The 144,179-nt window shown below is 42.2% G+C and overlaps 6 pseudogenes and 3 gene segments (V, D, J or C); 6 read left to right on the top strand and 3 right to left on the bottom strand.

Annotated features, from left to right (window-relative positions):
• Nucleotides 1-8,577: 8,577 nt before the first annotated feature.
• On the top strand, nt 8,578-10,872 carry LOC145879947 (Ig kappa-b4 chain C region pseudogene; annotated as a pseudogene). Its single transcript, XR_014392825.1, has 3 exons — nt 8,578-8,590; nt 9,332-9,391; nt 10,290-10,872. The product of XR_014392825.1 is annotated as an Ig kappa-b4 chain C region pseudogene (transcript).
• A 5,843-nt stretch (nt 10,873-16,715) lies between these two features.
• LOC145879948 (Ig kappa chain V region 3547-like) lies at nt 16,716-34,462 on the bottom strand (annotated as a pseudogene).
• A 5,287-nt stretch (nt 34,463-39,749) lies between these two features.
• On the top strand, nt 39,750-42,040 carry LOC145879949 (Ig kappa-b4 chain C region pseudogene; annotated as a pseudogene). The gene is made up of 3 exons (XR_014392826.1): nt 39,750-39,759; nt 39,929-40,045; nt 41,458-42,040. The product of XR_014392826.1 is annotated as an Ig kappa-b4 chain C region pseudogene (transcript).
• An 8,840-nt stretch (nt 42,041-50,880) lies between these two features.
• Nucleotides 50,881-70,200, bottom strand: LOC145879950 (Ig kappa chain V region K-25-like; annotated as a pseudogene).
• Nucleotides 70,201-76,160: 5,960 nt separating this feature from the next.
• LOC145880051 (Ig kappa-b4 chain C region-like) lies at nt 76,161-77,494 on the top strand. The segment is given in 2 exon segments: nt 76,161-76,185; nt 76,906-77,494. Coding segments are annotated over 2 exon segments (327 nt in total).
• A 30,322-nt stretch (nt 77,495-107,816) lies between these two features.
• On the top strand, nt 107,817-109,271 carry LOC145880052 (Ig kappa-b4 chain C region-like). The segment is given in 2 exon segments: nt 107,817-107,964; nt 108,683-109,271. Coding segments are annotated over 2 exon segments (327 nt in total).
• A 3,938-nt stretch (nt 109,272-113,209) lies between these two features.
• On the top strand, nt 113,210-116,556 carry LOC145879951 (Ig kappa-b4 chain C region pseudogene; annotated as a pseudogene). The gene is made up of 3 exons (XR_014392827.1): nt 113,210-113,219; nt 113,388-113,504; nt 115,958-116,556. The product of XR_014392827.1 is annotated as an Ig kappa-b4 chain C region pseudogene (transcript).
• An 8,138-nt stretch (nt 116,557-124,694) lies between these two features.
• LOC123743786 (Ig kappa chain V region K29-213-like) lies at nt 124,695-127,211 on the bottom strand. The segment is given in 2 exon segments: nt 124,695-125,824; nt 127,085-127,211. Coding segments are annotated over 2 exon segments (396 nt in total).
• Nucleotides 127,212-133,172: 5,961 nt separating this feature from the next.
• Nucleotides 133,173-142,015, top strand: LOC145879952 (Ig kappa-b4 chain C region pseudogene; annotated as a pseudogene). Its single transcript, XR_014392828.1, has 3 exons — nt 133,173-133,233; nt 140,046-140,162; nt 141,429-142,015. The product of XR_014392828.1 is annotated as an Ig kappa-b4 chain C region pseudogene (transcript).
• The last annotated feature ends 2,164 nt before the right edge of the window (nt 142,016-144,179 follow it).

Genomic DNA, 144,179 nt, shown 5'->3' on the forward strand with positions numbered 1-144,179 from the left:
GCCGCTCTGGCAGATCCGGGCAGACGGGCCGCTCTGGCAGATCCGGGCAGACGGGCCGCTCTGGCAGATCCGGGCAGACGGGCGGCTCTGGCGGCTCCTGACTCGCGGGCGGCTCTGGCGGCTCCTGACTGGCGGGCGGCTCTGGCGGCTCCTGACTGGCGGGCGGCTCTGGCGACTCCTGACTGGCGGGCGGCTCTGGCGACTCCTGACTGGCGGGCAGCTCTGGCGACTCCTGACTGGCGAGCGGCTGACGCACTAGATGCCTGATGCGTGGTGCTGGTACTGTAGGTATCAGCCTGGGAACACGCACCTCAGGGCTAGTGCGGGGAGCGGGAACAGGATGAGTCGGACTGGGCTGACGCACTGGAAGCCTGGTGCGTGGTGCTGGTACTGGACGTGCCAGACTGGGAACACGCACCTCAGGGCTAGTGCGGGGAGCGGGAACAGGACGAGTCGGACTGGGCTGACGCACTGGAAGCCTGATGCATGGTGCTGGTACTGGAGGTATCAGCCTGGGAACACGCACCTCCAAGCTAGTGCGGGGAGCGGGAACAGGACGAGTCGGACTGGGCTGACGCACTGGAAACCTGGTGCGTGGTGCTGGTCCTGGACGTGCCAGACTGGGGTTTCGCACTTCCGGGTCCGCATGAGAGACAGGAACTGGAAACACCGGGCCATGGAGGCGCACAGGCGGTCTTGATCTCACCTCCTGCACAACCCGTCCTGGCTGGATGGAACTAGTAGCCCTGTACGAGCGGGGTGCTAGTACAGGGCGAACTGGGCTGTGCAGGGGCCTGATGGTTGCCGTGCGTAGAGCGGGCGTAGGGTAGCCTGGTCCTAGGAGGCTCACCGGTGACCAGACGCGCTGCGCAGGCATCCTCCTACCAGGCTGGATGCCCACTCTAGCACGGCATCTGCGAGGGGCTGGAATAACTCGCACTGGACTGTGCGTGCATATGGGCGAGATTGTGCGCACTTCAGCAAAACACGGCGCCCTCCACTCCATACGGTCCTCCATATAAACACGGGGAGCTGGCTTAGGGCTCACCCTTGGCCCAGCCAAACTACCCGTGTGCCCCCCCCCCAAAAAAATGTATTGGGGGTGCCTCTCGTGCTTCAACACCAGTCGTGTTCCTCGGTAGAGTTCCCGGTCCTTACCAGCCTTTCACCATTCCTCCCTCTCTCTTTCCACCTGTCCCCATGGAAGGCGATCCTTTCCCGCCTGGATCTCCTCCCAAGTGTAGGAGCCTTTTCCCCCCCAAGATCTCCTCCCAGGTCCATTTCTCACCATAGTCCAACTCAAATTCCCTTTGCTCCTCAAAGTCCACCTGTTGCTCCTTCCTCCGCTGCTTGGTCCGTTTGTGGTGGGATATTCTGTCACGGTTGTCGTCTGGAATGGAGGACCAAAACGCAGCAGGAATGTGGATGCTCATCTTGTATATTTATTTAAATAACAAGAACACCAAAAACAACAAAACAAAACGAACTCACGAACAAGAAAACAGTCTGGTCAGGCTCACACTCAGCAAAACAAGAAACAATCTCCCACAAACACTAAACCAAACACATACCCATATATAGGACTCTCAATCAGAGGCAACGAGAAAGCACCTGCCTCCAATTGAGAGTCCAACCCCCCATTAACCTAAACATAGCAATACAACTAACTAGACTAAACATAGAAATACGTTAACAAGGAACAGTGCCCAAAAACCCCGGAATACATAAATCAAATACCCTTCTACAAAAACACCACCCCGAACCACATAAAACAAATACCCTCTGCCACGTCCTGACCAAACTACAATAACAAATAACCCTTATACTGGTCAGGACGTGACAGTACCCCCCCCCCCCCCCCCCCAAAGGTGCAGACCCCGGATGCACCTCATAAATAAACAAAACCCTAAACAACAACAACAAAATAAAATCCCCCCTAAACTCTAGGGAGGGAAGGGAGGGTGGCTGCCGTCACCCACGGCACTTGTGCTACACCCCCCCTCCCCAACCCACCTATACAGGTGGTGGTTCAGGCTCCGGCCTACTGTCCTCCAGAATGCAGACAGACTTAATCCGTTTCGGGCCGTAGGCAGACTCCCCTCGTTCCGGATCGTAGGCAGACCTCTTCCATTCCACACTGTCGGCAGACTAATTTGAAACACAGTTACTTCTATTTAGTTCTGGATCATTAATAGACTTACTCAGTTCCGGGTTGCTGCTAGACTCCTTTGGTTCTGGGTCATAGGCAGACTCACCCGGTTCCGGATCACAGGCAGACCCCTTCGGTTCCGGGTCACAGGCAGACCCCTTCGGTTCCGGGTCACAGGCAGACCCCCTCGGTTCCGGGTCACAGGCAGAACCCCTCGGTTCCGGGTCACAGGCAGAACCCCTCGGTTCCGGGTAGACGGGCCGCTCTGGCAGATCCGGAGCGGCGGGCCGCTCTGGCAGATCCGGCGCGGCGGGCCGCTCTGGCAGATCCGGCGGGGCGGGCAGCTCTGGCAGATCCGGCGTGATGGGCCGCTCTGGCAGATCCGGGCAGACGGGCCGCTCTGGCAGATCCGGGCAGACGGGCCGCTCTGGCTGATCCGGGCAGACGGGCGGTTCTGGCGGCTCCTGACTGGCGGGCGGCTCTGGCGGCTCCTGACTGGCGGGCGGCTCTGGCGGCTCCTGACTGGCGGGCGGCTCTGGCGGCTCCTGACTGGCGGGCGGCTCTTGCGGCTCCTGACTGGCGGGCGGCTCTGGCGACTCCTGACTGGCGGGCGGCTCTGGCGACTCCTGACTGGCGGGCAGCTCTGGCGACTCCTCACTGGCGGGCAGCTCTGGCGACTCCTGACTGGCGAGCGGCTGACGCACTAGATGCCTGATGCGTGGTGCTGGTACTGTAGGTATCAGCCTGGGAACACGCACCTCAGGGCTAGTGCGGGGAGCGGGAACAGGATGAGTCGGACTGGGCTGACGCACTGGAAGCCTGGTGCGTGGTGCTGGTACTGGACGTGCCAGACTGGGAACACGCACCTCAGGGCTAGTGCGGGGAGCGGGAACAGGACGAGTCGGACTGGGCTGACGCACTGGAAGCCTGATGCGTGGTGCTGGTACTGGAGGTATCAGCCTGGGAACACGCACCTCCGGGCTAGTGCGGGGAGCGGGAACAGGACGAGTCGGACTGGGCTGACGCACTGGAAACCTGGTGCGTGGTGCTGGTACTGGACGTGCCAGACTGGGGTTTCGCACTTCCGGGTCCGCATGAGAGACAGGAACTGGAAACACCGGGCCATGGAGGCGCACAGGCGGTCTTGATCTCACCTCCTGCACAACCCGTCCTGGCTGGATGGAACTAGTAGCCCTGTACGAGCGGGGTGCTAGTACAGGGCGAACTGGGCTGTGCAGGGGCCTGATGGTTGCCGTGCGTAGAGCGGGCGTAGGGTAGCCTGGTCCTAGGAGGCTCACCGGTGACCAGACGCGCTGCGCAGGCATCCTCCTACCAGGCTGGATGCCCACTCTAGCACGGCATCTGCGAGGGACTGGAATAACTCGCACTGGACTGTGCGTGCATATGGGCGAGATTGTGCGCACTTCAGCAAAACACGCCGCCCTCCACTCCATACGGTCCTCCATATAAACACGGGGAGCTGGCTTAGGGCTCACCCTTGGCCCAGCCAAACTACCCGTGTGCCCCCCCCCAAAAAAATGTATTGGGGGTGCCTCTCGTGCTTCAACACCAGTCGTGTTCCTCGGTAGAGTTCCCGGTCCTTACCAGCCTTTCACCATTCCTCCCTCTCTCTTTCCACCTGTCCCCATGGAAGGCGATCCTTTCCCGCCTGGATCTCCTCCCAAGTGTAGGAGCCTTTTCCCCCCCAAGATCTCCTCCCAGGTCCATTTCTCACCATAGTCCAACTCAAATTCCCTTTGCTCCTCAAAGTCCACCTGTTGCTCCTTCCTCCGCTGCTTGGTCCGTTTGTGGTGGGATATTCTGTCACGGTTGTCGTCTGGAATGGAGGACCAAAACGCAGCAGGAATGTGGATGCTCATCTTGTATATTTATTTAAATAACAAGAACACCAAAAACAACAAAACAAAACGAACTCACGAACAAGAAAACAGTCTGGTCAGGCTCACACTCAGCAAAACAAGAAACAATCTCCCACAAACACTAAACCAAACACATACCCATATATAGGACTCTCAATCAGAGGCAACGAGAAAGCACCTGCCTCCAATTGAGAGTCCAACCCCCCATTAACCTAAACATAGCAATACAACTAACTAGACTAAACATAGAAATACGTTAACAAGGAACAGTGCCCAAAAACCCCGGAATACATAAATCAAATACCCTTCTACAAAAACACCACCCCGAACCACATAAAACAAATACCCTCTGCCACGTCCTGACCAAACTACAATAACAAATAACCCTTATACTGGTCAGGACGTGACAGTACCCCCCCCCCCCCCCCCCCCCCCAAAGGTGCAGACCCCGGATGCACCTTATAAATAAACAAAACCCTAAACAACAACAACAAAATAAAATCCCCCCTAAACTCTAGGGAGGGAAGGGAGGGTGGCTGCCGTCACCCACGGCACTTGTGCTACACCCCCCCTCCCCAACCCACCTATACAGGTGGTGGTTCAGGCTCCGGCCTACTGTCCTCCAGAATGCAGACAGACTTAATCCGTTTCGGGCCGTAGGCAGACTCCCCTCGTTCCGGATCGTAGGCAGACCTCTTCCATTCCACACTGTCGGCAGACTAATTTGAAACACAGTTACTTCTATTTAGTTCTGGATCATTAATAGACTTACTCAGTTCCGGGTTGCTGCTAGACTCCTTTGGTTCTGGGTGATAGGCAGACTCACCCGGTTCCGGATCACAGGCAGACCCCTTCGGTTCCGGGTCACAGGCAGACCCCTTCGGTTCCGGGTCACAGGCAGACCCCCTCGGTTCCGGGTCACAGGCAGAACCCCTCGGTTCCGGGTAGACGGGCCGCTCTGGCAGATCCGGTGCGGCGGGCCGCTCTGGCAGATCCGGCGCGGCGGGCCGCTCTGGCAGATCCGGCGCGGCGGGCCGCTCTGGCAGATCCGGCGTGATGGGCCGCTCTGGCAGATCCGGGCAGACGGGCCGCTCTGGCAGATCCGGGCAGACGGGCCGCTCTGGCTGATCCGGGCAGACGGGCGGTTCTGGCGGCTCCTGACTGGCGGGCGGCTCTGGCGGCTCCTGACTGGCGGGCGGCTCTGGCGGCTCCTGACTGGCGGGCGGCTCTGGCGGCTCCTGACTGGCGGGCGGCTCTGGCGACTCCTGACTGGCGGGCGGCTCTGGCGACTCCTGACTGGCGGGCAGCTCTGGCGACTCCTCACTGGCGGGCAGCTCTGGCGACTCCTGACTGGCGAGCGGCTGACGCACTAGATGCCTGATGCGTGGTGCTGGTACTGTAGGTATCAGCCTGGGAACACGCACCTCAGGGCTAGTGCGGGGAGCGGGAACAGGATGAGTCGGACTGGGCTGACGCACTGGAAGCCTGGTGCGTGGTGCTGGTACTGGACGTGCCAGACTGGGAACACGCACCTCAGGGCTAGTGCGGGGAGCGGGAACAGGACGAGTCGGACTGGGCTGACGCACTGGAAGCCTGATGCGTGGTGCTGGTACTGGAGGTATCAGCCTGGGAACACGCACCTCCGGGCTAGTGCGGGGAGCGGGAACAGGACGAGTCGGACTGGGCTGACGCACTGGAAACCTGGTGCGTGGTGCTGGTACTGGACGTGCCAGACTGGGGTTTCGCACTTCCGGGTCCGCATGAGAGACAGGAACTGGAAACACCGGGCCATGGAGGCGCACAGGCGGTCTTGATCTCACCTCCTGCACAACCCGTCCTGGCTGGATGGAACTAGTAGCCCTGTACGAGCGGGGTGCTAGTACAGGGCGAACTGGGCTGTGCAGGGGCCTGATGGTTGCCGTGCGTAGAGCGGGCGTAGGGTAGCCTGGTCCTAGGAGGCTCACCGGTGACCAGACGTGCTGCGCAGGCATCCTTCTACCAGGCTGGATGCCCACTCTAGCACGGCATCTGCGAGGGGCTGGAATAACTCGCACTGGACTGTGCGTGCATATGGGCGAGATTGTGCGCACTTCAGCAAAACACGCCGCCCTCCACTCCATACGGTCCTCCATATAAACACGGGGAGCTGGCTTAGGGCTCACCCTTGGCCCAGCCAAACTACCCGTGTGCCCCCCCCAAAAAAATGTATTGGGGGTGCCTCTCGTGCTTCAACACCAGTCGTGTTCCTCGGTAGAGTTCCCGGTCCTTACCAGCCTTTCACCATTCCTCCCTCTCTCTTTCCACCTGTCCCCATGGAAGGCGATCCTTTCCCGCCTGGATCTCCTCCCAAGTGTAGGAGCCTTTTCCCCCCCAAGATCTCCTCCCAGGTCCATTTCTCACCATAGTCCAACTCAAATTCCCTTTGCTCCTCAAAGTCCACCTGTTGCTCCTTCCTCCGCTGCTTGGTCCGTTTGTGGTGGGATATTCTGTCACGGTTGTCGTCTGGAATGGAGGACCAAAACGCAGCAGGAATGTGGATGCTCATCTTGTATATTTATTTAAATAACAAGAACACCAAAAACAACAAAACAAAACGAACTCACGAACAAGAAAACAGTCTGGTCAGGCTCACACTCAGCAAAACAAGAAACAATCTCCCACAAACACTAAACCAAACACATACCCATATATAGGACTCTCAATCAGAGGCAACGAGAAAGCACCTGCCTCCAATTGAGAGTCCAACCCCCCATTAACCTAAACATAGCAATACAACTAACTAGACTAAACATAGAAATACGTTAACAAGGAACAGTGCCCAAAAACCCCGGAATACATAAATCAAATACCCTTCTACAAAAACACCACCCCGAACCACATAAAACAAATACCCTCTGCCATGTCCTGACCAAACTACAATAACAAATAACCCTTATACTGGTCAGGACGTGACACACAGTGGTGTGAGGGAGAATGTATGGGTAATGTTTGGGGGCTTTATTGTATGTGTTTGAATCATGTTGATTAAATTCTAGCTATTCAAAATACAGGTCATCTTTAGGGGTTTGGATCATTGCACATCATCTCTATCCAGATTGGTTGATGGTTTTCCTTGAGTTACTCACCAGAGTCAACATGTAGTTAATGGTCAGGAATAACATTTAGTGATCAGTTATGATCTAAGGTCTTCTAGAAATAGTTCTAGTTTGACTCTATTGTTGTTCAGCTCTACTACACACTGTCATTGTACTGGATCATCTCCTCCTCTCAGCACCTGCAGTAGGTCCCAGCTGTAGCAGTACAGTCACTGTGCAGTCTGACTGAGGGAGGTTTTTGTACGGCTCTGTATCACTGTGTGAACACACAGCTACTAGGGCAGTGTAAACTCTGACAGTAGTAATCTCCTGCATCTTCAGCCTGGACTCCACTGATGGTCAGAGTGAAATCACTCCTAGATCCACTGCCACTGAATCTAGATGGAGTCCCAGACTGAAGTGTTGTAGCAAGGTAAATAAGGAGTTTAGGAGCTCCTCCAGGTTTCTGCTGGTACCAGGCTAAGAGATTATTAGAATACACATTACTGCTGGTTTTACAGTTCAGAGAGACTGTCTGTCCTGGGAGAACAGCTTTCACTGTAGGAATTTGAGTCACAGTGTACTGTCCTCTGGATTCTGAAACAGAGAATAAAAACATTTATATGAGTGAAGTATTACATTTAGTAATCAATAATTTTGAAAGAAATAGTAACATTGATATACATGTTGATAGTGTACATTCAATTCATTCAAAAAATTCTATCCTTGGAGGCAGAAAGCAAGTGTCCAGATGAATATGGTGATAAAAGTCATGGTTGTTGTGGGTTCTGTTGTCATGAAGGACAGCTCTCAGTCATGAAGTGTTAAACTCACAGGGCTATAAACACTACCAGACCACTGAAGCATGTGCTGCTAATGCAAAGTGTCCTCTCTATGCAAATTTACTTTTTTTGGTCCTACTAGGAAACTGTAGTCATTTTTATTATTATTTTAGTTTATTTTCAGACTACAAAAAAAGGTGTATTACTGCACTTAATTTATGTTGAAAAAAGGGAGAGGGATGAAAAATGTTCCTAAAACAAAATCAACAAATATCTATGTACTCCATAGGTCAAAGTCATCTGTCTAATCAGGTCCCTCCCTACACAGTCTCAGGGGGCAGGCAGGGAGAAACATCTTCAGACAGTGTTCCCTGCAATGCTTCGGCTGTTAATTCCAGAAGACCCAAAAACCTTTCAGCTGCAGATACAATTATGTCCAGTTTCTTGGATTTCTTGTTTGTTTGGGCAGTACAATTTATCACCTGCACAATAAACGCGTCAAAATCCACCTTCTTCAGGATCAGTGTATCAGGATCCCTCAATGACATTCTCAGGCTCTGGGGCATCCACTGCCATAGCTTCCTCAGCTCAACTCCTACAACTATTTCCACCGCCTCCGTGTAGGAGACCTGTTGAAGAGGTTTGTGTGAGCAGCAGAATTTTAAAGGTTGGGGCTGATTGTCCAGGCAATCATGGCTCTGATTGGTAAACTAGGTTTAACTGGGCTAAATTAGAGTCTGGCAAGGTGCTGGAAGGTTCTAGCAAGACAGAGGTCTTGCTCTTGACAGAAACTCACATTGTTTTAGGGGCTTATAACTTTGTTAATCCATCTCAATAAATATGGTTGAATAATTGCTTGAAATTCATTACCTGACAGAGGGATCTTACAGAGACTGGGGTTTTTGTTCTGAAATGATGTGAGACACTGTTGTTGCACAGAGTCCATTCAACGTATTATGTGACATGTAAAGGCAATGTTTACATATGAACTACAGCGAAATAGGAGGAATACTAATGCAATCTGGACATATAGGTGTTATCACTTAAGGAATGATTTAACATGAGGGTGGATGAGTTGACATTGATTTGATTTTGGGAAAAAATACATAAGGCCTACACAAACTATGGCCAGTTAGAATATTAATATTATAAATAAGTATGTTACTACATCTAATGAAATTTGACCTGCCCTTCAACTATGAGAGTGATTAGTTTACATTTTAGATTAGTTGTATGAATAAAACATACTGCACCTTGTAGGAAATGTAGAGTAAACAGAAAGTTTTGCAAAAACATTGGGGAAAAAAAACAAAAAACACTTTATTTCAAGTGAACAAAATAAAATAATCTTTGGCAAGTATTCATAACATAGCATAGTTAATGATTTGAACCACAGTCTAAAGAAATTCAGCTTCCCCAATGGTCAGGAGGTTTTTGTACCAGCAGTAATAGTGATTGTATCACTGTGGTGCACTTTTGGTAGCGGCACCAGACTTGATGTTGGAAGTAAGTAACACGCTCTTTGATATGTCTTTCTGATAATTTTGGGGGGTATTTTACTTTCTTAAACTCTGTCTCTATGAAAATATTGTGATTTTACATTTTTTACTTTCTAAAAAATAGCGTTTTTTTCTATTACTTTTGACTAAGCCTTCTTTCAAATGAAATGTTGTTTAACCAAAATGTTCACATGTAGGTGTTCATTTAAATGTGTGGCTTGGTTGATTGCAGAGTATTATTTTGTTATGATAACTATTTAATAATATTGAATATAGTTGTTCATTGTGTATTACTGTTTGCGTGTGATTTCAGATCTTTCAATCTCAAATATCTTTGGTAAATTTAGCTTTTGACTGAGCCTTATTTAAAATGTATTGAATCAAAATGATAAATTGTAGGTTTATTTGTATATCTGATTTGTATACTTGCAGACTATAACTTAATTCTGGTAAATAACTACTTAATAGTATTGCATATAGTATTCATCATTGTTGCATTGTATTCATGGTAGACTTCACTGTTAGTGTGAAGACAAAGGGTCTCAGTTTTGGTTGTAACTGACTTCATAATCCAACATGGTTGATATGTGATGAAAATACTATGAATATGACTAGGTTATTCTGATCAGATCCATTCCTAAACAATATCTGTATAACATGTATATGACACCATATGACTAGTAACTCTAGTTATTTAACCACTTTATACTTGTTTGGTTCATAAATCTGCTGTATCATATTACTTTAGTGTTTTCTCCACATCTTTTAAACAATCTAACTTCTACATTCAATTTTCGAGGGCATTTCCACTTCACTTTATTTTGATGTGTACTTTGCTGAAGATAATCTCTTACTGTAGCTGTACTTGATGTAGTTACTTAGTTGATGTGTTCTGTTTGTTCCAGGTAACAGTGCCCCCACCCTCACCGTCCTGCCCCCCTCTAGTGAGGAACTGTCCAGTACAACAACAGCCACACTGACGTGTCTGGCCAACAAGGGCTTCCCCTCAGACTGGACCTTGAGCTGGAAAGTGGACGGGACCAGCCAGAAGCAGGAGGCCAATCCTGGGGTTCTGGAGAAGGATGGCCTATACAGCTGGAGCAGCACCCTGACTCTCACTGCCCAGGAGTGGACCAAGGCAGGAGAGGTGACCTGTGAAGCCCAGCAGAAATCCCAGACTCCAGTCACCAAGACCTTGAGGAGGGCTGACTGTTCTGGGTAGGACCCCTCAGTCACACACCCCTGTGGAGAGAGGCTGCTGGTTCCTCTGCTTTGACTCTGTTCTGAGATCAGATGTTCTCTGTCTTATTGATCACTGACATGTAAACTAACAGAGGGCTTTGCTTGAGTTCATGTATCAATCCTCTCTGTAGACTGAGGTTGTATCAGTGTTAGATGTGATGTGTTCAGTTTTATTACTATTAGATACTGTAGGAATGTTTGCTTTGATTTACTGATGAAAATAAAGATTTCCCTTTGGAACAAATATTTTCGTTGTCTCTTTGAATAATTAGATTTTAGTGGTAAATGTTGAATGGTATAGACATATATTAATAAAGCCTGATTCACAGTTTATTTTAAAACTATCAGACCTAAATGTCATTGCGTAGTTATTTATGTTCTAACTGCGTTGTGATCAACCAGTAGTTCATAGTAAGGGATGGATCGAAATGTACCGAATGGGTACCTGGTGGAAAATGGGTTCATGCTTTTTCAATTTAACTCAAGGGGATGATTTAGTATTTCGTTTTTCAATTTAGTCCAGGGGAGGGTCATGTAATTTGCATTTCATGAAATGTGTGTATTTGTCAGTGTTTTAAAATTAGTTGCTTATTATGCTATACAGTATATCGATGTGTGTCCGATGCCACCCCTCATAATCAAGTGCGCCTATAGGCTATTTAGTGTGGTCTCAATCAAATGATCCCTAGCCTAGAGGCTACAGGCTACGAAGTGTATGCTCAGAGAAGCACCACGCAAGTTATATTTCTATGATAGCTGTTAGGATGGTGTAAATAAAACTAGGCTGCACTACACATCGCAATGGATATTTCAAACCTGAGCCCCGGCCTTCTCTACGCTTGCTGATCAAAAACGTTTCTGTGTGCTGCCTCACCAATGGCTGTGCTGTGTAGGCCTATGGTTACAGTTCAGGAGGAGAGTCAAAGGGTTCTTCTGAAAGCCTGGTCAGTGGTATAAAGTACTTAAGTAAAAATACTTTAAAGTACTACTTCAGTTTTTTTGGTATCTGTACTTTACTTTACTATTTATATTTATGGCAACTTACTTCACTACATTCCTAAAGAAAATAATGTCATTTTCCCTGACACAAAAAGTACTCCAATTCACACACTTATCAAAAGAACATCTCTTGTCATCCTACTGCCTCTGACCAGGCGGGTCAAAAAAGAAATAAGTAAAAGTGAAAGTCACCCAGTAAAATATTATATTGCGTGCAGACTAGCCTATAGCCTATGTTCTGTTCAGTTTGAGAAAGACAGCGCAAAGATGAGAAGGAGGACTGGAAGTTAACTTTGATTTTATTAAAAAACATGTTTCTTGCCCATGATGTAGGCTATTCATAAGAGTTATTGACCTCACAATAGTCCACATTCAAGACATTTACATTGTGCTGAAACTTGAAGCAGCAGCCGCGGCACAATTAGTCAGACAGCTCATGGTGCTGAAAGTAGGGCAAATTCAAGTAGGCGTAATTCATTTCAATGTCTTCATTTTAGTAAGTCTTCACTAACAACAAGAGGGCTTTGTGTTGATGCCTATTTCTTCCTATTTAATAAATAAGAGGTAGAGCTATCCGTTTGACCAGCGAAATTAGGCTACAGGCTGCAATATCCATAGATTTGTCAGTCAATTCCTCAACCCACCATGCACACTTTAAAATAGCCTACAATCTTAGAATTTATTTCTCCCAAAAGGGTTATTCTGCTGTACCCATAGGATAACCCTTTTTGGTTTCATGTAGAACCTTCTGTGGAAATGAGTTTACAAAAGGGTTCTACCTCGAACCAAAAAGGGTTCTTCAAAAGGTTATCCTATGGGGACAGCCGAAGAACCCTTTACAGGTTCTAGATAGCATATTGTTTCTAAGAGTGTTGTCTACCTCATGTCAGTGAAGAGCTATTAAGTTAAGACCCAGACTGGAATTGAGGGGGCATGAGAGGGTATTCCATATGCCTACCTTTTATTAAAGTAAATGGCAAAAAGCACAGGCCTACCAATTGTTAGTTTAAGTTTTGATGAAAATAAAACATCTATAAAGTGATCTATGACAGCTCTTTGGTCAGCGATGCTTTATGCTAGAAACAAGCTGAGAAATTGACTGCTTGGGAAGTAATCCAATTCTGTCACTATCAATTGATTAAACTATTAACATTCTGTACATTAGAAGATGTTTAAACTCAGACAGCTTTTAGGGAAACACTTGTAACCTTCCTTCATTGAGTTAAGCCATGGAAGAATAGTAGCCAGCAGTTAAAGCTTACATTTTACTGTGTCGGAAGGCCTACTCAGTCTGGAATGGAAAGGCTAACTTTTGAATGTACCGTGCTCAGATTTCTAATTACATATAAGATTGAATTATTTGCATTACAGGGACAGTTTTGTTGCAAACAAGATGTGATTTGGCATAGAGAAACATGATAAGATGCACTCATAAGAATATCTCTCTGTCCATTTATAGCCTGTAATTTAGGTCATTTGTATGGTTTTAAAAAATCATTCTGCTAATATGTAAAATGATGTAGAATTGCATGAATGTTTTTTAAAAGGCAGTTTTTTCTCTGACCCGCAAATACCATGCAATGCTTTTATTATAAAGGAGATCTTTCCACCCCTACTCTTGTCCACAACCTTCTGGCCTTCAGCCCTGTGCATTATCAACATTCCTGCATTGCCATGGAGGTCTGATGCTTACAGGGCGAAGACCACTTTATAAAACTGCATATCTAAAGCTCTGGTCTGTTCAAGAAATGAGGGTAAACGGTAGGCATGTTCCCTGCTATCCACTTTATGTTTTAATTATTATTTTGGGTAAAGGGGAGGATCACTTGTTTCATTTTCAAACGTTCAGGGAGGGCCATCCATTTTCGTTTAAGAGACGTCCGATTTTCTCCATGTAAGCATAACTTTCCCTCCCTAACACAAGATAATAAGAACATTTTCACAGATTAACAGGTGAGGTCTAGCAACATGTAGTAGATCATAGTCCTTGTTCAGTTTTTGACCCAGTTGACTTCTAGACTTTTACAGACAGCTAATACTATTGAATATTTGATTTATATCTTGGACTCTTACCAATGTGATGATCACACCTGCATTAAGCTACATTTGTTTGAAAAGTTGTCCACATAACATTAAAAGTATCACATCTTCACGATAGTCATAGAGTCTTCTCTACCTCCAACCCTCTGGGAACAGAGTGAACATCTGGTGACAGTGCTGCTCTATTCTGGAACAAGCAGAACCACCCAGCCCTGTCTATGTAAATCTCAGTTTTACTCCCCACAGCTACCAGTTGAACAGTTTCACTGCCTGAAATACCCTGGACTGGCCAGATGTGAGGGAGTGGACTGGTTTTAACCTCTATAGTGGATTCAGGGAGGACGACATAACAGATATCCCACCATATTAATGACAGATAAAATGGGTATTATAGTTTATGTAAACTCAGCAAAAAAAGAAACGTCCCTTTTTCAGGACCCTGACTTTCAAAGATAATTTGTAAAAATGCAAATAACTTCACAGATCTTCATTGTAAAGGGTTTAAACACTGTTTCCCATGCTTGTTCAATGAACCATAAACAATTAATGAACATGCACCTGTGGAATGGTCGTTAAGACACTAACAGCTTACAGACAATATGCAATTAAGGTCACAGTTATGAAAACTTAGGACACTAAAGAGGCCTTTCTACTGACTCTGAAAAACACCAAAAGAAAGATGCCCATGGTCCCTGCTCATCTACGTGAACGTGTCTTAGGCATGCTGCAAATAGGCATGAGGATGTGGCCAGGGCAATAAATTGCGATGTCCGTACTGTGAGACGCCTAAGACAGCGCTACAGGGAGACAGGACGGACAGCTGATCGTCCTCGCAGTGGCAGACCACATGTAACAACACCTGCACAGGATCGGTACATCCGAACATCACACCTGTGGGGCAACAACAACTGCACGAGTTACACTAGGAAAGCAAAATCCCTCCATCAGTGCTCAGACTGTCCACAATAGACTGAGAGAGGCTGGACTGAGGGCTTATAGGCCTGTTGTAAGGCAGGTCCTCACCAGACATCACCGGCAACAATGTCGCCTATGGGCACAAACCCACCGTCGCTGGACCAGACAGGACTGGCAAAAAGTGTTCTTCAATAATGAGTCACGGTTTTCTATCACCAGGGGTGATGGTCGGATTCGCGTTTATCGTCGAAGGAATGAGCGTTACACCGAGGCTTGTACTCTGGAGCGGGATCGATTTGGAGGTGGAGGGTCCGTCATGGTCTGGGGCGGTGTGTCACAGCATCATCGGACTGAGCTTGTTGTCATTGCAGGCAATCTCAACTCTGTGCGTTACAGGGAAGACATCCTCCTCCCTCATGTGGTACCCTTCCTGCAGGCTCATCCTGACATGATCCTTCAGCATGACAATGCCACCAGCCATACTGCTCGTTCTGTGCGTGATTTCCTGCAAGACAGGAATGTCAGTGTTCTGCCACGGCCAGCGAAGAGCCTGGATCTCAATCCCATTAAGCATGTCTGGGACCTGTTGGATCGGAGGGTGAGGGCTAGGGCCATTCCCCCCAGAAATGTCCGGGAACTTGCAGGTGCCTTGGTGGAAGAGTGGGGTAACATCTCACAGCAAGAACTGGCAAATCTGGTGCAGTCCATGAGGAGGAGATGCACTGCAGAACTTAATGCTGCTGGTGGCCACACCAGATGCTGACTGTTATTTTTGATTTTGAACCGCCCTTTGATCATTATTCCATTTCTTTTAGTCACATGTCTGTGGAACTTGTTCAGTTTACGTCTCAGTTGTTGAATCTTGTTATGTTCATACAAATATTTACACATGTTAAGTTTGCTGAAAATAAATGCATTTGACAGTGAGAGGACGTTTCTTTTTTTGCTTTTAGATACTGTATGTAGTGTAAATGTGTCTTATGTTTGAGCGCAGCATGATTTCTCATTCACAGATCTAACAGTCCTGCTCATCAAAATAGTTAAAAAAATGTTAGAAGATCACATCCATTTAAATCAGACATTTGGTTGAGGTTCATATGAGGACTTGTTTTGGGGTGCTGAAGTGATTGTAACTTTGAAGTAATGTTGAGGTCATAACACCTTTTGTTTTACTTCTGTAGATCTTGCTTTGAATATGGACAGGAATTGTGTTTCAAAACTTCAAATAACTTGTATATATACTTAAAGGCCATGACAAAAAGTACACGTCATAACCATGATGATGATGATGAGGATGGTCATGTGATCTTAATGATTGCTTTCTATTACTGTCACATGTCACAGTTGACCTCATCTAGTGACCATTTTTCCATGTCACTGTCTCGTCCCCCTCAGCACCTGCAGTAGGTCCCAGCTGTAGCAGTACAGTCACTGTGCAGTCTGACTGAGGGAGGTTTTTGTACGGCTCTGTATCACTGTGTGAACACTGGACCACTGTGTTCACTCTGACAGTAGTAATCTCCTGCATCTTCAGGCTGGTCTCCACTGATGGTCAGAGTGAAGTTACTCCCAGATCCACTGCCACTGAATCTAGATGGAGTCCCAGACTGAAGTCGGTTTGAAGAGTACATCAGGAGTTTAGGAGCTCCTCCAGGTTTCTGTTGGTACCAGGCCATACAGTAATAATACCCAGTACAACCAAAAGATACAGTCACACTGGTTTTACAGTTTATAATAATTGTCTGTTCTGGGAGAACAGTTTTCATTGTAGGAGTCTGAGTCACAGTGACCTGTCCTCTGGATTCTGAAAAAATATAAATTTAACCTGTTATGGCTAGGGGCAGTATTTTCACGGCTGGATAAAAAACGTACCCGATTTAATCTGGTTACTACTCCTGCCCAATAACTAGAATATGCATATAATTATTGGCTTTGGATAGAAAACACCCTAAAGTTTCTAAAACTGTTTGAATGGTGTCTGTGAGTATAACAGAACTCATATGGCAGGCCAAAATCTGAGAAGGTTTCATTCAGGAAGTGGCCTGTCTGACAAGGTGTCGTTCTTCTTGTCTCTGTTTATTGAAGAGTGAGGATCTTAGCTGTCCCGTGACACTTCCTACGGCTGCCATAGGCTCTCAGAAGGCGGCAAAACGCTGAATCGTGGCTTTGCAGGCTCTGGCTGAAACAAAGTAGCGCGTTTGGGTAGTGGCTGGTTACAGTACTGTGAGACTCAGGCTCGTGCCCGCGTCGACCGAAACCTTTGTTTTCTTTCCTCTGTTTAGCTAAATGGACATTCCCGGTCGGAATATTATCGCTTTTTTACGAGAAAAATGGCATAAAAATGGATTTTAAACAGCGGTTGACATGCTTCGAAGTACGGTAATGGAATATTTAGATTTTTTTTGTCACGAATTGCGCCATGCGCACGACCCTTCTTTACCATTCGGATAGTGTCTGGGACGCACGAACAAAACGCCGCTATTCGGATATAACGATGGATTATTTTGGACCAAACCAACATTTGTTATTGAAGTAGCAGTCCTGGGAGTGCATTCTGACGAAGACAACAAAAGGTAATCAAACTTTTATAATAGTAAATCTGATATTGGTGAGTGCTAAACTTGCCGGGTGTCTAAATAGCTAGCCCGTGATGTCTGGGCTATGTACTTAGAATATTGCAAAATGTGCTTTCACCAAAAAGCTATTTTAAAATCGGACATATCGAGTGCATAGAGGAGTTCTGTATCTATAATTCTTAAAATAATTGTTATGCTTTTTGTGAACGTTTATGTAAGTAATTTAGTAAATTGTTAGCAAATTCCCCGGAAGTTTGCGGGGGGTATGCTAGTTCTGAACGTCACATGCTAATGTAAAAAGCTGTTTTTTGATATAAATATGAACTTGATTGAACAAAACATGCATGTATTGTATAACATAATGTCCTAGGGTTGTCATCTGATGAAGATCATCAAAGGTTAGTGCTGCATTTCGCTGTCTTCTGGGTTTTGGTGACATTATATGCTAGCTTGAAAAATGGGTGTCTGATTATTTCTGGCTTGGTACTCTGCTGACATAATCTAATGTTTTGCTTTCGCTGTAAAGCCTTTTTGAAATCGGACAGTGTGGTTAGATAAAGGAGAGTCTTGTCTTTAAAATGCTGTGAAATAGTCATATGTTTGAAAAATTGAAGTTTTTGTATTTTTGAGGAATTTGTAATTCGCGCCACGCCTATCATTGGATATTGGAGCAGGTGTTCCGCTAGCGTAACGTCTAGATGTAAGAGGTTTTAAGTTCTAGTTTTTCTATTTCTATGTTTTTTGGGGGGATGATCTCCAATTAGAGGCAGCTGGTACTCGTTGTCTTTAATTGGAGATCATACTTAATTAGGGTTTTTTTCCCACCTGTGTTTGTGGGTAGTTGTCTTCTGTTTAGTTTATGTACCTGACAGAACTGTGTGCTTTCATTTTTCTCTTTGTTATTTTTCCTTTAGTGTTTTGAGTTAATAAATATTCATCATGAGCAATCGACACGCTGCGCTTTGGTCCCCTCTCTACGACAGCCGTTACAATTAGTGTCACGCCCTGACCTTAGAGCCATTATATGGTTATTTGGTTAGGTCAGGGTGTGATATGGGTTGGGCATTCTGTTGTATATTTCTTTGTTTTGGCTGAGTAGGGTTCCCAATCAGAGGCAGCTGTCTATCGTTGACTCTGATTGGGAATCATACTTAGGTAGCCTTTTCCCACCTGTGTTTTGTGGGTAGTTTTCTGTTTCGTATCTGTACCTGACAGAACTGTGCACTTTCATTTCATTTTTTGGTATTTTTGTTTGAGTTTTTTTTTTTGTGAAAATAAAACATCATGAACACTTTCCACGCTGCGCTTTGGTCTCATTCCGACGACAGCCGTTACAATTAGTCCCTATTGTAATATACTAGTACCTCAGTACCCTCAGTCCCTATTGTATTATACTAGGACCTCAGTACTATCAGTCCCTATTGTATTATACTAGTACCTCAGTACTATTAGGGTGGTATTGAGAGTGCTCTGCCTATGAAGGTTCTCAATATTGTGTGAAGGAGGTTTTTGTACGGAGACTTCACCAGAACAATGTTATGAGATGTTATCATCTTCTCCAGAAAAAAATCTTATTTTTAGGCTATTTCTTTTTAGAGATTTTTGTGGACAGATCGGTGGATTGGTAGAGGGCAGAGTCACCGAAGTGAGAGAATTGTTCACATACCACCATGTTTATTTGGCAATAAAACCATAAGCATTCTAACATGTGATTAAAAAGAGCACATTTTGATATACTGTAATGAATATCACCTCATTTTTCTGTTGAAATTTAGCAATGACTATTTATATACCTGGGATACCTGGGATAGGATAAAGTAATCCTTTAACCCCCCCCCCCTAAAATATTTAGATGCACTATTGTAAAGTGGTTGTTCCACTGGATATCATAAGGTGAATGCACCAATTTGTAAGATGCTCTGGATAAGAGCGTCTGCTAAATTACTTAAATGTTAAATGTTCATAATATAAGCAACACTTTGTATTGCATTCATAGTAAATGTTAACACTGACATGGTTTGAAGGTGAACCTCATCTATAGCTCTGAATTATATTTTGAGGTCATTTTGGGCTTGTATCTCAGAGTCGATTTTACATAAATTCATATGGATATTTCATGTCTTATTTAAAATTGTGAATATTAAATGATACTGTATCCAGACTATATGAAGTGATTTTTTGTCTTGGACTAGTCTTCATCTGTGTCCAGGGAACCTCCTCCCAGTGTTCTGTTGCTCTTGATGTGCTAAACTGTAGAGCATGAATGTAACATACATTTATCTCCACTCCTCTCCTAATGTTATAGAGTAGTAGCTGACCCTCTCCCCTCTCCTCTTCTCCAGCTGGTCCCTCTGTCAGGCCTGCAGTGTCTTTGCTCCCCCCGTCCTCTGAGCATCTCTCCGGGGGCTCAGCCACACTGGCCTGCCTGCTGAGCTGCTACTCCCCACAGGGGGCGATGGTGAGCTGGGAGGTAGACGGGCGGAGGTGAAGGAGGGGAGCCTGACCACCACAGAGGAAGAGAAGGGCGGCCGCCGTAGCAGCACCCTGACCCTGAGCAAGGCACGCTGGGAAGAGGGAGAGGTGTACACCTGCAGGGTCGCCCACGACGACACCAGTGATTCGGCCGCCTTCCGGAGAAGTCACTGTAGTGTCTAAAAGCCATTGCTGGAGGCTAGAGAGTCCCCACATGGTGTTTGTGTTTTAGTGTTTTAGAGCTGAATGTTACAGTATAATAGTGAATAATATCAGTAGTGCTGTGTGATAAATGAACTATTTTGAGATTAAGTTGTACATGTCTTCTTGCCTCTAAGTTTAAATAAAGCTTGTTTTGATTGAAATATCACCCCAGGAGTTGATTTAAGTATGATTCCAGTGATCACTATCTCATGAATAGGCAGCACATTTCATACTAATTTATATCAATCAGCTTCTTTCATTATTTAACATTGTAGCATATAGCTAATCTCATGTTTTCAAACAGCGTTAAAAGGGCATCTGATCCAACAAATACTCTAATCATTTCTACAACTGAATGATCCAGTTATACTGTAGCATCAATACCAGTGATAATAATGAGTGACATTTGATAATAAACCTCTAAGATCTATTCTCAGAACTCACACTGCTAAACAGTTACTTTCCATAACATATGTATGCTTCCAATGCTTAATTCTTAATATGATTTTATTAAATTACATGTTTTAGCAATGGTTTTCAACAATATGTAGTGTAGACTACTCCATAAAATTCCCCCAGATCTTCTCTACCTCTAACCCCCTGGGGACAGAGTGAACATCTGGTGACAGTACTGCTCTACTCTGGGACAAGCAGAACCACACAGTCCTGTCTATGTAAATCTCAGTTTCACTCCCACAGCATTCAGTCTAGCAGATGAACAGTTTCACTGTCTGAAATACCCTGGACTGGGCCAGATGTGAGGGAGTGACTGGTTTTAACCTCTATGGTGGATGCAGGAAGGGAGACATAACAGATATGCCATAATATAATTAATGACAGAAAAAAGGTGTATTATACTTTATGTAGTATGTGTATATAGTAGTTGGATAGTATACATGTGTCTCATGGTTGAGTCCAGCATCAGGTCTCATTCACAGGTCTAGCAGTCAGTAACCTACTAAGGACAAAGAGTTAATATTTTGCTGTAGATAAATACATCCATTTAAATCAGACATTTGGTTGAGGTCCAAATGAGGACTTGTTTTGGTGTCTGAAGTAATGAAGAGGTCATAACACCTTTTGTTTGGCTTCTCATGATGACTGGTAATAGCTCCCATTTGACCTGTGTATCTACATTGTCCAGCAGACAAATGACAACTATCGTCTACACATGACTGTATCTTGTTGACTGTACCTAAGGCCTGTACAGTGCTGGGGGGAAAAAGTGTTCCAGTTCTCTGGCCCTTCCACTTGGAAGGAGCTTCAAAGGGACATGAAATTGCAGGAGCTCGTCTCTTTGACTGACTACTGTAGCTAGGGTAAAAACTATAGTGGACAATGAAGTGGGGGGCTGTCAATGTTTTGACCCCTAAATGCACCACATCTCCCCAAATAATTATTGCCTTCTCAATGTGTACATTTATGGTTTTGAACTGTAGTGCTTTGCATTTCATATTGTAATTGTGTGTAAAACCTTGTGTGCCACTATTTTGGTCAGGACTCTCTTGTAAAATATATGTTTAATCTCAATGAGACTAACCTGGGAAAATAAAGGTAAAATAAATACAAACATTTTGTTCCAAAATATCACACTTTTTAAGTGAACTTTTAGGTCATGACAAATATAATTAGTTAAAACCATGATAATGATGATGTGGAACATGTGATCAATGATGCTTTCTAACCTTATTCAATGTTTCCTCTACTGATCAGTGTTCCATGTCACTGTCTCTTCCCCCTCAGCACCTGTAGTAGGTCCCAGCTGTAGCAGTACAGTCACTGTGCAGTCTGACTGAGGGAGGTTTTTGTACGGCTCTGTATCACTGTGTGAACACCCAGACACTGTTGGGGTAGTGTAAACTCTGACAGTAGTAATCTCCTGCATCTTCAGCCTGGACTCCACTGATGGTCAGAGTGAAGTCACTCCCAGATCCACTACCACTGAATCTAGATGGAGTCCCAGTGAACTTGTTGTTTATCTGATAAATGAGGAGTTTAGGAGCTTCTCCAGATCTCTGTAGGTACCAGGCTAAGTAATTACTGTATATACTACTGCTGAGTTTACAGCCAATGTTGACTGTCTCTCCAGTGCCAACAGCTTTCACTGCAGGTGTCTGAGTCAGAGTGTACTGTCCTCGGGATTCTGAATATTGAGTGGTGAGAGAAACAAACAAAACAATTAATATATTTACCCTGAGATAAGCATGACTACTTACTCAATTATCATTACTTAGATAATCATCATACTTATACCTTGTATGAATAAAGCAAGAGTCCAGATGAAGATGGTGATAAAAGTCATGGTTGTTGTGGGTTCTGTTGTCATGAAGGACAGCTTTCAGTCAGGAAGTGTTAAACTCACAGGAATATAAACCCTCCCAGAGCACTGAAGCATGTTTTGTCTATGCAAAGTGTCCAATCTATGCAAACAGGGGTGTATTCATTTCTGCCGGTTCTGTTGCAAAATGTTTCTTAAAAGGGAGCGAACAGAACGAAACAGGGTTGGACCTATCTGAATTTTTCCAATTGCAACTCTCGTTTTCTTCTGTTTGTTTCTTTTTTTTAACAAAAAAAACAGGACGTGACCACTACAATACCAATGTCCAAGCAGGGCACAAATTGGGATATCAAGAATAGTTAAATGGACAATAATTAATAATATAAAAAAAACAACATAAAACCAAACATCAGTAAGAGAAAACAACAACATAAAGAAAAAGTAGAATAAAACATTTTAATATTATTCCCAGTTACACCACATTAGAAATTGACTTCAGTTACATCCATTATGACCTCTAAAGTTCATTAAGCCGAGCAATAAAGTATCCGTTTGGTTCTTAAACGGTAAACGGTTTCCGTAATGAATACACCCCCAGAGGTGTATTCACTAGGAACCTAACAGAACCTAACGGAACCTAACGGAACCAAACAGAAGCAAACAGTAGCAAAAGGAACAAAACGGGGAGGGACCTAGCGGAATTTGTCCAATAGAAACTCACGTATTCGTTTCAAATCTTTACACAATGCAAAACGTTTTGCTACAGTGTACAACTAATACATACACCCCAGACTGTCTTAGTCCCACAGAGACATTGTAATTGAAGAGATCTGTGTGAGCAAGAGCATTTTTAAGCGGTGGGGCTGATTGCCCAGCCAATCATGGTCTTGCTTGGTAAACAAGCCTCAGCTGGGCTCAATTCAAGGCTGGAAAGGCACTGGAAGGTTCGAGCAGGGCGTTGCAGGAGAGACGTTTTGTGTTGACTGCACCACAGGTCATTTCAGGACAGTGTTTCCCAAACCTCTCTTCAAGTCTCCCCAGAAAGTCCACTTACAGTATTCGACGTGTTCCAGAATTAGCACAGCTTATTCAAATGGTCACCTATTTAGCAAGCCCCTCATTAGATAAATCATCTGTACTAATTCTGGAATAAAATCAAATGTGGACTTCCTCAAGTACTTAAGGAGAGGTTTGGGAAACACTGTTTTAGGGATTAGGTGTTATAATCATGTTATACCATCTCAATAAATATAGTAGATTTTGACAGAGGGATCTTACAGAGACTGGAGGTTATATTCTGAAATATTGTGAGACATTACTATTGAACATATACAGATTCCTTTCAGCATATTGTGTGACATGTTGAAGCAATGTTTGCATTTTAACTCTTTCAGGTTGACCATAACAAAATGGGAGGAATATTTTTGTGTCATGACGTTGCCCTGTTGGCGGGAAGTTTATGGCCCCCCTGCCATGAATACCTTTCCCCCTTTTTCTCTCCACTCTACAGAATGGACTCTTGGAAAGCCTTTTTGTTAACATAGAGAGAGTATTTGTAACATCAAAAGCTCGGGGAAAATAACAATCTTTATGTAATCCAACCAGTTGAAAGTGTCCGTTGGTACTTAAAGAATATGATGTCAGATCAGTTGTCGTCTGAGACATTATTACTGATGATAGGACGACATAAACTGTGTCTTGGGAAGTCTACACATTCTAGATATCAGATTCACATGGAATTGTTGTGCAATTTAAATGTTTAAATATGAAACTATTTGTGAAATGATTAAATGTAATTTTAGCTTCTAAATGAGAGAATTGTTTTCATGAGTGAACATTGATCACTCAGTGGCCACGCCCAAGTGAACAGGCATTGGTTGTGAACTATGAAACACACCCTTCTCTCCCCCACTACAAAAGCCCATTGGCGAAAGTCAACCTCTTATGTTCCCGATGACGTGAGGACTGCTGTTCATACGTTTAGAAGGGCTATTATCAACTACAGAACTAAGCCAACCTCAGCGTGAGCTCTGGTTGCGAATGGTTGAACGACATCAACTTAACTAAATTAACATTGTGTTCCCAATGACGTGAGGATTGATGTCTATACGTTTAAAAGGGCGAATTTCAACGTGGAAGTGACGATCGCCACGCTGGAAGAATGAATGTGACTACACCAGCCAAAATATAGCATGAGCTTAAAATATGGTGACTTGGTATGAACTTTGAACTCTTATTCACTAAAGAAGTGATACATCCTAGACGTCGAGTTATCAGCAGCAGCTGTGAATGTGCGTGGCCTGGGAAGGGATGGAGAATCTCTTCGAAACGACAGGGTGCTACATCGTATCCATCGTACCACCAGACAACAGGGTACGGCAACGTGCACGTTCTATCACCAGACGACAGGGCACTAGAACGTATCCGTTCTACCAAGGACAAGGGAGATCTCTGCTGGGCAGCCCAGCCTTCCATCTTTGACCAATCTATCGAAGCGCAGCTCAGAGTAAATATATTTCTTGCATTTTCCTTTTCCGAATGGGCGGATATTTAGAATGCATAAGATTCTGTATTTACGATAGCATAGCTTCAGAAGGTCCGATAGAGACCCAATCCTTTTGTTCCTCAGTCGTCCCGTGCTTTCAATCAAACCCAACCCCCCTTCTTTGTGTAACCAGCCGTCATATCGGTTTTGCCCGATATGTTCTTTTATGACATAATTAGTAATCAATGTATGATCCATCCTGTGCATATGTAATTCTGTGTGATAATTTAGGTATTTAGTAAATAAATAATTAAACCACATTTTGTATAGCTGATTCAACTTGTTAGCCAGGGTTCGTGAAGATAACCAAGAATTTTACGAGGTTCCGATGAGACTGAATATGGTGATGATTAATAATTGACTGCTATTGATATAAAAGATTACCAGGTCTTTAAGAATTTATTCGGAAGACAACAGCTCTATAAACATTCTTCCGTGGTGCCCCGACTTCCTAGTTAATGACATTTACATGTTTAGTTTAATCAGGTAATATTAATAACTGAGAAATTATTTTATAAAATAGCATGTCATATCATTTAATCCATAGTAAAAACACGACATATGTAATCTGGACATACGGTTGTTACCACTTAAGGAATGATTTAACATGAGGGTGGATAAGTTGACATAATAGTCATCGTCACTGATATATTTATCTCAGTGTATTTTAGTTCCATTGGAGGCTACTCAGAGGAGGAAGGGGAGGATCATCCTCCTCAATGAATTTCATAAAAATATAAATAGTTAAACATTTAAAGGTTATCCTTTTTAGATAAAACTATACAAAATCTATGCACATGTCACATATTTTATTTTATAAAAACACATTGTTTTGCAATGAAGGTCTACAGTAGCCTCAACAGCACTCTGTAGGGTAGCACCATGGTGTAGCCGGAGGACAGCAAACTTCCGTCCTCCTCTGGGTACATTGACTTCAGTACAAAACCTAGGAGGCTCATGGTTCTCACCCCCTTCCATAGACTTACACAGTAATTATGACAACTTCCGGAGGACATCCTCCAACCTATCAGAGCTCTTGCAGCATGAACTGTCATGTTGTCCACCCAATCAGAGGATCAGAGAATGAATCTAGTACTGAAAGCATATGCTACAACTAGCTAGCACTGCAGTGCATAACATGTGGTGAGTATTTGACACAAAGAGAGAGAAAGACATAAGTTAAACCTCTTACATCTAGGCGTTCCGCTAGCAGAACCCCGTTCTGCCAGCGGAACCCCTAGCCAACAGCCAATGCGAAATACAAAACCTCAAAAATCCAATAATTTCAATTTTTCAAACATACGACTATTTTACACCATTTGAAAGATAAACCTCTCCTGAATCCAACCACGTTATCCGATTTCAAAAAGGCTTTACAGCGAAAGCAAAACATTAGATTATGTTAGGAGAGTACATAGACCAAAATAACCACACAGCTATTTTCCAAGCAAGCATATATGTCAATAAAACCCAAAACACAGCTAAATGAAGCACTAACCTTTGATGATCTTCATCAGATGACACTCCTAGGACATTATGTTATACAATACATGTATGTTTTGTTCAATCAAGTTCATATTTATATCCAAAAACAGCTTTTTACATTGGCGCGTGATGTTCAGAAAATGTATTCCCACCAAAAACTTCCGGTGAATTTACAAAAATACTCATCATAAACGTTGACAAATTCATAACAATTATTTTAAGAATTATGGATACAGAACTCCTTTATGCAATCGCTGTGTCAGATTTTAAAATAGCTTTTTGGTGAAAGCACATTTTTCAATATTCTGAGTACATAGCTCGCCATCACGGCGAGCTATTCAGACACCCGCCAAGTTCGGGGCAACCTAAACTCAGAATTAGTATTAGAAATATTGTATTACCTTTGCTGATCTTTGTCAGAATGCACTCCCAGGACTGCTACTTCCACAAGAAATGTTTTTGTTCGAAATAATCCATAGTTATGTCCAAATACCTCCGTTTTGTTCGTGCGTTCAGGTCACTATCCAAAGGGTAATGCACAAGTGCATTTCGAGACACAAAAAGTCAAAATGTTCCATTACCGTACTTAGAAGCATGTCAAACGCTGTTTAAAATACATTTTTATGGTATTTTGAACGTAAAATTGCGATAACATTCCAACCGGACAATAGTGTATTCATTCAAGGAGGAAAAGAAAAAACAGCGTGCTCGCAGGAACGCACATATCCAATCTCTTTGTCCCCAGGCAGTCCACTCAGAAACTGAGCTACTATACTCTGCCCAGTGACAGGGGAATGCTCAAAACACTTTCTGAAGGCTTTAGACAGCCAATGGAAGCCTTAGAAAGTGCAACGTAACAGCACAGATATTGTAGTTTCGAATGGGACTAGAAAGAAGAAATACATTTCTCAGATCCTACACTTCCTGGTTGACTTTTTCTCAGGTTTTTGCCTGCCATGTGAGTTCTGTTATACTCACAGACACCATTCAAACAGTTTTCGAAACGTCAGAGTGTTTTCTATCCAAATCTACTAATAATATGCATATTCTCGTTTCTGGGCCAGAGTAGTAACCAGTTTAAATCGGGTACGTTTTTTCATCCGGCCGTGAAAATACTGCCCCTATCCATATCAGGTTAAACAGTTTTGAACAAATTAATTTATAAAAAATGAAGGATGAGCGAGAGAGAGAGAGAGAGAGAGAGAGAGAGAGAGAGAGAGATAGCTATATTTCATAATTTTTTTCACTTTCACTTTCACTTACTTGGCTATCTAGCAAATGCAGCAAGCTAGTTTTGCCTACTCAAACACCCGGCTCAAACAGAGGGATGCTATGTTAGCTAGCTGGCTATGACTGCCAGTCAGGGAAGAGTGAGAGTTTTGGCTAATGTGGCTACCCTTTATAGCCTGCAGGCCCAGGTGCGCCAAATAAGCTCTGCCTACTGGCCTCCTTATTTATAAAAACACCCAGCTAAACCCCCAGACACACCTCTGCCCTTAAGGCTGCCCCTCCCTCTCTCACCTCAGCAACCTTGGATCCTAAGGAGCACTTTAAGAGTGAGAGAAAGAGAGACAGAACCGGGGAAGCAAGAGGGAGACAGAAGAGCACAGGCAAGTTATCCAAAACAATGACAAAAACTACGGCATTGAGGCACGGGACAAGGCATCGGCAAGGACATTTTCTTTGCCCTTAATAAGACGAATGTCCAAATTGTACAGCTGCAAAAACAGATCCCACCTCAAATCTCCCTTGCTCTAGGAGACAATGGGATGTGGCAGTTCACTTTTAGAAGATCGAACTTGCTCACAAATTTTGCAGAACCCACTTGATCAACACAATCCTCCAAACAAGGAAGAGGAAAGGAACCAGGCTACGTAATGTTGTTAACTTTACGATAGTCTGTGCATGGCCTAAAAGATGCATCAGGCTTCTTGACTAACAGATAAGGTGAAGCCCAACTGGAACAAGAATGTTCAGCAATATCGTTATCCAACATGTACTTGACTTCTGCATCTAAGTGCCTGCACTTGTCAGTTGAACACGATGGAAGCACTGTCTTATTGGCTGAGCAGCTCCAACATCAACATCATGCTCAATGAGATGAGTACGAGAGAGCGTATCAGAAAACAGAGCAGGATTACTGTCAATACGTTTACCTCAATAGAGCATGCAAATTCCCAGTGGTGGAAAAAGTACTCAGTTGTCATACTTGAGTTAAAGTAAAGATACATCAATAGAAAATGACTCAAGTAAAAGTGAAAGTCAACCAGTAAAATACTACTTGAGTAAAAGTCTAAAAGTATTTTGTTTAAAATATACTTAAGTATCAAAGGTAAATGGAATTGCTAAAATGTACATAAATATCAGAAGCAAAAGTATAAATAATTTCACATTCCTTATATTAGGCAAACCAGACAGAACTATATATATATTTTCTTTTTATTGACGGATAGCAAGGGGTAAACTCCAACACTCAGACATAATTTACAAACGAAGCAGTTGTGTTTAATGAGTCTGCCATATCAGAGGCAGTAGGGATGACCAGGGATGTTCTCTTGATACGTGTGTGAATTGGACCATTTTTCCTGTCAAAATGTAACGAGTACTTTGGGTGGCAGGGAAAATGTATGGAGTAAAAAGTACATTATTTTCTTTAGGAATGTAGTGAAGCGAATGTAAAAGTTAGCAAAAATATAAATAGTAACGTAAAGTACAGATATCCCCCAAAAACTACTTAAGTAGTACTTTAAAGTATTTTTACACCACTGTAAATTCCCCAAAGTTCTGAAATTTTAAATGGCCTTGAAAAACACCATCATCAGGAGCTGAACTCTCCTCCTCATACAACATATGAGGTGAAACGGACTCTAGGGCAACTGAGAATGCAGAAAGGACAGAACCAACTCTAAGTGAACTATCACCTAACTTAACAGGAGTTGATGCCGATGAACGAGAGTAGTAAGTTTTCAACAAATTCACATGAAAAAGTTGGGTGGCCTTCCTGCGCTTAGGAATTGCAATCAGACAGTTCTGTTCAGACACTTTGCGCACCTCCGTGAAAGGACCAGTGAACTTAACCTGCAAAGAAGAACCTACAAATAGGTAAAAGAGCTAAAACTTGGTCACCAGAGCTAAATTGTCTACGCTCAGACCGACAGTCATAAATATGCTTAATCTTTACTTGTGCCCTTTCCAGTTTCTCTTTTGCCATTTCAGCAGCAGAGCACAGTCTATTACGAACACCATTGACATAATCAAGTAAATTTAGTGGTGGCTCTACTGTTCCCCAGCTGTCCTGCAACACAGCCAGAGAGCCACGCGCTGCATGTCCAAAAAACAGATCATTTAGACTAAATCCTTTACTCTCCTGGGCAACTTCTCTAGCTGCCAACAGTAACCATGGCAAACCAACACTGGAACTCTTCCAAGTCAAGGTACAGTGCCTTCAGGAAAGTATTTAGAGCCAATGACTTTTTCGTTCACGTTTTGTTACGTTACAGCCTTATTCTAAAATGGATTAAATCGTTTTTCTTCTTCATCAATCTACACACAATACCCTGTAATGACAAAGCAAAAACTGTTTTTTAGAATTTGTTGCACCTTTGGCGGCGGTTACAGCCTCAAGTCTTCTTGGGTATGTGTAATGGAAATTATATGATTAAAGGTTTGACTAAATGATTTCACTCAGAAACCATATAACCTGTTGAAATGTATTCGAAATTATAAGGCTATAATAATGGGTTAAAAACTATATTCCAATTCTGTGTGTGAGTAAGACACTGTTACTATTTCAAAATGAACAGGGCATAGTTGATAAGACGACCCTGTGAGAGGAACAGGAACAGGGCCTCCCTAAGTTATGGAGGGGAACAACTGCCTGAAAACGGCTAGGTTGGCAAAAGATAAGGAGACAGGTGGTCTGGGTACTGTGGAAAAATACAACCGCCCAAAGCGGGGTGGAGTTCTCTACTGATGTAAGTTTATTTGTGTGTGTGTGTGTGTGTGTGTGTGTGTGTGTGTGTGTGTGTGTGTGTGTGTGTGTGTGTGTGTGTGTGTGTGTGTGTGTGTGTGTGTGTGTGTGTGTGTGTGTGTGTGTGTGTGTGTGTGTGTGTGTGTGTGTGTGTTTGTGGTAATATAAAAGGCTGTGTGCATTGTATGAATTTCAGAGCTCTCATAAATCATGGTTTTGACCCTTGTAGGCTGGGTATCCATCTGCTTCATTCAACCAGAATCTTACACAGTCTGGGGGGGCAGACTGAGTAGTTTCATTGAAGTTCGGTTTAAGAACATTGATAACTTAATTATCGTAACAGTATGACTCTACAAGCTTGGCACACCTGTATTTGGGAGTTTCTTCCATTCTTCTCAGCAGATCCTCTCAAGCTCTGTCAGGTTGGATGGGGAGTGTTGCTGCAAAGCTATTTTCAGGTCTCTCCAGAGATGTTTGATTGGGTTCAAGTCCAGGCTCTGGATGGGCCACTCAAGGACATTAAGAGACTTGTCCTGAAGCCACTCCTACGTTGTCTTGGTTGTGTACTTAGGGTTGTTGTCCTGTTGGAAAGTGAACCTTCGCCCCAGTCTGAGGTCCTGAGCACTCTGGAGCAGGTTGTCATCAAGGATCTCTCTGTACTTTGCTCCATTCATATTTGCCTCGATCCAGATTAGTCTCCCAATCCCTGCCGCTAAAAAACATCCCCACAGCATGATGCTGCCACCAACATGCTTCACCGTAGGATGGTGCCAGGTTTCCTCCAGATGTGACGCTTGGCATTCAGGCCAGAGTTCAATCTTGGTTTCATCAGACTAGAGAATCTTGTTTCTCGTGGTCTGAGAGTCTTTAGGAGCCTTTTGGCAAACTCCAAGCGGGATGTCATGTGCCTTTTACCGATGAGTGGCTTCCGTCTGGCCACTCTACCATAAAGGCCTAATTGGGGGGGTTCTACAGAAATGGTTGTCCTTCTGGAAGGTTATCCCATCTCCACAGAGGAAGTCTGGAGCTCTGTCAGGGTGACCATCGGGTTCAGTTTGGCCGGGCAGCCAGCTCTAGGAAGAGTCTTGGTGGTTCCAAACTTTTCCATATAAGAATGATGGAGGTCCCTGTGTTCTTGCGGACCTTCAACGCTGCAGACATGTTTTGGTACCCCTCCCCAGTTCTGTGCCTAGACACAATCCTGTCTCTGAGTTCTATGGACACTTACATCGACCTCATGGCTTGGTTTTGCTCTGACATGCACTGTCAATTGTGGGACCTTATATAGACAGGTGTGTGCCTTTCCAAATCATGCCCAATCAATTGAATTTACCACAGTTTGACTCTAATCAAGTTTTAGAAACATCTCAAGGATGACCAATGGAAACAGGATTCATCTGAGCTCAATTTTGAGTCTCATAGCAAAGGGTCTGAATACTTATGTAAATATGGTATTTTTGTTTTTAGTTTTGAATAAATTAGCAAACATTTCTAAAAACTGTTTCCACTTCGTTATAATGGGGTATTGTGTGTAGATTGCTGAAGAAATGGTTTTATTTAAACCATTTTAGAACAAGGCTGTAACATAACAAAATGTGGAAGAAGTCAAGGGGTTTGAATACTTTCCGAATGCATTGTAAGCTTTTAGTTTGACTAATGTATTGCCACTGGGGCCTGCTGGTGTAACTGCTAAACTGCTTTCTGACTGTACACTGTACTGCATGATTGTAGCGGGTTTACTAACGCGTTAGTTATATTAGCTATGTTGACTATGACGTTACTTTAGCTAATATGGTGAGCTAGCTGCGGTTATGATATGAAGGTTTGGCTAGGAAAGGTTTTTTCACCTGGTCACAGACAGCTGATATGTTGAACATTGAAGTCCACTATGCGAGAATGAATACAACGACCTGTTTGTATGTGGCTACGAAAGTGAACTGTTTGCATGTGATCAGGGGTGTATTCATTCCGCCGATTCTGTTGAAAAAATTTCTTAAATGGAAGGAAACGGAGCGAAACAGGAGTAAACATACATGAATTTGTCCATTAGAAACTATTGTTTTCTGTCACGCCTGCTCCCGCTCTTCCTCCCCCTGGCGCTCGAGGGCGCCAGGATCTCCAGCATTACACACTCAAGCCACCATCAGTACGCACACCTGCCTTCCCCCCTGTCACACGCATCAGCGATCATTTGACTCACGTGTACTCAGTTACTTGTGTCATTGCCTTCCCTATATCTGTCTGTTCCCAAGCTCTGTTCCCTGCTTCGGGATTTATTGTCTCATGTCCGTGTTCCGACACTGTTCCTGTCTTGCTTCCTTGTCTGTTCCCTAATAAATGTCTGACTCCCCGTACCTGCTTCTCCTGTCCGGCTTCAGTCCTTACAGTTTGCAACTGTTGGACTAATGATTACACCCTAGGTCAGCAAGAGTGTGCAAGGCAGTATTGAATGTGTCACTGTCTGTCCATGTGTCCCTGTCACCACAAATCTTTCTCTCGAGCTGTGTTCACCTACGTTGAATTCATAGGCTAGGTTGTAGGAACCTCATGATGGGTATAGGGAAAATGCAAGAAATATTTAGTAGCCTAAACCAATCTATGTTAAACTGGGTGAATGGAATATCAATGACAGTCATCCAATATGCTGTAATAGAAATAAGGCCAATACACATACAAAAAAATAATCATGCTCCCTCATCTTAAATGGCACCGACCGCCACTGTTTAGTTCAGTCAGTGGTCCATGTCACTGTCTCTTCCCCCTGGCTGAACATCTGGTGACAGTGCTGGTCTATTCTGGGACAAGCAGAACCACCCAGCCCTGTCTATGTAAATCTCAGTTTCACTCCGACAGCTACTAGTCTAGCACTTGACCAGTGTCACTCGCTGACACCCTGGACTGGGACTGATGTGAGGGAGGTGACTGATTTTAACCTCTATGGCGGATTCAGGGAGGGACATATATGTCACGACTTCCACCGAAGGTGGCTCCTCTCCCCGTTTGGGCGGAGCTCGGCGGTCGTCGTCGCCGGCCTACTAGCTGCCACCAATCCCATTTTCCTTTTCATTTAGTTCTGTCTGGTTTTACACACCTGTGTCTTGTTTTTCTGATTTCGGTGGGTTTATATTTCCCCGCTGCAGGTTAGGCTGTGCGGGATTATTTGCTGTAGGGTACATGTAAGGTGTTTACCATGGACATATTGCTTGTGGCTAGCGGAGTCAAGGTTTCTCCCCTGTGTGTGTCGTTGCGCTTTCGGAGCGCCCAATTAAACTGTTGATTTTCCTGGAACCCTTCTGCTCTCCTGCTCCTGATTCCACACACCCCCCTCCATCGAGAGGCATTGTTACAACATAACAGATAAGGCACCAAGTAATTGATGACAGATAAAAAAAATATTATACTTTACGATGATAGTGTGTAGTGTATGTCTCTACGTAAATGTGTCTCATGTTTGAGCCCAGCATCATGTCTCATTCACAGATCATGAAAAGGGTTAATACATGCTAGATGATCACATCAATATTTGGTTGTGAAGTGCATGTAGGGATTTGGTTTGAGGGGCTGATGATGATTTAACATCATTTTTCTTTTACTTCTGTAGATCTTACTCTGCATATGGACTGGTAATGTGTTTCAAAACGTCTCATAACTTTTGTACACACTTTCAGTTCATTACCAATATAACCAGTTACAACCATGATGATGATATAAATGATGATGATGATGATGAGGACGATAATGAGGACGTTGGAGAACGTGTGATTTGTATCATGCGTTCTAATCATATTCAAAGTTTTTGTACGACTCTATCACCGTGTGAACACATGACCACTGCTATGGTAACTCTGACAGTAGTAATCTCCTAAATCTTCAGTCTGGACTCCACTGATGGTCAGAGTGAAGTCACTCCCAGATCCACTGCCACTGAATCTAGATGGAGTCCCAGACTGAAGTGTTGTAGCATAGTAAATAAGGAGTTCAGGAGCTCCTCCAGGTTTCTGTTGGTACCAGGATAGGTAGTTATTAGAATACACATTACTGCTGGTTTTACAGTTGAGAGAGACTGTCTCTCCTGGGACAACAGCTTTCACTGCAGGAGTCTGAGTCACAGTGTACTGTCCTCTGGATTCTGGAAAATATAATAAAAACATTTATATTAAATAAATGTTACATGTTGTAATGAATAGCTCTGAATAGAAATATTAACATGAATATACTGTATGTTATACCTTTGTGTAGATGTAATTATTTTTAAACAACAAATTCCAAAAACTGTAACCTTGAAAGCAGAAAGCAAGTGTCCAGATGAAGATGGTGATAAAAGTCATGGTTGTTGTGGGTTCTGTTGTCATGAAGGACAGCTCTCAGTCATGAAGTGTTAAACTCACAGGGCTATAAACACTACCAGATCACTGAAGCATGTGCTGTCTATGCAGAGCATCATCACTATGCAAACAGACTTTATTGATCCCCAGGGAAACTGTAGTTGAAGATCTCTTCTTCTTCTTCTTCTTCTTCTTTGGGATTGGATTGGCGGATTGCATCCAATTTAAAGGTGTATACACTGCCACCTACTGTACTAAAAGGTATGGCCAGTCACGGCCTACAGTATCTACATTAAATTATCTTCATTATTCCTGTTCCTAAAAGGATAAACTTACACACCAACTAACCCTACACTTATATACCACTCTTTAATACAAATAAAATCACCTCCCCATTAGCCTCTCTGGGCTAGGCGGGACGAATTCGTCCCACCTACGCAACAGCCAGTCTAATCCAGTGGCGCGATTTTCAAATACCTTAGAAATGCTATTACTTCAATTTCTCAAACATATGACTATTTTACAGCTATTTAAAGACAAGACTCTCGTTAATCTAACCACACTGTCCGATTTCAAAAAGGCTTTACAACGAAAGCAAAACATTAGATTATGTCAGCAGAGTACCCAGCCAGAAATAATCAGACACCCATTTTTCAAGCTAGCATATAATGTCACAAAAACCCAAACCACAGCTAAATGCAGCACTAACCTTTGATGATCTTCATCAGATGACAACCCTAGGACATTATGTTATACAATACATGCATGTTTTGTTCAATCAAGTTCATATTTATATAAAAAACCAGCTTTTTACATTGGCATGTGACGTTCAGAACTAACTTCTGGGGAATTTACTAACAATTTACTAAATTACTCACAATAAACGTTCACAAAAAGAACAACAATTATTTTAAGAATTATAGATACAGAACTCCTCTATGCACTCGATATGTCCGATTTTAAAATAGCTTTTTGGTGAAAGCACATTTTGCAATATTCTAAGTACATAGCCCAGCCATCACGGGCTAGCTATTTAGACACCCGGCAAGTTTAGCCTTCACCAAAATCAAATTTACTATTACAAAAGTTTGATTACCTTTTGTTGTCTTCGTCAGAATGCACTCCCAGGACTGCTACTTCAATAACAAATGTTGGTTTGGTCCAAAATAATCCATCGTTATATCCGAATAGCGGCGTTTTGTTCGTGCGTTCCAGACACTATCCGAATGGTAAATAAGGGTCGCGCACATGGCGCAATTCGTGACAAAAAAAATCTAAATATTCCATTACCGTACTTTGAAGCATGTCAACCGCTGTTTAAAATCCATTTTTATGCAATTTTTCTCATAAAAAAGCGATAATATTCCGACCGGGAATATCCTTTTAGGTAAACAGACAAACGAAAAGAAAGCTTTCGGTCGACGCGGGCACGAGCCTGAGTCTCACAGTACTGTAGCCAGCCACTACCCAAACGCGCTACTTTGTTTCAGCCAGAGCCTGCAAAGCCACGATTCAGCTTTTTGCCGCCTTCTGAGAGACCATGTGAGACGTAGGAAGTGTCACGTTATAGCAGAGATCCTTTGTAATTGATAGAGATGGAAAAGAAGTTCAAGAAATGGTCAGACAGTGTACTTCCTGTACAGAATCTTCTCAGGTTTTGACCTGCCATTTGAGTTCTGTTATACTCACAGACACCATTCAAACAGTTTTAGAAACTTTAGGGTGTTTTCTATCCAAAGCCAATAATTATATGCATATTCTAGTTACTGGGCAGGAGTAGTAACCAGATTAAATCGGGTACGTTTTTTATCCAGCCGTGTCAATACTGCCCCCTAGCCCTAACAGGTTAACTCTTCTGCAGTAAAAAAATTTACACCCAGGTAGTTCTCTTCAGCTACCACCTACACATTTAAACCCACTACCCCATTCCACTACTTTGACCCTATCTGCTCCTGCACCATGCCAACGACCTGGGAGGACGGGATACCACCACTCAACACACCCTGTAACTCTGCTGAAGTCTAATCTCATATACCCAAATACTTCTCTGCAGCTGCCACGACAACATCTAATCTCTGTGATTTACCTACCATCCCGTGGTACAGTTGATAACCATTGCTATGAACTCTAAGAAGACAACCTTACTGAAGCATAACTCACTCGTTACTCTATCCCTCTGTGCTGGCACAAATCTACTACTCACTGTGATCCTCGCAGGATCCCTGACCCTTGACTCATCCTCCTCCACTTCCTTCACTGCCTCAGCATATGACACCCTCTGCACTACTCTGGCTATGGCCACTTCAACCTGCATCTCTCGTACCGGACACTTCAGACCTCCAGCAGCATGAGTACCCCTACAGTTGACACACGCAACTTTATCCACCGAAACTACACAATCCTCTGTCCCATGCCCTCCTGCACACTTCCCACATCTTGGAATCTCCCTCCCACACACTGCTGCAACATCACCATAAACTTTGCACCTGAAACAGTGCAGTGGATTCTGCATAAAAGCTCTGACAGGATAACTAATATATCCTTACATGTCTGGCTCAAAAAAAAGGACTGACAATGACTCCTCTGTTTCACCACGCTCACCAACGGGTCTGCGTCGCACCAAACGGCGGGCGTCACAAACACCAGGAATTTTCAGCTTCAATCGCTACATTCACACTTAATGCTACCCTAGAAATCAGCCCTTTCAATGGTGCCCTGTTTTTAAACGCAAAGGAAGAAACAGATCTTGGCCCAAGTTGAGTGATATGGAGTGCCCCTCTGATCAGAAGAAACAAACAAATATCCACAAGTCCACTACAGGTTACCTTCACTAATTCAATTACCCCCAACTCCTTTCTGTCCCACCATGAAACCACAACTGGTTCCGCCAAAAGGCAAGGGTCCACATTCTCAAAAAATGTCACTCTTATTGGTCCAGATTGTCCTTCATCATGTCTGACGCCATTCTTCCTCAACACACATCTTCCGACTACACTCGGCTCTTCTCCTTCCTCCTCACTGTCCACAATCACATCTATCTGTTCAATGTAAATCTCAGTTTCATTCCCACAGCATTCAGTCTAGCAGATGAACAGTTTCACTGCCTGAAATACCCTGGACTGGGCCAGATGTGAGGGAGTGACTGGTTTGAACCTCTATGGTGGATTCAGGGAGGGAGACATAACAGATATGCCATCATGTAATTGATGACAGATAATATGTCTGTTTGAGCCCAGCGTCATGTCTCATTCACAGATCTTACAGTCAGTAACCTGCTCATCAAAACAGTTAATATTATGCTAGATGATCACATCAATATTTGGTTGTGAGGTTCATATGGGGATTGTATCTAATGGTGCTGATGCTGATGTAACATCACTTTCTTTTTCTTTACTTCTCTACATGGTATTGTGGGTATTTAAGCACTTCAAATAACTTTTGGAGGTCCACTACAATGATGATGATGATGATGATGAGTAACATGTGATCTGAGTGATGCTTTCTAAACATATTCAAAGTTGACTTCACTAACCAGTGTTCCATGTCACTGTCTCTTGTACGACAGAATATCAGGTTGTTTTAGTGGGTTATGATCATGTTATATGATCTCAGTAAATATTGTTGAATCTTAGCATGAAATTCACTACCTGACTGAGGGACCTAACAGAGACTGGGATATTTATTCTGAAGTAATCTGAGACATTATTTCACATAGATTGAGTCCGTTCAATTTAGTGTCTGAAATGTTAATAAAATGTTTTTTAGCCATAGCAAAAGGGACGGACTATTTATGTCGTCTGGACCTATAGGTGTCACTTCAGGAATTCTTTAAAGGTGGATACGTTTACATTATAGTCAGCATCACTGATATATTTAGCTCAGTGTATTTTAGTTCAGTGAGTGTTCCATGTCACTGTCTCTTCCCCCTCAGCACCTGCAGTAGGTCCCAGCTGTAGCAGTACAGTCACTGTGCAGTCTGACTGAGGGAGGTTTTTGTACGGCTCTGTATCACCGTGTGAACACATTACCACTGTGGTAACTCTGACAGTAGTAATCTCCTGCATCTTCAGCCTGGACTCCACTGATGGTCAGAGTGAAGTCACTCCCAGATCCACTGCCACTGAATCTAGATGGAGTCCCAGACTGAAGTGTTGTAGCACGGTAAATAAGGAGTTTAGGAGCTCCTCCAGGTTTCTGTTGATACCAGGCTAAAACGTCATTGTTGTAAACATTACTGCTGGTTTTACAGTTCAGAGAGACTGTCTGTCCTGGGAGAACAGCTTTCACTGTAGGAGTCTGAGTCACAGTGTACTGTCCTCTGGATTCTGAAACAGAGATTAAAAACATTTATATGAGTGAAATATTACATATAGTAATGAATCATTCTGAATAGAAATAGTAACATTGATATACATGTCTACGGTGTAGATTTATTTCATTTTCAACAAAACATTCTGAAAATTGTAACCTTCAAAGCAGATAAGTGTCCAGATGAATATGGTGAATAAAGTAATGGTTGTTGTGGGTTCTGTTGTCATGAAGAACAGCTCTCAGTCATGAAGTGGTAAACTCACTGGGATATAAATGCTCTTAGAGCAGCAGGGAAGATGCATCATGCAAATTAATGTTTCAAATCTATTTCAGGTTCCAAGTAGTATCCCATCAGAATATATTTTGGCTTGGTTGAGCTTTCTTTTATAATACTTAGGTGGGTGCTTAAATTTGTCCTATTTCTCACACATACATGTGTGTTTTATGCCCATGTGTGAATTGGAAATGTGTTTTTTGCATATTCCAACTCCCCTTGAGTCATCCTTGGAGAGTAGGTTTGAGACCAGGGTCTGCCAGTGCCTTGCTCAAAGGTACATCAACATATTTTTCACCTTGTCGACCCGGATATTCAAAATCGTGACCTTTCAGTTACTGGCCCAACACTCTAACCGCTAGCTACCTACTGCCCCTTTTACAACATCAAACAGCAACTGTTTACTTGGATAACTAATGTATGGCAACTTTTATGTCACACCACCATTATATTTTGATTCTGATGATGATCAGATATAATGAACTGTCTGTTCACTCATACTTGGTCTCTGATGTAAGTTCCTCTAATCAGTTAGTGAACACTTCTCTAAACTAAAGCTGGTAGGATTCCTCTGGTAGTGTTGTCTGTCCTCTGTGACTTTACCACCACTGTTAAATCTGAGATCAACATGTTTAATAAAGGAATATACAACATGGATCACTATCACTACTGCTGCTGCTGTTGTCTTTCATATGGACAATATGGAGGAATACTAGCAACACTGATCTAATGCTGGACTGTACCTCCAGACTAGGAGAACACCTGATACACAGAGGAAGGAAAAAGGACTAATATCTGGATTTAAGATACAATTCATATTTTTATTACCTAGAAACAGCTTATATGAAGTGTTTGTTCTACCTGTAAGATGTTAAAGTGTGTTAGTGTTGATTATGATTCTGTATGAGTGATCTTCACTGTAACAGCTGCAGCATCACAACACAGAGAGGTTTTTGTACCAGCAGTAATATGGATTGTATCACTGTGGAGGACTTTTGGTAGTGGCACCAGACTTGATGTTGGAAGTAAGTAAAGAACACATTTTATTCACCTTTCGATGTCTTGTTTATTATAAATTTTGCCTCGATACTGAGGATTTAAAAAAAAACTTTTTACATGATTTTGGGAAAAAATACACAAGGCCTACACAAACTATGGCCAGTTAAAATATTAGTATTATAAATAAGTATGTTACTACATCTAATCAAATTTGACCTGCCCTTCAACTATGAGAGTGATTAGTTTACATTTTAGATTAGTTGTATGAATAAAACATACTGCACCTTGTAGGAAATGTAGAGCAAACAGAAAGTTTTGCAAAAACCTTGGGGAAAAAAACAAAAAACACTTTATTTCAAATGAACAAAATAAAATAATCTTTGGCAAGTATTCATAACATAGCATAGTTAATGATTTGAACCACAGTCTAAAGAAATTCAGCTTCCCCAATGGTCAGGAGGTTTTTGTACCAGCAGTAATATGGATTGTATCACTGTGGTGCACTTTTGGTAGCGGCACCAGACTTGATGTTGGAAGTAAGTAACACGCTCTTTGATATTTCTTTCTGATAATTGTGGGGGGTATTTTACTTTCTTAATCTCTGTCTCTATGAAAATATTGTGATTTTACATTTTTTACTTTCTAAAAAATAGCGTTTTTTTCTATTACTTTTGACGAAGCATTCTTTCAAATGAAATGTTGTTTAACCAAAATGTTCACATGTAGGTGTTCATTTAAATGTGTGGCTTGGTTGATTGCAGAGTATTATTTTGTTATGATAACTATTTAATAATATTGAATATAGTTGTTCATTGTGTATTACTGTTTGCGTGCGATTTCAGATCTTTCAATCTCAAATATCTTTGGTAAATTTAGCTTTTGACTGAGCCTTATTTAAAATTTATTGAATCAAAATGATAAATTGTAGGTTTATTTGTATATCTGATTTGTATACTTGCAGACTATAACTCCTAATTCTGGTAAATAACTATTTAATAGTATTGCATATAATATTCATCATTGTTGCATTGTATTCATGGTAGACTTCACTGTTAGTGTGAAGACAAAGGGTCTCAGTTATGGTTGTAACTGACTTCATAATCCAACATGCTTGATATGTGATGAAAATACTATGAATATGACTAGGTTATTCTGATCAGATCCATTCCTAAACAATATCTGTATAACATGTATACCTGACACCATATGACTAGTAACTCTAGTTATTTAACCACTTTATACTTGTTTGGTTCATAAATCTGCTGTATCATATTACTTTAGTGTTTTCTACACATCTTTTAAACAATCTAACTTCTACATTCAATTTTCGAGGGCATTTCCACTTCACTTTATTTTGATGTGTACTTTGCTGAAGATAATCTCTTACTGTAGCTGTACTTGATGTAGTTACTTAGTTGATGTGTTCTGTTTGTTCCAGGTAACAGTGCCCCCACCCTCACCGTCCTGCCCCCCTCTAGTGAGGAACTGTCCAGTACAACAACAGCCACACTGACGTGTCTGGCCAACAAGGGCTTCCCCTCAGACTGGACCTTGAGCTGGAAAGTGGACGGGACCAGCCAGAAGCAGGAGGCCAATCCTGGGGTTCTGGAGAAGGATGGCCTATACAGCTGGAGCAGCACCCTGACTCTCACTGGCCAGGAGTGGACCAAGGCAGGAGAGGTGATCTGTGAAGCCCAGCAGAAATCCCAGACTCCAGTCACCAAGACCTTGAGGAGGGCTGACTGTTCTGGGTAGGACCCCTCAGTCACACACCCCTGTGGAGAGAGGCTGCTGGTTCCTCTGCTTTGACTCTGTTCTGAGATCAGATGTTCTCTGTCTTATTGATCACTGACATGTAGACTAACAGGGGGCTTTGCTTGAGTTCATGTATCAATCCTCTCTGTAGACTGAGGTTGTATCAGTGTTAGATGTGATGTGTTCTGTTTTATTACTATTAGATACTGTAGGAATGTTTGCTTTGATGAACTGATGAAAATAAAGATTTCCCTTTGGAACAAATATTTTCGTTGTCTCTTTGAATAATTAGACTTTAGTGGTAAATGTTGAATGGTATAGACATATATTAATAAAGCCTGATTCACAGTTTATTTTAAAACTATCAGACCTAAATGTCATTGCGTAGTTATTTATGTTCTAACTGCGTTGTGATCAACCAGTAGTTCATAGTAAGGGATGGATCGAAATGTACCGAATGGGTACCTGGTGGAAAATGGGTTCATGCTTTTTCAATTTAACTCAAGGGGATGATTTAGTATTTCGTTTTTCAATTTAGTCCAGGGGAGGGTCATGTAATTTGCATTTCATGAAATGTGTGTATTTCTCAGTGTTTTAAAATTAGTTGCTTATTATGCTATACAGTATATCGATGTGTGTCCGATGCCACCCCTCATAATCAAGTGCGCCTATAGGCTATTTAGTGTGGTCTCAATCAAATGATCCCTAGCCTAGAGGCTACAGGCTACGAAGTGTATGCTCAGAGAAGCACCACGCAAGTTATATTTCTATGATAGCTGTTAGGATGGTGTAAATAAAACTAGGCTGCACTACACATCGCAATGGATATTTCAAACCTGAGCCCCGGCCTTCTCTACGCTTGCAAAAACGTTTCTGTGTGCTGCCTCACCAATGGCTGTGCTGTGTAGGCCTATGGTTACAGTTCAGGAGGAGAGTCAAAGGGTTCTTCTGAAAGCCTGGTCAGTGGTATAAAGTACTTAAGTAAAAATACTTTAAAGTACTACTTCAGTTTTTTTGGTATCTGTACTTTACTTTACTATTTATATTTATGGCAACTTACTTCACTACATTCCTAAAGAAAATAATGTCATTTTCCCTGACACAAAAAGTACTCCAATTCACACACTTATCAAAAGAACATCTCTTGTCATCCTACTGCCTCTGACCAGGCGGGTCAAAAAAGAAATAAGTAAAAGTGAAAGTCACCCAGTAAAATATTATATTGCGTGCAGACTAGCCTATAGCCTATGTTCTGTTCAGTTTGAGAAAGACAGCGCAAAGATGAGAAGGAGGACTGGAAGTTAACTTTGATTTTATTAAAAAACATGTTTCTTGCCCATGATGTAGGCTATTCATAAGAGTTATTGACCTCACAATAGTCCACATTCAAGACATTTACATTGTGCTGAAACTTGAAGCAGCAGCCGCGACACAATTAGTCAGACAGCTCATGGTGCTGAAAGTAGGGCAAATTCAAGTAGGCGTAATTCATTTCAATGTCTTCATTTTAGTAAGTCTTCACTAACAACAAGAGGGCTTTGTGTTGATGCCTATTTCTTCCTATTTAATAAATAAGAGGTAGAGCTATCCGTTTGACCAGCGAAATTAGGCTACAGGCTGCAATATCCATAGATTTGTCAGTCAATTCCTCAACCCACCATGCACACTTTAAAATAGCCTACAATCTTAGAATTTATTTCTCCCAAAAGGGTTATTCTGCTATACCCATAGGATAACCCTTTTTGGTTTCATGTAGAACCTTCTGTGGAAATGAGTTTACAAAAGGGTTCTACCTAGAACCAAAAAGGGTTCTTCAAAAGGTTATCCTATGGGGACAGCCGAAGAACCCTTTACAGGTTCTAGATAGCATATTGTTTCTAAGAGTGTTGTCTACCTCATGTCAGTGAAGAGCTATTAAGTTAAGACCCAGACTGGAATTGAGGGGGCATGAGAGGGTATTCCATATGCCTACCTTTTATTAAAGTAAATGGCAAAAAGCACAGGCCTACCAATTGTTAGTTTAAGTTTTGATGAAAATAAAACATCTATAAAGTGATCTATGACAGCTCTTTGGTCAGCGATGCTTTATGCTAGAAACAAGCTGAGAAATTGACTGCTTGGGAAGTAATCCAATTCTGTCACTATCAATTGATTAAACTATTAACATTCTGTTGTAACGGCTGTCTATGGAAGAAGTGGACCAAAATGCGGCGGAGTTAGGGTTCGTCATATTTAATGTCACGAACACTATGCATTTACAAAAACAACAAAAACTGACAGCCAACACAGTCCTGTCAGGTGCAACCACATTGACAAGCACAATTACCCACCCCACACAACGGAAACGTAGGCAACTTATGTGTGACTCCCAATCAACCACAACCCTCTACAGCTGTGCTTGATTGGAAGTCACACGGCCAAAATTAAATGAAACAATAAAACACTCACTCCCTTCTGCCACATCCTGACCCAACTACACCCTCTACTGGTCAGGACGTGACAGTACCCCCCCCCTCAAGGTGCAGACCCCGGGATGCACCTAAAAAAAGGAAAAAAAAAAAAAATCCCCAACAAAAAAGGAACACCTAAACAATAAGGGAGGGAAGGGAGGGTGGCTGCTGTCACCGACGGCACTGTGCTACACCCTCCCTCCCCAACCCACCTATCCTGGAGGTGGCTCAGGTGCAGGACGTGGACCTCGCTCCACCTTCGGCGTCGCCCACTCTGTTGGCGCCGATCGCTGCGCCGAGCAGACGGGCCACTCGGGCTGACCCTGGCAGACGGACCACTCTGGCTGGGTCGGAAGGCATGCGGGCCACTCGGGCTGGGCCGGAAGGCATGCGGGCCACTCGGGCTGGGCCGGAAGGCATGCGGGCCACTCGGGCTGGGCCGGAGGGCATGCGGGCCACTCGGGCTGGGCCGGAGGGCAGGAGGGCCACTCGGGCTGGGCCGGAGGGCAGGAGGGCCACTCGGGCTGGGCCGGAGGGCAGGAGGGCCACTCGGGCTGGGCCGGAGGGCAGGAGGGCCACTCGGGCTGGGCCGGAAGGCATGCGGGCCACTCGGGCTGGGCCGGAAGGCATGCGGGCCACTCGGGCTGGGCCGGAAGGCATGCGGGCCACTCGGGCTGACCCTGGCAGACGGACCACTCTGGCTGGGTCGGAAGGCATGCGGGCCACTCTGGCTGGGCCGGAAGGCATGCGGGCCACTCGGGCTGGGCCGGAAGGCATGCGGGCCACTCGGGCTGGGCCGGAAGGCATGCGGGCCACTCGGGCTGGGCCGGAAGGCATGCGGGCCACTCGGGCTGGGCCGGAGGGCATGCGGGCCACTCGGGCTGGGCCGGAGGGCAGGAGGGCCACTCGGGCTGGGCCGGAGGGCAGGAGGGCCACTCGGGCTGGGCCGGAGGGCAGGAGGGCCACTCGGGCTGGGCCGGAGGGCAGGCGGGCCACTCGGGCTGGGCCGGAGGGCATGCGGGCCACTCGGGCTGGGCCGGAAGGCATGCGGGCCACTCGGGCTGGGCCGGAAGGCATGCGGGCCACTCGGGCTGGGCCGGAAGGCATGCGGGCCACTCGGGCTGGGCCGGAAGGCAGGAGGACCACTCGGGCTGATCCTGACAGGCCGGGCACCCTGGCAGATCCGGGCAGTCCGGCCACTCTGGCAGAACAGGGCAGTCCGGCCACTCTGGCAGAACAGGGCAGTCCGGCCACTCTGGCAGAACAGGGCAGTCCGGCCACTCTGGCAGAACAGGGCAGTCCGGCCACTCTGGCAGAACAGGGCAGTCCGGCCACTCTGGCAGAACAGGGCAGTCCGGCCACTCTGGCAGAACAGGGCAGTCCGGCCACTGTTGACTGGCGGGCAGCTCCGACTCAGGATTCACCAGGCTGGGGAGACATAACGGAGGCCTGGCTCTGGGCGCAGGCCCTGGACTCACCAGTCTGGGAAGGCCCGCTGGAGGCCTGGTTTGAGGAGGTGGCACAGGAGAGACCAGGGTGGAGAGACCCACTGGAGGACCGGTCCGTGGAGGAGACACGGGCTTGACCAGGATAGGGAGATCCACTGGAGGACTGGTCCGTTGAGGAGACACGGGCTTGACCAGGATTGGGAGACCCACTGGAGGACTGGTCTGTGGAGGAGACACGGGTTTGACCAGGATAGGGAGACCCACTGGAGGACTGGTCCGTGGAGGAGACACGGGCTTGACCAGGATAGGGAGACCCACTGGAGGACTGGTCCGTGGAGGAGGCACGGGCTTGACCAGGATGGGAAGACATGCAGGAGGCTTGGTTCTGGGCGTAGGTACAGGATGTGCAGGGCTGGGAAGACATGCAGGAGGCCTGTTTCTGGGCGCAGGCACAGTCTTTACCAGACAACCAGCACGCACCTCAGGACAAGTATGGAGAGCTGCCTCAGGTGACATCATACCCACGACACGCTCATTAGGGCGAATGCCGTACTTTATGCACCACACTAGCAGCTCTCTCATCTCTCTCTCTCCTAATTTTCCCATTAACCCCGTCACAGTCTCTGTCTCATAACCCTCGCTCACCTCCAATGTCATCCCGACTGACTCTGGTTCCGACCTCAGCTCCACCGACTGTCCCGTGTGCCCCCCCAAAAAAAATTCTTGGGGCTGCCTCTCGCGCTCGTTGCGCTCTCTCTCCTCGTAGTATCGCCTCACAGCTCTCGCCGCTTCAATCTCCCACTGCGGGAGGCGATAATCCCCAGCCTGAGTCCATGGTCCCTCTCCGTCCAGGATCTGTTCCCACGTCCATTTGTCCATAACGCAGTAGTCCTGCTGCTCCTTCCTCTTCCGCCGCTTGGTCCTGGTTTGGTGGGTAATTGTGTAACGGCTGTCTATGGAAGAAGTGGACCAAAATGCGGCGGAGTTAGGGTTCGTCATATTTAATGTCACGAACACTATGCATTTACAAAAACAACAAAAACTGACAGCCAACACAGTCCTGTCAGGTGCAACCACATTGACAAGCACAATTACCCACCCCACACAACGGAAACGTAGGCAACTTATGTGTGACTCCCAATCAACCACAACCCTCTACAGCTGTGCTTGATTGGAAGTCACACGGCCAAAATTAAATGAAACAATAAAACACTCACTCCCTTCTGCCACGTCCTGACCCAACTACACCCTCTACTGGTCAGGACGTGACATCTGTACATTAGAAGATGTTTAAACTCAGACAGCTTTTAGGGAAACACTTGTAACCTTCCTTCATTGAGTTAAGCCATGGAAGAATAGTAGCCAGCAGTTAAAGCTTACATTTTACTGTGTCGGAAGGCCTACTCAGTCTGGGATGGAAAGGCTAACTTTTGAATGTACCGTGCTCAGATTTCTAATTACATATAACATTGAATTATTTGCATTACAGGGACAGTTTTGTTGCAAACAAGATGTGATTTGGCATAGAGAAACATGATAAGATGCACACATAAGAATATCTCTCTGTCCATTTATAGCCTGTAATTTAGGTCATTTGTATGGTTTTAAAAAATCATTCTGCTAATATGTAAAATGATGTAGAATTGCATGAATGTTTTTTAAAAGGGAGTTTTTTCTCTGACCCGCAAATACCATGCAATGCTTTTATTATAAAGGAGATCTTTCCACCCCTACTCTTGTCCACAACCTTCTGGCCTTCAGCCCTGTGCATTATCAACATTCCTGCATTGCCATGGAGGTCTGATGCTTACAGGGCGAAGACCACTTTATAAAACTGCATATCTAAAGCTCTGGTCTGTTCAAGAAATGAGGGTAAACGGTAGGCATGTTCCCTGCTATCCACTTTATGTTTTAATTATTCTTTTGGGTAAAGGGGAGGATCACTTGTTTAATTTTCAAACGTTCAGGGAGGGCCATCCATTTTCGTTTAAGAGACATCCGATTTTCTCCATGTAAGCATAACTTTCCCTCCTTAACACAAGATAATAAGAACATTTTCACAGATTAACAGGTGAGGTCTAGCAACATGTAGTAGATCATAGTCCTTGTTCAGTTTTTGACCCAGTTGACTTCTAGACTTTTACAGACAGCTAATACTATTGAATATTTGATTTATATCTTGGACTCTTACCAATGTGATGATCACACCTGCATTAAGCTACATTTGTTTGAAAAGTTGTCCACATAACATTAAAAGTATCACATCTTCACGATAGTCATAGAGTCTTCTCTACCTCCAACCCTCTGGGAACAGAGTGAACATCTGGTGACAGTGCTGCTCTATTCTGGAACAAGCAGAACCACCCAGCCCTGTCTATGTAAATCTCAGTTTTACTCCCCACAGCTACCAGTTGAACAGTTTCACTGCCTGAAATACCCTGGACTGGCCAGATGTGAGGGAGTGGACTGGTTTTAACCTCTATAGTGGATTCAGGGAGGACGACATAACAGATATCCCACCATATTAATGACAGATAAAATGGGTATTATAGTTTATGTAAACTCAGCAAAAAAAGAAACGTCCCTTTTTCAGGACCCTGACTTTCAAAGATAATTTGTAAAAATGCAAATAACTTCACAGATCTTCATTGTAAAGGGTTTAAACACTGTTTCCCATGCTTGTTCAATGAACCATAAACAATTAATGAACATGCACCTGTGGAATGGCCGTTAAGACACTAACAGCTTACAGACGGTATGCAATTAAGGTCACAGTTATGAAAACTTAGGACACTAAAGAGGCCTTTCTACTGACTCTGAAAAACACCAAAAGAAAGATGCCCATGGTCCCTGCTCATCTACGTGAACGTGTCTTAGGCATGCTGCAAATAGGCATGAGGATGTTGCCAGGGCAATAAATTGCGATGTCCGAACTGTGAGATGCCTAAGACAGCGCTACAGGGAGACAGGACGGACAGCTGATCGTCCTCGCAGTGGCAGACCACATGTAACAACACCTGCACAGGATCGGTACATCCGAACATCACACCTGTGGGGCAACAACAACTGCACGAGTTACACTAGGAAAGCAAAATCCCTCCATCAGTGCTCAGACTGTCCACAATAGACTGAGAGAGGCTGGACTGAGGGCTTATAGGCCTGTTGTAAGGCAGGTCCTCACCAGACATCACCGGCAACAATGTCGCCTATGGGCACAAACCCACCGTCGCTGGACCAGACAGGACTGGCAAAAAGTGTTCTTCAATAATGAGTCACGGTTTTCTATCACCAGGGGTGATGGTCGGATTCGCGTTTATCGTCGAAGGAATGAGCGTTACACCGAGGCTTGTACTCTGGAGCGGGATCGATTTGGAGGTGGAGGGTCCGTCATGGTCTGGGGCGGTGTGTCACAGCATCATCGGACTGAGCTTGTTGTCATTGCAGGCAATCTCAACTCTGTGCGTTACAGGGAAGACATCCTCCTCCCTCATGTGGTACCCTTCCTGCAGGCTCATCCTGACATGATCCTTCAGCATGACAATGCCACCAGCCATACTGCTCGTTCTGTGCGTGATTTCCTGCAAGACAGGAATGTCAGTGTTCTGCCACGGCCAGCGAAGAGCCTGGATCTCAATCCCATTAAGCATGTCTGGGACCTGTTGGATCGGAGGGTGAGGGCTAGGGCCATTCCCCCCAGAAATGTCCGGGAACTTGCAGGTGCCTTGGTGGAAGAGTGGGGTAACATCTCACAGCAAGAACTGGCAAATCTGGTGCAGTCCATGAGGATGAGATGCACTGCAGAACTTAATGCTGCTGGTGGCCACACCAGATGCTGACTGTTATTTTTGATTTTGAACCGCCCTTTGATCATTATTCCATTTCTTTTAGTCACATGTCTGTGGAACTTGTTCAGTTTACGTCTCAGTTGTTGAATCTTGTTATGTTCATACAAATATTTACACATGTTAAGTTTGCTGAAAATAAATGCATTTGACAGTGAGAGGACGTTTCTTTTTTTGCTTTTAGATACTGTATGTAGTGTAAATGTGTCTTATGTTTGAGCGCAGCATGATTTCTCATTCACAGATCTAACAGTCCTGCTCATCAAAATAGTTAAAAAAATGTTAGAAGATCACATCCATTTAAATCAGACATTTGGTTGAGGTTCATATGAGGACTTGTTTTGGGGTGCTGAAGTGATTGTAACTTTGAAGTAATGTTGAGGTCATAACACCTTTTGTTTTACTTCTGTAGATCTTGCTTTGCATATGGACAGGAATTGTGTTTCAAAACTTCAAATAACTTGTATATATACTTAAAGGCCATGACAAAAAGTACACGTCATAACCATGATGATGATGATGAGGATGGTCATGTGATCTTAATGATTGCTTTCTATTACTGTCACATGTCACAGTTGACCTCATCTAGTGACCATTTTTCCATGTCACTGTCTCGTCCCCCTCAGCACCTGCAGTAGGTCCCAGCTGTAGCAGTACAGTCACTGTGCAGTCTGACTGAGGGAGGTTTTTGTACGGCTCTGTATCACTGTGTGAACACTGGACCACTGTGTTCACTCTGACAGTAGTAATCTCCTGCATCTTCAGCCTGGTCTCCACTGATGGTCAGAGTGAAGTTACTCCCAGATCCACTGCCACTGAATCTAGATGGAGTCCCAGACTGAAGTCAGTTTGAAGAGTACATCAGGAGTTTAGGAGCTCCTCCAGGTTTCTGTTGGTACCAGGCCATACAGTAATAATACCCAGTACAACCAAAAGATACAGTCACACTGGTTTTACAGTTTATAATAATTGTCTGTTCTGGGAGAACAGTTTTCATTGTAGGAGTCTGAGTCACAGTGACCTGTCCTCTGGATTCTGAAAAAATATAAATTTAACCTGTTATGGCTAGGGGCAGTATTTTCACGGCTGGATAAAAAACATACCCGATTTAATCTGGTTACTACTCCTGCCCAGTAACTAGAATATGCATATAATTATTGGCTTTGGATAGAAAACACCCTAAAGTTTCTAAAACTGTTTGAATGGTGTCTGTGAGTATAACAGAACTCATATGGCAGGCCAAAATCTGAGAAGGTTTCATTCAGGAAGTGGCCTGTCTGACAAGGTGTCGTTCTTCTTGTCTCTGTTTATTGAAGAGTGAGGATCTTAGCTGTCCCGTGACACTTCCTACGGCTGCCATAGGCTCTCAGAAGGCGGCAAAACGCTGAATCGTGGCTTTGCAGGCTCTGGCTGAAACAAAGTAGCGCGTTTGGGTAGTGGCTGGTTACAGTACTGTGAGACTCAGGCTCGTGCCCGCGTCGACCGAAAGCTTTGTTTTCTTTCCTCTGTTTAGCTAAATGGACATTCCCGGTCGGAATATTATCGCTTTTTTACGAGAAAAATGGCATAAAAATGGATTTTAAACAGCGGTTGACATGCTTCGAAGTACGGTAATGGAATATTTAGATTTTTTTTGTCACGAATTGCGCCATGCGCACGACCCTTCTTTACCATTCGGATAGTGTCTGGTACGCACGAACAAAACGCCGCTATTCGGATATAACGATGGATTATTTTGGACCAAACCAACATTTGTTATTGAAGTAGCAGTCCTGGGAGTGCATTCTGACGAAGACAACAAAAGGTAATCAAACTTTTATAATAGTAAATCTGATATTGGTGAGTGCTAAACTTGCCGGGTGTCTAAATAGCTAGCCCGTGATGTCTGGGCTATGTACTTAGAATATTGCAAAATGTGCTTTCACTAAAAAGCTATTTTAAAATCGGACATATCGAGTGCATAGAGGAGTTCTGTATCTATAATTCTTAAAATAATTGTTATGCTTTTTGTGAACGTTTATGTAAGTAATTTAGTAAATTGTTAGCAAATTCCCCGGAAGTTTGCGGGGGGTATGCTAGTTCTGAACGTCACATGCTAATGTAAAAAGCTGTTTTTTGATATAAATATGAACTTGATTGAACAAAACATGCATGTATTGTATAACATAATGTCCTAGGGTTGTCATCTGATGAAGATCATCAAAGGTTATTGCTGCATTTAGCTGTCTTCTGGGTTTTTGTGACATTATATGCTAGCTTGAAAAATGGGTGTCTGATTATTTCTGGCTTGGTACTCTGCTGACATAATCTAATGTTTTGCTTTCGCTGTAAAGCCTTTTTGAAATCGGACAGTGTGGTTAGATAAAGGAGAGTCTTGTCTTTAAAATGCTGTGAAATAGTCATATGTTTGAAAAATTGAAGTTTTTGTATTTTTGAGGAATTTGTAATTCGCGCCACGCCTATCATTGGATATTGGAGCAGGTGTTCCGCTAGCGTAACGTCTAGATGTAAGAGGTTTTAAGTTCTAGTTTTTCTATTTCTATGTTTTTTGGGGGGATGATCTCCAATTAGAGGCAGCTGGTACTCGTTGTCTTTAATTGGAGATCATACTTAATTAGGGTTTTTTTTCCACCTGTGTTTGTGGGTAGTTGTCTTCTGTTTAGTTTATGTACCTGACAGAACTGTGTGCTTTCATTTTTCTCTTTGTTATTTTTCCTTTAGTGTTTTGAGTTAATAAATATTCATCATGAGCAATCGACACGCTGCGCTTTGGTCCCCTCTCTACGACAGCCGTTACAATTAGTGTCACGCCCTGACCTTAGAGCCATTTTATGGTTATTTGGTTAGGTCAGGGTGTGATGTGGGTTGGGCATTCTGTTGTATATTTCTTTGTTTTGGCTGAGTAGGGTTCCCAATCAGAGGCAGCTGTCTATCGTTGACTCTGATTGGGAATCATACTTAGGTAGCCTTTTCCCACCTGTGTTTTGTGGGTAGTTTTCTGTTTCGTATCTGTACCTGACAGAACTGTGCACTTTCATTTCATTTTTTGTTATTTTTGTTAGAGTTTTTTTTTTTGTGAAAATAAAACATCATGAACACTTTCCACGCTGCGCTTTGGTCTCATTCCGACGACAGCCGTTACAATTAGTCCCTATTGTAATATACTAGTACCTCAGTACCCTCAGTCCCTATTGTATTATACTAGGACCTCAGTACTATCAGTCCCTATGGTATTATACTAGTACCTCAGTACTATTAGGGTGGTATTGAGAGTGCTCTGCCTATGAAGGTTCTCAATATTGTGTGAAGGAGGTTTTTGTACGGAGACTTCACCAGAACAATGTTATGAGATGTTATCATCTTCTCCAGAAAAAAATCATATTTTTAGGCTATTTCTTTTTAGAGATTTTTGTGGACAGATCGGTGGATTGGTAGAGGGCAGAGTCACCGAAGTGAGAGAATTGTTCACATACCACCATGTTTATTTGGCAATATAACCATAAGCATTCTAACATGTGATTAAAAAGAGCACATTTTGATATACTGTAATGAATATCACCTCATTTTTCTGTTGAAATTTAGCAATGACTATTTATATACCTGGGATACCTGGGATAGGATAAAGTAATCCTTTAACCCCCCCCCCCTAAAATATTTAGATGCACTATTGTAAAGTGGTTGTTCCACTGGATATCATAAGGTGAATGCACCAATTTGTAAGATGCTCTGGATAAGAGCGTCTGCTAAATTACTTAAATGTTAAATGTTAAATGTTAATAATATAAGCAACACTTTGTATTGCATTCATAGTAAATGTTAACACTGACATGGTTTGAAGGTGAACCTCATCTATAGCTCTGAATTATATTTTGAGGTCATTTTGGGCTTGTATCTCAGAGTCGATTTTACATAAATTTATATGGATATTTCATGTCTTATTTAAAATTGTGAATATTAAATGATACTGTATCCAGACTATATGAAGTGATTTTTTGTCTTGGACTAGTCTTCATCTGTGTCCAGGGAACCTCCTCCCAGTGTTCTGTTGCTCTTGATGTGCTAAACTGTAGAGCATGAATGTAACATACATTTATCTCCACTCCTCTCCTAATGTTATAGAGTAGTAGCTGACCCTCTCCCCTCTCCTCTTCTCCAGCTGGTCCCTCTGTCAGGCCTGCAGTGTCTTTGCTCCCCCCGTCCTCTGAGCATCTCTCCGGGGGCTCAGCCACACTGGCCTGCCTGCTGAGCTGCTACTCCCCACAGGGGGCGATGGTGAGCTGGGAGGTAGACGGCGGAGGTGAAGGAGGGGAGCCTGACCACCACAGAGGAAGAGAAGGGCGGCCGCCGTAGCAGCACCCTGACCCTGAGCAAGGCACGCTGGGAAGAGGGAGAGGTGTACACCTGCAGGGTCGCCCACGACGACACCAGTGATTCGGCCGCCTTCCGGAGAAGTCACTGTAGTGTCTAAAAGCCATTGCTGGAGGCTAGAGAGTCCCCACATGGTGTTTGTGTTTTAGTGTTTTAGAGCTGAATGTTACAGTATAATAGTGAATAATATCAGTAGTGCTGTGTGATAAATGAACTATTTTGAGATTAAGTTGTACATGTCTTCTTGCCTCTAAGTTTAAATAAAGCTTGTTTTGATTGAAATATCACCCCAGGAGTTGATTTAAGTATGATTCCAGTGATCACTATCTCATGAATAGGCAGCACATTTCATACTAATTTATATCAATCAGCTTCTTTCATTATTTAACATTGTAGCATATAGCTAATCTCATGTTTTCAAACAGCGTTAAAAGGGCATCTGATCCAACAAATACTCTAATCATTTCTACAACTGAATGATCCAGTTATACTGTAGCATCAATACCAGTGATAATAATGAGTGACATTTGATAATAAACCTCTAAGATCTATTCTCAGAACTCACACTGCTAAACAGTTACTTTCCATAACATATGTATGCTTCCAATGCTTAATTCTTAATATGATTTTATTAAATTACATGTTTTAGCAATGGTTTTCAACAATATGTAGTGTAGACTACTCCATAAAATTCCCCCAGATCTTCTCTACCTCTAACCCCCTGGGGACAGAGTGAACATCTGGTGACAGTACTGCTCTACTCTGGGACAAGCAGAACCACACAGTCCTGTCTATGTAAATCTCAGTTTCACTCCCACAGCATTCAGTCTAGCAGATGAACAGTTTCACTGTCTGAAATACCCTGGACTGGGCCAGATGTGAGGGAGTGACTGGTTTTAACCTCTATGGTGGATGCAGGAAGGGAGACATAACAGATATGCCATAATATAATTAATGACAGAAAAAAGGTGTATTATACTTTATGTAGTATGTGTATATAGTAGTTGGATAGTATGCATGTGTCTCATGGTTGAGTCCAGCATCAGGTCTCATTCACAGGTCTAGCAGTCAGTAACCTACTAAGGACAAAGAGTTAATATTTTGCTGTAGATAAATACATCCATTTAAATCAGACATTTGGTTGAGGTCCAAATGAGGACTTGTTTTGGTGTCTGAAGTAATGAAGAGGTCATAACACCTTTTGTTTGGCTTCTCATGATGACTGGTAATAGCTCCCATTTGACCTGTGTATCTACATTGTCCAGCAGACAAATGACAACTATCGTCTACACATGACTGTATCTTGTTGACTGTACCTAAGGCCTGTACAGAGCTGGGGGGAAAAAGTGTTCCAGTTCTCTGGCCCTTCCACTTGGAAGGAGCTTCAAAGGGACATTAAATTGCAGGAGCTCGTCTCTTTGACTGACTACTGTAGCTAGGGTAAAAACTATAGTGGACAATGAAGTGGGGGGCTGTCAATGTTTTGACCCCTAAATGCACCACATCTCCCCAAATAATTATTGCCTTCTCAATGTGTACATTTATGGTTTTGAACTGTAGTGCTTTGCATTTCATATTGTAATTGTGTGTAAAACCTTGTGTGCCACTATTTTGGTCAGGACTCTCTTGTAAAATATATGTTTAATCTCAATGAGACTAACCTGGGAAAATAAAGGTAAAATAAATACAAACATTTTGTTCCAAAATATCACACTTTTTAAGTGAACTTTTAGGTCATGACAAATATAATTAGTTAAAACCATGATAATGATGATGTGGAACATGTGATCAATGATGCTTTCTAACCTTATTCAATGTTTCCTCTACTGATCAGTGTTCCATGTCACTGTCTCTTCCCCCTCAGCACCTGTAGTAGGTCCCAGCTGTAGCAGTACAGTCACTGTGCAGTCTGACTGAGGGAGGTTTTTGTACGGCTCTGTATCACTGTGTGAACACATATTTACTATTGATGTAGTGGTAACTCTGACAGTAGTAATCTCCTGCATCTTCAGCCTGGACTCCACTGATGGTCAGAGTGAAGTCAGTCCCAGATCCACTACCACTGAATCTAGATGGAGTCCCAGTGAACTTGTTGTTTATCAGATAAATGAGGAGTTTAGGAGCTTCTCCAGATCTCTGTAGGTACCAGGCTAAGTAATTACTGTATATACTACTGCTGAGTTTACAGCCAATGTTGACTGTCTCTCCAGTGCCAACAGCTTTCACTGCAGGTGTCTGAGTCAGAGTGTACTGTCCTCGGGATTCTGAATATTGAGTGGTGAGAGAAACAAACAAAACAATTAATATATTTACCCTGAGATAAGCATGACTACTTACTCAATTATCATTACTTAGATAATCATCATACTTATACCTTGTATGAATAAAGCAAGAGTCCAGATGAAGATGGTGATAAAAGTCATGGTTGTTGTGGGTTCTGTTGTCATGAAGGACAGCTTTCAGTCAGGAAGTGTTAAACTCACAGGAATATAAACCCTCCTAGAGCACTGAAGCATGTTTTGTCTATGCAAAATGTCCAATCTATGCAAACAGGGGTGTATTCATTTCTGCCGGTTCTGTTGCAAAATGTTTCTTAAAAGGGAGCGAACAGAACGAAACAGGGTTGGACCTATCTGAATTTTTCCAATTGCAACTCTCGTTTTCTTCTGTTTGTTTCTTTTTTTTAACAAAAAAAACAGGACGTGACCACTACAATACCAATGTCCAAGCAGGGCACAAATTGGGATATCAAGAATAGTTAAATGGACAATAATTAATAATATAAAAAAAAAAACATAAAACCAAACATCAGTAAGAGAAAACAACAACATAAAGAAAAAGTAGAATAAAACATTATAATATTATTCCCAGTTACACCACATTAGAAATTGACTTCAGTTACATCCATTATGACCTCTAAAGTTCATTAAGCCGAGCAATAAAGTATCCGTTTGGTTCTTAAACGGTAAACGGTTTCCGTAATGAATACACCCCCAGAGGTGTATTCACTAGGAACCTAACAGAACCTAACGGAACCTAACGGAACCAAACAGAAGCAAACAGTAGCAAAAGGAACAAAACGGGGAGGGACCTAGCGGAATTTGTCCAATAGAAACTCACGTATTCGTTTCAAATCTTTACACAATGCAAAACGTTTTGCTACAGTGTACAACTAATACATACACCCCAGACTGTCTTAGTCCCACAGAGACATTGTAATTGAAGAGATCTGTGTGAGCAAGAGCATTTTTAAGCGGTGGGGCTGATTGCCCAGCCAATCATGGTCTTGCTTGGTAAACAAGCCTCAGCTGGGCTCAATTCAAGGCTGGAAAGGCACTGGAAGGTTCGAGCAGGGCGTTGCAGGAGAGACGTTTTGTGTTGACTGCACCACAGGTCATTTCAGGACAGTGTTTCCCAAACCTCTCTTCAAGTCTCCCCAGAAAGTCCACTTACAGTATTCGACGTGTTCCAGAATTAGCACAGCTTATTCAAATGGTCACCTATTTAGCAAGCCCCTCATTAGATAAATCATCTGTACTAATTCTGGAATAAAATCAAATGTGGACTTCCTCAAGTACTTAAGGAGAGGTTTGGGAAACACTGTTTTAGGGATTAGGTGTTATAATCATGTTATACCATCTCAATAAATATAGTAGATTTTGACAGAGGGATCTTACAGAGACTGGAGGTTATATTCTGAAATATTGTGAGACATTACTATTGAACATATACAGATTCCTTTCAGCATATTGTGTGACATGTTGAAGCAATGTTTGCATTTTAACTCTTTCAGGTTGACCATAACAAAATGGGAGGAATATTTTTGTGTCATGACGTTGCCCTGTTGGCGGGAAGTTTATGGCCCCCCCGCCATGAATACCTTTCCCCCTTTTTCTCTCCACTCTACAGAATGGACTCTTGGAAAGCCTTTTTGTTAACATAGAGAGAGTATTTGTAACATCAAAAGCTTGGGGAAAATAACAATCTTTATGTAATCCAACCAGTTGAAAGTGTCCGTTGGTACTTAAAGAATATGATGTCAGATCAGTTGTCGTCTGAGACATTATTACTGATGATAGGACGACATAAACTGTGTCTTGGGAAGTCTACACATTCTAGATATCAGATTCACATGGAATTGTTGTGCAATTTAAATGTTTAAATATGAAACTATTTGTGAAATGATTAAATGTAATTTTAGCTTCTAAATGAGAGAATTGTTTTCATGAGTGAACATTGATCACTCAGTGGCCCCGCCCAAGTGAACAGGCATTGGTTGTGAACTATGAAACACACCCTTCTCTCCCCCACTACAAAAGCCCATTGGCGAAAGTCAACCTCTTATGTTCCCGATGACGTGAGGACTGCTGCTCATACGTTTAGAAGGGCTATTATCAACTACAGAACTAAGCCAACCTCAGCGTGAGCTCTGGTTGCGAATGGTTGAACGACATCAACTTAACTAAATTAACATTGTGTTCCCAATGACGTGAGGACTGATGTCTATACGTTTAAAAGGGCGAATTTCAACGTGGAAGTGACGATCGCCACGCTGGAAGAATGAATGTGACTACACCAGCCAAAATATAGCATGAGCTTAAAATATGGTGACTTGGTATGAACTTTGAACTCTTATTCACTAAAGAAGTGATACATCCTAGACGTCGAGTTATCAGCAGCAGCTGTGAATGTGCGTGGCCTGGGAAGGGATGGAGAATCTCTTCGAAACGACAGGGTGCTACATCGTATCCATCGTACCACCAGACAACAGGGTACGGCAACGTGCACGTTCTATCACCAGACGACAGGGCACTAGAACGTATCCGTTCTACCAAGGACAAGGGAGATCTCTGCTGGGCAGCCCAGCCTTCCATCTTTGACCAATCTATCGAAGCGCAGCTCAGAGTAAATATATTTCTTGCATTTTCCTTTTCCGAATGGGCGGATATTTAGAATGCATAAGATTCTGTATTTACGATAGCATAGCTTCAGAAGGTCCGATAGAGACCCAATCCTTTTGTTCCTCAGTCGTCCCGTTCTTTCAATCAAACCCAACCCCCCTTCTTTGTGTAACCAGCCGTCATATCGGTTTTGCCCCCCAGGGATGTTTTCTTTTATGACATAATTAGTAATCAATGTATGATCCATCCTGTGCATATGTAATTCTGTGTGATAATTTAGGTATTTAGTAAATAAATAATTAAACCACATTTTGTATAGCTGATTCAACTTGTTAGCCAGGGTTCGTGAAGATAACCAAGAATTTTACGAGGTTCCGATGAGACTGAATATGGTGATGATTAATAATTGACTGCTATTGATATAAAAGATTACCAGGTCTTTAAGAGTTTATTCGGAAGACAACAGCTCTATAAACATTCTTCCGTGGTGCCCCGACTTCCTAGTTAATTACATTTACATGTTTAGTTTAATCAGGTAATATTAATAACTGAGAAATTATTTTATAAAATAGCATGTCATATCATTTAATCCATAGTAAAAACACGACATATGTAATCTGGACATACGGTTGTTACCACTTAAGGAATGATTTAACATGAGGGTGGATAAGTTGACATAATAGTCATCGTCACTGATATATTTATCTCAGTGTATTTTAGTTCCATTGGAGGCTACTCAGAGGAGGAAGGGGAGGATCATCCTCCTCAATGAATTTCATAAAAATATAAATAGTTAAACATTTAAAGGTTATCCTTTTTAGATAAAACTATACAAAATCTATGCACATGTCACATATTTTATTTTATAAAAACACATTGTTTTGCAATGAAGGTCTACAGTAGCCTCAACAGCACTCTGTAGGGTAGCACCATGGTGTAGCCGGAGGACAGCAAACTTCCGTCCTCCTCTGGGTACATTGACTTCAGTACAAAACCTAGGAGGCTCATGGTTCTCACCCCCTTCCATAGACTTACACAGTAATTATGACAACTTCCGGAGGACATCCTCCAACCTATCAGAGCTCTTGCAGCATGAACTGTCATGTTGTCCACCCAATCAGAGGATCAGAGAATGAATCTAGTACTGAAAGCATATGCTACAACTAGCTAGCACTGCAGTGCATAACATGTGGTGAGTATTTGACACAAAGAGAGAGAAAGACATAAGTTAAACCTCTTACATCTAGGCGTTCCGCTAGCAGAACCCCGTTCCGCCAGCGGAACCCCTAGCCAACAGCCAATGCGAAATACAAAACCTCAAAAATCCAATAATTTCAATTTTTCAAACATACGACTATTTTACACCATTTGAAAGATAAACCTCTCCTGAATCCAACCACGTTATCCGATTTCAAAAAGGCTTTACAGCGAAAGCAAAACATTAGATTATGTTAGGAGAGTACATAGACCAAAATAACCACACAGCTATTTTCCAAGCAAGCATATATGTCAATAAAACCCAAAACACAGCTAAATGAAGCACTAACCTTTGATGATCTTCATCAGATGACACTCCTAGGACATTATGTTATACAATACATGTATGTTTTGTTCAATCAAGTTCATATTTATATCCAAAAACAGCTTTTTACATTGGCGCGTGATGTTCAGAAAATGTATTCCCACCAAAAACTTCCGGTGAATTTACAAAAATACTCATCATAAACGTTGACAAATTCATAACAATTATTTTAAGAATTATGGATACAGAACTCCTTTATGCAATCGCTGTGTCAGATTTTAAAATAGCTTTTTGGTGAAAGCACATTTTTCAATATTCTGAGTACATAGCTCGCCATCACGGCGAGCTATTCAGACACCCGCCAAGTTCGGGGCAACCTAAACTCAGAATTAGTATTAGAAATATTGTATTACCTTTGCTGATCTTTGTCAGAATGCACTCCCAGGACTGCTACTTCCACAAGAAATGTTTTTGTTCGAAATAATCCATAGTTATGTCCAAATACCTCCGTTTTGTTCGTGCGTTCAGGTCACTATCCAAAGGGTAATGCACAAGTGCATTTCGAGACACAAAAAGTCAAAATGTTCCATTACCGTACTTAGAAGCATGTCAAACGCTGTTTAAAATAAATTTTTATGGTATTTTGAACGTAAAATTGCGATAACATTCCAACCGGACAATAGTGTATTCATTCAAGGAGGAAAAGAAAAAACAGCGTGCTCGCAGGAACGCACATATCCAATCTCTTTGTCCCCAGGCAGTCCACTCAGAAACTGAGCTACTATACTCTGCCCAGTGACAGGGGAATGCTCAAAACACTTTCTGAAGGCTTTAGACAGCCAATGGAAGCCTTAGAAAGTGCAACGTAACAGCACAGATATTGTAGTTTCGAATGGGACTAGAAAGAAGAACTACATTTCTCAGATCCTACACTTCCTGGTTGACTTTTTCTCAGGTTTTTGCCTGCCATGTGAGTTCTGTTATACTCACAGACACCATTCAAACAGTTTTCGAAACGTCAGAGTGTTTTCTATCCAAATCTACTAATAATATGCATATTCTCGTTTCTGGGCCAGAGTAGTAACCAGTTTAAATCGGGTACGTTTTTTCATCCGGCCGTGAAAATACTGCCCCTATCCATATCAGGTTAAACAGTTTTGAACAAATTAATTTATAAAAAATGAAGGATGAGCGAGAGAGAGAGAGAGAGAGAGAGAGAGAGAGAGAGAGAGAGAGAGAGAGATAGCTATATTTCATAATTTTTTTCACTTTCACTTACTTGGCTATCTAGCAAATGCAGCAAGCTAGTTTTGCCTACTCAAACACCCGGCTCAAACAGAGGGATGCTATGTTAGCTAGCTGGCTATGACTGCCAGTCAGGGAAGAGTGAGAGTTTTGGCTAATGTGGCTACCCTTTATAGCCTGCAGGCCCAGGTGCGCCAAATAAGCTCTGCCTACTGGCCTCCTTATTTATAAAAACACCCAGCTAAACCCCCAGACACACCTCTGCCCTTAAGGCTGCCCCTCCCTCTCTCACCTCAGCAACCATGGATCCTAAGGAGCACTTTAAGAGTGAGAGAAAGAGAGACAGAACCGGGGAAGCAAGAGGAGACAGAAGAGCACAGGCAAGTTATCCAAAACAATGACAAAAACTACGGCATTGAGGCACGGGACAAGGCATCTGCAAGGACATTTTCTTTGCCCTTAATAAGACGAATGTCCAAATTGTAGAGCTGCAAAAACAGATCCCACCTCAAATCTCCCTTGCTCTAGGAGACAATGGGATGTGGCAGTTCACTTTTAGAAGATCGAACTTGCTCACAGATTTTGCAGAACCCACTTGATCAACACAATCCTCCAAACAAGGAAGAGGAAAGGAACCAGGCTACGTAATGTTGTTAACTTTACGATAGTCTGTGCATGGCCTAAAAGATGCATCAGGCTTCTTGACTAACAGATAAGGTGAAGCCCAACTGGAACAAGAATGTTCAGCAATATCGTTATCCAACATGTACTTGACTTCTGCATCTAAGTGCCTGCACTTGTCAGTTGAACACGATGGAAGCACTGTCTTATTGGCTGAGCAGCTCCAACATCAACATCATGCTCAATGAGATGAGTACGAGAGAGCGTATCAGAAAACAGAGCAGGATTACTGTCAATACGTTTACCTCAATAGAGCATGCAAATTCCCAGTGGTGGAAAAAGTACTCAGTTGTCATACTTGAGTTAAAGTAAAGATACATCAATAGAAAATGACTCAAGTAAAAGTGAAAGTCAACCAGTAAAATACTACTTGAGTAAAAGTCTAAAAGTATTTTGTTTAAAATATACTTAAGTATCAAAGGTAAATGGAATTGCTAAAATGTACATAAATATCAGAAGCAAAAGTATAAATAATTTCACCTTCCTTATATTAGGCAAACCAGACAGAACTATATATATATTTTCTTTTTATTGACGGATAGCAAGGGGTAAACTCCAACACTCAGACATAATTTACAAACGAAGCAGTTGTGTTTAATGAGTCTGCCATATCAGAGGCAGTAGGGATGACCAGGGATGTTCTCTTGATAAGTGTGTGAATTGGACCATTTTTCCTGTCAAAATGTAACGAGTACTTTGGGTGGCAGGGAAAATGTATGGAGTAAAAAGTACATTATTTTCTTTAGGAATGTAGTGAAGCAAAAATATAAATAGTAACGTAAAGTACAGATATCCCCCAAAAACTACTTAAGTAGTACTTTCAAGTATTTTTACACCACTGTAAATTCCCCAAAGTTCTGAAATTTTAAATGGCCTTGAAAAACACCATCATCAGGAGCTGAACTCTCCTCCTCATACAATATATGAGGTGAAACGGACTCTAGGGCAACTGAGAATGCAGAAAGGACAGAACCAACTCTAAGTGAACTATCACCTAACTTAACAGGAGTTGATGCCGATGAACGAGAGTAGTAAGTTTTCAACAAATTCACATGAAAAAGTTGGGTGGCCTTCCTGCGCTTAGGAATTGCAATCAGACAGTTCTGTTCAGACACTTTGCGCACCTCCGTGAAAGGACCAGTGAACTTAACCTGCAAAGAAGAACCTACAAATAGGTAAAAGAGCTAAAACTTGGTCACCAGAGCTAAATTGTCTACGCTCAGACCGACAGTCATAAATATGCTTAATCTTTACTTGTGCCCTTTCCAGTTTCTCTTTTGCCATTTCAGCAGCAGAGCACAGTCTATTACGAACACCATTGACATAATCAAGTAAATTTAGTGGTGGCTCTACTGTTCCCCAGGTGTCCTGCAACACAGCCAGAGAGCCACGCGCTGCATGTCCAAAAAACAGATCATTTAGACTAAATCCTTTACTCTCCTGGGCAACTTCTCTAGCTGCCAACAGTAACCATGGCAAACCAACACTGGAACTCTTCCAAGTCAAGGTACAGTGCCTTCGGGAAAGTATTTAGAGCCAATGACTTTTTCGTTCACGTTTTGTTACGTTACAGCCTTATTCTAAAATGGATTAAATCGTTTTTCTTCTTCATCAATCTACACACAATACCCTGTAATGACAAAGCAAAAACTGTTTTTTAGAATTTGTTGCACCTTTGGCGGCGGTTACAGCCTCAAGTCTTCTTGGGTATATGTAATGGAAATTATATGATTAAAGGTTTGACTAAATGATTTCACTCAGAAACCATATAACCTGTTGAAATGTATTCGAAATTATAAGGCTATAATAATGGGTTAAAAACTATATTCCAATTCTGTGTGTGAGTAAGACACTGTTACTATTTCAAAATGAACAGGGCATAGTTGATAAGACGACCTTGTGAGAGGAACAGGAACAGGGCCTCCCTAAGTTATGGAGGGGAACAACTGCCTGAAAACGGCTAGGCTGGCAAAAGATAAGGAGACAGGTGGTCTGGGTACTGTGGAAAAATACAACCGCCTAAAGCGGGGTGGAGTTCTCTACTGATGTAAGTTTATTTGTGTGTGTGTGTGTGTGTGTGTGTGTGTGTGTGTGTGTGTGTGTGTGTGTGTGTGTGTGTGTGTGTGTGTGTGTGTGTGTGTGTGTGTGTGTGTGTGTGTGTGTGTGTGTGTGTGTGTGTGTGTGTTTGTGGTAATATAAAAGGCTGTGTGCATTGTATGAATTTCAGAGCTCTCATAAATCATGGTTTTGACCCTTGTAGGCTGGGTATCCATCTGCTTCATTCAACCAGAATCTTACACAGTCTGGGGGGGCAGACTGAGTAGTTTCATTGAAGTTCGGTTTAAGAACATTGATAACTTAATTATCGTAACAGTATGACTCTACAAGCTTGGCACACCTGTATTTGGGAGTTTCTTCCATTCTTCTCAGCAGATCCTCTCAAGCTCTGTCAGGTTGGATGGGGAGTGTTGCTGCAAAGCTATTTTCAGGTCTCTCCAGAGATGTTTGATTGGGTTCAAGTCCAGGCTCTGGATGGGCCACTCAAGGACATTAACCTGTTGGGGCTACAGGTTAGCAATGAACCCCGAGTCGGGATTGCTGACAAGGCTGGAAATTCAAAACATCAAAAATCTAATAATTTCAATTTCTCAAACCATCAACTATTTTACACAATTTAAAAGATAAACATCTCCTTAATCTAACCACATTGTTCGATTTTCAAAGAGGCTTTACGGCAAAAGCATAAAGTTAGATTATGTTAGGACAGTACATAGCCACAAAAGTACAAACATCCATTTTCAATTCAAGGTCAGGCGTCACCAAAAGCAGAAACCAGCTAGAATTATGCACTAACCTTTGTCAATCTCCATCAGATGACACTCCTAGGACATTATGTTATACAATACATGCATTTTTTGTTCCATCAAGTTCATATTTATATCCAAAAACAGCATTTTACAGTAGCGTGAAATTCAGATTTTTTTCTTCTCTGAAATGCTTCCGATGAACATAACAAAATTACTATTCGACAACATTGGTAAATTATAATATTGTCATTCAAAGAATAATATATTATCATCTCGTAATTGCTACCGAATGGCCAGATCTCAAAATAACTTTACTGGGAAATCACATTTTGCAATAAACGGGGTGCTATGCTAAGAACAACAGGCTATGCTATACAGTTAGCATCATCTAAAATCGATAATAACATTGTAAATACCCCCTTACCTTTGATTATCTCCATCAGAAGGCAGGATCCCAGGTCCGGAAGGCATTCCAGGTCCGGAACAAATGTGGTTTCTTTTGACAAAGTTCATAATTTATGTCCAAATAACACCAAGTACTTAGCGTTCATTATGCTCCCACAAAACGTGGTTGGGGGGCTTTTAAAATCACGCCGAAAAGCTAAAAAAACCTAGTAAATAATCTATTTATGTTCGTTCAAACATGTCAAATGTTGTTTAGCATTAATCTTTTGGTCCATTTTTAACGTTAAACATCAGTAATATTTTCACACAACCTATCCTATGTCTAGATAAAAAATGATGACAAACTCACGTTTCTCAGATTTATGCGCAGGCGCAAAAAAATGAAGTGATGACATGTCAACTTCCTTGGATTCTAATTTGCTCTCTGTTTATCATAGACGCTTCAAACAACTTTATAAAGATCGTTGACATCTAGTGGAAGCCGTAGGTGTTGCGAAATGAATCCTTTCTCACTATGGTATCTATAAAACAATGACACTAAATAGTACAGTCACAAAATTCACATTTTTTTTATCTATTTTTCACAGGTTTTTGCCTGCAATATGAGTTTTGTTATACTTACAGACACCATTCAAACTGTTTTAGAAAATTCAGAGTGTTTTCTATCCGAATGTATTAATAATATGCATATCCTAGCTTCTGAGTTGGTGTAGGAGGCAGTTAAAAATGGGCACATATTTTTTTCAAAATGTCTCAATACTGCCCCCGAGCCCCAACAGGTTAACCTTCCATTCTTCTCAGCAGATCCTCTCAAGCTCTGTCAGGTTGGATGGGGAGTGTTGCTGCAAAGCTATTTTCAGGTCTCTCCAGAGATGTTTGATTGGGTTCAAGTCCAGGCTCTGGATGGGCCAATCAAGGACATTAAGAGACTTGTCCTGAAGCCACTCCTACGTTGTCTTGGTTGTGTACTTAGGGTTGTTGTCCTGTTGGAAAGTGAACCTTCGCCCCAGTCTGAGGTCCTGAGCACTCTGGAGCAGGTTGTCATCAAGGATCTCTCTGTACTTTGCTCCATTCATATTTGCCTCGATCCAGATTAGTCTCCCAATCCCTGCCGCTAAAAAACATCCCCACAGCATGATGCTGCCACCAACATGCTTCACCGTAGGATGGTGCCAGGTTTCCTCCAGATGTGACGCTTGGCATTCAGGCCAGAGTTCAATCTTGGTTTCATCAGACTAGAGAATCTTGTTTCTCGTGGTCTGAGAGTCTTTAGGAGCCTTTTGGCAAACTCCAAGCGGGATGTCATGTGCCTTTTACCGAGGAGTGGCTTCCGTCTGGCCACTCTACCATAAAGGCCTAATTGGGGGGGTTCTACAGAAATGGTTGTCCTTCTGGAAGGTTATCCCATCTCCACAGACGAAGTCTGGAGCTCTGTCAGGGTGACCATCGGGTTCAGTTTGGCCGGGCAGCCAGCTCTAGGAAGAGTCTTGGTGGTTCCAAACTTTTCCATATAAGAATGATGGAGGTCCCTGTGTTCTTGCGGACCTTCAACGCTGCAGACATGTTTTGGTACCCCTCCCCAGTTCTGTGCCTAGACACAATCCTGTCTCTGAGTTCTACGGACACTTACATCGACCTCATGGCTTGGTTTTGCTCTGACATGCACTGTCAATTGTGGGACCTTATATAGACAGGTGTGTGCCTTTCCAAATCATGCCCAATCAATTGAATTTACCATAGTTTGACTCTAATCAAGTTTTAGAAACATCTCAAGGATGACCAATGGAAACAGGATTCATCTGAGCTCAATTTTGAGTCTCATAGCAAAGGGTCTGAATACTTATGTAAATATGGTATTTTTGTTTTTAGTTTTGAATAAATTAGCAAACATTTCTAAAAACTGTTTCCACTTCGTTATAATGGGGTATTGTGTGTAGATTGCTGAAGAAATGGTTTTATTTAAACCATTTTAGAACAAGGCTGTAACATAACAAAATGTGGAAGAAGTCAAGGGGTTTGAATACTTTCCGAATGCATTGTAAGCTTTTAGTTTGACTAATGTATTGCCACTGGGGCCTGCTGGTGTAACTGCTAAACTGCTTTCTGACTGTACACTGTACTGCATGATTGTAGCGGGTTTACTAACGCGTTAGTTATATTAGCTATGTTGACTATGACGTTACTTTAGCTAATATGGTGAGCTAGCTGCGGTTATGATATGAAGGTTTGGCTAGGAAAGGTTTTTTCACCTGGTCACAGACAGCTGATATGTTGAACATTGAAGTCCACTATGCGAGAATGAATACAACGACCTGTTTGTATGTGGCTACGAAAGTGAACTGTTTGCATGTGATCAGGGGTGTATTCATTCCGCCGATTCTGTTGAAAAAATTTCTTAAATGGAAGGAAACGGAGCGAAACAGGAGTAAACATACATGAATTTGTCCATTAGAAACTATTGTTTTCTGTCACGCCTGCTCCCGCTCTTCCTCCCCCTGGCGCTCGAGGGCGCCAGGATCTCCAGCATTACACACTCAAGCCACCATCAGTACGCACACCTGCCTTCCCCCCTGTCACACGCATCAGCGATCATTTGACTCACGTGTACTCAGTTACTTGTGTCATTGCCTTCCCTATATCTGTCTGTTCCCAAGCTCTGTTCCCTGCTTCGGGATTTATTGTCTCATGTCCGTGTTCCGACACTGTTCCTGTCTTGCTTCCTTGTCTGTTCCCTAATAAATGTCTGACTCCCCGTACCTGCTTCTCCTGTCCGGCTTCAGTCCTTACAGTTTGCAACTGTTGGACTAATGATTACACCCTAGGTCAGCAAGAGTGAGCAAGGCAGTATTGAATGTGTCACTGTCTGTCCATGTGTCCCTGTCACCACAAATCTTTCTCTCGAGCTGTGTTCACCTACGTTGAATTCATAGGCTAGGTTGTAGGAACCTCATGATGGGTATAGGGAAAATGCAAGAAATATTTAGTAGCCTAAACCAATCTATGTTAAACTGGGTGAATGGAATATCAATGACAGTCATCCAATATGCTGTAATAGAAATAAGGCCAATACACATACAAAAAAATAATCATGCTCCCTCATCTTAAATGGCACCGACCGCCACTGTTTAGTTCAGTCAGTGGTCCATGTCACTGTCTCTTCCCCCTGGCTGAACATCTGGTGACAGTGCTGGTCTATTCTGGGACAAGCAGAACCACCCAGCCCTGTCTATGTAAATCTCAGTTTCACTCCTACAGCTACTAGTCTAGCACTTGACCAGTGTCACTCGCTGACACCCTGGACTGGGACTGATGTGAGGGAGGTGACTGATTTTAACCTCTATGGCGGATTCAGGGAGGGACATATATGTCACGACTTCCACCGAAGGTGGCTCCTCTCCCCGTTTGGGCGGAGCTCGGCGGTCGTCGTCGCCGGCCTACTAGCTGCCACCAATCCCATTTTCCTTTTCATTTAGTTCTGTCTGGTTTTACACACCTGTGTCTTGTTTTTCTGATTTCGGTGGGTTTATATTTCCCCGCTGCAGGTTAGGCTGTGCGGGATTATTTGCTGTAGGGTACATGTAAGGTGTTTACCATGGACATATTGCTTGTGGCTAGCGGAGTCAAGGTTTCTCCCCTGTGTGTGTCGTTGCGCTTTCGGAGCGCCCAATTAAACTGTTGATTTTCCTGGAACCCTTCTGCTCTCCTGCTCCTGATTCCACACACCCCCCTCCATCGAGAGGCATTGTTACAACATAACAGATAAGGCACCAAGTAATTGATGACAGATAAAAAAAAGATTATACTTTACGATGATAGTGTGTAGTGTATGTCTCTACGTAAATGTGTCTCATGTTTGAGCCCAGCATCATGTCTCATTCACAGATCATGAAAAGGGTTAATACATGCTAGATGATCACATCAATATTTGGTTGTGAAGTGCATGTAGGGATTTGGTTTGAGGGGCTGATGATGATTTAACATCACTTTTTTTTTACTTCTGTAGATCTTACTCTGCATATGGACTGGTAATGTGTTTCAAAACATCTCATAACTTTTGTACACACTTTCAGTTCATTACCAATATAACCAGTTACAACCATGATGATGATATAAATGATGATGATGATGATGATGAGGACGATAATGAGGACGTTGGAGAACGTGTGATTTGTATCATGCGTTCTAATCATATTCAAAGTTTTTGTACGACTCTATCACCGTGTGAACACATGACCACTGCTATGGTAACTCTGACAGTAGTAATCTCCTAAATCTTCAGTCTGGACTCCACTGATGGTCAGAGTGAAGTCACTCCCAGATCCACTACCACTGAATCTAGATGGAGTCCCAGACTGAAGTGTTGTAGCATAGTAAATAAGGAGTTCAGGAGCTCCTCCAGGTTTCTGTTGGTACCAGGATAGGTAGTTATTAGAATACACATTACTGCTGGTTTTACAGTTGAGAGAGACTGTCTCTCCTGGGACAACAGCTTTCACTGCAGGAGTCTGAGTCACAGTGTACTGTCCTCTGGATTCTGGAAAATATAATAAAAACATTTATATTAAATAAATGTTACATGTTGTAATGAATAGCTCTGAATAGAAATATTAACATGAATATACTGTATGTTATACCTTTGTGTAGATGTAATTATTTTTCAACAACAAATTCCAAAAACTGTAACCTTGAAAGCAGAAAGCAAGTGTCCAGATGAAGATGGTGATAAAAGTCATGGTTGTTGTGGGTTCTGTTGTCATGAAGGACAGCTCTCAGTCATGAAGTGTTAAACTCACAGGGCTATAAACACTACCAGATCACTGAAGCATGTGCTGTCTATGCAGAGCATCATCACTATGCAAACAGACTTTATTGATCCCCAGGGAAACTGTAGTTGAAGATCTCTTCTTCTTCTTCTACTTCTTCTTTGGGATTGGATTGGCGGATTGCATCCAATTTAAAGGTGTATACACTGCCACCTACTGTACTAAAAGGTATGGCCAGTCACGGCCTACAGTATCTACATTAAATTATCTTCATTATTCCTGTTCCTAAAAGGATAAACTTACACACCAACTAACCCTACACTTATATACCACTCTTTAATACAAATAAAATCACCTCCCCATTAGCCTCTCTGGGCTAGGCGGGACGAATTCGTCCCACCTACACAACAGCCAGTCTAATCCAGTGGCGCGATTTTCAAATACCTTAGAAATGCTATTACTTCAATTTCTCAAACATATGACTATTTTACAGCTATTTAAAGACAAGACTCTCGTTAATCTAACCACACTGTCCGATTTCAAAAAGGCTTTACAACGAAAGCAAAACATTAGATTATGTCAGCAGAGTACCCAGCCAGAAATAATCAGACACCCATTTTTCAAGCTAGCATATAATGTCACAAAAACCCAAACCACAGCTAAATGCAGCACTAACCTTTGATGATCTTCATCAGATGACAACCCTAGGACATTATGTTATACAATACATGCATGTTTTGTTCAATCAAGTTCATATTTATATAAAAAACCAGCTTTTTACATTGGCATGTGACGTTCAGAACTAACTTCTGGGGAATTTACTAACAATTTACTAAATTACTCACAATAAACGTTCACAAAAAGAACAACAATTATTTTAAGAATTATAGATACAGAACTCCTCTATGCACTCGATATGTCCGATTTTAAAATAGCTTTTTGGTGAAAGCACATTTTGCAATATTCTAAGTACATAGCCCAGTCATCACGGGCTAGCTATTTAGACACCCGGCAAGTTTAGCCTTCACCAAAATCAAATTTACTATTACAAAAGTTTGATTACCTTTTGTTGTCTTCGTCAGAATGCACTCCCAGGACTGCTACTTCAATAACAAATGTTGGTTTGGTCCAAAATAATCCATCGTTATATCCGAATAGCGGCGTTTTGTTCGTGCGTTCCAGACACTATCCGAATGGTAAATAAGGGTCGCGCGCATGGTGCAATTCGTGACAAAAAAAATCTAAATATTCCATTACCGTACTTTGAAGCATGTCAACCGCTGTTTAAAATCCATTTTTATGCAATTTTTCTCATAAAAAAGCGATAATATTCCGACCGGGAATATCCTTTTAGGTAAACAGACAAACGAAAAGAAAGCTTTCGGTCGACGCGGGCACGAGCCTGAGTCTCACAGTACTGTAACCAGCCACTACCCAAACGCACTACTTTGTTTCAGCCAGAGCCTGCAAAGCCACGATTCAGCTTTTTGCCGCCTTCTGAGAGACCATGTGAGACGTAGGAAGTGTCACGTTATAGCAGAGATCCTTTGTAATTGATAGAGATGGAAAAGAAGTTCAAGAAATGGTCAGACAGTGTACTTCCTGTACAGAATCTTCTCAGGTTTTGACCTGCCATTTGAGTTCTGTTATACTCACAGACACCATTCAAACAGTTTTAGAAACTTTAGGGTGTTTTCTATCCAAAGCCAATAATTATATGCATATTCTAGTTACTGGGCAGGAGTAGTAACCAGATTAAATCGGGTACGTTTTTTATCCAGCCGTGTCAATACTGCCCCCTAGCCCTAACAGGTTAACTCTTCTGCAGTAAAAAAATTTACACCCAGGTAGTTCTCTTCAGCTACCACCTACACATTTAAACCCACTACCCCATTCCACTACTTTGACCCTATCTGCTCCTGCACCATGCCAACGACCTGGGAGGACGGGATACCACCACTCAACACACCCTGTAACTCTGCTGAAGTCTAATCTCATATACCCAAATACTTCTCTGCAGCTGCCACGACAACATCTAATCTCTGTGATTTACCTACCATCCCGTGGTACAGTTGATAACCATTGCTATGAACTCTAAGAAGACAACCTTACTGAAGCATAACTCACTCGTTACTCTATCCCTCTGTGCTGGCACAAATCTACTACTCACTGTGATCCTCGCAGGATCCCTGACCCTTGACCCATCCTCCTCCACTTCCTTCACTGCCTCAGCATATGACACCCTCTGCACTACTCTGGCTATGGCCACTTCAACCTGCATCTCTCGTACCGGACACTTCAGACCTCCAGCAGCATGAGTACCCCTACAGTTGACACACGCAACTTCATCCACCGAAACTACACAATCCTCTGTCCCATGCCCTCCTGCACACTTCCCACATCTTGGAATCTCCCTCCCACACACTGCTGCAACATCACCATAAACTTTGCACCTGAAACAGTGCAGTGGATTCTGCATAAAAGCTCTGACAGGATAACTAATATATCCTTACATGTCTGGCTCAAAAAAAAGGACTGACAATGACTCCTCTGTTTCACCACGCTCACCAACGGGTCTGCGTCGCACCAAACGGCGGGCGTCACAAACACCAGGAATTTTCAGCTTCAATCGCTACATTCACACTTAATGCTACCCTAGAAATCAGCCCTTTCAATGGTGCCCTGTTTTTAAACGCAAAGGAAGAAACAGATCTTGGCCCAAGTTGAGTGATATGGAGTGCCCCTCTGATCAGAAGAAACAAACAAATATCCACAAGTCCACTACAGGTTACCTTCACTAATTCAATTACCCCCAACTCCTTTCTGTCCCACCATGAAACCACAACTGGTTCCGCCAAAAGGCAAGGGTCCACATTCTCAAAAAATGTCACTCTTATTGGTCCAGATTGTCCTTCATCATGTCTGACGCCATTCTTCCTCAACACACATCTTCCGACTACACTCGGCTCTTCTCCTTCCTCCTCACTGTCCACAATCACATCTATCTGTTCAATGTAAATCTCAGTTTCATTCCCACAGCATTCAGTCTAGCAGATGAACAGTTTCACTGCCTGAAATACCCTGGACTGGGCCAGATGTGAGGGAGTGACTGGTTTGAACCTCTATGGTGGATTCAGGGAGGGAGACATAACAGATATGCCATCATGTAATTGATGACAGATAATATGTCTGTTTGAGCCCAGCGTCATGTCTCATTCACAGATCTTACAGTCAGTAACCTGCTCATCAAAACAGTTAATATTATGCTAGATGATCACATCAATATTTGGTTGTGAGGTTCATATGGGGATTGTATCTAATGGTGCTGATGCTGATGTAACATCACTTTCTTTTTCTTTACTTCTCTACATGGTATTGTGGGTATTTAAGCACTTCAAATAACTTTTGGAGGTCCACTACAATGATGATGATGATGATGATGAGTAACATGTGATCTGAGTGATGCTTTCTAAACATATTCAAAGTTGACTTCACTAACCAGTGTTCCATGTCACTGTCTCTTGTACGACAGAATATCAGGTTGTTTTAGTGGGTTATGATCATGTTATATGATCTCAGTAAATATTGTTGAATCTTAGCATGAAATTCACTACCTGACTGAGGGACCTAACAGAGACTGGGATATTTATTCTGAAGTAATCTGAGACATTATTTCACATAGATTGAGTCCGTTCAATTTAGTGTCTGAAATGTTAATAAAATGTTTTTTAGCCATAGCAAAAGGGACGGACTATTTATGTCGTCTGGACCTATAGGTGTCACTTCAGGAATTCTTTAAAGGTGGATACGTTTACATTATAGTCAGCATCACTGATATATTTAGCTCAGTGTATTTTAGTTCAGTGAGTGTTCCATGTCACTGTCTCTTCCCCCTCAGCACCTGCAGTAGGTCCCAGCTGTAGCAGTACAGTCACTGTGCAGTCTGACTGAGGGAGGTTTTTGTACGGCTCTGTATCACTGTGTGAACACATCTTTACTATTGATGTAGTGGTAACTCTGACAGTAGTAATCTCCTGCATCTTCAGCCTGGACTCCACTGATGGTCAGAGTGAAGTCACTCCCAGATCCACTACCACTGAATCTAGATGGAGTCCCAGTGAACTTGTTGTTTATCAGATAAATGAGGAGTTTAGGAGCTTCTCCAGATCTCTGTAGGTACCAGGCTAAGTAATTACTGTATATACTACTGCTGAGTTTACAGCCAATGTTGACTGTCTCTCCAGTGCCAACAGCTTTCACTGCAGGTGTCTGAGTCAGAGTGTACTGTCCTCGGGATTCTGAATATTGAGTGGTGAGAGAAACAAACATAACAAATTATGCAATTAATACATTTACCCTGAGATAAGCATGATTACTTACTCAATTATCATTTCTTAGACATTCATCATTCTTATACCTTGTATGTAGAAAGCAAGTGTCCAGATGAAGACGGTGATAAAAGTCATGGTTGTTGTGGGTTCTGTTGTCATGAAGGACAGATCTCAGTCATGAAGTGTTAAACTCACAGGGATATAAACACTCCCAGAGCACTGAAGCATGTGCTGCTAATGCAAAGTATCCGGATGCATTATGCAAATTAATTTGTAAAATCTATTTCAGTTTCCAAGTCAGTTCCCATCAATAAAATATATTTTGTCCTGCATTAGCTAGCTTTAATAACATCAAACAGCAACTGTTAACTCAGATAACTGATCCATAGTCATTTTTATGTCACACCACCATTATATTGTTATTGTGATGATGATCAGATATAATGAACTGTCTGTTCACTCATGCTTGGTCTCTAATGTAAGTTCCTCTAATCAGTTAGTGAACACTTCTCTAAACTAAAGCTGGTAGGATTCCTCTGGTAGTGTTGTCTGTCCTCTGTGACTTTACCACCACTGTTAAATCTGAGATCAACATGTTTAATAAAGGAATATACAACATGGATCACTATCACTACTGCTGCTGCTGTTGTCTTTCATATGGACAATATGGAGGAATACTAGCAACACTGATCTAATGCTGGACTGTACCTCCAGACTAGGAGAACACCTGATACACAGAGGAAGGAAAAATACTACTATCTGGATTTAAGATACAATTCATATTTGTATTATTTATAAACAGCTTATATGAAGTGTTTGTTCTACCTGGAAGATGTTAAAGTGTATTAGTGTTGATTATGAGTCTGTATGAGTGATCTTCACTGTAACAGCTGCAGCATCACAACACAGAGAGGTTTTTGTACCAGCAGTAATATGGATTGTATCACTGTGGTGGACTTTTGGTAGTGGCACCAGACTTGATGTTGGAAGTAAGTAAACAACAAAATGTACCGTTTTATTCACCTTTTGATGTCGTGAGTCAGTATCTCTATTAATTTTGTCTTCATATTGAGGATAAAAAATACAAAAAACGTTTTTTATGATATTTTTTTAAATACACAAGGCCTTTCACGTACTATGGCCAATTTTAATAAACGTGTTATTACATCTAATCAAATTTGAGCTATATTTTTTAAAGATTAAAGTGATTAGCCTACATCTTAGATGAGGTGTATGAACAAACATACTGCGCCTTGTAAGAAACGTAGTAAAGTAGGTTTCTGTTCAATGTTAAGGAAAACTAAATTAAAAACACTATTTCAAATTGAGCAGATTAAATCATTTCTGTAAAGTATTCATACCATAGTGGAGTTAATTTTTTGAACCACAGTCTAAAGAAATTCAGCTTGCCCAATGGTCAGGAGGTTTTTGTACCTGCAGTAATAGGGATTGTATCACTGTGGTACACTTTTGGTAGCGGCACCAGACTTGATGTTGGAAGTAAGTAACAAGCTCTCTTGTTATTTCTTTCTGATTACATTTTTTTGTATTTTACTTTCTTAAACTCTGTCTCCATGAAAATATTTTTCTATTACTTTCGACGAAGCCTTCTCTCAAATAACATTTTATTTAACCAAAATGTTAAAAGGTAGGTGTTTATTTATATGTCTGGTTTGATGGATTGCAGAGTATAATTCTGGTATGATAACTATTTACAAATATTGGATATAGTTGTTGCATTGTGTATTACCGTTTGTGTCAAATTTTAGATCTTTCACTCTTAAATATTTTTGGTTAAAGTTTGCTTTTGACTGAGCCTTCTTTCAAACAACATTTTATTGAATCAAGAGGATAAATTGTAAGTTTATTTATGTCTGGTTTGTATGATTGCGGACCATAACTTAATTCTGGTAAATAACTATTTAATAGTATTGCATATAATATTCATCATTGTTGCATTGTATTCATGGTAGACTTCACTGTTAGTGTGAAGACAAAGGGTCTCAGTTTTGGTTGTAACTGACTTCATAATCCAACATGCTTGATATGTGATGAAAATACTATGAATATGACTAGGTTATTCTGATCAGATCCATTCCTAAACAATATCTGTATAACATGTATAACTGACACCATATGACTAGTAACTCTAGTTATTTAACCACTTTATACTTGTTTGGTTCATAAATCTGCTGTATCATATTACTTTAGTGTTTTCTCCACATATTCTAAACAATCTAACTCATACATTCATATTTAGAAGTCATTTCCAATTCACTTTATTTTGATATGTACTTTGCTGAAGATAATCTCTTACTGTAGCTGTACTTGATGTAGTTACTTAGTTGATGTGTTCTGTTTGTTCCAGGTAACAGTGCCCCCACCCTCACTATCCTGCCCCCCTCTAGTGAGGAACTGTCCAGTACAACAACAGCCACACTGACATGTCTGGCCAACAAGGGCTTCCCCTCAGACTGGACCATGAGCTGGAAAGTGGACGGGACCAGCAAGAACCAGAAGACCAGTCCCGGGGTCCTGGAGAAGGACAGGCTATACAGCTGGAGCAGCACCCTGACTCTCACTGGCCAGGAGTGGACCAAGGCAGGAGAGGTGACCTGTGAAGCCCAGCAGAATTCCCAGACTCCAGTCACCAAGACCTTGAGGAGGGCTGACTGTTCTGGGTAGGACCCCTCAGTCACACACCCCTGTGGAGAGAGGCTGCTGGTTCCTCTGCTTTGACTCTGTTCTGAGATCAGATGTTCTCTGTCTTATTGATCACTGACATGTAGACTAACAGAGGGCTTTGCTTGAGTTAATGTATCAATCCTCTCTGTAGACTGAGGTTGTATCAGTGTTAGATGTGATGTGTTCTGTTTTATTACTATTAGATACTGTAGGAATGTTTGCTTTAATGCTTTGATAAATAGATGAAAATAAAGATTTCCCTTTGGAACACATATTTCTGTTGTCTCTTTTAATAATTACACTGCAGTCTTAAATGTTGTTGAATGGTATAGACATATATTAATAAAGCCTGATTCATAGTTTCTTTGAAAACTATCAGACCTAAATGTCATTGCTTAGTTGTTTATGTTCTCACTTGAAACCACATTGTCATCAACCAGTAGTTCATACTAACACAAGATGCTACAATGTTAACAGATTAACAGGAGATGTCTAGATACTACAATGTTAACAGATTAACATGAGAGGTGTAGATACTACAATGTTAACAGATTAACAGGAGAGGTGTAGATACTACAATGTTAACAGATTAACATGAGAGGTGTAGATACTACAATGTTAACAGATTAACAGGAGAGGTCTAGATACTACAATGTTAACAGATTAACAGGAGAGGTCAAGATAGTACAATGTTAACAGATTAACAGGAGAGGTCTAGATACTACAATGTTAACAGATTAACAGGATAGGTCTAGATAGTACAATGTTAACAGATTAACAGCAGAGGTCTAGATACTACAATGTTAACAGATTAACAGCAGAGGTCTAGATACTACAATGTTAACAGATTAACATGAGAGGTCTAGATACTACAATGTTAACAGATTAACAGCAGAGGTCTAGATACTACAATGTTAACAGATTAACATGAGAGGTCTAGATACTATAATGTTAACAGATTAACAGGAGAGGTGTAGATACTACAATGTTAACAGATTAACAGGAGAGGTGTAGATACTACAATGTTAACAGATTAACAGGAGAGGTCTAGATACTACAATGTTAACAGATTAACAGGAGAGGTCTAGATACTACAATGTTAACAGATTAACAGGAGAGGTCTAGATACTACAATGTTAATAGATTAACAGAAGAGGTGTAGATACTACAATGTTAACAGATTAACAGGAGATGTCTAGATACTACAATGTTAACAGATTAACAGGAGAGGTCTAGATACTACAATGTTAACAGATTAACAGGAGAGGTCTAGACACTACAATGTTAACAGATTAACAGCAGAGGTCTAGATACTACAATGTTAACAGATTAACAGGAGAGGTGTAGATACTACAATGTTATCAGATTAACAGGAGAGGTCTAGATACTACAATGTTAACAGATTAACAGGAGAGGTCTAGACACATGCAGTAGATGGTACTCCTTATTCATTTTTTCTTGGACAGTTTTTTACCTGTTTGATTTATAGACTCATAATGACAGTAAACTGATGTTATTGAACATTTGATCGATATCTTGGACTCTCACCAATGTGATCACACCTACATTAAGCTAAATTTGTTTCACAAGATCCACATAATATAACCAGTATCACATCATCAACATGGTCATAGAGTCTTCTATACCTCCAACCCCCTGGGAACAGAGTGAACATCTGGTGACAGTGCTGCTCTAATCTGGAACAAGCAGAACCACACAGTCCTGTCTATGTAAATCTCAGTTTCACTCCCACAGCTACCAGTCTAGAAGTTTAACAGTTTCACAGCCTGAAATACCCTGGACTGGGACAGATATGAGGGAGTGACTGGTTTTAACCTCTATGGTGGATTCAGTGAAGTTACAATAACAGATATTCCATCACATAATTAATGACAGATAAAACATATATTATTCAAACATGTTTCATGTTTGAGCCCAGCATCATGTCTCAGTCACAGATGTAACAGTCAGTAACCTGCTCATCAAAACAGGCAATATAATGCTAGATGATCACATGACATATTTGGTTGTGAGATTCATATGGGGATTCGATTTATGGTGCTGATGCAACGTCACAATTGTTTCTTTTTTACATCTGTGGATCTGACTCTGATTATGAAGAGGTAATGTGTGTTTTAAAACTTCATGTAACTTTTACAAGTGAACTTCACAACCATGACAATTATTCACAAGTATGATGAGGATGATGGGGAACATGTGATCTGAATGATGCTTTGTAAACATACTCAAAGTTGACATCCTCTACTGATCAGCGTTCCATGTCACTGTCTCTTCCCCCTCAGCACCTGCAGTAGGTCCCAGCTGTAGAAGTACAGTCACTGTGCAGTCTGACTGAGGGAGGTTTTTGTACGACTCTGTATCACTGTGTGAACACCCAGACACTGTTGGGGTAGTGTGCACTCTGACAGTAGTAATCTCCTGCATCTTCAGCCAGGACTCCACTGATGGTCAGAGTGAAGTCACTCCCAGATCCACTACCACTGAATCTAGATGGAGTCCCAGACTGAAGTGTTGTAGCATAGTAAATAAGGAGTTTAGGAGCTCCTCCAGGTTTCTGCTGGTACCAGGCTAAGAGATTATTATAATACACATTACTGCTGGTTTTACAGTTCAGAGAGACTGTCTGTCCTGGGAGAACAGCTTTCACTGTAGGAGTTTGAGTCACAGTGTACTGTCCTCTGGATTCTGAAACAGAGAATAAAAACATTTATATGAGTGAAGTATTACATTTAGTAATCAATCATTTTGAAAGAAATAGTAACATTGATATACATGTTGATAGTGTACATTCAATTAATTAAAAAAATTCTAACCTTGGAAGCAGAAAGCAAGTGTCCAGATGAATATGGTGATAAAAGTCATGGTTGTTGTGGATTCTGTTGTCATGAAGGACAGCTCTCAGTCATGAAGTGTTAAACTCACAGGGCTATAAACACTACCAGACCACTGAAGCATGTGCTGTCTATGCAAAGTGTCCTCTCTATGCAAATTTACTTTTTTTGGTCCTACTAGGAAACTGTAGTCATTTTTATTATTATTTTCTTTTTTTTCAGACTACAAATAATGTGTATTACTGCACTTAATTTATGTTGAAAAAAGGGAGAGGGATGAGAAATATTCCTAAAATAAAATCAACAAATATCTATGTACTCCATAGGTCAAAGTCACCTGTCAAATCAGGTCCCTCCCTACACAGTCTCAGGAGGCAGGCAGGGAGAAACATCTTCAGACAATATTCCCTGCAATGCTTCGGCTGTTAATTCCTGAAGACCCAAAAACCTTTCAGCTGCAGATACAATTATGTCCAGTTTCTTGGATTTCTTGTTTGTTTGGGCAGTACAATTTATCACCTGCACAATAAACGCGTCAAAATCCACCTTCTTCAGGATCAGTGTATCAGGATCCCTCAATGACATTCTCAGGCTCTGGGGCATCCACTGCCATAGCTTCCTCAGCTCAACTCCTACAACTATTTCCACCGCCTCCGTGTAGGAGACCTGTTGAAGACGGTTTGTGTGAGCAGCAGCATTTTAAAGGTTGGGGCTGATTGTCCAGGCAATCATGGCTCTGATTGGTAAACTAGGTTTAACTGGGCTAAATTAGAGTCTGGCAAGGTGCTGGAAGGTTCTAGCAAGACAGAGGTCTTGCTCTTGACAGAAACTCACATTGTTTTAGGGGCTTATAACTTTGTTAATCCATCTCAATAAATATGGTTGAATAATTGCTTGAAATTCATTACCTGACAGAGGGATCTTACAGAGACTGGGGTTTTTGTTCTGAAATGATGTGAGACACTGTTGTTGCACAGAGTCCATTCAACGTATTATGTGACATGTAAAGGCAATGTTTACATATGAACTACAGCACAATAGGAGGAATACTAATGCAATCTGGACCTATGGGTGTTATCACTTAAGGAATGATTTAACATGAGGGTGGATGAGTTGACATTATAGTCAGCATCACTGATATATTTAGCTCAGAGTATTTTAGTTCAGTCAGTGTTCCATGTCACTGTCTCTTCCCCCTCAGCACCTGCAGTAGGTCCCAGCTGTAGCAGTACAGTCACTGTGCAGTCTGACTGAGGGAGGTTTTTGTACGGCTCTGTATCACTGTGTGAACACACAAGCACTTACAAGGTGTCAGCCTGGACTCAACACACATCTTCCCACTACACTCGGCTCTTCTCCTTCTTCCTCACTGTCCACAATCACATCTATCTGTTCTATGTAAATCTCAGTTTCACTCCCACAGCATTCAGTCTAGCAGTTTAACAGTTTCACTGTCTGAAATACCCTGGACTGGGCCAGATGTGAGGGAGTGGACTGGTTTTAACCTCTATAGTGGATGCAGGAAGGGAGACATAACAGATATGCCATAATGTAATTGATGACAGATAATATGTCTGTTTGAGCCCAGCATCATGTCTCATTCACAGATCTTACAGTCAGTAACCTGCTCATTAAAACAGTTAATATAATGCTAGATGATCACATCAATATTTGGTTGTGAGGTTCATATGGGGATTGTATCTAATGGTGCTGATGCTGATGTAACATCACTTTCTTTTTCTTTACTTCTCTACATGGTATTGTGGGTATTTAAGCACTTCAAATAACTTTTGGAGGTCCACTACAACGATGATGATGATGATGAGTAACATGTGATCTGAGTGATGCTTTCTAAACATATTCAAAGTTGACTTCACTACATCAGTGTTCCATGTCACTGTCTCTTGTACGACAGAATATCAGGTTGTTTTAGTGGGTTATGATCATGTTATATGATCTCAGTAAATATTGTTGAATCTTAGCATGAAACTCACTACCTGACTGAGGGACCTAACAGTGACTGGGATATTTATTCTGAAGAAATCGGAGACATTATTTCACATAGATGGAGTCCATTCAAGTTAGTGTCTGAAATGTTAATAAAATGTTTGTTAGGCAGGGCAAAAGGGACGGACTATTTATGTCGTCTGGACCTATGGGTGTTGTCATTTCAGGAATGCTTTAAAGGTGGATGAATTTACATTATTGTCAGCATCACTAGCTCAGAGTATTTTTGTTCAGTCAGTGTTCCATGTCACTGTCTCTTCCCCCTCAGCACCTGCAGTAGGTCCCAGCTGTAGCAGTACAGTCACTGTGCAGTCTGACTGAGGAAGGTTTTTGTAAGGCTCTGTATCACTGTGTGAACACCCAGGCACTTACATGGTGTGCACTCTGACAGTAGTAATCTCCTGCATCTTCAGCCTGGACTCCACTGATGGTCAGAGTGAAGTCACTCCCAGATCCACTACCACTGAATCTAGATGGAGTCCCAGACTGAAGTGTTGTAGCATAGTAAATAAGGAGTTTAGGAGCTCCTCCAGGTTTCTGGTGGTACCAGGCTCATTGTTGTAAACATTACTGCTGGTTTTACAGTTCAGAGAGACTGTCTGTCCTGGGACAACAGCTTTCACTGTAGGAGTCTGAGTCACAACGTACTGTCCTCTGGATTCTGAAAAATATAGTAAAAACATTGATATGAATGAAATATTACATATAATAATTTATAGTTCTGAATAGAAATATTAGCATTGATATACTGTACATGTAAACACTGTAGATTTAATTAATTTTCAACAATAAATTCCAAAACTGTAACCTTGAAAGCAGAAAGCAAGTGTCCAGATGAAGATGGTGAAACAAGTCATTGTGGGAGGACTGACAATGACTCCTCTGTTTCACCACTCTCCCCGCCGGATCTACGTCGCACCAAACGGCGGGCTTCACAAACACCAGGAATTTGAAACTTCAATTGCTCCACCTCCATACTTATCGCTAGCCCAGAATTCACCCCTTTCAATGGTCCCCTGTGTCATGTAAAAATCTTCCCAGTGTGAAATAGTCCCCAACCGTTCTGATTGTTTTCTGATTGTACATCATGCTGTAAAATCTCTCCCAGCGTGAAAATGTTCCCAATACAATAATTGCCTGCGCATCTCTTTATGTAACCTATGTCCCCTGACCTCGACAAACATTTCTGTGGGCACGCACATTAGCTTCACACATCTGCCAATCAATGGTGGCCAGGGGTATTGACTCTGACCAATCAGAAGCTTGTTGAGGCGTGAGGTCAGCAATATAAACACCCGATTGCAAAGACTTGGATGCTACGTTTTTGATTGACAGTGCATATATTTGTTCGTTAGCAATACAAACAAGTTAAAACTGCACACCTCTGAGAACAAGCTATCGTGACCAGTTTACAGCTAATTATGCTACTTAGTTAAATCAAGGGTGAGGTGGTGTGAGAGAAACATCTGCAGGAGCTCAGCCATCCACACAGACACACGTGCAACTGACTGGGAACATTTTCACACTGTGAAAGGTTTTACAACATGAAGTCACAATCACAACACAATCAGAACGATTGGGAACTACTTCACACTGTGAATATGTTTACATGACACCCTGTTGGTAAAAGCAAAGCAAGAAACAGATCATGACCCAAGTTGAGTGACACAGCGCCCGCTCCCTCTAATCAGAAGAAACACAAACATCACAAGTCCACTACAGGTTACCTTCACTGATTCAACTGCACCCAACTCCTTTCTGACCCAACCTGAAACCACAAATGGATCCGCCAAAAGGCAAGGGTCCACCTCCTCAGAAATGTCACTCCTATTGGTCCAGATTCTTCTTTATCATGTCTGACACCATTCTTCCTCAACAAACATCTTCCCACTACACTCAGCTCTTCTCCCTCGCTGTCCACAATCACATCTATCTGTTCACCAAGCTCTTGCCACTCCATCAGCTACATTGCTTGCAGAGCACTGATGGTGTTTCTCCAAAACCCAACTTCTGTTCCTGACCTCTCCATGCTTCCTTCACCTTCTCACAACCTCCATTCATTGGAGAGATCTGTGTGAGCAGCAGCATTTTAAAGGATGAGGCTGATTGTTCAGCCAATCAGGGTCTTAAGAGGTTAATGATAGATAATACTGTATGTCTGTTTGAGCCCAGCAGCATGTTTCATTCACAGATCCAACATCATGTCTCAATCACAGATGTAACAGTCAGTAACCTGCTCATTAAAATAGTTAATATAATGCTGGATCATCACATCAATATTTGGTTGTGAGGTTCATATGGGGATTTGATTTAGGGGGCTGATGCTGATGTAACACCACCTTCTTTATCTTTACGTCTCTACATCTTGTTTTGCATATTGGACTGGTATTGTGGGTATTTCAGAACTTCAAATTAATTTTGAAGGTGCACTACATTGATGATGATGAGTAACATGTGATTAGAATGATGCTTTCTAAACATATTCAAAGTTGACTTCACTAACCAGTGTTCCATGTCACTGTCTCTTGTATGACAGAACCTCAGGTTGTTCTAATGGGTCATAATCATGTTATATGATCTCAGTAAATATGGTTCAATCTTAACTTGAAATGCACTACCCAATACAGGGGCCTAACAGAGACTGGGATACTTATTCTGAAATTATGGGACACATTATTATTTCACATAGATGGAGTCTATTCAATTTGTTGTCTGAAATGTTAATAAAAGGTTTGTTAGCCACAGCAAAAGAGAAGGCATATTTATGTAGTCTGGACCTATGGGTGTTGTCAGTTCAGGAATGATTTAACATGAAAGTGGATAAGGTTACATTATAGTCACTATCACTGATATATTTAGCTCAGAGTATTTTAGTTCAGTCAGTGTTCCATGTCACTGTCTCTTCCCCCTCAGCACCTGCAGTAGGTCCCAGCTGTAGCAGTACAGTCACTGTGCAGTCTGACTGAGGGAGGTTTTTGTACGACTCTGTATCACTGTGTGAACACCCAGACACTGTTGGGGTAGTGTAAACTCTGACAGTAGTAATCTCCTGCATCTTCAGCCTGGACTCCACTGATGGTCAGAGTGAAGTCACTCCCAGATCCACTGCCACTGAATCTAGATGGAGTCCCAGACTGAAGTGTTGTAGCAGAGTAAATAAGGAGTTTAGGAGCTCCTCCAGGTTTCTGCTGGTACCAGGCTACATAGACATTAGCAAGCACATCACTGCTGGTTTTACAGTTCAGAGTGACTGTCTGTCCTGGGACAACAGCTTTCACTGCAGGAGTCTGAGTCACAGTGTACTGTCCTCTAGATTCTGAAAAATGGAATACAAATATTTACATGAAATTAATTTTACATATAGTAATCAATAGTTCTGAATCAAAATATTAACATTAATATACATTTTGATGGCGTAGATTTAATTCATTTTAAACCAAAAATGCTATTAATTTATTTTTACCTTGTATGTAGAAAACAAGTGTCCAGATGAATATGGTGGTAAAAGTCATGGTTGTTGTGGGTTCTGTTGTCATGAAGGTCAGCTCTCAGTCATGAAGTGTTAAACTCACAGGGATATAAACACTCCCAGACCACTGAAGCATGTGCTGTCTATGCAGAGCATCATCACTATGCAAATCATCTTCTGGTCTTCTCCCTATCCACCGTTACTCAGTAAACGTAGACCACTAAGGATCCATTACAACTGAGAGTCCATTACAACCTGATGATCTTGCTCCCACAATTGTCACCTAATAACCATTAAAGTCCATATTAATATGTAAATAAATTATGTGAATAAAAAGGGTATAAATACAATGGATATTATTGGTTTAAGGGCTATAACATATGATTACTATCAATGTTGTTTAGCAAGACAATAACATAATGAATACTGCAGAAAATAGTTGTAAATGTACTATATAATGTAACTAACTAACATACACTGAGTATACCAAACATTAAGAACACCTTCCTAATATTGAGTTGCACCGTCCCCTTTTTGTCCTCAGAACAGCCTCAATTCGTCGGGGCTTGGACTCTAAAAGGTGTTGAAAGCGTTCCACAGGGATGCTGGCTCATGTTGACTCCAGTGCTTCCCACAGTTGTGTCAGGTTGGCTGGATGTCCTTTGAGTGTTGGACCATTCTTGATACACACGGGAAACTGTTGAGCGTGTAAAATCCAGTAGTGTTGCAGTTCTTGACACAAAACAGTGCGCCTGGCATCTACCACCATACCCTGTTCAAAGGCACTTAGATTTCTGTTCTTGCCCATTCCTATTCAATGGCACACGTACACAGTGCATGTTTCAATTGACACAAGGCTTAAAAATCATTCTTTAACCTGTCTCCTTCCTTTTATCTACACTGATTGAAGTGGATTTAACAAGCGACATCACTAAAGGATCATAGATCTCACCTGGATTTACCCAGTCCGTCTATGTCATAGAAAGAGCAGGTGTTCTTAATGTTTTGTATACTCAGTGTGTATGATTTTGTCTGTTGCTTATTGTTCATGGAAATGAGGGTGGCAGGAATCCTAGCGGTTATGAGCGTTGGGCCAGAAAACGAAAGGTTGTTGGTTTGAATCCCCGAGCTGACGAGGTAAAAAAATATTTTCATGTGCCCTTGAGCAAGGCACTTAACCCTAATTGCTCTAGGGTTGCCCTCAATAATGTCTGATCCCTGGCTGTGGGTGGCATATGCAAAGAACACATTTCCAATTCAAATAATACACACTTCTTCATGTGTTAAATAAGACAAATGTAAGCACCCATATAATTATTGAATATGGTATGGTAACATACTGTGTTGATATCTATGCAAAATAGGAACGCTAGTCATGTTAAACTGCCCAGCGATCATTGGTCATGTATCGCCCCCTGCAGGGAAATTAGTGTTAGTGCAGTGAGTTGTGTGGACTGAGTGGACTGAACACTGGACTGCTATTGAGAGAAGAGAGACTCCATTGTGCAGAATTGCTACTCTGTCCCTGACTGAGTTCAGCTCCCTCCCTCCTCTCCTGTGTCTCTGATCAGACACACTGGGACTCTGTAGACTACCATTACAGTACATGAAACCCAGTATCTCCTCGACGTATTAAGAATACAATGTTCAATATGTGTGAAATAACTTCTAATATCTTCAAGGAGCGTCAGGAAGTCTGTTTCGGAAGATTACAGATTTGAACCGTTTTGCAGATGGATTGGTTCATGATTCCACATGGGATACTCAAGAACAAATGGAAGTGACTGAATATGATTTAACAGCTTTGAGTTATCAGATATAGCTATTGTTGTTCAGCTCTACTACACAGCCAGTCTAAAAGAACTCTTACCAAACTCAGTTCTTATGTTCGGGACTGAAAGATTAGTGGAATCTGTGTGGGTAGCTGGACAGGTAGGATGACTGACAGTGAGGGTGAACAGGTGGTCACGGGTCAGGTGACAGAGGAATGGATGAGACTGAGGCAGGAATTCCTTTAACCATAAAGTGGTATATTTACTGAGTAGTCTGTGCTGCATAACAAAGGAAACAGAATAACGTGTATCCAATCAAATCCATCATCACAAACATCTAATCATAACAATCATTCATTGTTAACATCATTTAGGGAATTCAACAATCCAGTTAATTAATAAGTCAATAGGAATCGTCGGTGAGTAATTTAGGCTCGTAACTATTTATCATAAATCATGAAAGAATAATACAAACAGTGATCGGTTATTCAATCTATAAATCGCCATTAGTTGGATATCAGAGCCGATCAGTTCAACAAACAATTACTTTCTTATTTCACCCTTTCAAGTGTCTTCATGTGTACACAGAATTTCATTACATATTAACTATACCAATTGCATAATTGTCCTATTATGATCCGTAGGGCCGGAATCATTGACCATTCACATTAGACAAAATGTTTGAAGCGTGCGCTCCAAGCCACGCGATAATAACTTCAAACAACAACTGATGGCCCACTCTCCCGATCGCAACAGATAGTTCAGATGAAAGGTAACAGAGTCGGTGGACTTACGTGGATTCATGGACGCACAGAACTTCTGGATTTTACAGAGTGAAGGAAGAGAAAGCAGCGCGATCAGGCGATGGTGATTTCCTCCTTTTATGGAGTGGAGATCTGTCGGACATTTCCACCTGACGTAATTAAAGTGCCCCTGGCCCAGCTGAGTAAGTGGCAATGAATTAAAGGATTATTCCACCAACTCCATGGGCTTTTTCTACAGCCACCCCGGAAATTGGTTAATTTCCACACTCCTCAAAAAAGGCTCATTGCTCCCCGTCCTCTGTCATCTCAGGGAGAGGAATTAGTCGGGCAACTGGCCGGATATATGTCCGGTTCTTTACCTGGATCTCCACCGATCTAACACGACCATCGGTCCCAGGCATGATCTTAGTGATACGGCCCACATGCCAGGAGGCTCGAGGCAGCTGAGGGTCCACCATCATTACAACTTGGCCAGTTTCCAGGCTGGCCATTTCTCTCCGCCATTTCCCTCTGTGCTGTAGACATGGTAGGTAATCCCGAATGAGTCGGGCCCAGAAATGGTCAGCCAAGATCTGGCTGTGTCGCCACCGGCGCCTGCCAACGAGGTTGGTATCAGCGTACATGGCTTGAGGAAGTGACGCATCTCGGCGTCCCATCAAGAGCATATTCGGTGTAACCGGATCGGGGTCAGCGATGTCTGCAGAGAGATATCCCAAGGGTTTGGAGTTCAGTATCCCTTCCACCTCTATCAGGACAGTCCGCAAGACAGTTTCCGTGACAGTTTGGTCCCCCAGTACGACTCGTAAGGCCGTCTTTACAGATTTGATCTCTCGCTCCCATGTTCCTCCAAAATGAGGAGCTCCTGGAGGGTTAAATTTGAATGAGATTTGTTGGTCCATCAGCTGATCCTGGAGGCTGGGTTCCATGGCTTGGAAGGCTTCCTCTAACCTGGCTTCTCCTGCCTTGAAGTTTGTGCCTCTGTCAGCCAGGATCTCGTAGGGTTTCCCCCGTCGGGAGATAAACCGCCGTAGGGCCATGAGGAACGCTTCAGTATCCAAACTCTCCAGTAGGTCCAGGTGGACACATCTAGTGATCAAACACTTGAATAGAATGCCCCAGCGCTTTTCCACTCGACGACCTAACTTGATCGTCAAGGGGCCAAAGCAATCCACTCCTGTTGACCAGAAGGGTGGTTTGAGGAGGCGCAAGCGAGCAGGGGGTAAATCTGCCATTTTGGGCACTGTGGCTCTGGCCCGCCATCTCTGACATTCCACACAGGCGTATTGGTGCTTACGAATGGCTCCTCGTCCTCCAAGTATCCAGTACTTCCGCCTCATCTCCCCATAGACTCTTTCTGGCCCTGGGTGGAGAAGACTCATCATAACTCTTGATGAGGAGCCTGGTACTAGGGTGTCTGGAGTCAAGGATAATTGGGTGGATAGCGTCGGGATCCAAAACTTCTGCTTGGCGCAGCCTCCCTCCGACTCTGATCACTCCAAGGATTCGATCATATTCTGGGGCCAGAGAGAGAAGACGGCTGTCCTTAGCCACCTCCCTACCGGCTTTCAGAGCTTTTAGCTCCTCAGGGAAGCTAACTGCTTGTGCATGCTGGAGGAGTAGTGTCTCTGCCGCGAGGGAGGTGGGTATGGAAGCCACCCCATCTGAGGTCTGGTTTGTGGCGGTGATCAGATCCGGCAGGGTTTGGGATTGTGTCATGTCAGGGAGAGCTGTTGTCGGTTCCATAGAGATGCTGTAGCATTGGGTGGACTTCCTTAACTCATGAGCTTCAGTTGGTTGCGAAGGGGCTGCACGCCTGGGGGCTGTCGGCCACTCGTTCTCTGGTTGGGACAAGAATGGTGGCCCCAAACTCCAGCGATGGGGTTGAGCCAGTTCCTTAAGTGTTTTACCACGAGTAACGTCATCAGCAGGATTGTTTACGCTGTCAACATACCTCCAGTCTTGGACTTCTGTTAGGTCTCGGATTTCCGCAATGCGAGTTCCGACGAACACCTTATACCTGCAGGACTCCGACTTGAGCCAGGTCAATACAGTAGTTGAATCACTCCAGTAGATGACCCTTTGGATTGGCAAGGTGAGCTCGGCTCGCAAGGTTGATGCCAACTGGGCTCCGGAAAGGGCAGCACTGAGTTCCAGCCTAGGCATTGACAACTGCTTCTTGGGTGCGACCCTGGACCTGGCCATGACGAAGGATACATGGATGTGGCCTGCCTTATCCTCCACTCTTAGATAGGAAACCGCCCCATAAGCTCGCTCTGAAGCGTCACAGAACACGTGCAGTTCCAGGCATGATCCCAGTTGGTCAGCACAGGGTGGTACATAACATCTTGGCATTTGGACTTCAGACAGCTCCAATAACTCTGTTTCCCAACAGATCCATCGTTCCACTAGGTCAGCCGGGTGGATTGGTTCATCCCAGTCCCTCTTGGTCTGCCACAGGTCCTGGACTAAATCTTTGGCCCGGGTTGTGTATGGCAGAATATACCCAAGGGGATCGTATTGACTGGCCAGGGTCCGATAGCTGGTGCGCAGAGTGGGGGTTTCGGTACTCAGGGCGGAGCGGTGCTTGTACCCCAGGGTATCCGGTATGCAGCTCCATCTCAATCCTAGAGTGGGCTCTTGTGGGTGAGCGCCAGACTGCGATAGCCATAGTTCACTGCTACTAGACCTGGCTTGTGGCGGGAGGTGCTGGATAACCTCCGCTCTGTTACTCGCCCACTGTCGGACCTCAAATCCCCCTTTGGACAGGAGATTCCATACTTTGTCAAGGAGTGCTTTCGCTTCAGCCGTGGATGGGACGCTCTGTAAGCAGTTATCCACATAGAAGGCATTTTCCACTGAATCCCATACTTCTGGGTCACTGTCTGGGTGCTCCCGTGCGTGTCTCTGCAGAGCGTATATGGCACAGCAAGGACTGCAGGTGGTGCCAAATGGGAGTACTTGCCATTCATAGATTGTGGGCTCTGCGTCTCGTTCCATATCTCGCCATATGAACCGGAGCAGTGTAGTGTCGGAAGGCAGCAGACGAATCTGATGAAACATGGCTTTGATGTCTCCACTGATGGCTGTAGAGTGCTGCCGGAACCGGAGAAGGACACCGAGCAAGGAAGGACCTAAAATTGGTCCGGGGAGTAGACAGTCATTCAGGCTTTGACCAGCAGCTTGGAATGAACAGTTGAAGACAAGTCTGTACTTCCCACCGTGTTGCTGGATAACATGATGATGGAGATACCAGGATTCGCCGAGTGCGTTTCCCTCTTCTTGAGTTGTCACTTTGGTGACATAGCCTGCCTTTACAAGGTTATGAATCTCTCGGTTATGAACTTCAGCAAGCTCAGGATTCTTCACCAGGCATCGCTCCGTTCCACGCAATAGTGGTAGTACAGCCCGCGTCGTGGTTGCCAGAGGAGGATGGTTGGGCACCCGTAGCAGTGGGGTTGCGTACCTCCGAACACCATCCATTTCAGTGGTGGTGGTGCGCTTCTCCAGGAGGTCTAATGCATAGGAGTCTTGTTTAGAGCGAGTGACCTCCTGTAGCTTCCGGTTGGAGAAGGTGTCCATCTTCCATAGCATCTCAACATTCCGAAGGAGGTCAGTAGCTGGACAGGGGGATGGAGCTGGATTGCTTCTGGTGAAGAGGACTTGCTGTGACTGTACAGCTTGGGTGGAGAGAAGTAAATGGGCTGGACCTTGCACAGCCCAACCCAAGGATGTATGGACAGCAACGGGCCCGCCTTCTGGTCCAGCTCGTATAGGCTCAGTCGGGGTGACGAGATGTGGCTGGTCTGACCCAATCAGGATAAGTGGAGCTACTCTGGCCAGGCTAGGAAGAGGCAATCCTCGGAGATGAGGATATTGTTTCTGTAGAACACTTACTGTCGGGTGGCCGCCGGGAGAATGATTGTTCGTTCAGACCCATCATCTAGAACGGTGAATGTATCAATGCTTCTCCCTCCACTCCACAGAGTGACCTTGACCACCTTCAACATGACCCTTGGAGACCGGTTCTTCTGGTCGAGGTAGAGCTCCTTTACAGCTCCTAAAATGAGCATACTCTGCTCTTTCTGTACTTGGGGAATTACATCATGCAACACTGTGAGATGGATTTCCGTACAGCGATTGCAGGGTTTCCTCAATGTGCAGGTCTCCGCCTTATGGCTACGGGCACACTTGTAGCATCGCTCGCCTGAAGTGATCCAAGCCTTCAATTGAGGTTGAGTGAGCTTTTTTACCCTGGGGCATGAGCCAAGGAAGTGCCCCTTACTATTGCAATATGGGCAGTAAGGCTGAAATTTGATGTTCTTGCTCTTGAGAGGGGTCTTCTTCCCGGGTTATTTAAGTACATAGTAGTGGGAGTTGGCCTTTTCTGTCCCTCCTGGCGTTCAAACTCCTTCCTTCCCCCGTAGACTATGGCTGAGATTGTGGCCTGGTGAGCGATGCTCTTCGCCCTCGCTTTCACCTGCAACCATGCGGCCAGGTCTCTGAGAGCATAGGTGCTTCTCAAGCCCTCTTTCAGGATGCCTTTGTTCAAACAATGTTCAACGAAACTGTCTCTGAGGGACGCTGAAAGCTTGCTAAGAAGCCTGTCCACGTGGGAGCCACATTTCAGCTCGTTCCCGTCTTCTCCTTCAATGGATTGGAGCATCGAGGTCAGGGATTGGACAGCCAGGGAGAACTCTTGGAAGGCAGCATGGTCTCCCATTTTAATTGGAGACATGTTCAGGATGTTGTTTAGTTCATTCTGGACTAGCTGGCGTGGCTCACCATATCTCGCTTTCAGGGCCTGGAGAGAGGCAGTGTATGGTATTGCGGAGTGCATAAAGGATTGGGCCAGCACTGGGAAACCGCAAGTGATCCATTAGTACTAGGTACTTGTAGCGTTCTGACAGATGACTGTGAATACCCAGTAGGCTCTCCAATGCCATTTCCAAAAGGACAAATTCACTCTCCTTTCCGCTCTCAAAGTATGGCAGTTTGGGTCTGGGAATTCCATAGGCTGAGGCTACTAGCAGTTTCATAATGTTGGCTCCATCTTCTGGTTGCGTGAAGGATAAACCCGGGACTTCTGATGAGCCCACTGTGGCCTCATTGGGCCTGTCCCCTACTGTCCCAGACCCTCCATGGGTGGCAGCCGGAATTGGGTGAGAGCCCTCCCACCTGCCGTCTGAGGACTGGCCTGGTCCAGGCCCTGGACGAGAAGAATGATTTGCCATGGTTGGTAATTGGCGGGAAGGCGAAGGAGTGATGCTTTGTCCAGATGGAGGAAAGCTAACTTCTGTCACTGGCATAGAGGGCGTTTGCGGAGTGGTCTGTCCCCCGTGCTCCGTGTTGGCTGTTGACCTTGGAGCCTCCGGGGACTGTGTGCCATGCTGTACCAGAGGGGCAGATTGGGAAAGAAAGGCAGACAGGTCAGGTCCATCTGGAATGGTGGTCAGGTCAGCTCCCTGTTCGTTCCTCTCCAGGAAGGATGAGACCACCCGTGCCTCCTCCAAATCCCTTCTTGCTTGACGGTGCCGTCGCTGCTGTGCCAGGTCCTTGGCAATGAATTCCCTTTCCTGTAGAGCTCTACGGGCTTGCACATCCAATAGGTGACATCGTTCGTCAGCCTGTCGTTCCTCCTCAATCTGACGCGCAATTTCCTCCAACGCTAATAGTTTCATCCTCTCTTGTAGGACAGCGGTCTGTGATTCGCTGAGGGCTAGTGAATGGCGGCTGCCATGGCCACATCCAAAGGGGTATCCACTGGTCGAACTCTCACTCCGTCTAGAGTGCCTCGATGATTTCCCTTCAGTTAAGGGGTGAGCGGAGCCGGTCTCAGGAAGTTGGTCGACCTGTGCAGTGGGAGTTACCTCCTCCATAGGTTCTTCCTGTAGACCACTTTCCCGTCCCAAAGCAGTTTCTGGTCCTTGGTCCAGAGGGGATGGTTGATGGCTGAAACGTACAGCTGATCCATCACCAATTTGAACTCTGGTGGGCTTGCCCTTGGATGTGGGAAACTCAACAACATAATCCTTAAGATAACCAGGTGCTTGCCTGGTTCTCCTGGTACTACTGATGGTTGAGGATGAAGCCTTTGTTACTTTAGGCTTAGCTCCTGGACCTTTTCGTTGTTCCAGGACCTTTCCCTCCGCTGCTCTCTCTTCCTTTATCCCTCCTTCCAGTGGAGACAATTCCTCATTCTCCCCCTTCATTTCCTTTCCACCTGTCTTTGGTTCCGTCATCATCCGGCTTGAAGGACCATTGAAAGATTAGTGGAATCTGTGTGGGTAGCTGGACAGGTAGGATGACTGACAGTGAGGGTGAACAGGTGGTCACGGGTCAGGTGATAGAGGAATGGATGAGACTGAGGCAGGAATTCCTTTAACCATAAAGTGGTATATTTACTGAGTAGTCTGTGCTCCATAACAAAGGAAACAGAATAACGTGTATCCAATCAAATCCATCATCACAAACATCTAATCATAACAATCATTCATTGTTAACATCATTTAGGGAATTCAACAATCCAGTTAATTAATAAGTCAATAGGAATCGTCGGTGAGTAATTTAGGCTCGTAACTATTTATCATAAATCATGAAAGAATAATACAAACAGTGATCGGTTATTCAATCTATAAATCGCCATTAGTTGGATATCAGAGCCGATCAGTTCAACAAACAATTACTTTCTTATTTCACCCTTTCAAGTGTCTTCATGTGTACACAGAATTTCATTACATATTAACTATACCAATTGCATAATTGTCCTATTATGATCCGTAGGGCCGGAATCATTGACCATTCACATTAGACAAAATGTTTGAAGCGTGCGCTCCAAGCCACGTGATAATAACTTCAAACAACAACTGATGGCCCACTCTCCCGATCGCAACAGATAGTTCAGATGAAAGGTAACAGAGTCGGTGGACTTACGTGGATTCATGGACGCACAGAACTTCTGGATTTTACAGAGTGAAGGAAGAGAAAGCAGCGCGATCAGGCGATGGTGATTTCCTCCTTTTATGGAGTGGAGATCTGTCGGACATTTCCACCTGACGTAATTAAAGTGCCCCTGGCCCAGCTGAGTAAGTGGCAATGAATTAAAGGATTATTCCACCAACTCCATGGGCTTTTTCTACAGGGACATTATATAAAATACAGTTATGTTATCTCAGTCAGTAATGTCCATGACTCTGCAGTGTGAGTAAAGTTCTTAAATATATTGTCAGCTGCCCTAAAATGTCCTCATAGACAAATGTACCAGTGAGTCTTTGACCTCAAAGTTAAGGACGGCCATCCTGCTAACTGATATAAGTGTGCAGTCTGACTGAGGGAGGTTTTTGTATGGCTCTGTATCACTGTGTGAACACATATTTACTATTGATGTAGTGGTAACTCTGACAGTAGTAATCTCCTGCATCTTCAGCCTGGACTCCATTGATGTTCAGAGTGAAGAAGTCACTATGAGAATCACTACCACTGAATGTAGATGGAGTCCCAGACTGAAGTGTTGAAGCATAGTAAATCAGGAGGTTAGGAGCTCCTCCAGGTTTCTGGTGGTACCAGGCTACGAAGTTATAATTAAACAGAGATTATTTGATCATGTTTTCAATACCTTATAATGTAAATCAGTGTTCTAAGATAAAAACGTATTTATATGCATTCTTCAGTGGATAATACTGAAAGGAATTTTATAATATCTGTACATTATAGGAACACCTGTTATTACAAAAGTACAATGATTCATGCTTTGCTTTAGCTTCAGATTAAGAATCAGTGGTAGAGACTTTGTAAGTGCATGAAGAGGTCAACTGTACAAAAGTCAGATGTCTGTGTGTTGAAACTATACTTTCAGTTCCTGTTGATACTATGTTCCAGTCTTACTTCTGCTGGCACATGATAGCAATAGGAGGAAGAAGGATTGGGAAACTAACTAAAAATAACAATAAACTGAACTCTACCTAGCAGAGACATCTTTGTATTAGCAACTATTAATTATTAGCTTATATGGTATTAAAGTTAAGGGCGTGCAATCCTTATTAAAAAAACTAACCTCTGATCAAATAAGTTTTCCTATGGTCCCTTGTGTGCACATAGGGCAGAATTCCCTTACTATACTCATAACCCAGTACTATCAGTCTCTACTGTATTATACTAGTATTTCAGTACTATCAGGGTGGTACTGAGAGTGAACTGTGTATGAAGGTTCTCACTCTTGTGTGAAGGAGGTTTTTGTACAGAGACTTCACCAGAATGGATCACTGTGGTGGACTTTTGGAAGTTGTACAAAACTGGTACTGAGAAGAAAGTCCATGTTTGTATTTTCTCTCTCATTAAACACAGTTGAATCATCATCAGGACAGAAGAAAAAGGATATCAAAGTGAAACAGTTCTCTAAAGACACAAGAGACAATAATACAAGAAACAACACTTCTGTAGCTTGTCAACTATGTGTCTGTCTATCCCTGTTCTCTCCCCTCTGCACAGGCCATACAAACGCTTCACACCGCGTGGCCGCTGCCACTCTAACCTGGTGGTCCCAGCGCGCACGACCCACGTGGAGTTCCAGGTCTCCGGCAGCCTCTGGAACTGCCGGTCTGCAGCCAACAAGGCTGAGTTCATCTCAGCCTATGCTACCCTCCAGTCCCTAGACTTTCTGGCGCTGACGGAAACATGGATTACCACAGATAACACTGCTACTCCTACTGCTCTCTCTTCGTCTGCCCACGTGTTCTCGCATACCCCTAGAGCATCGAGCCAGCGGGGTGGTGGCACTGGAATCCTCATCTCTCCCAAGTGGACATTCTCTCTTTCTCCCCTGACCCATCTGTCTATCTCCTCATTTGAATTCCATGCTGTCACAGTTACCAGCCCTTTCAAGCTTAACATCCTTATCATTTATCGCCCTCCAGGTTCCCTTGGAGAGTTCATCAATGAGCTTGACGCCTTGATAAGTTCCTTTCCTGAGGATGGCTCACCTCTCACAGTTCTGGGTGACTTTAACCTCCCCACGTCTACCTTTGACTCATTCCTCTCTGCCTCCTTCTTTCCACTCCTCTCCTCTTTTGACCTCACCCTCTCCCCTTCCCCCCCTACTCACAAGGCAGGCAATACGCTTGACCTCATCTTTACTAGATGCTGTTCTTCCACTAATCTCATTGCAACTCCCCTCCAAATCTCCGACCACTACCTTGTATCCTTTTCCCTCTTGCTCTCATCCAACACTTCTCACTCTGCCCCTACTCGGATGCTATTGCGCCGTCCCAACCTTCGCTCTCTCTCTCCCACTACTCTCTCCTCTTCCATCCTATCATCTCTTCCCTCTGCTCAAACCTTCTCCAACCTATCTCCTGATTCTGCCTCCTCAACCCTCCTCTCCTCCCTTTCTGCATCCTTTGATTTTCTCTGTCCCCTATCCTCCAGGCCGGCTCGGTCCTCCCCTCCTGCTCCGTGGCTCGACGACTCACTACGAGCTCACAGAATAGGGCTCCGGGCAGCCGAGCGGAAATGGAGGAAAACTCGCCTCACCTGCGGACCTGGCATCCTTTCACTCCCTCCTCTCTACATTCTCCTCTTCTGTCTCTGCTGCTAAAGCCACTTTCTACCACTCTAAATTCCAAGCATCTGCCTCTAACCCTAGGAAGCTCTTTGCTACGTTCTCCTCCCTCCTGAATCCTCCTCCCCCTCCCCCCCCCCCCCCCCTCCCTCTCTGCGGATGACTTCGTCAACCATTTTGAAAAGAAGGTTGACGATATCCGATCCTCGTTTGCTAAGTCAAACGACACCGCTGGTCCTGCTCACACTGCCCTACCCTGTGCTTTGACCTCTTTCTCCCCTCTCTCTCCAGATGAAATCTCGCGTCTTGTGACGGCCGGCCGCCCAACAACCTGCCCACTTGACCCTATCCCCTCCTCTCTTCTCCAGACCATTTCCGGAGACCTTCTCCCCTTCCTCACCTCGCTCATCAACTCATCCTTGACCGCTGGCTACGTCCCTTCCGTCTTCAAGAGAGCGAGAGTTGCACCCCTTCTGAAAAAACCTACACTCGATCCCTCCGATGTCAACAACTACAGACCAGTATCCCTTCTTTCTTTTCTCTCCAAAACTCTTGAACGTGCCGTCCTTGGCCAGCTCTCCTGCTATCTCTCAGAATGACCTTCTTGATCCTAATCAGTCAGGTTTCAAGACTGGGCATTCAACTGAGACTGCTCTTCTCTGTGTCACGGAGGCTCTCCGCACTGCTAAAGCTAACTCTCTCTCCTCTGCTCTCATCCTTCTAGACCTATCTGCTGCCTTTGATACTGTGAACCATCAGATCCTCCTCTCCACCCTCTCCGAGTTGGGCATCTCCGGCGCGGCCCACGCTTGGATTGCGTCCTACCTGACAGGTCGCTCCTACCAGGTGGCGTGGCGAGAATCTGTCTCCGCACCATGCGCTCTCACCACTGGTGTCCCCCAGGGCTCTGTTCTAGGCCCTCTCCTATTCTCGCTATACACCAAGTCACTTGGCTCTGTCATATCCTCACATGGTCTCTCCTATCATTGCTATGCAGACGACACACAATTAATCTTCTCCTTTCCCCCTTCTGATAACCAGGCGGCGAATCGCATCTCTGCATGTCTGTCAGACATATCAGTGTGGATGACGGATCACCACCTCAAGCTGAACCTCGGCAAGACGGAGCTGCTCTTCCTCCCGGGGAAGGACTGCCCGTTCCATGATCTCGCCATCACGGTTGACAACTCCCTTGTGTCCTCCTCCCAGAGTGCTAAGAACCTTGGCATGATCCTGGACAACACCCTGTCGTTCTCCACTAACATCAAGGCGGTGACCCGATCCTGTAGGTTCATGCTCTACAACATTCGCAGAGTACGACCCTGCCTCACACAGGAAGCGGCGCAGGTCCTAATCCAGGCACTTGTCATCTCCCGTCTGGATTACTGCAACTCGCTGTTGGCTGGGCTCCCTGCCTGTGCCATTAAACCCCTACAACTCATCCAGAACGCCGCAGCCCGTCTGGTGTTCAACCTTCCCAAGTTCTCTCACGTCACCCCGCTCCTCCGCTCTCTCCACTGGCTTCCAGTTGAAGCTCGCATCCGCTACAAGACCATGGTGATTGCCTACGGAGCTGTGAAGGGAACGGCACCTCCATACCTTCAGGCTCTGATCAGGCCCTACACCCAAACAAGGGCACTGCGTTCATCCACCTCTGGCCTGCTGGCCCCCCTACCTCTGAGGAAGCACAGTTCCCGCTCAGCCCAGTCAAAACTGTTCGCTGCTTTGGCACCCCAATGGTGGAACAAGCTCCCTCACGACGCTAGGACAGTGGAGTCAATCACCACCTTCCGGAGACACCTGAAACCCCACCTCTTTAAGGAATACCTAGGATAGGATAAAGTAATCCTTCTAACCCCCCCCCCCCCCCCCCCTAAAAGATTTAGATGCACTATTGTAAAGTGGTTGTTCCACTGGATATCATAAGGTGAATGCACCAATTTGTAAGTCGCTCTGGATAAGAGCGTCTGCTAAATGACTTAAATGTAATGTAATGTAAATGTAATGTTTTGAGATGTTATCATCTTCTCCAGAGGAAAGACTTTTAGACTATATCTTTTTAGAGAATTGTGTGGACAGATTGGTAGATTTTTAGAGCTCAGAGTTACCGAAGTGAGAGAATTGTTCACATACCACCATGTTCATTTGGCAATAAAACCATAAGCATTCTAACATGTGATTAAATGTATCAGGTATGAAGGTAAGACCCAGATACAGACAACATCGAATTAACAATGGTTTAATAATTCAACAGGGGCAGGCAATAGACAGGTCAGGGCAGGTAGGGGTCAGTAAACCAGAGGTGGGGCAACGGTACCAGATGGCAGTCAGGCTCAGGGTAGGCAGAGGTCAATAATCCGGAGGTGGGGCAAAGGTACAGGTCGGCAGGCAGGCTCAGGGTAGGCAGAGGTCAATAATCCGGAGGTGGGGCAAAGGTACAGGTAAGCAGGCAGGCTCAGGGACAGGCAGAGTGGTCAGGCAGTCGGGCTCAGAGTCAGGACAGGCAAGGGTAAAAACAAGGAGGGCGAGAAAAAGAGAGACTGGGAAAAGCAGGAGCTGAGAGACAAAAACACTGTTTGACTTAACAAACCAGACGAATTGGCAACAGACAAACAGAGAACACAGGAATAAATACACAGGGGATAATGGGGAAGATGGGCAACACCTGGTGGGGGGTGGAGACAATCACAATGACAGGTGAAACAGATCAGTGTGTGACAAAAAGATGTCATAGTCCGTGTATGTAGGTGGCAGGGAAGTCAGGCGCAGGAGAAAACAGAGTGGTTTAAAAATGGAATATTTATTTCCAAAACCGACGTAGAAAAAGAATCCGGGTAAAACAATAACCCGTCACACACCGATACAGAAACAACGCGTACATAACAAACAAACAATCACCGACAGGGAAATGAGGGGAAGCAGAGGGTTAAATACACAACATATAATTACTGGGATATGAAACAGGTGTATAAAGAGACCAGACAAAACCAATGGAAAATGAAAAACTGATCAATGGTGGCTAGAAGGCCGGTGACGTCGACCGCCGAACACCACCCGAACAAGGAGGGGCATCAACTTCAGTAGAAGTCGTGACAAAAAGAGCACATTTTGATATTCAGTTTTGAATGTCAGCTCATTGTTCTGTTGAGATGTAGCTACTCCTATTCCTATAATAAAACCAACACTTTGTATTGCATTCATAGTAGATGTTAACACTGACAGTTTAAAGGTGAACCTCATCTATAGTTTTTAATAGTATTTTGTGGTAATTTTGGGATTGTATCTCAGAGTAGCTTTGACATAAATGAAGATGGAGATTTCATGTCTTGTTTAAAATTGTGAATATTAAATTATACTGTATGCAGACTGTATAAAAGTGATTTTTAGTCTAGGAGACAGCTTCATCTGTGTCCATGAAACCCGCTCCTAGTGTTTTGTTGTGCTTAATGTAATAAACTGTAGAGCATGAATGTAACATACATTTATCTGATGGATTGTTTTGTCTAAAAATTCATCCAGAGTTTTTTCGTTTACCTTTATCTTCATAGATTGTTTTTCATTATTCTCAGTTGTTCTCTGTACTGTAGCAAATTGTTTATCCAGTGTGTATTGTTGATCTGAAATGGTTTTGTTCACTGATAAAACAGTGTCTCTTCTCTTTCCTCCTCTCCTAATGTTATAGAGTAGTAGTAGTAACTGACCCTCTCCTCTCCTCTCTTAATGTTATAGAGTAGTAGCTGACCCTCTCCTCTCTTCTCTCCTCCAGCTGGTCCGTCTGTCAGACCCACAGTGTCTTTGCTCCCCCGTCCTCTGAGCAGCTCTCCTCTAGCGGCTACTCCCCACAGGGGGCAATGGTGAGTTGGGAGGTGGACGGGGAGGAGGTGATGGGGGGGTCCTGACCACCACAGAAGAAGAGAAGAGCAGCCGCTTCAGCATCCTGACCCTGAGCAAGGCACGCTGGGAAGAGGGAGGGGTGTACACCTGCAGGGTTGCCAACAACGATACCAGTGATTCGGCAGCCTTCCGGAGAAGTCACTGTAGTGTCTAGAGACAGGAGAACCCATTATCGAGGACTAGAGAGTTCCCACGTGGCGCTATTGAAGAAAACATTTGTGTTTTTTGAGCTGAATGTTACAGCTGTAGTGATGTGTGATAAATGATGTCATTTTGAGATTAAATAGTCCATATGTTCTTTCCTATTGAGTTCAAATAAAGCCTGTTTTGATAAAAAATAAAAACAAAACAAGTTGATTTAATCATGATTCCAGTGATCACTGTCTCATGAATAGGCAGCACATTTCATAGTAATTTATATCAATCAGCTTCTTTCATTATTTAGCATATAGCTAATCTCATGTTTTCAAACCGGGTTAAAGGGGCATCTGATCCAACAAATACTTTGCAATCATTTCTGCAACTGTATGATCCTGTTATACTGTAACACCAATACCAGTGAGAATAATTAGTGACATTTGATAATTAACCTCTAAGATCTGCTGTCAGAACTCACACTGCTAAACAGTTTCTTGCAATAACATATATATTTACAATGTTTAATTCCTAAAATGATTTTATTATAGTAGTAGTTACCACCACAAACGGATGCTGGCACTAAGACGGCACTCAACGATTTGTATAAGGCCATAAGCAAAAGAGAAAATGCTCATCCAGAGACGGCGCTCCTAGTGGCTGGGGATGCTCGTCGGATGTGGCAGGGCTTGCAAACTATTATAGACTACATTGGGAAGCACAGCCGAGAGGTGCCCAGCGACACGAGCGTACCAGACGAGCTACATAACTTCTATGCTCGCTTCGAGGCAAGCAACACTGAAGCATGCATGAGAGCATCAGCTGTTACACACAAATGTGTGATCACACTCTCCATAGCTGATGTGAGTAAGACCTTTAACCTCTATGGGCTAGGTGGGACGCTAGCGTGCCACCCGTGGTGCACTCCATCAACAGCAGGTGCATTTCAAGAGCGGCAAATTTGAATCCAAATAAATGTCAAAATTCAAATCTTTCAAACATACAACTATTTTACACCCTTTGAAAGATAAACATCTCCTTAATCTAACCACGTTTTACGATTTCAAAAAGGTTTTACGGCGAAAGCATAAATTTAGAGTATGTTAGGACAGTACATTTACAAGAGTTGTGTGTAATGTTTTGTCAAGTCAAAGACAGGGTCACCAAAACCATAAAACCAGCTAAAATGATGCACTAACCTTTTACAATCTCCATCAGATGACACTCCTAGGACATTATGTTAGACAATGCATGCATTTTTAGTTCTATCAAGTTCATATTTATATCCAAAAACAGCGTTTTACTATGGCATTGATGTTGAGGAAATCGTTTCCCTCCAATAACCGGCAGTCAAGTCAGCGTCACAAATTAAATAATTAAAATTAGAAAACATTGGTAAAATATTATATTGTCATTTAAAGAATTATAGATTTACATCTCTTGAACACAATCAACTTGCCAGATTTAAAAATAACCTTACTGGGAAATCACACTTTGCAATAATCTGAGCACTGCGCCCAGAAAAATACGCGTTGCGATACAGACTAGACGTCATGTTGGTGAGATCTAAAATCGAAAATACTATGTAAATAATCCATTACCTTTGATTCTCTTCATCAGATGTCACTTCCAGGTATCACAGGTCCATAACGAATGTAGTTTTGTTCAAAAAAGCTCATCATTTATGTCCAAAAATCTCCGTCTTGTTAGCACATGATCTAAGCCAGCCGGACTTCTCGTCATGAACGAGGGGAAAAAATATATTTACGTTCGTTCAAACATGTCAAACGTTGTATAGCATAAATCATTAGGGCCTTTTTTAACCAGAACATGAATAATATTCAAGGTGGACGAATGCATACTCTTTTATAACGTATTGGAACGAGGGTACCCAACATCAACTCGCGCGCCAGGTGTCTAATGGGACATCATCGTTCCATGGCTCTTGTTCGGTCAGATTTCCCTCCAGAAGACTCAAAACACTTTGTAAAGGCTGGTGACATCTAGTGGAAGCAATAGGAAGTGCCAAAATATTCCTCAGCCCCTGTGTTTTTCAATGGGATAGGTTTAAAGGTAATACAACACATCAGGTATTCACTTCCTGTCAGAAAATGTCTCAGGGTTTTGCCTGCCAAATGAGTTCTGTTATACTCACAGACACCATTCAAACAGTTTTAGAAACTTTAGAGTGTTTTCTATCCATATATAATAAGTATATGCATATTCTAGTTACTGGGTAGGATTAGTAACCAGATTAAATCGGGTACATTTTTTTTATCCAGACGTGCAAATGCTGCCCCCTAGCCCTAACAGGTTAAACAGGTCAACATTCCCAAGGCCGCAGGGCCAGATGGATTAGCAGGACGTGTACTCCAAGCATGCGCTGACCAACTGGCAAGTATCTTCACTGACATTTTCAACCTGTCCCTGACCGAGTCTGTAATACCAGCATGTTTCAAGCAGACCTCCATGGTTCCTGTGCCCAAGAACACCAAGATAACCTGCCTAAATTACTACCAAGCCGTAGCACTCACGCCTGAAGCTTTGAATGGCTGGTCATGGCTCACATCAACACCATCATCCCAGAAACCCTAGACCCACTCCAATTTGCATACCGCCCCAACAGATCCACAGATGATGCAATCTCCATTGCACTCCACACTGCCCTTTCCCCCCTGGACAAAAGGAACACCTATGTGAGAATGCTATTCACTGACTACAGCTCAGCGTTCAACCCCATAGTGCCCTTGAAGCTCATCACTATGCTAAGGAACCTGGGACTAAACAACTCCCTCTGCAACTGGATCCTGGACTTCCTGATGTGCCGCCCCCAGGTGGTAAGGGTAGGTAACAACACATCTGCCACGCTGATACTCAACACAGGGGCACCTAAGGGGTGCATGCTCAGTCCCCAGCTGTACTCCCTGTTCACCCATGACTGTATGGCCAAGCACGACTCCAACACCAGAATTAAGTTTGCTGACGACACAACAGCCTGATCATTGACAACGATGAGACAGCCAATAGGGAGGAGGTCAGAGACCTGGCCGTGTGGTGCCAGGATAACAACCTCTCCCTCAACGTGATCAAGACAAAGGAGATGATTGTGGACTACAGGAAAAGGAGGACAGAGCACACCAGCATTCTCATCGACGGGGCTGCAGTGGAGCAGGTTGAGACAAACAAACTATCATGTTCCAAACACACCAAGACAGTCATGAAGAGGGCATAACAATGCCTATTCCCCATCAGGAGACTAAATAGATTTGGCATGGGTCCTCAGATCCTCAAAAAGTTCTACAACTGCACCATCGAGAGCATCTTGACTGGTTGTATGGCAACTGCTCGTCCTACGACCGCAAGGCACTACAGAGGGTAGTGCTTACGGCCCAGTACATCACTGGGGCCAAACTTCCTGCCATCCAGGACCTCTATACCAGGCAGTGTTAGAGGAAGGCCCAAAAAATTGCCAAAGACTTCATCCATCCTAGTCATAGACTGTTCTTTCTGCTTCCTCATGACAAGCGGTATCGAAGCTACCCGGACTATTTGCATTATTCCCCCCACCCCCATTTTTACACTGCTGCTACTCTCTGTTTATTATCCACGCATAGTCACTTTACTTCTACCTACATGTACATACTACCTCAATTACCTCAACTAACCGGTGCCCCCGCACATTGACTCTGTACCGGTACCCATGTATATAGCATCACTACAGTTATTTTATTGTTGCTCCTTAATTATTTGTTATTTTCTATTTTATTTATTAAAAAAATTAAACTGCATTGTTGGTTAAGGGCTTGTAAGTAAGCATTTCACTGTAAGGTGATCATGAGAACGGTGAGGAATCAGCCCAGAACTACACGGGAGGATCTTGACAATGATCTCAAGGCAGCTGGGACCATAGTCACCAAGAAAACAATTGGTAACACACTACGCCGTGAAGGACTGAAATCCTGCAGCGCCCGCAAGGTCTCCCTGCTCAAGAAAGCACATATACATGCCCGTCTGAAGTTTGCCAATGAACATCTATTCAGATTCAGAGGACAACTGGGTGAAAGTGTTGTGGTCAGATGAGACCAAAATGGAGCTATTTGGCATCAACTCAACTCGCCATGTTTGGAGGAGGAGGAATGCTGCCTATGACCCCAAGAATACCATCCCCACCGTCAAACATGGATGTGGAAACATTATGCTTTGGGGGTGTGTTTTCTGCTAAAGGGACCAGACAACTTCACCGCATCAAATGGACGATGGACAGGGCCATGTACCGTCAAATCTTGGGTGAGAACCTCCTTCCCTCAGCCAGGGCATTGAAAATGGGTCGTGGATGGGTATTCCAGCATGACAATGACCCAAAACACACGGCCAAGGCAACAAAGGAGTTGCTCAAGAAGAAGCACATTAAGGTCCTAGAGTGGCCTAGCCAGTCTCCAGACCTTAATCCCATAGAAAATCTGTGGAGGGAGCTGAAGGTTTGAGTTGCCAAACGTCAGCCTCGAAACCTTTATGACTTTGGAGAAGATCTGCAAAGAGGAGTGGGACAAAATCCCTCCTGAGAAGTGTGCAAACCTGGTGGCCAACTACAAGAAACATCTGACCTCTGTGATTGCCAACAAGGGTTTTGCCACCAAGTACTAAGTCATGTTTTGCAGAGGGGTCAAATACTTATTTCCCTCATAAAAATACAAATCATTTTATAACATTTTTGACATGCGTTTTTCTGGATTTTTTTGTTGTTATTTTTGTTGTTACACTGTTCAAATAAACCTACCATTAAAATTGTAGACAGATCATTTCTTTGTCAGTGGGCAAACGTACAAAATCAGCAGGGGATCAAATACTTTTTTCCCTCACTGTACATCAACACATTTTTCACCTTATCGACCCATATAACACATTTTTCACCTTGTCGACCCAGATATTCAAAATCGTGACCTTTCAGTTACTGGCCCAACACTCTAACCGCTAGCTACCTACTGCCCCTTTTATAACATCAAACAGCAACTGTTTACTTGGATAACTAATGTATGGCAACTTTTATGTCACACCACCATTATATTGTTATTCTGATGATGATCAGATATAATGAACTGTCTGTTCACTCATGCTTGGTCTCTCATGTAAGTTCCTCTAATCAGTTAGTGAACACTTCTCTAAACTAAAGCTGGTAGGATTCCTCTGGTAGTGTTGTCTGTCCTCTGTGACTTTACCACCACTGTTAAATCTGAGATCAACATGTTTAATAAAGGAATATACAACATGGATCACTATCACTACTGCTGCTGCTGTTGTCTTTCATATGGACAATATGGAGGAATACTAGCAACACTGATCTAATGCTGGACTGTACCTCCAGACTAGGAGAACACCTGATACACAGAGGAAGGAAAAATACTACTATCTGGATTTAAGATACAATTCATATTTGTATTATTTATAAACAGCTTATATGAAGTGTTTGTTCTACCTGGAAGATGTTAAAGTCTATTAGTGTTGATTATGAGTCTGTATGAGTGATCTTCACTGTAACAGCTGCAGCATCACAACACAGAGAGGTTTTTGTACCAGCAGTAATATGGATTGTATCACTGTGGTGGACTTTTGGTAGTGGCACCAGACTTGATGTTGGAAGTAAGTAAACAACAAAATGTACCGTTTTATTCACCTTTTGATGTCGTGAGTCAGTATCTCTATTAATTTTGTCTTCATATTGAGGATAAAAAAATAAAAAAACGTTTTTTATGATATTTTTTAAAATACACAAGGCCTTTCACGTACTATGGCCAATTTTAATAAACGTGTTATTACATCTAATCAAATTTGAGCTATATTTTTTAAAGATTAAAGTGATTAGCCTACATCTTAGATGAGGTGTATGAATAAACATACTGCGCCTTGTAAGAAACGTAGTAAAGTAGGTTTCTGTTCAATGTTAAGGAAAACTAAATTAAAAACACTATTTCAAACTGAGTAGATTAAATCATTTCTGTAAAGTATTCATACCATAGTGGAGTTAATTTTTTGAACCACAGTCTAAAGAAATTCAGCTTGCCCAATGGTCAGGAGGTTTTTGTACCAGCAGTAATAGGGATTGTATCACTGTGGTACACTTTTGGTAGCGGCACCAGACTTGATGTTGGAAGTAAGTAACAAGCTCTCTTGTTATTTCTTTCTGATTACATTTTTTTGTATTTTACTTTCTTAAACTCTGTCTCCATGAAAATATTTTTCTACTACTTTCGACGAAGCCTTCTCTCAAATAACATTTTATTTAACCAAAATGTTAAAAGGTAGGTGTTTATTTATATGTCTGGTTTGATGGATTGCAGAGTATAATTCTGGTATGATAACTATTTACAAATATTGGATATAGTTGTTGCATTGTGTATTACTGTTAGTGTCAGATTTTAGAACTTTCACTCTTAAATATTTTTGGTTAAATTTTGCTTTTGACTGAGCCTTCTTTCAAACAACATTTTATTGAATCAAAATGATAAATTGTATGTTTATTTATGTCTGGTTTGTATGATTGCGGACCATAACTTAATTCTGGTAAATAACTATTTAACAGTATTGCATATAATATTCATCATTGTTGCATTGTATTCATGGTAGACTTCACTGTTAGTGTGAAGACAAAGGTTCTCAGTTATGGTTGTAACTGACTTCATAATCTAACATGGTTGATATGTGATGAAAATACTATGAATATGACTAGGTTATTCTGATCAGATCCATTCCTAAACAATATCTGTATAACATGTATAACTGACACCATATGACTAGTAACTAGTTATTTAACCACTTTAAACTTGTTTGGTTCATAAATCTGCTGTATCATATTACTTTAGTGTTTTCTCCACATATTCTAAACAATCTAACTTCTACATTCCTATTTAGAGGGCATTTCCACTTCACTTTATTTTGATGTGTACTTTGCTGAAGATAATCCCTTGCTGTAGCTGTACTTGATGTAGTTACTTAGTTGATGTGTTCTGTTTGTTCCAGGTAACAGTGCCCCCTCCCTCACCGTCCTGCCCCCCTCTAGTGAGGAACTGTCCAGTACAACAACAGCCACACTGACGTGTCTGGCCAACAAGGGCTTCCCCTCAGACTGGACCATGAGCTGGAAAGTGGACGGGACCAGCAAGAACCAGAAGACCAGTCCCGGGGTCCTGGAGAAGGATGGCCTGTACAGCTGGAGCAGCACCCTGACTCTCACTGGCCAGGAGTGGACCAAGGCAGGAGAGGTGACCTGTGAAGCCCAGCAGAATTCCCAGACTCCAGTCACCAAGACCTTGAGGAGGGCTGACTGTTCTGGGTAGGACCCCTCAGTCACTCACCCCTGTGGAGAGAGGCTGCTGGTTCCTCTGCTTTGACTCTGTTCTGAGATCAGATGTTCTCTGTCTTATTGATCACTGACATGTAGACTAACAGGGGGCTTTGCTTGAGTTCATGTATCAATCCTCTCTGTAGACTGAGGTTGTATCAGTGTTAGATGTGATGTGTTCTGTTTTATTACTATTAGATACTGTAGGAATGTTTGCTTTAATGCTTTGATGAACTGATGAAAATAAAGATTTCCCTTTGGAACAAATATTTTTGTTGTCTCTTTTAATAATTACACTGCAGTCTTAAATGTTGTTGAATGGTATAGAAATGTATTAATAAAGCCTGATTCACAGTTTCTTTGAAAACTATCAGACCTAAATGTCATTGCTTAGTTGTTTATGTTCTCACTTGAAACCACATCTTCAACCACTAGTTCATATTATAACAAGAATAACACCAGGATAAGTCTAGATACTACAATGTTAACACATTAACAGGAGAGGTGTAGATACTACAATGGTAACAGATTAACAGGAGAGGTCTAGATACTACAATGTTAACAGATTAACAGGAGAGGTCTAGATACTACAATGTTAACACATTAACAGCAGAGGTCTAGATACTACAATGTTAACAGATTAACAGGAGAGGTGTAGATACTACAATGGTAACAGATTAACAGGAGAGGTCTAGATACTACAATGTTAACAGATTAACAGGAGAGGTCTAGATACTACAATGTTAACACATTAACAGCAGAGGTCTAGATACTACAATGTTAACAGATTAACAGGAGAGGTCTAGATACTACAATGTTAACACATTAACAGCAGAGGTCTAGATACTACAATGTTAACAGATTAACAGGAGAGGTCTAGATACTACAATGTTAACAGATTAACAGGAGAGGTCTAGATACTACAATGTTAACACATTAACAGCAGAGGTCTAGATACTACAATGTTAACAGATTAACAGGAGAGGTCTAGATACTACAATGTTAACAGATTAACAGGAGAGGTCTAGATACTACAATGTTAACAGATTAACAGCAGAGGTCTAGATACTACAATGTTAACAGATTAACAGCAGAGGTCTAGATACTACAATGTTAACAGATGAACAGGAGAGGTCTAGATACTACAATGTTAACAGATTAACAGCAGAGGTCTAGATACTACAATGTTAACAGATTCATAAAGCCTATTTCACAGTTTATTTTAAAACGATCAGACCTAAATGTCGTTGCTTAGTTATTTATGTTCTCACTTGAAACCACATTGTCATTAACCAGTAGTTCATACTAACACAAGATACTACAATGTTAACAGATTAACAGCAGAGGTCTAGATACTACAATGTTAACAGATTAACAGGAGAGGTCTAGATACTACAATGTTAACAGATTAACAGGAGAGGTCTAGATACTATAATGTTAACAGATTAACAGCAGAGGTCTAGATACTACAATGTTAACAGATTAACAGCAGAGGTCTAGATGCTACAATGTTAACAGATTAACAGGAGAAGTCTAGATACTACAATGTTAACAGATTAACATGAGAGGTCTAGATACTGCAATGTTAACAGATTAACAGCAGAGATCTAGATACTACAATGTTAACAGATTAACAGGAGAAGTCTAGATACTACAATGTTAACAGATTAACAGCAGAGGTCTAGATACTACAATGTTAACAGATTAACAGGAGAGGTCTAGATACTACAATGTTAACAGATTAACAGGAGAGGTCTAGATACTACAATGTTAACAGATTAACAGCAGAGATCTAGATACTACAATGTTAACAGATTAACAGGAGAGGTCTAGATACTACAATGTTAACAGATTAACAGCAGAGGTCTAGATACTACAATGTTAACAGATTAACAGGAGAGGTCTAGTTTTCTACAATGTTAACAGATTAACAGGAGAGGTCTAGACACATGCAGTAGATGGTACTCCTTATTCATTTTTTCTTGGACAGTTTTTTACCTGCTTGATTTATAGACTCATAAAGACAGTAAGCTAATGTTATTGAACATTTGATCGATATCTTGGACTCTCACCAATGTGATCACACCTACATTAAGCTAAATTTGTTTTACAAGATCCACATAATATAACCAGTATCACAGCTTCACGATTGTCATAGAGTCTTCTATACCTCCAAACCCCTGGGAACAGAGTGAACATCTGGTGACAGTGCTGCTCTATTCTGGAACAAGCAGAACCACCCAGTCCTGTCTATGTAAATCTCAGTTTCACTCCCACAGCTACCAGTCTAGAAGTTTAACAGTTTCACAGCCTGAAATACCCTGGACTGGGACAGATATGAGGGAGTGTACTGGTTTTAACCTCTATGGTGGATTCAGGGAAGTTACAATAACAGATATTCCATCACATAATTAATGACAGATAAAACATATATTATTCAAACATGTTTCATGTTTGAGCTCAGCATCATGTCTCAGTCACAGATGTAACAGTCAGTAACCTGCTCATCAAATCAGGCAATATAATGCTAGATGATCACATCACATATTTGGTTGTGAGGTTCATATAGGGATTCGAATTATGGGGCTGATGCAAAGTCACAATTGTTTCTTTTTTACATCTGTGGATCTGACTCTGATTATGAACAGGTAATGTGTGTTTTAAAACTTCATGTAACTTTTAGAAGTGAACTTCACAACCATGACAATTATTCACAAGTATGATGAGGATGATGGGGAACATGTGATCTGAATTATGCTTTGTAAACATACTCAAAGTTGACATCCTCTACTGATCAGCGTTCCATGTCACTGTCTCTTCCCCCTCAGCACCTGCAGTAGGTCCCAGCTGTAGAAGTACAGTCACTGTGCAGTCTGACTGAGGGAGGTTTTTGTACGTCTCTGTATCACTGTGTGAACACATCTTTACTATTGATGTAGTGGTAACTCTGACAGTAGTAATCTCCTGCATCTTCAGCCTGGACTCCACTGATGGTCAGAGTGAAGTCACTCCCAGATCCACTACCACTGAATCTAGATGGAGTCCCAGACTGAAGTGATGTAGCTGTGTAAATAAGGAGTTCAGGAGCTCCTCCAGGTTTCTGCTGGTACCAGGCTACATAGACATTAGCATGCACATCACTGCTGGTTTTACAGTTCAGAGAGACTGTCTGTCCTGAGACAACAGCTTTCACTGTAGGAGTCTGAGTCACAGTGATCTGTCCTCTGGATTCTGAAACAGAGAATAAAAAAGTTTATATAAATGAAATACTACATACAGTAATTCATAATTCTGAATAGAAATAGTAACATTGATAGACATGTCGACGGTGTAGATTGAATTCATTTTCAACAAAACATTCTGAAAATGTTAACCTTGAAAGCAGAAAGCAAGTGTCCAGATGAAGATGGTGATAAAAGTCATGGTTGTTGTGGGTTCTGTTGTCATGAAGGACAGCTCTCAGTCATGAAGTGTTAAACTCACAGGGATATAAATGCTCTTAGAGCAGCAGGGAAGATGCATTATGCAAATTAATGTTTCAAATCTATTTCAGGTTCCAAGTAGTATCCCATCAGAATATATTTTGGCTTGGTTGAGCTTTCTTTTATAATAATTAGGTGGGTGCTTAAATTTGTCCTATTTCAAACATGTACACTTGTGTTTTATGGCCATGTGTGAATTGTAAATGTGTTTTTTTGCATATCCCAACTCCCCTTGAGTCATCCTTGGAGAGTAGGTTTGAGACCAGGGTCTGCAGTGCCATGCTCAAGGTACCTTGTCGACCCAGATATTCAAAATCGTGACCTTTCAGATACTGGCCCAACACTCTAACCGCTAGCTACCTACTGCCCCTTTTATAAAATCAAACAGCAACTGTATACTTGGATAACTAATGTATGGCAACTTTTATGTCACACCACCATTATATTTTGATTCTGATGATGATCAGATATAATGAACTGTCTGTTCACTCATGCTTGGTCTCTGATGTAAGTTCCTCTAATCAGTTAGTGAACACTTCTCTAAACTAAAGCAGGTAGGATTCCTCTGGTAGTGTTGTCTGTCCTCTGTGACTTTACCACCACTGTTAAATCTGAGATCAACATGTTTAATAAAGGAATATACAACATGGATCACTATCACTACTGCTGCTGCTGTTGCCTTTCATATGGACAATATGGAGGAATACTAGCAACACTGATCTAATGCTGGACTGTACCTCCAGACTAGGAGAACACCTGATACACAGAGGAAGGAAAAATACTACTATCTGGATTTAAGATACAATTCATATTTGTATTATTTATAAACAGCTTATATGAAGTGTTTGTTCTACCTGGAAAATGTTAAATGGTATTTGTGTTGATTATGAGTCTGTATGAGTGATCTTCACTGTAACAGCTGCAGCATCACAACACAGAGAGGTTTTTGTACCAGCAGTAATATGGATTGTATCACTGTGGTGGACTTTTGGTAGTGGCACCAGACTTGATGTTGGAAGTAAGTAAACAACAAAATGTACCGTTTTATTCACCTTTTGATGTCGTGAGTCAATATCTCTATTAATTTTGTCTTGATATTGAGGATTTAAAAAACAACCACGTTTTTTTATGATATTTTGAAAAATACACAAGGCCTACACGTACTATGGCCAATTTTAATATACATGTTATTACATCTAATCAAATTTGACCAACATTTTCTAAAGATTAAAGTGATTAGCCTACATCTTAGATTAGTTGTATGAATAAACATACTGCACCTTGTAGGAAATATATAGTAAACAGTAGGTTTCTGCTCAGTGTTAAGGAAAACCAAATAAAAAACACTTTATTTAAAATTGAATAGATTAAATCATTTCAGAAAAGTATTCATACCATAGTAGAGTTAATTATTTGAGCCACAGTCTAAAGAAATTCAGCTACCCCAATCTTCAGGAGGTTTTTGTACCAGCAGTAATAGTGATTGTATCACTGTGGAGGACTTTTGGTAGTGGCACCAGACTTGATGTTGGAAGTAAGTAAACAACAAAATGTACCATTTTATTCACCTTTTGATGTCGTGAGTCAGTATCTCTATTAATTTTGTCTTCATATTGAGGATAAAAAAAAAAAAAAACGTTTTTTATGATATTTTTTAAAATACACAAGGCCTTTCACGTACTATGGCCAATTTTAATATACATGTTATTACATCTAATCAAATTTGACCTATATTTTCTAAAGATTAAAGTGATTAGCCTATATCTTAGATTGGGTGTATGAATAAACATACTGCGCCTTGTAAGAAACGTAGTAAACTAGGTTTCTGTTCAATGTTAAGGAAAACTAAATGAAAAACATTATTTCAAATTGAGTAGATTAAATCATTTCTGTAAAGTATTCATACCATAGTGGAGTTAATTTTTTGAACCACAGTCTAAAGAAATTCAGCTTCCCCAATCTTCAGGAGGTTTTTGTACCAGCAGTAATAGTGATTGTATCACTGTGGAGGACTTTTGGTAGTGGCACCAGACTTGATGTTGGAAGTAAGTAAAGAACAAAATTAACTATTTTATTAATCTTTTGATGTCGTGTTTCAATATCTCTATACATTTTGCCTTGATATTGAGGATTTCTCAAAGTCACTTTTTTAAATGAATTGAACAAAATACACAAGGCCTACACATACTATCGCCAATTTGAATATGAATGTTATTACATCTAATTAAATTTGACCTGCCTTTAAACTATGAAAGTCATTAGCCTACATTTTAGATTAGTTGTATGAATTAACATACTGCACCTACAGTAGTAGGAAATGTACAAGAAAAAGTCAGGTTTGGTCAATGTTAAGGAAATCAAAATGAAAAACACTTTATTTCTAATTCAGTTGATTAAATCATTTCTGAAATGTATTCATACTATAGCGGAGTTCATTATTTGAACCACAGTCTAAAGAAATTAAGCTTGCCAAACATGCAGGAGGTTTTTGTACCAGCAGTAATAGGGATTGTATCACTGTGGTACACTTTTGGTAGCGGCACCAGACTTGATGTTGGAAGTAAGTAACAAGCTCTTTGATATTTCTTTCAGATTATGTTTTGGGGTATTTTACTTTGTGAAACTCCGTCTCCATGAAAATATTGCGATTTTACATATTTTACTACCTACATTTTTTTTCTATTACTTTTGACTAAGCCTTCTTTCAAATGAAATGTTATTTAATTAACATGTTCAAATGTAGGTGTTTAGTTAAATGTGTGGTTTGATGGATTGCAGAGGCTAGTTCTAGTATGATAACTATTTAATAATATGGAATATAGTTGTTGCATTGTGTATTACTGTTTGTGTGAGATTTTATATTTATATTTTTATTATCTTTAACTCAAATATATTTGGTTAAATTTAGATTTTGACTGAGCCTTCTTTCAAATAAATATTTATTGAATCAAAATGATAAATTGTAGGTTTATTTGAATATCTGATTTGTATAATTGCAGAATATCACTCCTAATTCTGGTATGATAACTAATAGTATTGTATATAGTATTCCTCATTGTTGCATTGTATTCATGGTAGACTTCACTGTTAGTGTGAAGACAAAGGTTCTCAATTATGGTTGTAACTGACTTCATAATCCAACATGGGTGATATGTGATGAAAATACTATGAATATGACTAGGTTATTCTGATCAGATCCATTCCTAAACAATATCTGTATAACATGTATAACTGACACCATATGACTAGTAACTAGTTATTTAACCACTTTATACTTGTTTGGTTCATAAATCTGCTGTATCATATTACTTTAGTGTTTTCTCCACATCTTTTAAACAATCTAACTTCTACATTCCTATTTAGAGGGCATTTCCAATTCACTTTATTTTGATGTGTACTTTGCTGAAGATAATCTCTTACTGTAGCTGTACTTGATGTAGTTACTTAGTTGATGTGTTCTGTTTGTTCCAGGTAACAGTGCCCCCACCCTCACCGTCCTGCCCCCTTCTAGTGAGGAACTGTCCAGTACAACAACAGCCACACTGACGTGTCTGGCCAACAAGGGCTTCCCCTCAGACTGGACCTTGAGCTGGAAAGTGGACGGGACCAGCCAGAAGCAGGAGGACAGTACCGAGGTCCAGGAGAAGGATGGTCTATACAGCTGGAGCAGCATTCTGACTCTCACTGGCCAGGAGTGGACCAAGGCAGGAGAGGTGACCTGTGAAGCCCAGCAGAAATCCCAGACTCCAGTCACCAAGACCTTGAGGAGGGCTGACTGTTCTGGGTAGGACCCCTCAGTCACTCACCCCTGTGGAGAGAGGCTGCTGGTTCCTCTGCTTTGACTCTGTTCTGAGATCAGATGTTCTCTGTCTTATTGATCACTGACATGTAAACTAACAGAGGGCTTTGCTTGAGTTCATGTATCAATCCTCTCTGTAGACTGAGGTTGTATCAGTGTTAGATGTGATGTGTTCTGTTTTATTACTATTAGATACTGTAGGAATGTTTGCTTTAATGCTTTGATAAATAGATAAAAATAAAGATTCACAGTTTCTTTGAAAACTATCAGACCTAAATGTCATTGCTTAGTTATTTATGTTCTCACTTGAAACCACATCATCTTCAACCAGCAAATCAAATCAAATGTTACTAGTCACATGCGCCGAATACAACAGATGTAGACCTTACAGAGAAATGCTTACTTACGAGAGCCCTAACCAACAACACAGCTTTAAAAAATACGGATAAGAATAAGAGATAAAAGTAACAAGTAATTAAAGAGCAGCAGTAAAATAACAATAGCGAAACTATATACAGGGGGGAACCGATACAGAGTCACAGGGGGCAACCGATACAGACCTTCTCCCTATTGGCTGTCTCGTCATTGTCGGTGATCAGGCCTACCACTGTTGTGTCGTTGGCAATCTTAATTTATGGTGTTGGAGTCATGCTTGGCCATGCAGTCATGGGTGAACAGGGAGTACAGGAGGGGACTGAGCACGCACCCCTGAGGGGTCCCGTGTTGAGAATTAGCGTGGCAGATGTGTTGTTTCCTACCCCTACCACCTGGGGGCTGCCCGTCAGGAAGTCCAGGATCCAGTTGCAGAGGGAGGTGTTTAGTCCCATGGTCCTTAGCATATTGATGAGTTTTGAGGGCACTATGGTGTCGAAAGATGAGCTGTAGCCAATGAATAGCATTCTCACATAGGTGTTCCTTTTGTCCAGGTGGGAAAGGGCAGTGTGGAGTGCAATAGAGATTGCACCATCTGTGGATCTGTTGGGGCGGTATGCAAATTGGAGTGGGTCTAGGGTTGCTGGGATGATGGTGTAGATGTGAGCCATGACCAGCCTTTCAAAGCACTTCATGGCTACAGACGTGAGTGCTACGAGTTGGTAGTCATTTAAGGCAGGTTACCTTAGTGTTCTTGGGCACAGGCACTATGGTGGTCTGCTTGAAACATGTTGGTATTACAGACTCAGACAGGAAGAGGTTGAAAGTGTCAGTGAAGATACTTGCCAGTTGGTCAACGCATGCTCGCAGCACACGTCCTGGTAATCCATCTGGCCCTGCGGCCTTAAAAATGTTGACCTGTTTAAAGGTCTTACTCACATCGGCTGCAGAGAGCATGATCACACAGCTTTCCATGACAGTTGGTGCTCTCATGCATGTTTCAATGTTATTTGCCTCGTAGCGAGCATAGAAGGTATTTAGCTCATCTGATAGGCTCGTGTCACTGTGCAGCTCTCGGCTGTGCTTCCGTTTGTAGTCTGTAATGGTTTGCAAGTCCTGCCACATCTGACTAGCGTCAGAGCCAGTGTAGTACGATTCGATCTTAGTCCTGTATTGACGCTTTGCCTGTTTGATGGTTCGTCGGATGGCATAGCGGGATTTCTTATAAGCTTCCGGGTTAGAGTCCTGCTCCTTGAAAGCGGCAGCTCTAGCCTTTAGCTCAGTGCGGATGCTGCCTGTAATCCATGGCTTCTGGTAGGGGTATGTACGTATGGTCACTGTGGGGACAACGTCATCGATGCACTTATCGATGAAGCCAATGACTGAAGTGGTGTACTCCTCAATGTCATCGGAGGAATCCCAGAACATATTCCAGTCTGTGCCAGCAAACAGTCCTGTAGCTTAGAATCTGCTTCATCTGACCACTTTTTTATTGATCTAGTCACTGGTGCTTCCTGCTTTAATTTTAGCACGTAAACAGGAATTAGGAGGATAAAATTATGGTCAGATTTGCCAAATGGAGGGCGAGGGAGAGCTTTGTATGTGTCTGTGTGTGTGGAGTATATGTGGTCCAGAGTTCTTTTCCCCTTGTTGCACATTTAACAGGAGAGGTCTAGATACTGCAATGTTGACAGATTAACAGGAGAGGTCTAGATACTACAATGTTAACAGATTAACAAGAGAGGTCTAGATACTATAATGTTTAAAGTGTAACAGGACAGGTCTAGCCACATGTAGTAGGTGATGGTTATTTTGATTCATATCTTTTGAAAAATGTTTGACCATGCTTGATTTATAGACTCATAAAGACAGTAAGCTAATGTTATTGAACATTTGATCGATATCTTGGACTCTCACCGATGTGATCACACCTACATTAAGCAACGTTTGTTTTACAAGATCTACATCATTTCAACGGTATCACATCTTCAAGATAGTCAAAGGGTCTTCTATACCTCCAACCCCCTGGGAACAGAGTGAACATCTGGTGACAGTGCTGCTCTATTCTGGGACAAGCAGAACCACCCAGCCCTTTCTATGTAAATCTCAGTTTCAGTCCCACAGCTACCATTCTAGAAGTTGAACAGTTTCACTGTCTGAAATACCCTGGACTGGGCCAGATGTGAGGGAGTGTACTGGTTTTAACCTCTATGGTGGATGCAGGAAGGGAGACATAACAGATATGCCACCATGTAATTAATGACAGATAAAATGGCTATTCTACTTTATGATGATAGTTTATGTACAAGTAGTTTACATGTGTCTCATGTTGAATCCAGCGTCAGGTCTCATTCACAGAGCTAACAGTCCGTAACATACTCATGAAAAAAGTTCATATGCTGCTGTTGATGATCACATCCACTGAATTTCCACAGTTGGTTGTAAGGTCCATTTGTGGACTTTTTGAGGGCTTGGGAGCCTGAAGCGATTGTAACTTTCAAGTAATGTTCAATTACGTGAATAAAAAGGGCATAAATACAATGCTATTATTGGTTATTAGTTGTTTTTTAGCAAGACAAAACTATAATGAATAATGGAGATTGTTTTTTAAAAGTCATATATCATGTAACTTCTGAACATATATCACTTTATCTGTTTATTAGTGTTATGGTAATATGCTACGGTAACATATTGATATCCATGGAAAAGAGGAATACCAGTCAGTTTCCACCTTGCAGTGATCATTGGCACGGCTAGCCCTCTCATTAGGCAGGATTAGGCAGCCGCCTATGGTGTTAGATTGACGAGGGCGATATTTTCTGAGCTAAACTGACCAATACACACATACAGCAACACATAAAACCTTGCATAATTCTGGCCAAAAACAATGATAATTTCTCTCAACCAGTGGCATATGGGCTTTTTAGGTGAGTGCTGATGCAGCCCTATGATAAGCAATGCCTACTATGACAAAGGCAGGGGCGCAAAACATTTTGCTTGTCCATTCCCAGTGCGCCTCTCCAGGGAGCTGTTGGAGAGACACATTGCTGCGGCGTTCCACCAACGTTCCGTCGAAAATAATAATCTGACATAAATCCTGTAGCGGATATAGGACATGGTAGAAAGAGTATGTGGCGTTTCTGTCGCCTACAGGAAAGAGATCAAATGTAAAAAAGTGTAATGAGATAGACACTTACATCATGCAGGTTTCTCCGATCAATTTCTCTATTTATTTCACCTTTATTTAACCAGGTAGGCTAGTTGAGAACAAGTTTACAACTGCGACCTGGCCAAGATGAAGCAAAGCAGTGCGACAAAAACAACAACACAGAGTTACACATAAACAAACGTACAGTCAATAACACAAAAGAAAAGAAAAATGGAAAAATCTATGTACAGTGTGTGCAAATGTAGAAGAGTAGGGAGGTAGGCAATAAATAGGCCCGAGAGGCAAAAATAATTACAATTTTGCGTTAATACTGGAGTGATAGATGTACAGATGATGATGTGCAAGTAGAGATACTGGGGTGCAAAAGAGCAAGAGGGAAAGTATTAATATGGAGATGAGGTGCTATTTACAGATTGGCTGTGCACAGTGAACGGTAAGCTGCTCAGACAGCTGATGCTTAAAGTTAGAGAGGGAGATATAAGACCCCAGCTACAGAGATTTTTGCAATTCGTTCCAGTCATTGGCAGCAGAGAACTGGAAGGAAAGGTGGCCAAAGGAGGTGTTGGCTTTGGGGATGACCAGTTAGATATACCTGCTGGAGCACGTGCTACGGGTGGGTGTTGCTATGGTGACCAGTGAGCTGAGATAAGGCGGAGCTTTACCTAGCAAAGACTTGTAGATTACCTGGAGCCAGTGAGTCTGGCGACGCAGATGTAGCGAGGGCCAGCCGAGGAGAGCATACAGGTCACAGTGGTGGGTGGTATATGGGGCTTTGGAGACAAAACGGATGGCACTGTGATTGACTGCATCCAGTTTGCTTAGCAGAGTGTTGGAGGCTATTTCGTAAATGACATTGCTTAAGTCGAGGATCGGTAGGATAGTCAGTTTTACGAGGGTATGTTTGGCAGCGTGAGTGAAGGAGGCTTTGTTGTGAAATAGGAAGCCGATTCTGGATTTAATTTTGGATTGGAGAAGTTTAATATGAGTCTGGAAGGAGAGTTTACAGTCCAGCCAGGCACCTAGGTATTTGTAGTTGTCCACATATTCTAAGTCAGAACCGTCCAGAGTAGTGATGCTAGTCGGGCGGGCGGGTGCGGGCAGCGATCGGTTGAATAGCATGCATTTAGTTTTACTAGCGTTTAAGAGCAGTTGGAGGCCACGGAAGGACTGTTGTATGGCATAGAAGGTTGTTTGGAGATTTGTTAACACAGTGTCCAAAGAAGGGCCAGATGTATACAGAATGGTGTCGTCTGCGTAGAGGTGGATTAAGGAATCACCCTCAGCAAGAGCGCCATCATTGATATATACAGAGAAAAGAGTCGGCCAGAGAATTGAACCCTGTGGTACCCCCATAGAGACTGCCAGAGGTCCGGTCAACAGGCCCTCCGATTTGACACACTGAACTCTATTTGAGAAGTAGTTGGTGAACCAGGAGAGGCAGTCATTTCAGAAACCAAGGCTGTTGAGTCTGCCGATAAGAATACGCTGATTGACAAAGTCGAAAGCCTTGGCCAGGTCGATGAAGACGGCTGCACAGTACTGTATTTTATCGATGGCGGTTATGATGTCGTTTAGTACCTTGAGCGTGGCTGAGGTGCACTCGTGACCAGCTCGGAAACTGGATTGCACAGCGGAGAAGGTACGGTGGGATACGAAATGGTCAGTGATCTGTTTGTTAACTTGGCATTCAAAGACTTAAATGCTGCTGACTGACTTCATTTAAAAATATATATAAAATATATTTAATATTTAACTACGTAGGCAAGTCAGTTAAGAACAAATAATTTTTTACGGTGACGGCCTACCCCGGATGACGCTGGGCCAATCGTGCGTCGCCCTATGAGACTCCCGATCACGGCCGGTTGTGATTCATCCCGGGATCGAACCAGCGTCTGTAGTGACACCTCTAGCATTGAAATGCAGTGCCCTTGACCGCTGCGCCACTCGGTAGCCCAACTGATGTAAAGGGGAGATCTCCAGAGCCAGCTGCTCTCTGGAACTACCAGACACTGTTGGTGTAGTGTAAACTCTGACAGTAGTAATCTCCTGCATCTTCAGCCTGGACTCCACTGATGGTCAGAGTGAAGTCACTCCCAGATCCACTGCCACTGAATCTAGATGGAATCCCAGAATGGCCCCAATAAGGATGGCCCCAATAACAGCCCCAATAAGGAGTTTAGGAGCTCCTCCAGGTTTCTGTTGATAACAGGCCATCCCCTGTCCATAGATGTCACTGTATACAGCACTGCTGGTCTTACAGCTGAAAATGAATGAGTGACCCACTGAAACAGTTTTCACTGCAGGAGTCTGAGTCACAATGACCTGGACTCCGAAACATAGATGGCATGTTGAATTAGCATTAAATTGTTCATTCATTTGTACATATAGATTATTATCTTAAAGTGTAATAAGGTTATATAGCCTAATATTGCAATGGTTTGTGTCATTTTCTGTCAAATATATTACCTTGGAGACACAGGGCAAATATACAGATGAAGACGGTGATAAAAGTCATGGTTGTTGTGGGTTCTGTTGTCATGAAGGACAGCTCTCAGTCATGAAGTGTTAAACTCACAGGGCTATAAACATTCCCAGAGTACTGAAGCATGTGCTGCTAATGCAAAGTGTCATATATATGGGGGCTCACAATTGACCCAGTGTCGTCAGCGTTTGGCCGGGGTAGGCCGTCATTGTAAATAAGAATATGTTCTTAACTGACTTGCCTAGTTAAATAAAGGTTATATAAATAAATAAAATATGTAAATAGTCTTCCTGGAAAGTCAAACTGATGTGATGTAGAAACCTGATAGCTATGTAATGACTAACATGGTTTCTGATATAAGTGCTGAATGGGGACTGATGTATTGATTATAGACATCTACAAATGGAGCATATTGTTATTTCTGTGTTATTATACCAGAGAGTATCTGCTTTATGTCTCCCTCCAGTGGTCAGGATCAGTAACTGCAGTCTGTGTGTGGACTGTAGTGCTGCTAACTGACTGATCTAAAGGGGAGATCTCCAGAGCTCTGACGTGTCCAGTCTCCTGCTTCACCTGTTGCTCTCTGGAACTACCACAGTGTCACGGTTGTCGTCTGGAATGGAGGACCAAAACGCAGCAGGAATGTGGATGCTCATCTTGTATATTTATTTAAATAACAAGAACACCAAAAACAACAAAACGAACTCACGAACAACAAAACAGTCTTGTCAGGCTCACACTCAGCAAAACAAGAAACAATCTCCCACAAACACTAAACCAAACACATACCCATATATAGGACTCTCAATCAGAGGCAACGAGAAAGCACCTGCCTCCAATTGAGAGTCCAACCCCCCATTAACCTAAACATAGCAATACAACTAACTAGACTAAACATAGAAATACGTTAACAAGGAACAGTGCCCAAAAACCCCGGAATACATAAATCAAATACTCTTCTACAAAAACACCACCCCGAACCACATAAAACAAATAGCCTCTGCCACGTCCTGACCAAACTACAATAACAAATAACCCTTATACTGGTCAGGATGTGACACACAGTGGTGTGAGGGAGAATGTATGGGTAATGTTTGGGGGCTTTATTGTATGTGTTTGAATCATGTTGATTAAATTCTAGCTATTCAAAATACAGGTCATCTTTAGGGGTTTGGATCATTGCACATCATCTCTATCCAGATTGGTTGATGGTTTTCCTTGAGTTACTCAACAGAGTCAACATGTAGTTAATGGTCAGGAGAAACATTTAGTGATCAGTTATGATCTAAGGTCTTCTAGACATAGTTCTAGTTTGACTCTATTGTTGTTCAGCTCTACTACACACTGTCATTGTACTGGATCATCTCCTCCTCTCAGCACCTGCAGTAGGTCCCAGCTGTAGCAGTACAGTCACTGTGCAGTCTGACTGAGGGAGGTTTTTGGACGGCTCTGTATCACTGTGTGAACACACAGCTACTAGGGCAGTGTAAACTCTGACAGTAGTAATCTCCTGCATCTTCAGCCTGGACTCCACTGATGGTCAGAGTGAAGTCACTCCTAGATCCACTGCCACTGAATCTAGATGGAGTCCCAGACTGAAGTGTTGTAGCAAGGTAAATAAGGAGTTTAGGAGCTCCTCCAGGTTTCTGCTGGTACCAGGCTAGGCGATTATTAGAATACACATTACTGCTGGTTTTACAGTTCAGAGAGACTGTCTGTCCTGGGAGAACAGCTTTCACTGTAGGAGTTTGAGTCACAGTGTACTGTCCTCTGGATTCTGAAACAGAGAATAAAAACATTTATATGAGTGAAGTATTACATTTAGTAATCAATCATTTTGAAAGAAATAGTAACATTGATATACATGTTGATAGTGTACATTCAATTCATTCAAAAAATTCTAACCTTGGAAGCAGAAAGCAAGTGTCCAGATGAATATGGTGATAAAAGTCATGGTTGTTGTGGGTTCTGTTGTCATGAAGGACAGCTCTCAGTCATGAAGTGTTAAACTCACAGGGATATAAACACTACCAGACCACTGAAGCATGTGCTGCTAATGCAAAGTGTCCTCTCTATGCAAATATACTTTTTTTGGTCCTACTAGGAAACTGTAGTCATTTTTATTATTATTTTAGTTTTATTTCAGACTACAAAAAAAGGTGTATTACTGCACTTAATTTATGTTGAAAAAAGGGAGAGGGGTGAAAAATGTTCCTAAAATAAAATCAACAAATATCTATGTACTCCATAGGTCAAGGTCACCTGTCTAATCAGGTCCCTCCCTACACAGTCTCAGGAGGCAGGCAGGGAGAAACATCTTCAGACAGTATTCCCTGCAATGCTTCGGCTGTTAATTCCTGAAGACCCAAAAACATTTCAGCTGCAGATACAATTATGTCCAGTTTCTTGGATTTCTTGTTTGTTTGGGCAGTACAATTTATCACCTGCACAATAAACGCGTCAAAATCCACCTTCTTCAGGATCAGTGTATCAGGATCCCTCAATGACATTCTCAGGCTCTGGGGCATCCACTGCCATAGCTTCCTCAGCTCAACTCCTACAACTATTTCCACCGCCTCCGTGTAGGAGACCTGTTGAAGAGGTTTGTGTGAGCAGCAGCATTTTAAAGGTTGGGGCTGATTGTCCAGGCAATCATGGCTCTGATTGGTAAACTAGGTTTAACTGGGCTAAATTAGAGTCTGGCAAGGTGCTGGAAGGTTCTAGCAAGACAGAGGTCTTGCTCTTGACAGAAACTCACATTGTTTTAGGGGCTTATAACTTTGTTAATCCATCTCAATAAATATGGTTGAATAATTGCTTGAAATTCATTACCTGACAGAGGGATCTTACAGAAACTGGGGTTTTTGTTCTGAAATGATGTGAGACACTGTTGTTGCACAGAGTCCATTCAACGTATTATGTGACATGTAAAGGCAATGTTTACATATGAACTACAGCGAAATAGGAGGAATACTAATGCAATCTGGACCTATGGGTGTTATCACTTAAGGAATGAGTTAACATGAGGGTGGATGAGTTGACATTATTGTCAGCATCACTTATATATTTAGCTTAGTGTATTTAAGTTCAGTCAGTGTTCCATGTCACTGTGTCTTCTCCCACAGCACCTACAGTCACACTCAACTAGTGCAGTTACTGTAAAATCTGAGGGAGGTTTTTGTACGGCTCTGTATCACTCTGTGAACACCCAGGCACTTACATGGTGTGCACTCTGACAGTAGTAATCTCCTGCATCTTCAGCCTGGACTCCACTGATGGTCAGAGTGAAGTCACTCCCAGATCCACTGCCACTGAATCTAGATGGAGTCCCAGACTGAAGTGTTGTAGCACGGTAAATAAGGAGTTTAGGAGCTCCTCCAGGTTTCTGTTGATACCAGGCTAAAACATCATTGTTGTAAACATTACTGCTGGTTTTACAGTTCAGAGAGACTGTCTGTCCTGGGAGAACAGCTTTCACTGTAGGAGTCTGAGTCACAGTGTACTGTCCTCTGGATTCTGAAACAGAGATTAAAAACATTTATATAAATGAAATATTACATATAGTAATGAATCATTCTGAATAGAAATAGTAACATTGATATACATGTCTATGGTGTAGATTTATTTCATTTTCAACAAAACATTCTGAAAATTGTAACCTTCAAAGCAGATAAGTGTCCAGATGAATATGGTGAATAAAGTAATGGTTGTTGTGGGTTCTGTTGTCATGAAGAACAGCTCTCAGTCATGAAGTGGTAAACTCACTGGGATATAAATGCTCTTAGAGCAGCAGGGAAGATGCATCATGCAAATTAATGTTTCAAATCTATTTCAGGTTCCAAGTAGTATCCCATCAGAATATATTTTGGCTTGGTTGAGCTTTCTTTTATAATACTTAGGTGGGTGCTTAAATTTGTCCTATTTCTCACACATACATGTGTGTTTTATGCCCATGTGTGAATTGGAAATGTGTTTTTTGCATATTCCAACTCCACTTGAGTCATCCTTGGAGAGTAGGTTTGAGACCAGGGTCTGCCAGTGCCTTGCTCAAAGGTACATCAACATATTTTTCACCTTGTCGACCCGGATATTCAAAATCGTGACCTTTCAGTTACTGGCCCAACACTCTAACCGCTAGCTACCTACTGCCCCTTTTACAACATCAAACAGCAACTGTTTACTTGGATAACTAATGTATGGCAACTTTTATGTCACACCACCATTATATTTTGATTCTGATGATGATCAGATATAATGAACTGTCTGTTCACTCATGCTTGGTCTCTCATGTAAGTTCCTCTAATCAGTTAGTGAACACTTCTCAAAACTAAAGCTGGTAGGATTCCTCTGGTAGTGTTGTCTGTCCTCTGTGACTTTACCACCACTGTTAAATCTGAGATCAACATGTTTAATAAAGGAATATACAACATGGATCACTATCACTATGGGATAGGATAAAGTAATCCTTTAACCCCCCCCCCCCCCCCCCCCCCTAAAATATTTAGATGCACTATTGTAAAGTGGTTGTTCCACTGGATATCATAAGGTGAATGCACCAATTTGTAAGATGCTCTGGAGAAGAGCGTCTGCTAAATTACTTAAATGTTAAATGTTAAAAATATAAGCAACACTTTGTATTGCATTCATAGTAAATGTTAACTGGATTCTGAATATTGAGTGGTGAGAGAAACAAACAAAACAATTAATATATTTACCCTGAGATAAGCATGACTACTTACTCAATTATCATTACTTAGATAATCATCATACTTATACCTTGTATGAATAAAGCAAGAGTCCAGATGAAGATGGTGATAAAAGTCATGGTTGTTGTGGGTTCTGTTGTCATGAAGGACAGCTTTCAGTCAGGAAGTGTTAAACTCACAGGAATATAAACCCTCCCAGAGCACTGAAGCATGTTTTGTCTATGCAAAGTGTCCAATCTATGCAAACAGGGGTGTATTCATTTCTGCCGGTTCTGTTGCAAAATGTTTCTTAAAAGGGAGCGAACAGAACGAAACAGGGTTGGACCTATCTGAATTTTTCCAATTGCAACTCTCGTTTTCTTCTGTTTGTTTCTTTTTTTTAACAAAAAAAACAGGACGTGACCACTACAATACCAATGTCCAAGCAGGGCACAAATTGGGATATCAAGAATAGTTAAATGGACAATAATTAATAATATTAAAAAAAAAACATAAAACCAAACATCAGTAAGAGAAAACAACAACATAAAGAAAAAGTAGAATAAAACATTATAATATTATTCCCAGTTACACCACATTAGAAATTGACTTCAGTTACATCCATTATGACCTCTAAAGTTCATTAAGCCGAGCAATAAAGTATCCGTTTGGTTCTTAAACGGTAAACGGTTTCCGTAATGAATACACCCCCAGAGGTGTATTCACTAGGAACCTAACAGAACCTAACGGAACCTAACGGAACCAAACAGAAGCAAACAGTAGCAAAAGGAACAAAACGGGGAGGGACCTAGCGGAATTTGTCCAATAGAAACTCACGTATTCGTTTCAAATCTTTACACAATGCAAAACGTTTTGCTACAGTGTACAACTAATACATACACCCCAGACTGTCTTAGTCCCACAGAGACATTGTAATTGAAGAGATCTGTGTGAGCAAGAGCATTTTTAAGCGGTGGGGCTGATTGCCCAGCCAATCATGGTCTTGCTTGGTAAACAAGCCTCAGCTGGGCTCAATTCAAGGCTGGAAAGACACTGGAAGGTTCGAGCAGGGCGTTGCAGGAGAGACGTTTTGTGTTGACTGCACCACAGGTCATTTCAGGACAGTGTTTCCCAAACCTCTCTTCAAGTCTCCCCAGAAAGTCCACTTACAGTATTCGACGTGTTCCAGAATTAGCACAGCTTATTCAAATGGTCACCTATTTAGCAAGCCCCTCATTAGATAAATCATCTGTACTAATTCTGGAATAAAATCAAATGTGGACTTCCTCAAGTACTTAAGGAGAGGTTTGGGAAACACTGTTTTAGGGATTAGGTGTTATAATCATGTTATACCATCTCAATAAATATAGTAGATTTTGACAGAGGGATCTTACAGAGACTGGAGGTTATATTCTGAAATATTGTGAGACATTACTATTGAACATATACAGATTCCTTTCAGCATATTGTGTGACATGTTGAAGCAATGTTTGCATTTTAACTCTTTCAGGTTGACCATAACAAAATGGGAGGAATATTTTTGTGTCATGACGTTGCCCTGTTGGCGGGAAGTTTATGGCCCCCCCGCCATGAATACCTTTCCCCCTTTTTCTCTCCACTCTACAGAATGGACTCTTGGAAAGCCTTTTTGTTAACATAGAGAGAGTATTTGTAACATCAAAAGCTCGGGGAAAATAACAATCTTTATGTAATCCAACCAGTTGAAAGTGTCCGTTGGTACTTAAAGAATATGATGTCAGATCAGTTGTCGTCTGAGACATTATTACTGATGATAGGACGACATAAACTGTGTCTTGGGAAGTCTACACATTCTAGATATCAGATTCACATGGAATTGTTGTGCAATTTAAATGTTTAAATATGAAACTATTTGTGAAATGATTAAATGTAATTTTAGCTTCTAAATGAGAGAATTGTTTTCATGAGTGAACATTGATCACTCAGTGGCCCCGCCCAAGTGAACAGGCATTGGTTGTGAACTATGAAACACACCCTTCTCTCCCCCACTACAAAAGCCCATTGGCGAAAGTCAACCTCTTATGTTCCCGATGACGTGAGGACTGCTGTTCATACGTTTAGAAGGGCTATTATCAACTACAGAACTAAGCCAACCTCAGCGTGAGCTCTGGTTGCGAATGGTTGAACGACATCAACTTAACTAAATTAACATTGTGTTCCCAATGACGTGAGGACTGATGTCTATACGTTTAAAAGGGCGAATTTCAACGTGGAAGTGACGATCGCCACGCTGGAAGAATGAATGTGACTACACCAGCCAAAATATAGCATGAGCTTAAAATATGGTGACTTGGTATGAAATTTGAACTCTTATTCACTAAAGAAGTGATACATCCTAGACGTCGAGTTATCAGCAGCAGCTGTGAATGTGCGTGGCCTGGGAAGGGATGGAGAATCTCTTCGAAACGACAGGGTGCTACATCGTATCCATCGTACCACCAGACAACAGGGTACGGCAACGTGCACGTTCTATCACCAGACGACAGGGCACTAGAACGTATCCGTTCTACCAAGGACAAGGGAGATCTCTGCTGGGCAGCCCAGCCTTCCATCTTTGACCAATCTATCGAAGCGCAGCTCAGAGTAAATATATTTCTTGCATTTTCCTTTTCCGAATGGGCGGATATTTAGAATGCATAAGATTCTGTATTTACGATAGCATAGCTTCAGAAGGTCCGATAGAGACCCAATCCTTTTGTTCCTCAGTTGTCCCGTGCTTTCAATCAAACCCAACCCCCCTTCTTTGTGTAACCAGCCGTCATATCGGTTTTGCCCCCCAGGGATGTTTTCTTTTATGACATAATTAGTAATCAATGTATGATCCATCCTGTGCATATGTAATTCTGTGTGATAATTTAGGTATTTAGTAAATAAATAATTAAACCACATTTTGTATAGCTGATTCAACTTGTTAGCCAGGGTTCGTGAAGATAACCAAGAATTTTACGAGGTTCCGATGAGACTGAATATGGTGATGATTAATAATTGACTGCTATTGATATAAAAGATTACCAGGTCTTTAAGAGTTTATTCGGAAGACAACAGCTCTATAAACATTCTTCCGTGGTGCCCCGACTTCCTAGTTAATGACATTTACATGTTTAGTTTAATCAGGTAATATTAATAACTGAGAAATTATTTTATAAAATAGCATGTCATATCATTTAATCCATAGTAAAAACACGACATATGTAATCTGGACATACGGTTGTTACCACTTAAGGAATGATTTAACATGAGGGTGGATAAGTTGACATAATAGTCATCGTCACTGATATATTTATCTCAGTGTATTTTAGTTCCATTGGAGGCTACTCAGAGGAGGAAGGGGAGGATCATCCTCCTCAATGAATTTCATAAAAATATAAATAGTTAAACATTTAAAGGTTATCCTTTTTAGATAAAACTATACAAAATCTATGCACATGTCACATATTTTATTTTATAAAAACACATTGTTTTGCAATGAAGGTCTACAGTAGCCTCAACAGCACTCTGTAGGGTAGCACCATGGTGTAGCCGGAGGACAGCAAACTTCCGTCCTCCTCTGGGTACATTGACTTTAGTACAAAACCTAGGAGGCTCATGGTTCTCACCCCCTTCCATAGACTTACACAGTAATTATGACAACTTCCGGAGGACATCCTCCAACCTATCAGAGCTCTTGCAGCATGAACTGTCATGTTGTCCACCCAATCAGAGGATCAGAGAATGAATCTAGTACTGAAAGCATATGCTACAACTAGCTAGCACTGCAGTGCATAACATGTGGTGAGTATTTGACACAAAGAGAGAGAAAGACATAAGTTAAACCTCATACATCTTGGCGTTCCGCTAGCAGAACCCCGTTCCGCCAGCGGAACCCCTAGCCAACAGCCAATGCGAAATACAAAACCTCAAAAATCCAATAATTTAAATTTTTCAAACATACGACTATTTTACACCATTTGAAAGATAAACCTCTCCTGAATCCAACCACGTTATCCGATTTCAAAAAGGCTTTACAGCGAAAGCAAAACATTAGATTATGTTAGGAGAGTACATAGACCAAAATAACCACACAGCTATTTTCCAAGCAAGCATATATGTCAATAAAACCCAAAACACAGCTAAATGAAGCACTAACCTTTGATGACCTTCATCAGATGACACTCCTAGGACATTATGTTATACAATACATGTATGTTTTGTTCAAACAAGTTCATATTTATATCCAAAAACAGCTTTTTACATTGGCGCGTGATGTTCAGAAAATGTATTCCCACCAAAAACTTCCGGTGAATTTACAAAAATACTCATCATAAACGTTGACAAATTCATAACAATTATTTTAAGAATTATGGATACAGAACTCCTTTATGCAATCGCTGTGTCAGATTTTAAAATAGCTTTTTGGTGAAAGCACATTTTTCAATATTCTGAGTACATAGCTCGCCATCACGGCGAGCTATTCAGACACCCGCCAAGTTCGGGGCAACCTAAACTCAGAATTAGTATTAGAAATATTGTATTACCTTTGCTGATCTTTGTCAGAATGCACTCCCAGGACTGCTACTTCCACAAGAAATGTTTTTGTTCGAAATAATCCATAGTTATGTCCAAATACCTCCGTTTTGTTCGTGCGTTCAGGTCACTATCCAAAGGGTAATGCACAAGTGCATTTCGAGACACAAAAAGTCAATATGTTCCATTACCGTACTTAGAAGCATGTCAAACGCTGTTTAAAATAAATTTTTATGGTATTTTGAACGTAAAATTGCGATAACATTCCAACCGGACAATAGTGTATTCATTCAAGGAGGAAAAGAAAAAACAGCGTGCTCGCAGGAACGCACATATCCAATCTCTTTGTCCCCAGGCAGTCCACTCAGAAACTGAGCTACTATACTCTGCCCAGTGACAGGGGAATGCTCAAAACCCTTTCTGAAGGCTTTAGACAGCCAATGGAAGCCTTAGAAAGTGCAACGTAACAGCACAGATATTGTAGTTTCGAATGGGACTAGAAAGAAGAACTACATTTCTCAGATCCTACACTTCCTGGTTGACTTTTTCTCAGGTTTTTGCCTGCCATGTGAGTTCTGTTATACTCACAGACACCATTCAAACAGTTTTAGAAACGTCAGAGTGTTTTCTATCCAAATCTACTAATAATATGCATATTCTCGTTTCTGGGCCAGAGTAGTAACCAGTTTAAATCGGGTACGTTTTTTCATCCGGCCGTGAAAATACTGCCCCTATCCATATCAGGTTAAACAGTTTTGAACAAATTAATTTATAAAAAATGAAGGATGAGCGAGAGAGAGAGAGAGAGAGAGAGATAGCTATATTTCATAATTTTTTTCACTTTCACTTTCACTTACTTGGCTATCTAGCAAATGCAGCAAGCTAGTTTTGCCTACTCAAACACCAGGCTCAAACAGAGGGATGCTATGTCAGCTAGCTGGCTATGACTGCCAGTCAGGGAAGAGTGAGAGTTTTGGCTGATGTGGCTACCCTTTATAGCCTGCAGGCCCAGGTGCGCCAAATAAGCTCTGCCTACTGGCCTCCTTATTTATAAAAACACCCAGCTAAACCCCCAGACACACCTCTGCCCTTAAGGCTGCCCCTCCCTCTCTCACCTCAGCAACCTTGGATCCTAAGGAGCACTTTAAGAGTGAGAGAAAGAGAGACAGAACCGGGGAAGCAAGAGGGAGACAGAAGAGCACAGGCAAGTTATCCAAAAGAATGACAAAAACTACGGCATTGAGGCACGGGACAAGGCATCGGCAAGGACATTTTCTTTGCCCTTAATAAGACGAATGTCCAAATTGTAGAGCTGCAAAAACAGATCCCACCTCAAATCTCCCTTGCTCTAGGAGACAATGGGATGTGGCAGTTCACTTTTAGAAGATCGAACTTGCTCACAAATTTTGCAGAACCCACTTGATCAACACAATCCTCCAAACAAGGAAGAGGAAAGGAACCAGGCTACGTAATGTTGTTAACTTTACGATAGTCTGTGCATGGCCTAAAAGATGCATCAGGCTTCTTGACTAACAGATAAGGTGAAGCCCAACTGGAACAAGAATGTTCAGCAATATCGTTATCCAACATGTACTTGACTTCTGCATCTAAGTGCCTGCACTTGTCAGTTGAACACGATGGAAGCACTGTCTTATTGGCTGAGCAGCTCCAACATCAACATCATGCTCAATGAGATGAGTACGAGAGAGCGTATCAGAAAACAGAGCAGGATTACTGTCAATATGTTTACCTCAATAGAGCATGCAAATTCCCAGTGGTGGAAAAAGTACTCAGTTGTCATACTTGAGTTAAAGTAAAGATACATCAATAGAAAATGACTCAAGTAAAAGTGAAAGTCAACCAGTAAAATACTACTTGAGTAAAAGTCTAAAAGTATTTTGTTTAAAATATACTTAAGTATCAAAGGTAAATGGAATTGCTAAAATGTACATAAATATCAGAAGCAAAAGTATAAATAATTTCAAATTCCTTATATTAAGCAAACCAGACAGAACAATTTTTTATTTTTTTTTATTGACGGATAGCAATAACACTCAGACATAATTTACAAACGAAGCAGTTGTGTTTAATGAGTCTGCCATATCAGAGGCAGTAGGGATGACCAGGGATGTTCTCTTGATAAGTGTGTGAATTGGACCATTTTTCCTGTCAAAATGTAACGAGTACTTTGGGTGTCAGGGAAAATGTATGGAGTAAAAAGTACATTATTTTCTTTAGGAATGTAGTGAAGCGAATTTAAAAGTTAGCAAAAATATAAATAGTAACGTAAAGTACAGATATCCCCCCAAAACTACTTAAGTAGTACTTTAAAGTATTTTCACATCACTGTAAATTCCCCAAAGTTCAGAAATTTTAAATGGCCTTGAAAAACACCATCATCAGGAGCTGAACTCTCCTCCTCATACAATATATGAGGTGAAACGGACTCTAGGACAACTGAGAATGCAGAAAGGACAGAACCAACTCTAAGTGAACTATCACCTAACTTAACAGGAGTTGATGCCGATGAACGAGAGTAGTAAGTTTTCAACAAATTCACATGAAAAAGTTGGGTGGCCTTCCTGCGCTTAGGAATTGCAATCAGACAGTTCTGTTCAGACACTTTGCGCACCTCCGTGAAAGGACCAGTGAACTTAACCTGCAAAGAAGAACCTACAAATAGGTAAAAGAGCTAAAACCTGGTCACCAGAGCTAAATTGTCTACGCTCAGACCGACAGTCATAAATATGCTTAATCTTTACTTGTGCCCTTTCCAGTTTCTCTTTTGCCATTTCAGCAGCAGAGCACAGTCTATTACGAACACCATTGACATAATCAAGTAAATTTAGTGGTGGCTCTACTGTTCCCCAGCTGTCCTGCAACACAGCCAGAGAGCCACGCGCTGCATGTCCAAAAAACAGATCATTTAGACTAAATCCTTTACTCTCCTGGGCAACTTCTCTAGCTGCCAACAGTAACCATGGCAAACCAACACTGGAACTCTTCCAAGTCAAGGTACAGTGCCTTCGGGAAAGTATTTAGAGTCAATGACTTTTTCGTTCACGTTTTGTTACGTTACAGCCTTACTCTAAAATGGATTAAATCGTTTTTCTTCTTCATCAATCTACACACAATACCCTGTAATGACAAAGCAAAAACTGTTTTTTAGAATTTGTTGCACCTTTGGCGGCGGTTACAGCCTCAAGTCTTCTTGGGTATGTGTAATGGAAATTATATGATTAAAGGTTTGACTAAATGATTTCACTCAGAAACCATATAACCTGTTGAAATGTATTCGAAATCATAAGGCTATAATAATGGGTTAAAAACTATATTCCAATTCTGTGTGTGAGTAAGACACTGTTACTATTTCAAAATGAACAGGGCATAGTTGATAAGACGACCTTGTGAGAGGAACAGGAACAGGGCCTCCCTAAGTTAGGGAGGGGAACAACTGCCTGAAAATGGCTAGGCTGGCAAAAGATAAGGAGACAGGTGGTCTGGGTACTGTAAAAAAATACAGCCGCCTAAAGCAGGGTGGAGTTCTCTACTGATGTAAGTTTATTTGTGTGTGTGTGTGTGTGTGTGTGTGTGTGTGTGTGTGTGTGTGTGTGTGTGTGTGTGTGTGTGTGTGTGTGTGTGTGTGTGTGTGTGTGTGTGTCTGTGTGTGTGTGTGTCTGTGTGTGTGTGTGTGTGTGGTAATATAAAAGGCTGTGTGCATTGTATGAATTTCAGAGCTCTCATAAATCATAGTTTTGACCCTTGTAGGCTGGGTATCCGTCTGCTTCATTCAACCAGAATCTTACACAGTCTGGGGGGGCAGACTGAGTAGTTTCATTGAAGTTCAGTTTAAGAACATTGATAACTTAATTATCGTAACAGTATGACTCTACAAGCTTGGCACACCTGTATTTGGGAGTTTCTTCCATTCTTCTCAGCAGATCCTCTCAAGCTCTGTCAGGTTGGATGGGGAGTGTTGCTGCAAAGCTATTTTCAGGTCTCTCCAGAGATGTTTGATTGGGTTCAAGTCCAGGCTCTGGATGGGCCACTCAAGGACATTAAGAGACTTGTCCTGAAGCCACTCCTACGTTGTCTTGGTTGTGTACTTAGGGTTGTTGTCCTGTTGGAAGGTGAACCTTCGCCCCAGTCTGAGGTCCTGAGCACTCTGGAGCAGGTTGTCATCAAGGATCTCTCTGTACTTTGCTCCATTCATATTTGCCTCGATCCAGATTAGTCTCCCAATCCCTGCCGCTGAAAAACATCCCCACAGCATGATGCTGCCACCAACATGCTTCACCGTAGGATGGTGCCAGGTTTCCTCCAGATGTGACGCTTGGCATTCAGGCCAGAGTTCAATCTTGGTTTCATCAGACTAGAGAATCTTGTTTCTCATGGTCTGAGAGTCTTTAGGAGCCTTTTGGCAAACTCCAAGCGGGATGTCATGTGCCTTTTACCGAGGAGTGGCTTCCATCTGGCCACTCTACCATAAAGGCCTAATTGGGGGGGTTCTACAGAGATGGTTGTCCTTCTGGAAGGTTATCCCATCTCCGCAGAGGAAGTCTGGAGCTCTGTCAGGGTGACCATCGGGTTCAGTTTGGCCGGGCAGCCAGCTCTAGGAAGAGTCTTGGTGGTTCCAAACTTTTCCATTTAAGAATGATGGAGGTCCCTGTGTTCTTGCGGACCTTCAACGCTGCAGACATTTTTTGGTACCCCTCCCCAGTTCTGTGCCTAGACACAATCCTGTCACTGAGTTCTACGGACACTTACATCGACCTCATGGCTTGGGTTTTGCTCTGACATGCACTGTCAATTGTGGGACCTTATATAGACAGGTGTGTGCCTTTCCAAATCATGCCCAATCAATTGAATTTACCACAGGTTGACTCTAATCAAGTTTTAGAAACATCTCAAGGATGATTAATGGAAACAGGATGCATCTGAGCTCAATTTTGAGTCTCATAGCAAAGGGTCTGAATACTTATGTAAATATGGTATTTTTGTTTTTAGTTTTGAATAAATTAGCAAACATTTCTAAAAACTGTTTCCACTTCGTTATAATGGGGTATTGTGTGTAGATTGCTGAAGAAATGGTTTTATTTAATCCATTTTAGAACAAGGCTGTAACATAACAAAATGTGGAAGAAGACAAGGGGTTTGAATACTTTCCGAATGCATTGTAAGCTTTTAGTTTGACTAATGTATTGCCACTGGGGCCTGCTGGTGTAACTGCTAAACTGCTTTCTGATTGTACACTGTACTGCATTATTGTAGCGGGTTTACTAACGCGTTAGTTATATTAGCTATGTTGACTATGACGTTACTTTAGCTAATATGGTGAGTTAGCTGCGGTTATGATATGAAGGTTTGGCTAGGAAAGGTTTTTTCACCTGGTCACAGACAGCTGATATGTTGAACATTGAAGTCCACTATGCGAGAATGAATACAACGACCTGTTTGTATTTGGCTACGAAAGTGAACTGTTTGCATGTGATCAGGTGTATTCATTCCGCCGATTCTGTTGAAAAACATTTCTTAAATGGAAGGAAACGGAGCGAAACGGGAGTAAACATACATGAATTTGTCCATTATAAACTATTGTTTTCTGTCACGCCTGCTCCCGCTCTTCCTCCCCCTGGCGCTCGAGGGCGCCAGGATCTCCAGCATTACACACTCAAGCCACCATCAGTACGCACACCTGCCTTCCCCCCTGTCACACGCATCAGCGATCATTTGACTCACGTGTACTCAGTTACTTGTGTCATTACCTTCCCTATATCTGTCTGTTCCCAAGCTCTGTTCCCTGCTTCGGGATTTATTGTCTCATGTCCGTGTTCCGACACTGTTCCTGTCTTGCTTCCTTGTCTGTTCCCTAATAAATGTCTGACTCCCCGTACCTGCCTCTCCTGTCCGGCGTTGGTCCTTACTGTTTGCAACTGTTGGACTAATGATTACACCCTAGGTCAGCAAGAGTGTGCAAGGCAGTATTGAATGTTTCATTGTCTGTCCATGTGTCACTGTCAGTCACCACAAATCTTTCTCTCGAGCTGTGTTCACCTACGTTGAATTTATAGGCTAGGTTGTAGGAACCTCATGATGGGTATAGGGAAAATGCAAGTAATATTTAGTAGCCTAAACCAATCTATGTTAAACTGGGTGAATGGAATATCAATGACAGTCATCCAATATGCTGTAATAGAAATAAGGCCAATACACATACAAAAAAATAATCATGATTTGCTGTAGGGGACATGTAAGGTGTTTACCATGGACATATTGCTTGTGGCTAGCGGAGTTAAGGTTTCTCCCCTGTGTGTGTCGTTGCGCTTTCGGAGCGCCCAATTAAACTGTTGATTTTCCTGGAACCCTTCTGCTCTCCTGCTCCTGATTCCACATAACCCCCTCCATCGAGAGGCATTGTTACAACATAACAGATAAGGCACCAAGTAATTGATGACAGATAAAAAAATATTATACTTTACGATGATAGTGTGTAGTGTATGTCTCTACGTAAATGTGTCTCATGTTTGAGCCCAGTATCATGTCTCATTCACAGATCATGAAAAGGGTTAATACATGCTAGATGATCACATCAATATTTGGTTGTGAAGTGCATGTAGGGATTTGGTTTGAGGGGCTGATGATGATTTAACATCACTTTTCTTATACTTGTGTAGATCTTACTCTGCATATGGACTGGTACAGTGTTTCAAAACGTCTAATAACTTTCATACAAACGTTCAGTTCATGACCAATATAACAAGATACAACCATGATGATGATATTAATGATGATGATGATGATTACATTTACATTTAAGTCATTTAGCAGACGATGATGATGAGGATGATAATGAGGACGTTGGAGAACGTGTGATTTGTATCATGCGTTCTAACCATATTCAAAGTTGAGCTGATCACTGTTCCATGTCACTGTCTCTTCCTGCAGTAGGTCCCAGCTGTAGCAGTACAGTCACTGTGCAGTCTGACTGAGGGAGGTTTTTGTACGACTCTGTATCACTGTGTGAACACCAAGACACTGTTGGGGTAGTGTACACTCTGACAGTAGTAATCTCCTGCATCTTCAGCCTGGACTGCACTGATGGTCAGAGTGAAGTCACTCCCAGATCCACTACCACTGAATCTAGATGGAGTCCCAGACTGAAGTGTTGTAGCATAGTAAATAAGGAGTTTAGGAGCTCCTCCAGGTTTCTGTTGATACCAGGCTAGAGAGTCATCATCATACACATCACTGCTGGTTTTACAGTTCAGAGAGACTGTCTGTCTTGGGAGAACAGCTTTCACTGTAGGAGTCTGAGTCACAGTGTACTGTCCTCTGGATTCTGAAACAGATAATAAAAAAGTTTATATAAATGAAATACTACATACAGTAATGAATATTTCTGAATAGAAATAGTAATACTGATATACATGTCGACGGTGTAGATTTAATTCATTTTCATCAAAACATTCTGAAAATTGTAACCTTCAAAGCAGAAGACAAGTGTCCAGATGAAGATGGTGATAAAAGTCATGGTTGTTGTGGGTTCTGTTGTCATGAAGGACAGCTCTCAGTCATGAAGTGTTAAACTCACAGGGATATAAATGCTCTTAGAGCAGCGTAGCAGATGCTTTATGCAAATTAATGTTTCAAATCTATTTCAGGTTCCAAGTAGTATCCCATCAGAATATATTTTGGCTTGGTTGAGCTTTCTTTTATAATAATTAGGTGAGTGCTTAAATTTGTCCTATTTCTCACACATACATGTGTGTTTTATGCCCATGTGTCAATTGGAAATGTGTTTTTTGCATATCCTAACTCCCCTTGAGTCATCCTTGGAGAGTAGGTTTGAGACCAGGGTCTGCCAGTGCCTTGCTCAAAGGTACATCAACACATTTTTCACCTTATCGACCCAGATATTCAAAATCGTGACCTTTCAGTTACTGGCCCAACACTCTAACCGCTAGCTACCTACTGCCCCTTTTATAACATCAAACAGCAACTGTTTACTTGGATAACTAATGTATGGCAACTTTTATGTCACACCACCATTATATTGTTATTCTGATGATGATCAGATATAATGAACTGTCTGTTCACTCATGCTTGGTCTCTCATGTAAGTTCCTCTAATCAGTTAGTGAACACTTCTCTAAACTAAAGCTGGTAGGATTCCTCTGGTAGTGTTGTCTGTCCTCTGTGACTTTACCACCACTGTTAAATCTGAGATGAACATGTTTAATAAAGGAATATACAACATGGATCACTATCACTACTGCTGCTGCTGTTGTCTTTCATATGGGCAATATGGAGGAATACTAGCAACACTGATCTAATGCTGGACTGTACCTCCAGACTAGGAGAACACCTGATACACAGGAGAAGGAAAAATGACTAATATCTGGATTTAAGACACAATTCATATTTGTATTATTTAGAAACAGCTTATATGAAGTGTTTGTTCTACCTGGAAGATGTTAAAGTGTATTAGTGTTGATTATGAGTCTGTATGAGTGATCTTCACTGTAACAGCTGCAGCATCACAACACAGAGAGGTTTTTGTACCAGCAGTAATATGGATTGTATCACTGTGGTGGACTTTTGGTAGTGGCACCAGACTTGATGTTGGAAGTAAGTAAACAACATAATGTACCATTTTATTCACCTTTTGATGTCGTGAGTCAATATCTCTATTAATTTTGTCTTGATATTGAGGATTTAAAAAAAATATGTTTTTTATGATATTTTGAAAAATACACAAGGCCTTTCACGTACTATGGCCAATTTTAATATACATGTTATTACATCTAATCAAATTTGACCTATATTTTTTAAAGATTAAAGTGATTAGCCTACATCTTAGATTAGGTGTATGAATAAACATACTGCGCCTTGTAAGAAACGTAGTAAAGTAGGTTTCTGTTCAATGTTAAGGAAAACTAAATTAAAAACACTTTATTTCAAATGGAGTAGATTAAATCATTTCTGTAAAGTATTCATACCATAGTAGAGTTCATTATTTGAACCACAGTCTAAAGAAATTCAGCTTCCCCAATCTTCAGGAGGTTTTTGTACCAGCAGTAATAGGGATTGTATCACTGTGGTGCACTTTTGGTAGCGGCACCAGACTTGATGTTGGAAGTAAGTAACAAGCTCTCTTGTTATTTCTTTCTGATTACATTTTTTTGTATTTTACTTTCTTAAACTCTGTCTCCATGAAAATATTTTTTCTACTACTTTCGACGAAGCCTTGGATATAGTTGTTGCATTGTGTATTACTGTTAGTGTCAGATTTTAGAACTTTCACTCTTAAATATTTTTGGTTAAATTTTGCTTTTGACTGAGCCTTCTTTCAAACAACATTTTATTGAATCAAGATGATAAATTGTAAGTTTATTTATGTCTGGTTTGTATGATTGCGGACCATAACTTAATTCTGGTAAATAACTATTTAATAGTATTATATATAGTATTCCTCATTGTTGCATTGTATTCATGGTAGACTTCATTGTTAGTGTGAAGACAAAGGGTCTCAGTTATGATTGTAACTGACTTCATAATCTAACATGGTTGATATGTGATGAAAATACTATGAATATGACTAGGTTATTCTGATCAGATCCATTCCTAAACAATATCTGTATAACATGTATACCTGACACCATATGACTAGTAACTCTAGTTATTTTACCACTTTATACTTGTTTGGTTCATAAATCTGCTGTATCATATTACTTTAGTGTTTTCTCCACATCTTTTAAACAATCTAACTCATACATTAATATTTAGAGGGCATTTCCAATTCACTGTATTTTGATGTGTACTTTGCTGAAGATAATCTCTTACTGTAGCTGTACTTGATGTAGTTACTTAGTTGATGTGTTCTGTTTGTTCCAGGTAACAGTGTCCCCACCCTCACCGTCCTGCCCCCCTCTAGTGAGGAACTGTCCAGTACAACAACAGCCACACTGACGTGTCTGGCCAACAAGGGCTTCCCCTCAGACTGGACCATGAGCTGGAAAGTGGACGGGACCAGCAAGAAGCAGGAGGCCAATCCTGGGGTCCTGGAGAAGGATGGTCTATACAGCTGGAGCAGCACCCTGACTCTCACTGCCCAGGAGTGGACCAAGGCAGGAGAGGTGACCTGTGAAGCCCAGCAGAAATCCCAGACTCCAGTCACCAAGACCTTGAGGAGGGCTGACTGTTCTGGGTAGGACCCCTCAGTCACACCCCTGTGGAGAGAGGCTGCTGGTTCCTCTGCTTTGACTCTGTTCTGAGATCAGATGTTCTCTGTCTTATTGATCACTGACATGTAGACTAACAGGGGGCTTTGCTTGAGTTCATGTATCAATCCTCTCTGTAGACTGAGGTTGTATCAGTGTTAGATGTGATGTGTTCTGTTTTATTACTATTAGATACTGTAGGAATGTTTGCTTTAATGCTTTGATGATTTGATGAAAATAAAGATTTCTCTTTGGAACAAATATTTTTGTTGTCTCTTATAATAATTAGACTGCAGTCTTAAATGTTGTTGAATGGTATAGAAATGTATTCATAAAGCCTGATTCACAGTTTCTTCGAAAACTATCAGACCTAAATGTCATTGCTTAGTTATTTATGTTCTCACTTGAAACCACATCATCTTCAACCAGCAAATCAAATCAAATGTTACTAGTCACATGCGCCGAATACAACAGATGTAGACCTTACAGAGAAATGCTTACTTACGAGAGCCCTAACCAACAACACAGCTTTAAAAAATACAGATAAGAATAAGAGATAAAAGTAACAAGTAATTAAAGAGCAGCAGTAAAATAACAATTGCGAGACTATATACAGGGGGGAACCGATACAGACCTTCTCCCTATTGGCTGTCTCGTCATTGAAGGTGATCAAGCCTACCACTGTTGTGTAGTTGGCAAACTTAATTTATGGTGTTGGAGTCATGCCATCGGAGGAATCCCGGAACATATTCCAGTCTGTGCCAGCAAACAGTCCTGTAGTTTAGCATCTGCTTCATCTGACCACTTTTTTATTGATCTAGTCACTGGTGCTTCCTGCTTTAATTTTAGCTCGTAAACAGGAATCAGGAGGATAGAATTATGGTCAGATTTGCCAAATAGAGGGCGAGGGAGATCTTTGTATGTGTCTGTGTGTGTGGAGTATATGTGGTCCAGAGTTATTTTTCCCCTTGTTGCACATTTAACAGAAGAGGTCTAGATACTACAATGTTAACAGATTAACAGGAGAGGTGTAGATACTACAATGTTAACAGATTAACAGGAGAGGTGTAGATACTACAATGTTAACAGATTAACAGGAGAGGTGTAGATACTACAATGTTAACAGATTAACAGGAGAGGTCTAGATACTACAATGTTAACAGATTAACAGGAGAGGTCTAGATACTACAATGTTAACAGATTAACAGGAGAGGTCTAGATACTACAATGTTAACAGATTAACAGGAGAGGTCAAGATAGTACAATGTTTGAAGTATAACAGGACAAGTCTAGCCACATGTAGTAGGTGATGGTTATTTTGAATTTTTTTTGACCATGCTTGATTTATAGACTCATAAAGACAGTAAGCTAATGTTATTGAACATTTGATCGATATCTTGGACTCTCACCAATGTGATCACACATACATTAAGCTACATTTGTTTTACAAGATCTACATCATTTCAACGGTATCACATCTTCAAGATTGTCAAAGAGTCTTCTATACCTCCAACCCCCTGGGAACAGAGTGAACATCTGGTGACAGTGCTGCTCTATTCTGGGACAAGCAGAACCACACAGTCCTGTCTATGTAAATCTCAGTTTCACTCCCACAGCTACCAGTCTAGAAGTTTAACAGTTTCACTGCCTGAAATACCCTGGACTGGGCCAGATGTGAGGGAGTGTACTGGTTTTAACCTCTATGGTGGATGCAGGAAGGGAGACATAACAGATATGCCACCATGTAATTAATGACAGATAAAATGGGTATTCTACTTTATGATGATGGTTTATGTACAAGTAGTTTACATGTGTCTCATGTTGAATCCAGCGTCAGGTCTCATTCACAGAGCTAACAGTCCGTAACATACTCATGAAAAAAGTTCATATGCTGCTGTTGATGATCACATCCACTGAATTTCCACAGTTGGTTGTAAGGTCCATTTGTGGACTTTTTGAGGGCTTGGGAGCCTGAAGCGATTGTAACTTTCAAGTAATGTTCAATTACGTGAATAAAAAGGGCATAAATACAATGCTATTATTGGTTATTAGAGATTTTTTAGCAAGACAAAACTATAATGAATAATGGAGATTGTTTTTTAAAAGTCATATATCATGTAACTACTGAACATATATCACTTTATCTGTTTATTAGTGTTATGGTAATATGCTACGGTAACATATTGATATCCATAGAAAAGAGGAATACCAGTCAGTTTCCACCTTCCAGTGATCATTGGCACGGCTAGCCCGTTCATTAGGCAGGATTAGGCTGCCGCCTATGGTGTTAGATTGACGAGGGCGATATTTTCTGAGCTAAACTGACCAATACACACATACAGCAACACAGAAAATCTTGCATAATTCTGACCAAAAACTATGATAATTTCTCTCAACCAGTGGCATATGGGCTTTTTAGGTGAGT

The sequence above is a fragment of the Salmo salar genome, chromosome 07, assembly GCF_965601325.2.
Source record: "Salmo salar chromosome 07, fSalSal1, whole genome shotgun sequence".
Classification (NCBI taxonomy): Eukaryota; Metazoa; Chordata; class Actinopteri; order Salmoniformes; family Salmonidae; genus Salmo; species Salmo salar.